The sequence below is a fragment of the Micropterus salmoides genome, unplaced genomic scaffold (assembly GCF_014851395.1).
Source record: "Micropterus salmoides isolate LMB-PRFRI ecotype aquatic unplaced genomic scaffold, ASM1485139v1 Ms_hic_scaffold_15, whole genome shotgun sequence".
Lineage (NCBI taxonomy): Eukaryota > Metazoa > Chordata > Actinopteri > Centrarchiformes > Centrarchidae > Micropterus > Micropterus salmoides.
The window spans coordinates 18,067,192-18,189,087 of NW_024040596.1; the positions used below are offsets into that span (position 1 = coordinate 18,067,192).

General features: G+C 39.7%; 9 protein-coding genes and 1 long non-coding RNA gene across 19 annotated transcripts in view; 5 read left to right on the forward strand and 5 right to left on the reverse strand.

Moving 5' to 3' along the window:
• LOC119904590 overlaps window positions 1-6,745 on the reverse strand; it is a 10,841-nt gene extending 4,096 nt beyond the window's left edge. The window contains exon 1 of the long non-coding RNA XR_005444724.1: window positions 6,483-6,745. This is a non-coding gene — a long non-coding RNA (uncharacterized LOC119904590). The remainder of the gene's footprint in view (window positions 1-6,482) is intronic.
• A 10,710-nt stretch (window positions 6,746-17,455) lies between these two features.
• Window positions 17,456-36,170, reverse strand: cbsb (cystathionine beta-synthase b). Its single transcript, XM_038719709.1, has 14 exons — window positions 35,890-36,170; window positions 34,184-34,290; window positions 27,673-27,807; window positions 26,196-26,275; window positions 25,900-26,104; window positions 25,601-25,692; window positions 24,635-24,757; window positions 23,869-23,953; window positions 23,623-23,728; window positions 22,883-22,960; window positions 22,669-22,803; window positions 21,678-21,786; window positions 21,467-21,551; window positions 17,456-19,100 (listed from the first exon to the last, which is right to left on the reverse strand). The coding sequence occupies exons 1-14, from the start codon at window positions 36,168-36,170 to the stop codon at window positions 18,943-18,945; spliced, it is 1,779 nt and encodes a 592-aa protein (XP_038575637.1). The 3' UTR covers window positions 17,456-18,942.
• Window positions 36,171-40,793: 4,623 nt separating this feature from the next.
• u2af1 (U2 small nuclear RNA auxiliary factor 1) lies at window positions 40,794-49,896 on the reverse strand. The gene is made up of 8 exons (XM_038720744.1): window positions 49,768-49,896; window positions 48,471-48,558; window positions 46,529-46,595; window positions 44,070-44,119; window positions 43,477-43,575; window positions 43,229-43,362; window positions 41,220-41,312; window positions 40,794-41,115 (listed from the first exon to the last, which is right to left on the reverse strand). The coding sequence occupies exons 1-8, from the start codon at window positions 49,809-49,811 to the stop codon at window positions 40,992-40,994; spliced, it is 699 nt and encodes a 232-aa protein (XP_038576672.1). The 5' UTR covers window positions 49,812-49,896; the 3' UTR covers window positions 40,794-40,991.
• Window positions 49,897-53,130: 3,234 nt separating this feature from the next.
• On the forward strand, window positions 53,131-58,593 carry gabpa (GA binding protein transcription factor subunit alpha). 3 transcript variants are annotated; one of them, XM_038720748.1, is made up of 10 exons: window positions 53,131-53,257; window positions 54,670-54,767; window positions 54,888-55,032; window positions 55,137-55,221; window positions 55,340-55,564; window positions 55,676-55,870; window positions 56,036-56,092; window positions 56,493-56,618; window positions 57,191-57,383; window positions 57,807-58,593. In XM_038720748.1, the coding sequence occupies exons 2-10, from the start codon at window positions 54,691-54,693 to the stop codon at window positions 58,027-58,029; spliced, it is 1,326 nt and encodes a 441-aa protein (XP_038576676.1). In that variant the 5' UTR covers window positions 53,131-53,257; window positions 54,670-54,690; the 3' UTR covers window positions 58,030-58,593. The 3 variants fall into 3 exon arrangements, with proteins under 3 accessions (XP_038576676.1, XP_038576678.1, XP_038576677.1); XM_038720750.1 differs by lacking the exon at window positions 53,131-53,257 and adding an exon at window positions 53,500-53,518; XM_038720749.1 differs by lacking the exon at window positions 53,131-53,257 and adding an exon at window positions 53,539-53,661.
• A 105-nt stretch (window positions 58,594-58,698) lies between these two features.
• Window positions 58,699-74,450, reverse strand: LOC119904244 (amyloid-beta A4 protein-like). Of its 3 annotated transcripts, none has more exons than XM_038720746.1 (18): window positions 74,239-74,450; window positions 70,854-71,021; window positions 70,598-70,727; window positions 70,386-70,498; window positions 69,698-69,888; window positions 69,365-69,606; window positions 69,044-69,211; window positions 67,212-67,345; window positions 67,004-67,078; window positions 65,210-65,368; window positions 64,955-65,083; window positions 64,693-64,792; window positions 63,809-63,876; window positions 63,158-63,296; window positions 62,007-62,060; window positions 61,133-61,224; window positions 60,874-61,005; window positions 58,699-60,747 (listed from the first exon to the last, which is right to left on the reverse strand). In XM_038720746.1, the coding sequence occupies exons 1-18, from the start codon at window positions 74,296-74,298 to the stop codon at window positions 60,646-60,648; spliced, it is 2,256 nt and encodes a 751-aa protein (XP_038576674.1). In that variant the 5' UTR covers window positions 74,299-74,450; the 3' UTR covers window positions 58,699-60,645. The 3 variants fall into 3 exon arrangements, with proteins under 3 accessions (XP_038576674.1, XP_038576673.1, XP_038576675.1); XM_038720745.1 differs by having other exon boundaries at window positions 60,874-61,020; window positions 74,239-74,449; XM_038720747.1 differs by lacking the exon at window positions 69,044-69,211 and having other exon boundaries at window positions 60,874-61,020; window positions 74,239-74,447.
• Window positions 74,451-74,690: 240 nt separating this feature from the next.
• LOC119904246 lies at window positions 74,691-81,078 on the forward strand. 3 transcript variants are annotated; one of them, XM_038720752.1, is made up of 6 exons: window positions 74,691-75,048; window positions 76,168-76,179; window positions 78,505-78,810; window positions 78,914-79,204; window positions 79,436-79,559; window positions 79,667-81,078. In XM_038720752.1, exons 1-6 carry the CDS (start codon window positions 74,979-74,981, stop codon window positions 79,713-79,715), a joined length of 852 nt encoding a protein of 283 aa, XP_038576680.1. In that variant the 5' UTR covers window positions 74,691-74,978; the 3' UTR covers window positions 79,716-81,078. The 3 variants fall into 3 exon arrangements, with proteins under 3 accessions (XP_038576680.1, XP_038576679.1, XP_038576681.1); XM_038720751.1 differs by having other exon boundaries at window positions 74,695-75,048; window positions 78,914-79,213; XM_038720753.1 differs by lacking the exon at window positions 76,168-76,179 and having other exon boundaries at window positions 74,699-75,048; window positions 78,914-79,213.
• Window positions 81,079-84,947: 3,869 nt separating this feature from the next.
• piga (phosphatidylinositol glycan anchor biosynthesis, class A) lies at window positions 84,948-93,288 on the forward strand. Of its 4 annotated transcripts, XM_038720758.1 has the most exons (8): window positions 85,034-85,211; window positions 86,206-86,351; window positions 86,526-86,687; window positions 86,794-87,064; window positions 87,479-87,611; window positions 88,022-88,154; window positions 90,681-90,887; window positions 92,415-93,288. In XM_038720758.1, the coding sequence occupies exons 2-8, from the start codon at window positions 86,241-86,243 to the stop codon at window positions 92,679-92,681; spliced, it is 1,284 nt and encodes a 427-aa protein (XP_038576686.1). In that variant the 5' UTR covers window positions 85,034-85,211; window positions 86,206-86,240; the 3' UTR covers window positions 92,682-93,288. The 4 variants fall into 4 exon arrangements, with proteins under 4 accessions (XP_038576685.1, XP_038576682.1, XP_038576686.1 ...); XM_038720757.1 differs by having other exon boundaries at window positions 84,948-85,099; window positions 86,206-86,687; XM_038720754.1 differs by having other exon boundaries at window positions 85,033-85,211; window positions 86,206-86,687.
• Window positions 93,289-94,171: 883 nt separating this feature from the next.
• Window positions 94,172-98,836, forward strand: asb11 (ankyrin repeat and SOCS box containing 11). Its single transcript, XM_038720759.1, has 7 exons — window positions 94,172-94,396; window positions 94,764-94,843; window positions 94,946-95,053; window positions 95,754-95,904; window positions 95,983-96,117; window positions 97,468-97,656; window positions 97,749-98,836. Exons 1-7 carry the CDS (start codon window positions 94,300-94,302, stop codon window positions 97,871-97,873), a joined length of 885 nt encoding a protein of 294 aa, XP_038576687.1. The 5' UTR covers window positions 94,172-94,299; the 3' UTR covers window positions 97,874-98,836.
• A 146-nt stretch (window positions 98,837-98,982) lies between these two features.
• LOC119904250 (gastrin-releasing peptide receptor-like) lies at window positions 98,983-104,784 on the reverse strand. Its single transcript, XM_038720760.1, has 3 exons — window positions 104,350-104,784; window positions 101,995-102,346; window positions 98,983-101,328 (listed from the first exon to the last, which is right to left on the reverse strand). The coding sequence occupies exons 1-3, from the start codon at window positions 104,763-104,765 to the stop codon at window positions 101,014-101,016; spliced, it is 1,083 nt and encodes a 360-aa protein (XP_038576688.1). The 5' UTR covers window positions 104,766-104,784; the 3' UTR covers window positions 98,983-101,013.
• A 5,055-nt stretch (window positions 104,785-109,839) lies between these two features.
• On the forward strand, window positions 109,840-120,596 carry LOC119904493 (lanC-like protein 3). Its single transcript, XM_038721200.1, has 5 exons — window positions 109,840-110,762; window positions 113,988-114,111; window positions 117,649-117,846; window positions 117,940-118,147; window positions 118,883-120,596. The coding sequence occupies exons 1-5, from the start codon at window positions 110,139-110,141 to the stop codon at window positions 119,040-119,042; spliced, it is 1,314 nt and encodes a 437-aa protein (XP_038577128.1). The 5' UTR covers window positions 109,840-110,138; the 3' UTR covers window positions 119,043-120,596.
• Window positions 120,597-121,896: the final 1,300 nt, after the last annotated feature.

Here is a 121,896-nt window from a genome sequence, read left to right on the forward strand (position 1 = left end):
CAGCAGAATAGTGCAAAAAAAAAAAAAGGCTCTCTTCCTCCTCCTAGGAGGCCAGTGCGCTTTCCTCCCTCCTCCTTTCTCTCCCTCCATTTTAATCATATTAATAAAGTTTTTTAAAAGGAGCTGCCCTGTCCACATGTCGAAGTGTCCTTAGGTAAGACGCTGAACCCCAAATTCCTCCCATTGGTCAGGCCAGCACCTTGTTGCCATCAGTGTTTGAGTGCGTTTTTGATAAAAGAACTACATATAAATGCTGCCATTTACCATTTATTTAGCTCCATGTCTTCAGTAGGAAGAATGGGGGCCACAGACAGTGCCAGGGAAGTCATAAAGTATTGAGAGACAGACTGACACTTTATAGTTTTTGTCTTTTTGTACGATTTATTGACACAAATATAGATAATTGCCAGCATTGCCCTTCAACTTTCCATATCCTCCTGCTGTCTTCTTAAAAATGGAGCTGGATTGGCTGCAGTAAAGCTGCCCCGCTCTGTGTCTTTGTCCAGTCTTCTCCTGAATTGTGTCTCTATATCATGCGATTCACTGCATTTGTTCAGTAAATCCTCTTTGTGTAATCTCTCACTTCAGTGTCTCATCGTGCAGGGACTTTTTAAAATATACGTAGGAGAAATGATGAAGCATAAAAAGGAACAGCAATCAGAGACAGAGTCACAGTGCCTCGCTGCGCCACGTGGTCGTATCATGACACATCAGTGTCAGAAGTTGTATCTCTGTGGAAACTTGGGAGGACTTGAAGTCAGGTGGTGGGTGCGTCACTGACTGCGCCTGAGTCCTGGGCCTCCAGCTACTGTTACATTTGGCTTGTGACACCAGAGATAGTGCTACTAGTTTGTTGCTACGTGACCACATGTGGCAGGTGGGTATCATGGGTATTGCCGGTGAAACCTCTGATATGACTTGTTGCCACTGATAAGGTTTATAACTGAACCTCTTTATAACCACTTAAATTCTCCATTGTCCCCTTTAACCTTCCTTTATATCCATGCCAGTTAAGTGACTCTAGACGGTCTGTCTGTGAGTCGGTCCACCATTTTGGTACCAGACTGAAATATCTGAAACATCAACTATTGTATAGGTTCCCAGATGATGAATACTAATGACTTTTGTAATTCCCTGACTTTTCCTCTAATGTATTTTGAGAGAAATGTATTAATGTCCCCTTCAGGATAAATTATAATAACTTTGGCGAACCCTCAAGTTTCTATGTTTCACCAACATCAATACATTTTTAATTTAACAAATACTTTGGTTTATGATGAAAACTAGAGAAATTCCCATCAGCCTAGTCCTAATTAGCAAATGTTAACATGCTAGCATGCTAAACTAAGGCCCCCATGTCTACCAGAGAGGACATTGAAGGACAGTGTATCATTCACAGGATAAAATTTAGTGCATGTCACAGCTGCCAAGAAACCGCTACAAATGTTCAAACTTTTCTTTACAGTACATTAAAAAATGATTTTAAGCTTTGGGAACATCCTAAATTCATGTGCTTATTTGTTTATTTACACTTTGGTATCTCCAGAAGGATTTAAAATAAAGTTCTGTGGGTTAAAAAAATGCCTAGCCACATAAGGTTTCTGAACAGGTTAACAGGGGCATAGGTAAACTCGGCAATATTAATCAGGTCCCATCTAAGCACACACTCTAAAATGAACACAGTCAACATGAGTGTTCGTGTGTCCGTTTGTGAGGAAAAAAGGACTGCTGCTGAATCCTGATGTAATGTTGCATTTTAGCACATGGCTCTTAACAACAATGAGCATTTGCTTGTTCCAATATAAACACACACACACACATAAACTGCAGCTTGCTTATTTATCTGTCACCTTTCTGTCTGTCACCTCTCTAGGCAGCAGTGGACACATGAAGTCATCAGCCTGCATTGACGTCAGCAACTCTAGCTCCACAATACAGCCAATAGTCTGCAAGATGTTTACAAGTCTGTCTTTCATTCCTCAGAACCTACGGTTATACAAGAGCATAGAGTGTGTGTGTGTGTGTGTGTGTGTGTGTGTGTGTGTGTGTGTGTGTGTGTGTGTGTGTATGCTCCTCTAAGTGGGCCATGTGTGTTTGCACAACCGGACGAAGGGCAGGAAAATAGGTTGAGTATGAGGGCAGGGGTTGGCATTAGATTGTTTAACACTAGAAGCAATATTTTGTTCCAAGCAGCATTCATGAGGCTCTGTTGAATTTGTCAAGGTAATTAACTGTCTCGTCTAAGAGATTTGTGCCTCTTGGTCCTCTTTTTTTCTTTTGCTCTTCCTTTTTTTCCATATCTCAAAACTGGAAGAAAAAAAACATTGAAAGGCTGAAAAAGTTTGAAAGCTTGAAATCTAATAAAAGGTTTTGCAAGATTTTAACTTTTGAAGGCTTGCATAATGTTTTGATAGGCTTGAGAGGCAGAGTGTTTCTGGGCTTAGGCCTCCCTGATTAGAAAAAAAAAAGTTTTTTAACTGTTCGCTGATTTTGGTGAAACTGGATCATATTTTACGGAAAAAATATTTTCTGGTTTTCCTTCTGCTCTGGCTCAACTCTCTGTGACGTACAGAGTTCCCCATATGGACAGCTAATTGTAGCTGCTGTTGGCTAGTTAGCTGTGCAGCCAGAGGCCCTTTTAGCTGATCTCCCTGGACTGAGAGCTTGGAGTACCAGGGAGAGTTCACACCTTAAGCACAGGAGCTTTGGACCGCCGGGACGAGGAGGTTCTCAGGCCTGGGGCGTGGGGGACCCAGCGGGGAATTCTCGCTAGGAGAAGCACTGTCATTTTATGACAGGGAATAAAGTACAGAGGAGATTTACAGCGGCTCCAACCAGGACTCTGACTCCAAGGACGACAAAGACACAGTGGGTTCGTACAGGGACAGGAGAGGTGTGAAGTGGGAGAGGAGCAAGAGGTAGGTTGGGCATCAATCAGCGCCCACCTCTGGAGGCCTGAGAGAGGATAAAAGCAGGGGCAGCGCCGGGGTGCCCGGAGCCAAACCCACAAAACAAAAAGCCACCTCTGTATTGTATTCGTCAAACTGTGTTCAATGGGAGGCTGGAGAGCCAGGTTCCTTTTCCCAGTCCCCCGGTTCTGGTTCTGTTGCCCATTCTGGCACCACTCATTCCAGCAATCCCCGCCCCGGGCCTGAAAGGCTAATAAAATCTGCAGTAAGTTAACTTCCTGCCACATCACAGGACTCACAAGCTTGCGTTGTGTGGGCAAATCTCTGAAAAGGTTTCAAACCTGCAAAACAAACTAGTACACCGGGAGAACAGTGACACATTTGAAACTCTGAAAATGTGCTGCAGGTTTGAAGAAGGGAAACTCAAATACAAACTTACTTGCAGAGATTTGTTTTTATTAAATCAAATGCTTTTATCAGATTTCAAGCTTTCAAAGCTTTTTATTTTTCAGTTTTAAAATATGGCATGATAATCACATAATTTTAAATCCTCTACTAGGCCAAGTCTCTGTTAATTTACGAGACTTGACACACACTTCCACACAGATGGGAAATATCTGATATAACTGAGCAGAGGAATCTGTGTAGCAAAGAGTTTTTGCATTATCTTCCTGTCAAATGACAGGAACAGGCACTCTGTTCAAAGGAAGTGAGCGCACATCCTGTTGACGTCATGATCTTGTGTACTATATCGCTGAACAAACACCTGTTTGGAAAATACTAGGGCCCTAACAAAGCAGCCAAGGAAGATAGGAAATAGTCAGGAAGTTAATTCGGTGTTTCTTATGAAGTTTCCTCCCCAGCTTATAATGAAACCTATCAGTCTGTAAAAGTGCAGTGCCTACAATAATAAAGCATGGCTGGCAGCAGCTCTCAGGGGGAATCGAGTGGGAAAACCCTTTCACTCAGTAACGGTCGGGAGGCATTGACGTAAGAGATGAAAAAAACAGATGGGAGGATGGGGGCTCCCAAAATGGAAAAAGCTCCGGAGTGAGAACAACAATATACCTCTGTCCTATCATCTGGCACAACATACACAAACCGCTTCGCACAGCCAATACATCGTGCACTTGCATATGTACACACTCTTCATAGAACCATCTAATTTTTCATTCTTAAAATAGCTGCAGTAAATCTAACACACACCACACAATCCACCACCTAGATGATATGAACTGATAGGAACATGTGTTTAATTGCAGTTTTGTGAGCAACACTTGCTGCAGAGTGATCTCCCTCACACAAAAAAGAGTCCTGTGTCCAGGTTCATCTGACACATCTGTGAAAACCGAGACCATTACAGTTACATAAGCCTGTGGTATGCAAGGTCACCGATAGCAGACACACTGAAGCATATCAAGGTGGCACAGAATAACGTTACTGACAAACATTTAGAGCCACTGGAGCTATTAAAAATGCTGCTGATACTGTAAATGTCAGTGGCCAGCAAATGTCCACTGCACACTACAGCATAAGCAATAAAGAGCCAAAGTAGCTAGCTACTAGCCTCAAAGATGTTCAGATAGAAAGTATTACTGCACATGATGGTACATTTATCTTGAAAATGTCTCTTCATTTCAACTAAGAAGAAACTATTCACATTTTAATCTCTTGTAACACGTGCCTGTACATCTGCCCTTTTAAAAACATTTTACCTCTGCCATATAGGCTATATATATAATTTTTGTTTGTATGTTTTTATACCCTATAAAGCACTTTGAACTTCCCAGTTGATGAATTGTGCTCTACAAATAAAGTTGCCTTGCCTTGTCATGGATTTTCAGTTTGTCAGTGAGTGTTGAGTAATGGGAAATGTTTTGCCTGAGTCCGCTGCTGTTGATAACTGTAAATGAACAAAAGTACAACTAAAGGTTGAAAAGAAGCTTGAAACACAGATTAAAATGCTTATTGTGAGTACATCATGTAATGAGCCCTTCAAAAACAGCGAGGGCCAGCGATAATCTGTTAATGGATGTCTGAATTAAAAAGCAGTTTATTCTGAAGCTCTGTGACCCTCAGACGAAGTGCTCAGCTGTGTTACTAGGCAGGCGGCCCTTGCATGTCATGAAGTATTGAAAAGCTGCGGCAACTACTGGCCTGATCTCAGGGTTTCGTAACAGAAAAGCCCAACTGTCCCCTGAGAGACACCTACACACAGCCTGGAGAGCAGCGTCTGTCTGGACAAGCTGACACGACAGCACAGTCTGACTCACAGCAGCTCTACACTCCATCTAATGCACCACCTCTGCCTTTCACTGCACATCAGCATCAAACTCTTCTCAGAGGCACCACCATTGGGTTTGTGTGGGTCTGTGTGCCAGTGATCTTGTGCACAGTAATCGTTTTTCTTTAGACTCTCTTTGCTCTCCTCACACTGTTAAGATTAAGCACACAGAAAGTGTCATAAATGGACCCACCTATCATTTTCACATTTCAGGATTCCTATCTGTCTGGCAGCTGGTGGGTGTGTGCTTAATCTCAAAGAACCTGACAGTACAGGTTTATATGTGCTTGGCTGCTTACTCATTTTGGCTTACACTGCTGCTATTAATACTGCTCCTCCTTGGTGTTTCTTATGATGTATTTGGTTTAAACTGGAATTACCAAAAGGAAGCAATTTATACAGACTGATAATGTTGGTACTGTCATTTAAATGTTGCAGAATCTGTGGTAGGACACTAAAAATAGTTGTTAATATCATTTCAATTTCAACAGTGACATAGGCATTAACCAGCTCAGGGGCCAGTCGTTACTTCTGGGATTTGAGCACTATGTACGTTCCTCTGTGAGTCCTTAAGTTATACTGTTAATACTCTGGGACATATTTACTCATAGAAAAAATACGTTACTAATTTACGGTGACCAAAAAGTTTTCAAAAAAAGAGGACAGTGGGCACTTGACTAGGGCTAATGTTACCGTATTCTTTATAATGTCAGATAATTGTATCCTATAGCTTACTGCCGGTATCCTATAATATTAATTCCAGTTAAGGCAGTTTCATTATGGTATGTTGTTTTCATTCATTAGATACTTGTGCAAGAAAAATGGTCTACATGGTGGTTAGTCTCTAATTTGTTAATGCTAAGTGTTAACTTATCAATAAATCATAACCATACATGCAACACATGTTCAACATTTCGAAAGTTTGCTGTAGTACCACGTCAACCTTTTTTGATGTCGAGCCCAATCCAGGCTGCGATCGGTCGGTTCACGAAAAGTGACAATGATGAGCAATGCTCACGCTTGGATAAAAAAAGCCGGTGGAAATGGCAGAAAAGAGTACTGGCAGCTTGCGAGAAGTCCTGGTATGGAAGAAAAAGTCCTGTGTTGCCACTGTTGACAAGCAAGCTGCTGCTCTGTCTCTTGGCTGTTGCTGTGGTGCTGAGGGTAATAACGGAGATGCAGTTTACCAGTGTTTGCGTGAATGACAAGTAGGCCTATATGACCGACCAATGGTGGTGTACGAGAAGGCGGGACCTACAGAGAAAAGTCAAAGCAACACACAAACTCACCCTTTTGATGCCAACTGTAGAAGATGAATCCCGGACATTTTGGGCGATTTAGAAATCCCGGCTGGACGCATTTTTTAGGTCCCAAAAAGAGGACATGTCCGGGAAATTGAGGTCACCCTAACTAATTACACAACTGCAATAGTGACATTACTCATTAAATTACTTTTCTTACTCAGCACAACTCTTTTACAGGTTAAAGAAACACTTTGGTTTAACAAGCACCCAGCCTAGTCCCACTGGCAGCATTCAATTCTGTCCTTACTGTGACACCTCTAATTCTGTACAAAACAAGGTGATTCCTGAATCTAGGTTATGCATGTAGGCTTACCAGCCAATCATGATATCCAGCCAGGACAAACACAGCACTGAGTGTCCAGTAGTTCATTCAACAGGTGTTGAAATGAATGAAAAGCAGCGCATCCGGTAGAAATTAGTGCTGTTAGCGTAGCTTGCTAACTCTTTATAGTTTGCACTTTCTAAGTAGAATATAAATGTAACAACATGATGACAAAGGTTATAAAGGGACAGTCAAATTAAATCGTTCATGGTATGTAGGGAAAATACATCTTGTATCAATGTTCGCAGGGCTGTGACATGCTTCAGTCATGGGGGCACCTTGGAAATTGACAGCATGTCTTCTTGCAACTTCAGCACAGCTGATTTCATTATAGTTCATATTTACACAAAATATCATTCAAATTTCACCAATATTAACAATAAAGTTCTTATTGAAAGCTCTTCCTTAAACTACAACAACCCAAAGTGTCTTTTGCACTTATTTAACACTTGGCTGACATCTGGACCTAGGAGAGAGAACAGAGCAGAAACAGAGACATGAGTATTCAACATTCAGTTTCTCCAAAGACACACTGCAGGAAAACGTGGGGAAACAATACACACATTTTGGCAAGTGCAAACTGTATCCGCCTACCCCTCCCATTAGTGCAAAGGTTAGTTTCAAACTGCTGTGCTCCCCCTGAGGGGTCTGAGTGTGACGCAAGAGAGAAATCAGAGCAAACAGCTGCTTTGACCTCCATTTGTTTGACTTTTTATTCTTTCTAATTCAGTAATTCAATCACATACTCTTTTGCAAGTCTGTCTGTCAATCTATATTCATTCCAGCTATCTATGTCTGCCTCTGACAAAAATTAATTTTCTTTTATCTATTTTCTATTTTCTTGTGTAACTGCGGGAGAACAGTATGATAAAAGACGCAGAGAGGAGATAAGAGCTTTCATAAGATGACATGCTTGTGATTTATATGTTTTGACAGGGGAATGACGCAATATGAGAAAATTAAAACCAGGACGTGTTCTTGCTCTCCACTGCCTCCTTCCCCCACTTCACGAATTCATAAGAACCCTGTGATTCCTCACAATGTTCTCCATTGTGCTGTGTTCCTGTTGGCTAAAGAGGCATTTCCTATCAGGATCCCCTGAGCAAACTGTATGTTTTTAAGGGGAAAGTCATCTAAGCAGGGATCAGAGTTACTGTGGAATAAGTCTGATGTTCACCAGGTGCAGTCACGCAGAAAAATGTCTCACTCCATTTAAAAGGAAAGCGCTCAAGTGAAAACGAATAAACAGCTGCTCTGTAACGTGATATACCTTTGGCAGGAGCTTTGTAACAGTAAACGGGTGTGGGACGTGAACATGGAGACAAGGTCAAGTTTATGGCAGTAGAGCTGTTTCACTTTACTTAAATATGTAACTCTTTAAGGAGCATACTGAGCCATGTATGTGCTAGCTGTGGTGAATCAGGAGCCCAACAAGAAAAGAAGACAAGTTGGAAAATGGGTCATTTAAAACAGGATGCTTTTCATGGATTAGGATTGTAGTTTAATTATGTTGTTTTACTTTAGTTATTTCATTTTGATAGTCTGTCGTCATGTGTCATTTTGTTTTACTTCCGGTCTTTGTGTGTTTTCCCCAAGCAACAACCTCCGGGTCTGAAAAGTGAAGGCAACACGGAAGTGCCTTAAACACGCATTCTTTCTTATGGCCAGCAGGGTGCGTCTCCACTGGTTGCAAAAAGAAGTCCGATTGGGTTGGAGTCAATGACAAAATGACCCTACTTCTCACCTAATTTATTACCTCAGTAAACACTTTCCTAATGAGTTTATGGTCTCAATCATTAGTCTTCTTCAAACCAAAATTAGCATCTCAATTAATATCACAATTACAGATTCACTTTACTAAACACCCTCTCGTGTGTTTGTGATTTTTTGGTTTTATTGAACTCCATGTCATTAGCTGTGGTGTTCTTGCTGTGTTTATGGTACAGATTCAGCAAGGCAAGAGGTTTAGCATGTAATTTATCATTGTCACCATCTTTATTTACAATGTTAGCATGCTAACATTTACTAATTACCTGCAAATATGGAGCAAATAAATTTACAGTACACCTATAGCCAGCGCAGGAAAAATGTCAAATGCTCCCTCTAGAACACATTTATTATTTTCTTTGTTTAGTTTCTGCAGCTTTGAACTCCTTGTTCAATTTTGCTCACAGCTTTTTTTCCAGACAGCAAGAACAAACCTGGGAACTTATTAATATGCAGCCGATGCACAGACGCCTGAGAGGTTCACTAGTCAAAATGTATTCTTCATCATTAAACACTGAACTGTTCTATTTTCAACCCTTAGTGATTTCCCTGAGAGCAATGGCAGTGATAACGCAGAGCTCAAACCATCTGGAGCGCTGACGCAACTGTAACTTTCGAGGCAAGGGGTCATGATTGCAGGAGCCAGGTAACTCTCGAGTGAAATGCTCAAAGTGCTTTTACACTATTGACACATCTGCATTCACCATTCACACACATTCATTGCCAGAACAGCCACCAGAGGCAACTTGGGGTCCAGTATCTTGCCCAAGGACACTTTGACATGTAGCCTGGAGCCGCCGACCTTCCGATTAACAGGCAACCCACTCCACCTCCAGCCGCGGAATTAGGTAATGGTGGCCAGGAAATGTGATGGGCTGCACCAGCAGGGCTGTTACTGACACTGGCACCGAGGGACAAGAGGCCTGAGTCTAAATAGGTGGCATAACTGCAGGCAACAGCCCAGTGACGAGGGTCCTCCGTCACTGCCAGTAGCTGTGCACTGACTTAGAAACTGATGGTCAATATGTGCCATTTAGACAGGGACATGTCATTCACACCAGTGTATATGTGTGCGTGTGTGTCACTGTCTAGCGAGTTGACAGGCACATCTATTACGTCTTTCCTGTGGATCTCAGTAGCCCTCATCTGATTTCATACACACTGAAGAGGAACTTGACACTAAACTGTAGTCTAATAACTAAAATTTCTTTACAAGTTGAGACTTTTTATCATGAAGTGTTGGAACTGACATGATTTGTCATAACTAGGTGAATAAATGCCAAATCCTGTATAAAGAATAGCATGTAACAGTAAGCAGCTGAACATGTACAGTATGCAGCTGTACCCTTTTACACTGGACAAAACACCTGCTAACATCTGACTTTTGTCTTCATTGAGAAAGGGTACAATTGGCATTTATTCCCGGGTCAAATGACTGCAGTCAGATATTTGAAGAGTCATACCAGAATAGGTGCGAAAATCATGTTTACATCACCCCGGCTTCATATCCACACGAAAAGTGGGATTATTAGGTCCTATAAAATAAATAAATAAATAAATAAACAAAAACTAAGGACATTTACTTTTTCATTTTAGTTAGTTTTGCAAACCTACAGTACAGTTTTAGTTATCGTTTTTTTTTATAAAGCCTCGTTTTTATTTTAATTTCAGTTAATGACAATGTTTGAATGTTTGATCAAGTTTCTCTTTAACAGACTTACAGGATCTTTTCTTTTCATCATAGTGGCGGAAATGGGCTTTCATACCCCACCCCCCACCTGTAATGTTAAATAAAATAATTTATTTGGTTTTAAAAGGAAAATTCACCCTCCTTGATTAATATATTTAGTCACTCAGGCCTGAGGCCAATAATTAACCTTTAATTTTGACATTATAATCAGTTGGCAAAGGAAGCATTGAAAGGCTGAGAGGGAACTGGAAGTGCGTCATACTTAATTCCAAAGTGTTTTCAATCACCCAGTCACTCCCTGGCAGCAATTTGTGGCGCCTCAAATGATTGTTGATCACCATCATCTGAAAATTGTGTACGTCAAGAAGCAGCCAGATCTGAGAATTTGTCCATCCAAACCGAAAGGACATGAGCACAGACCAAATGACAAAGATTATATAGTATTGTATTTACTAAATATTAACACATTAAATAGGTAGATTAGGTTGTAGATTATAGGATATTATGCTGGTTATTATCAAGAGGGCAGAACAAGAGTGGGTTACGATCACATTGAGAGGTGAAACTCAGGTCAGTTTAACCCCTGAATATGTTCCATGCACAAGCAGATTTGATTTAAACACATGACTTCTGTGTTTGTGTGTGATAATTTGACTGTAATATTGTGGAAGGATGGATAGATGGATGGACGAGGTACAAATAGAGATTAAAGAAATACATTGTGGAAAGTAATGGAAATACCAACAGAGACAACCTTTTTGTTTAACAAAAAACACTGCATTACTCTGTTCAAAGCCACTAGACTAAAATTACTGTTTGATAATGGAGCCTGGTGATTATACAGTATATGGGTCACAGTTGGCTTTGAGATATGTATGGGATTATTTTCCTATCTGTATTTAAAGTGGTCATATTATGCTAATTTTCAGGTTCATAATTTAATTTAGGGATTGTACTAGAACAGGTTTACATGGTTTATTTTCAAAAAACATTTGAACATTTTTGTCATAGTGCACAATCCTGCCGCTCATCTTTTAACCCTGTGTTGAACATTCTGTTTTAGCCACGGAGTGAAGCATCTCACTTCAATCTGATCTTTGTTGGCAGTTGCAAATGCGCACAATCTAGTTAAGGACTACTAGTCGATGAGAAGCAGATTAGGGCGGTTCGGTAACCTCAGTTTGGTTCAGCTGTACATTAGTGATAGGGCTGAACGATTTGCGGATAAAAATTTAATTGAGATTTTTCTGCCAGATATTGCGATTACAATTCAATTTGTGATTTCTTTTATTGAAGTTTTGCTAAAGTTCAATATTCACTGCCAATCTATTTTTGACGGAAGCCACATCAAGTAGCACAGAGTAGATGAACCAGGCAGGAAGTCAGACCCAGAACGGCATAGAGAATCCGGTCAATTTTCAAAATAAAACACCCTTTGCAGACTCCCGATGGTACATCAAAAATCATTTAAAACAGACAAAAAAATTAACAATTTAACTACGTAGCCTACTTAACCTTCGTAGAAGCACAACAATCAAGGACAACTGAACAAATAATCAAAATCTGAACAAGTCAGCAAAATCAGACAAGCAAAACGCTCTTATTCTGAAACACTCCATGTGGACATGTAACGTTATCCATCAGAGAGACGAACGGGCTCACAGAGAGCTGTTATCAGTAGTTGAAGCACACAAAATGAGAAATTAACAACATGTCAACAATGTAGGGCAGCTAAACCTCCGCTGCTAAAACACTTCAGTGTGAGCTGAGGCCAGACAAAACCGCAGCACTGCCGCAGCCTGTGTTGGTTCGGCTGGCGCCACTATCCCACACGTTTTTCTCCAGTTTGTTGTTATAAAATGTACATGCCCTGTGCCCCCTCTGATTGGTGAGTAGGCTTGAAACAGGAGGGGCAGGCAGCTTGTCATTGGTTTAGCAAGTCTGTCACACAAGGAAGGAAACGGAATGAATCTGTTACTGCATGACTGTTTAAAATGGGCCAGATGCGCTGTATAATTAACCTAAATTTTAATCGCGGTCTCCATTGATTAGCTAATGGCGTTCTTTCAAATCGCAATTTCGATTTGAAGACGATTAATAGTTCAACTCTATTTAGTGATGTGCATACCATTTAATTCCTATGTACTTATGAGGGAAATAAAGCGTAGCCTGTTGGCTTACCAATTCAAACTAATAGCTGCATAATGACGAGACATCAAACTACTGTCATATTCTTTAATTATAATAAAAATATCATCATATTATTTTGACATAATCTCAGATGTTTAGTGAAGTTTTCAGTGTTGCCAAAGTATTTCACTGTCTTTGCACACATGGCGTCATTATCAGACGTGGCTGTTTTTACAGTCAGCCATAGTCAGTATTCACAGGAAAGGGCTGCAGGGGCTCACTTCAAAGAAGCTCTGTCACAGAGCTGTAGGGCAAGCATGACTTAGGGCGGAAGGAGAAGTAGTTCCTATCAAACAGGTAAAATTAGACCATCCTGGTGACAGTAATATACTTATGATAAAATACACACTCACTCCAAATTACTGAGAATCGACCAGAGCAGGAAACGTTAGTATCAGAAACATTGATACTTTTGTATCGATCTGCACATCACTACTGTACATGTTCCCAAACCAGCTTTGCAACCTAGAATGAAGCAAGAGTTTCAAAGTGGTGAATTATTAATATGTAACAAATTCATCTTTCATGCAAATCATTTGTGCACTGTGTGTGCTGCAGCTCAGTGTGTTTCTCCACCAGTGTTTTTGAGGGTGTGCCACACTAGCTGCTGAAGATGATGTGTGTTACATAGTGATGCAGATATGTTACTAAAGTAAAGGCTGGACAACAATTGAGCTGTTTTCTGTGGGAGATGGGAACTCCCTTTGAGGTGGACCTTGGGCTTTTTCACTTTGCAAACCTATTACCTATTAAAAAATATAACACGATAAAGGAAAAGGGAAAAGCCAAAAAGCATAATGTGACCTCTTTAAGAGAGTGGTCTTTCAATTTGAGAGCATGACTTTTAGATTTTACGTTCAGATTCTGTAACGCTTTCCATCAAAACGCTGTCCTCGCAGTTAAACAGCCGCTTGCGTTTAGATTTTCTCTGCTTCTGCTCAAACCGTATGCTTGCACTCAGATATGTTGTTGTTTGAGACCTTTGTGCTATGTCGTATGTAACTATTACAGTAAAAGGTCCGGGCACTGGTGTATGTAATAACTGTCCTTTTATTTAAAAAGTTGTAAACAGAGCAAGGGATAAAGCCGTGGAAAACATAAGTGGATGAACCCAGTTAAAGAGTAACTGCCCATACTGGACATCCTAAAGCTAATGCGCCCACAACAACACAGGGATCATTTCAATGGTCATCAACACAGCTTTCTATTGGTTGGGGGGGGCTGTCACGGTTATTGCATAAAAGATCCGAGAACAGAGCAGAAATCTGAGAGCAAACATTTCACAAGCGCACAGAAACAGCCTGAGCGCGAGGAGAAGGGCAGAAGAAATTGTGCAGGCAAAATATCTTGTTTGAAACAGAGAAAATCTAAGTGCATGCAAGGGCTGTTTGACTGTGAGGGCACCGTTTTGAGGGAAAGCATTACAAAATCTGAACTTGAAATCAATAAATCATGGTCTCAAATTGAAAGACCATGCTCTTGAATAAATGATAGGAAAATAGCCCCATAGATATTCTTGTGTAACACAATTCATGTAAATGTCAGTGAAGATATGTATTGGATATATAATCGAGATTAAATACTAGAATGTTCTTATCTTTGTTATATATATATAAATAAAAGATTGTTTAGGTTTTGGAGGTTGTAATTTTTTGTGCTGTTGAATTTTATAGCATCAGACTCAGGTCAAACTTTTTCTAATATTTTGTCTGTCCTCATTCTTTTACCTCTTCAGGCCTCTAAAACTATTTGAATGAAACAATCTGAGGCAACATCACTAAAATAAACTGGTTGCTCAACTGGTGAAGAGAGGTCTTGAATAAGCATTGTGTCACTTTAAAAGGTTGCAAGACAAAAACGTGGTGACCAGTGATTTAAAGGTCTTGACAATAAGGTTTTTGTTACTTACATTGTGTATTTACATTCATCAAGCCATCAGAAGAAAAGACTGGCATACTTGAGATTTTACTCATTGATTTTTAGTATATTTCACATGCCAGTGGTACTAAAATCAACCCATGAATAATGTATTGTGTCAGGACTTTAAATAGAGAAATCTTTCCGAAACACCACTCATGTGACTCACTGTCTTGAGCGAAGGATTGTTTGACTCAAACATCACAAATCATGCCTTTGTTTCCACAACAAAGGAAGTAACTGCCTACTGAGTTTGATGTGAAATTTGCATCCAAGCTTCAGACTGAGAGATACTATTACTGTGGTTTAATAAATACAAGAGTGTAATGGAGTGAAGCCATCTTGACGCTTCTCTCTGCTGTTATGTGGTCTGTAGTGTCTTATAAGGGTCAACAAATCCAAGGATTCAAAAGAAGTTTCAAAAAGATGAAGCTAATCCGCATTTCAAACTTGCTCTGGAGAGTTTTGGATAATTTTTCTCACCCCTCACTGTTAAAGGTCTGGTGGTAGATGTTCAGTAAGCTCAGCCCTGCCCAGGGACTGCAGGTGAGAATAAGCTTTTAGCTATGTCTGGTACAATACATATATTGTGCATTGTCCCTGTCAAATAAATAAAAAAGAGCAGAGCAGATTGACAGGCAATTAATCACCAAAGGCAAACTAAGCCCAAAGCCCATTTCTAACAGCTGCATGCCTGGAAGCAACACTGATGACAGTGTTGAGAGTGAGACATAAAAGAGTGAAGCTAAGCATAAAACCCAAGGGTGAAATCCGCAGTGACCTTCGTCCCACCCTGCAACTACGCCTTTCGTAAAACCAAAACAACAAGCTGAAAGACATTAAAAAGCTCTGTAGAAGTGAGGGGAACGGTAGACTTCAGTTACGATAATCTGTGGCATTGTTAATATGCCTGCTGAGATAGTGACTGAAAATCTACATTTAAGTTCTTGTGAATTCAGTCTTTATGACTGGGAGAGTCCAACGTCATCCTGGGATATCGTCTCTGCCTGCTGATGTTGACCGATCAGATGACTCACATGCAGGACAGTCAAGGGCAGTATGATGTGTTGTCTGTTTAATAATTAAGTTGATGGTTACAGTTTCTAGTTCAGCAAGCTGAGTGTTGCCTCCATGTGAAGTCAATATTCAGTGTCACAGGCTAGCTCAAACAGTAGGTGACAAACGAGGGGAACCACACAGTCTGAAAATAATACTAGATATTTTAATAGTTAATTAATCCAAATATACAATTGTAGGTGTCTAACAGATCAGTATGCAGTGTATGTGTGAGTGGAGTGTATGGGTGTAAAACACAAAGAAACAAACAGTACAGAATCAATCAGCAGGCCAGGAGAACAGAGACAAATCATCAATCAGGATCCTTTAAGCCCCGCCTGCTCAGGTGTGTTGCACCTCACACCAGGTAACAGCTCCACCCACCAACTACCTGGATTAAAGAGACAGAACACAGCAAGATAACAAGAACAAGTGAGGGCCCAACCCTGGGGCCATCACATCAGTGACACTGGAGCTGTTAAGTCGTGAAACATTTTACATTTTTTCCTCATCAGGAGTGATGGTGCGTCGGAAAATCATACTGTATTCCTTTGAGAGAGCCCCACATTTTTTTGTGAGTGGACATAACGTCCTCATGAAAAAACATTTTGTGACATTTAGCTTCAATAATTTGATGTATTCCTTGTTGAGACGAGATAAAGTAAAGGAGAAAGAGTAAAGGAATGACTCACCAGTTAGCTAACATTAGCCCACATTAGCTACTGGTCATAGGCTACTAAGAGTAAGGCTGTAGCAACAGTGTATTGAATTGAGCAAGGGTGCATCTTTAGCTTTGTAAGAAGAACACTGTTTCCAGTCACATTGTCTCGCTACAAAGTCTCTAACAATAACAGTTTATCAATGTCATAATTGTTGCCAGATTAAGATTCTGAGAGAAAAAGTGAAAACAGCATAATCAAGAAAAAGTAAAGCTCTTTGGAAAAAAGCTTAAATATTGCCACAAGAAGGGACCTATATAGTCTGAAATCACAAAAGTATGCAAAAATGTGTCTTTCATGTGGGAACATTTTAAGTTGCCTCTCATCTGTTTTCATTTTAATCCTTTAAGAATAACTATAATGTTTTATAATGAATATTTTATTTGCTATCTGCAGTGAGGTGGCAAAACCAAGGACTGGTGTTGTACAATAAATGGTATTATTGACAGAAGACAGCACTGAAATCAATGTTTACTTTACTGTTGTAAAGTAACTGAATATACAGTGTGGTAAGCTGAAGAATTAAAAGCTGTACTGTCAATGTAACATAACACACATATACTACCAGTCTTCCTGCAGTGTGTCATTACTGTCTCCCTGTGGTCAATTGAGACATAACACATGTCAGAGTCATTCTTTATTCGAGAAAGGGCATTTGGGGTTTGGTCCACAGACTGTATATGATGGTTTGGTGTCTCTCTGTGTGTGTGTGTGTGTGTGTGTTATGCTAATTTTGCATACTACTGGACCCATCAGTCTTGTATTTTCTGTGCACATTTATGGCTATATGCTCAAAGACCTCTGGTGGTGGCAGTGATTCAATTTTATTGACTGAGCCTATCATAAAGCTTAGACTTTAATCCTTTCGGCAGCATTATTCACCATTTTAGTATATGCGTTACAACATAGCAAAATGCATTTCCAAAACTTGGCTAAGTTAAAAACTAGGCTTACCCGTAGGGCTTATCAAGTCTATTGCAGGCTACATTTTCGCCTTGGTCATGGATTTTTAGAAAAGTTTGGTCTCATCTTAAACTGGATTAATTGCATATTCCATGATCCTGATCTATGTTACAAACCACTAAAGTTAGGCACCATAGGAGATGAATAAATCCCAGTTATGTTATCTTTGATGCCATCTTGACTGTGAGGGAGCCAGGAGGGACAACTGAATGAGATTCAACTCATTGTTTGGGAGGGTAGAGGGATGTAGAGAGGGGTTTCATTTTGTGTTGTGTGTTACAACAAAATGTTCTAAATAAATACCAATAACAGAAGTCTGGACTTATCATCCCGTTTATTGTTTTCTTATTAAGTATACAGTTGGACGAACCAGGATGCTCAATTACAATATATTACACTTTTCTATCCTAACTGAGACTATACTACACAAAAAAACTTTATTAAAAACTTTGCATATATCTATATAAGAAAACTCACGCTAGCCTACACTATCCAAAAAACTTTCTCCCCTTCATTCCACTTAGTCTCATGCACACAGCCTGCCCTGCACTCCCTGTTCCCCAACATGGCCCCAGACACACCTGGCACTGTAGTTGAACATGCATATTGTATACATGTATTGCATTTACTTAAAAATCCCCTCCAACCTTATTTTAAGATGTAAAAAAATACTTAGCTTTGAATAATGGTTTCTATTTGATGTGGTTTTTCCATAAAAAAGTTTCATGGTTAATTAAAATTGCATCTACTCCTTCTCTGCCACAGATAATCCAGAATCTGTTAACATGCAATATTCCAAAGTTTAACTGCTGCAGATTCCTGTCACATAACACACAATTACAAGTGTGCCTGGTTTCAGCCACCAGGTGGAAGGCTTTATCCACCCACCTGTACTGAGCTGCAGAAAAGCAACAAGCTTAACCACAACCTAAAAATAAGGAAGCAATGGGTTTCCAGCATATCCATAAAAAATACGTTATATTAATTAGCCCACAATATCATCAGACATTTTAGAATTTAATTTAAAGTTCATACTGTTTTTTTCAGGCAAAGTACTATAAATATTTAACAGTATCATATTTCCATTCTTAACCTTAAACAGCAGTTTGACTCCCAAGATCCAAAAAAGGATCTTTATTGAAGATCTACTTTTAGCTTTTTCCAGCAGTATTTGATGAAGTGATAACAGGCCAAGTCAAATCTTTCCTTCAGTCTGGCTTCACTATACTCAGTAGAGCTCACAAGGTAAACATGATGTAAAACCATAACACTTAAATTAAAAGCTGATGATTAGAAAATGATTGATATCATATAAAATCATGTAGTTATGATAATCTAGTTACATTCAGTAAGCATAATCAAGTCTAGACAAATTACGTCTTTAAACAGAAAAGGCTGGTGCTTTTCTATATTGTCCTTATGTTCATCGACAAATCCCATAAAAATCAAACCAATAACATGTTGTCTCTCAATACTCTCCAGCTTCCCTACTCTGTGGCCCCTAAAGCATTTGTTACGACTGAAGACAGATCACAAATATACAGTTTAATGTTTTTAAAAGTCTTTAAAATGTTACTTACAAACGACTAGTTTTTTCTTTTCAAGGGATTTGCTGACAATGAGATTAAATATAAAACATTTCCAAATTTATCCTTTAAGTTTGATTTCAGAATGTTATATATCAATAGTACACACAGCCTATTTCCTTATGTGGAGCCAAAGATGTAGACCCTTAGAGACACTGAAAAGAAACATGATTTAGTTTAAAACCGTGGGTGCTCATGCGCTGCCTCTTGGTAAGGAGGTGACATTATCCACATCTTACACAGAAATTGGTGACAGAGACATTTTGTCCGACAGCGAGCACTCAGAGGACAAGCGATCAAGCCTCTCATCTGTGGTGATGTAGTTGAGGAGGTCAGTCGTTGTCACAACGCCAAACACCATCCTCCTCTGGCAAGCTGACCCATCAGCCTTATCTGGAGAGAGACTGTATACTAGTTACACTTACATTACTGGCTAAACTGAAAACACAAAAAGAGCAGGATAAACATTAGGCTAACTACAGTAGCTACACCACAAGACTGTTGATGTTATTAAATTTTTATGCAAATACAAAGCCACAATATTTGGGAAGCTAACAAGGTGGACACAATAAAATTCGTCTGACCCTTTGCTTAAAGCAAATGTTCAACATTTCACTGTTAAGCACAGGGAAATTCACTTATTCCCTTTTAGGTGAAAAGTTTGATATAAACATCGATACCCCCTTAGCAGCTGGTTAGCACAGCTTGAGAATATTAGCTAACAATTTTTCTCCATTGCTTAAACACTATAACCAGGCTTTTAAACTAATATTTCAAAAATATAACTCCTTTTTTCAAAACACATACAGATTTCCCTAAACTCTACACACAAATCCCTTCATTTCTCATTGCCTACACCATGTGTTCATTGAGAAAACACTAACATTCAAAATTGTTCACTCAATCAGCACAGGTTGAGCTCAGATAACAGACAGCTACCCAGGTGGAAACACAAACAGTCATAATTAATAACACACCAATCAGAACCTTCAATAGCTATGTAAAAGGGCCAGAGAGTCAGTTCATTCAGTTTTGGAACAATGGATCCAGAGAAATCTGAAGGAAGAAGTGTAGGACACGAGAGAGGAGGAGGAGGAAGAGCAGTATGGAGAGGAAGAAGAGGTGAAGGAAGAGGAACAATAGGAGATAGAGGAGGAGATGGGAAAGGAGGAAGATGAGGAGGTGGAGGAGGCGGAGCAGGAGGGAGGAGGAGGAGGAGGTGAAGAAGGAGGTGCAGTAGGTAGAGGGAGGAGGAGGAGAACAAGAATCTCTGGCCTGTCCCAGACCAAAGACAGGACGCTAGGGCAGAATAATTTGTTGTTTGGTGTGGTGTACAGGACAGTACTGAGAAATAAAAATTGTGCAAATGTTTACATTTGTTATTTCTTTTGTAATTTCATAATGTGAAAAGATTTCTGAGGGGGAGAACCACAAGCAACATACTAATAACCAGTTTTTGTAGTATTGTTTTGAATTTATCTCACCAGTGTGTAAGACTGTATTGTAGTGTGTGTGTGTGTTTTTGAGGGCTTGTGTGTTATATCTGAGGGCAAAGTTTGGTTTTTCAGCAAGATTGAATGGTTTTGAGTGGAGAGCTTCATTTTGACCTGAAAACAGGATGTTTGGGGAATTGTGTGAAAAGTTGTGGATTTGTGTTCAGAGTTTTGAGAAAAAGACACATTTCAAGAAATGTGTTTAAGCAATAAAGAAAAAGAAATTTAATTTAAAGGTGCTGGTATATGGATGTTTTACTTTTGGACGTAGCCAGGCTAGCTGATTCCCCCTGTTTCCAGTCTTTATGTTAAGTTAAGCAAATTCTCTGCTGGCTATAGCTTTATTAATATCATACAGACATGACGGACAAAAATAGGTATTTTTTGACAGACATTAATGGGGTCTTTGTTTGAAATGGTGGACTAAAAAGTAAAAAGAATTTATTAGTGCACTGTTGAGCAGGAAACTGGTCCTAAATATCCTAAAAATCTCTACTAGGTGTAGCAGTTAAAACCATTTATAATTTTTTAACCAAAAAATAGATTTAAAACATGGAATGTGCATCTTGATTTATTATAATAGTTTCTTAAAAACTTAAAAGCTTCAATTTAGGCTTTATCGCAACATAAAAGTTTAGCTGCAACAGCAACCAGCACTGTTTATTGCATCTCAAATTTCTACTACCATAAACAATAACAAATTATTGAAATATTATGGACAGATACGGATGCATTTCATCATGAGGGAGTTAGAGCAGGAGAATATGAAGGGTAGAGTGAAAATAATTGACTATTTTGATAGTTCAATTCATCGTTTAAGTAATTTTTTAAAGCAAAACTGCAAAACATTTCCTAATTCCATCTTCTTAAATGTGAGGATGTGTTGCTTTGTTTGACTTATGTAAAACAAAGACATCATCTTGGGCTCTGGGAAATTATGATGGGCATTTTGCAGTACTTTATAGACCAAACATTTAATTGATTAATTGAGAAAATAATCTGCATATAAATGCATGATGAAAGTAATTGTTGGTTGCAGTCCTAATGAAGGGATTACTATGGATAAATTAAATGATTGTCTAACACACCTGCCGCATCAAGGACAGGCCACTGTTCTATTTCCTAGAACTGATGCAGATCAACACTTGTTGGGGCTGGGGACCTGTCTTGTAGGTCATCCCTTTCCCTCTCTTCCCTCATTTGACAAATATGTACTGTCTTCAATCAAATAAATGAAAAGAAAATATTATAAATAAAGTATCTTACACTGGGTGTGATCATGCACAACCAGGGCAAAGTGATCTGTTTCAAGGACACGGGAGAGATTCCCCAGGTTGTCTGTAAGGTGCACCTGCGAGTACATCAGTAGGGAGATTAAACAAGTACGTAAATATGTTAACTTTGAATGCATGTAATGGATAGTATGCATATTTACCATCCATGTGACCACGCACTCCATGTGTTTCTACTGACTGACCTGGTTGAAATGCTTGCAGAGCACCTTGATGACAGCATCTGAGGGTTTGACCTTTCCAGCCGACACAGACGACAGAATGGTTCCCAGAGTCACCATCCCCAGGATCACACTGTAGAAACACACACACAGAGACAAACACTCAATCTACTGCTGATCCTCTATCAGCAGTGACACAGGTGATAATGACATACATTAAGATAGATGTAACGCAAAGCTATTATCTGCATCCGTTCAAAAATATCTGTTTTCAGACAGTGGACATGCCTCATGTTCTGTATTTAATTATTTTCTACTGCAGTTTATTTTTCTCATACAAATATATACAGTATATCAAGTAGGGGTGCCCCCGACTAAGGATTTGCATAGTAAAGAATTGTCGGGGTCAACCCTAATATACAGTATATATAAAAGTTCAGCTACCAACAAAATAGACCAAAAAACATCATATTATTAATCAAATAATAAACATCTGCTTCAGAAAAAGAAGTCAAAACTACGTCTAAAGAAAAGCTGTGTAAATGTTAATGATAAAAATGAACTGTAGAAGTTGACACTGAGGTTTCAACATTACATTTGGCCATTTTATCTGTCTTGAAAAATGGGAGGTTGGTTAAATATTGGGAGGAGGTCCGGAAGAAGCTGGTCTGTCTATGAAAAAAATGACACAGCTATTAATAACAGGCTACAATGGCTCATTGGGTCATATTGAATAATTACAAAAAGAGGGATTGTGCATGCAATGAGAGGAGGTCCAGATGAATGTATAGTAGGTCTGAAAAAGAGAACACTAAACAAAAATGAGAAATGTTCTGTTTTGAATGCACTTTTGCACTTCAGCTCCTTAGTTTCCTGTCTTCTGTCAAGTCACACAAGGAGCCAGGCTTCAACATCAGATCATGAGGTAAAAGAAACACCTGTGGAACATCTGTTGATCTTTATATATATATAGTGATATATTATTATATATAAATAATTTCTTGAGGCGATGTACCCTGATTCATCAACGACCGGGGCCTGGTCGAAAGCTTTCTCCTTTAGGATCCTAATGGTTTTCTGGCAGGACACAGATGGTAACACAGTGAGGGGGGCCGGCAGCTTCAGACACTGAACAGTCATGTTCCACCACCTTAAAGAGAGAGAGAGAGAGAGAGAGATTTCGCACTAATCTGTGGTTTGAATTAGGTGCTTATGGTTGACCTTTGTACCAGGGTTTGGGGTCCATCGGAGCCTCCAGGTTGAGGAAGCCCTTCTCACACATCCACTTGTCACTCAGGAACTTTGATCTTTGGAGGCAAAACATAGAACAATGACTGTGAGCAGATTAGAGGTTGCTCTGGTTTTCTGATACATCTTCACCATCCTGAGGGTTTTGGTCAGGCTCCATTTTTTGTTCTTTGTGGATTCAGTTTTGATTTGTAAGCCGTTGCATGCTGTTGATGTGCTCTGATTGTTTTTGTGTGTGCTTTATAAGTTGGGGAGATGTTTAAAGATTTTGTGGGACATCCTGGCGGCCAAGGGGTTTAAGATGCAACATATCTGGTGCGAATCCGGGTGACATTTGTTGCATGTCATCCCCTACTGTATCTCTCTCTCCCCGCATTTTCTGTCACCTGTACACTGTCCTCTCTCTATTAAGGGGGGAAAAATCACCTCAAAACATGTAAATAAAAAAAAATAACAAAGGTTTTGTGTGTGTTTGAGATGGTTGTCTAATTAAGGTTGGTAACAGCAACACAGGCATATAAATATTACAGTCATATGTTAATCATATATTAGCGTTACTTACATCAAAACTCCAGAAAGGATTACATTGAGGCCCTGGTAAATTTGATTGCATGGGACCAATAACCAAGAGTAGTAGAATTAGGACCATGTAACTTGGCTGTTGAAATGTAAAATGTTAATGTGAGTATTTGTCCAAGAGTTTAGTAAATCTGTCTTTTACATGTAGTTTCGGACGGAGTCGGCCAGGATAACAACACAGCGCTGCCCCTCCTCCAGCTGCCGAGCCATCTTCATTGCTGCTGCCATGGCTGAGCCAGAGCTGCCGCCTGCAGTAAAACAGGCACATTTTTGGATGAGAATTAAATGGAACAAATAAAGAGGTTGTTATAAACCTCCACATGGCTGTGCAAAACATATGTATTATACCAAGAAAACCTCAACGGTATAATTTGGTCAGTGAACTCACCGCACAGAAGACCCTCCTCTCTGATCAGCTTACGTGACATGGTGAACGTCTCCATGTCACTTGATTTATACCACATGTCAACAAGCTGTGTAGATTTGTAAAGGAGAGGGCAACAGAGCAGGAGGTTAAAGGGATAGTAAGTCATTGTAATCCAATGTGCTTTTTGTTACATTCAGCAAGAAATTTCCTCATGGTTTGCTAGCTCTCCGTTTTGTGTTAGCTCAGAAAAAAAATCCAGTTTTCATACACAGCTCTGGCTCTGTAAATGTAAAATAAAGAAAGTGGTGTGGACCTTGCCACACAACATTGTTCCAGTCAATCAGCAACAGGTGGTGTTAGTACTTGTGCACAGGAGTTATGGGGGCAGTAGAAGAGAGAGTTCTGTACATTGGCGCATTCGAATGTGCTGGACTTCAGGCACTATGAAGAAGTAGAGATGGCCGAGAAACAGCCAAAGAGAAAGATCTGAAGAGAATAAACAGAGAAGAAAGTTACATGACCAGGCAAGGGCGAAGGCGTTCCAATGCTGGAGAAACCTCAGAGGTTTGAAATTTGGGCAGAGCTTCTGAGGGAGCACTGAAGAGAGGGGTGTAATTGTTTCAGCAGTTGAGTTGAAATATCAACAATCCTTCTGCAGAATCACTTACTTTCCCCTTAAGTCATATCATAAAACACATGTTTTATGATGTTCAGTTACAATCAGCTCAGTGTGCTGAACAAACCAAAACTTGCATGTTCAAATGTGCGCATGCAGAAATACACTCACAGATCTGTCCAACACTGTGGGAATGAAGTCATATCCGATGCCCTCCACTTCAAAAGAAGTTTTCTGTTTGTTCTCCTCTTTTGATTCAACCAGAACGGAGCCCTCAGGGTCCACAGCGACTATCTGAAACAAACAAGACAACAGCGTTAACACTGAAAACACTGCAGCATAAAGATTGGCTTGGTAATGTCTCAAACTTCCTACAGTTGAATAAAAGCAAGTCTGAAGCTGTCCTATTTGGCTCCCAGACTCCATCAAAGTGATTACCAACAGTCTTAGCAATCTGTTCAACCCTGTTATTGTGACAAGAATGTGACTGCAGTAGTAAAATCCTTTGGATCCTTTGTACAATTGCCAAAATCAAGCCTGTTCTCTTTTTCAAAGATCTTGAGAAAGTCATCCACACCTTTACTCTCACTTGGACTACTGGAACTCCCTGTATACTGGGATCAATCAGTCGTTCCTGTCCCGTCTGCAACTGGCCCAGGACATAGCAGCCAGGCCCCTGACATGTAGGTACCCGGAAAATGAACCTTATTATCATATATATCTGCCTTCTACCACCTCAACAACATCTCAAGACTTTGGCCTTCACTCTCGGACTTTGTGGCAGAATCACTCATATATGCCTTTATCACCTACTGCTTGGAGTATTGCAGTGGTGTCCTGTTCGGGGTAACCAGCAAAGTCCTGGACATGCTTCAGTCTGTGCACAACTGAGCTTGCAGGGTTTTCACTTGGCAGCACAGCACATCACCCCAATCCTCACTTCCCTTTCACTGGCTCCCAGTCAAATTCCGCATCAACTACAAAATCCTCCCCCTCCCCTATAAAGCCCTGCCCTGAAACAGAAGTAACCTCATCTGGACATCTTCTCCACACAAATCTCTCTAATCATATCCATAGATTTAACAAAATAAAACAAGTTCAAAGAGGTCCTTGATCACAACATGCTGTGTGTCTTGCCTTGATATTGGGGCACCTCTCCTTCAACTTTCGAGCAACACCAGTAAGTGTACCACCTGTGCCGGCTCCAGCCACAAACATGTCCAATTTACCTGAAAGGAAAAGCACATTTCCTTTCATTATTGGATTACACTTCCTGGAGAGTACCCCAAGGATACACACAATACATTTTGGTGAATAAAACTAAATTTAAGAGCAATAAGCTATGATATATTGTATGGACTGCACTGTATATTAGAAATACACTTAAATTGCCTTTTTTCTGTCTGTCCTTTGAAAAGAAAGAGTTTAGTACAAACCATCACACTGCTCCAGTATCTCCTCAGCTGTGGTATCATAGTGAGCCAGAGGGTTGCTGGCATTACGATACTGGTCGAGGATGTGCGAGTTGGGGATCTCATTCTTTAGACGCCAAGCCGCACCTATGTGAGATTCTGGTGAATCGAAAGCTGCAGAAGTAGGTGTGCGCACTATTTTTGCCCCAAGAGCTCTCAACACGTCCACCTAAAAGCACACACTGAGGTCAGATTTCAATTCAGTCAAATGTCCCATAATGAATCAATCAGAAGTTGTGATCAGTGAAAGAGCAGCGTACCTTCTCCATGCTCATCTTCTCAGGCATGGTGATAATGCAGCGGTAGCCTTTCACTGCAGCTATCAGGGCGAGGCTGATACCTGCAGGCAGCCAGAGGAGGAGGACTTATCACGGTCAGAACAGTTTCTGTGTTCTGCTATATTGCCTAGACAACAACTCGCTTCTACATTTTTCATGGGATAGATTCTTGCGTTTGTTTTTGTTCCCCACCCTGCATGTTCTTAGACCGCCCTCATCAAAATCACTAATGACCTCCTCATCGCTGCTGACTCTGAACATATCAGCATCCTCATTCTTCTAGATCTCTCAGCAACCTTTGACACAGTTCCCCATACCATCCTTCTCAACCGTTTATCTGTATGTGTTGGCCGCACCGGTTCAGCACTCTCCTGGTTCCAGTCATACCTCTCTAATAGGGAACAGTTCGTCACCTTTAGAGACTGTAGCTCCCCCCCAGCCCCAGTCAAACAAGGTGTGCCCCAAGGCTCTGTGTTGGACCCCTCCTCTTTACCATTTACATGCTCCCCCTTGGCCAGATAATACGCCGCCATGGTCTCAGCTCTCACTGTTATGCTGATGACACACAGCTGTATCTCAGCACCAAACCATCCACTCAGCTTCCGCCTCTGTCACTTGTTAACTGTCTGAATGAAATAAAAACCTGGATGTCATCTAACCTACTCAAACTAAACAGCAGCAAAACAGAGCTATTGGTAGTTAGTAGGCTATTTGTAGGCTCCCAAGCCGCTGCTCCTGAGGGTCCATCCCAAGAAGTCTGCAACCTTGGTGTCATATTGGACTTCACCCTTTCCTTCCAGTCACATCCCCAGACTTCGACCTTCACTCCCAGACTCTGTGGCAGAGTCACTCATCCATGCCTTCATCACATTCCGTTTGGACTACTGCAGTGGTGTCCTGTATGGGGTACCCAGCAAGGTCCTGGACAGACTACAATATGTTCAGAACTCGGCTGCCAGGGTTCTCACCTACACTAGGACATGGCAGCACATCACCCCAATCCTCACTCAGCTTCACTGGCTCCCGGTCAAATTCCGCATCACCTACAAAATCCTACTCCTCATCTACAAATCTCTCCATGCCACTGCACCCCAGTACCTACTGGACCTTCTCCACCCCTACAACCCCTCACGGAACCGGCGGTCCACCGACAAGGGCTTGCTCTCTGTCCCCCACACCATAGTACGGACTTTTGGGGACAGAGCCTTCAGCGTCGCAGCCCCCACCCTCTGGAACTCCATCCCCACAGAGATCCAAAACACTCCCTCTCTGGACACCTTCAAAACACTCCTAAAAACCCACCTCTTCACAAAGGCAATCAACCCTGAATGACTTTTATTGTTCTGTCTCTTAAGTTATGTGTAAAGCGTCCTTGGGTCCAGTGAAAGACGCTATAAAAATATAAGTTATTATTATTATTTTTATTATTATTATTATAATTATTATTATTATAAGGTACCTGTGTTGCCAGAGGTGGGCTCGATGATTGTGTCTCCTGGTTTGAGAATCCCGACTCTCTCAGCATCTTCCACCATCCGCAGGCCGATCCTGTCTTTCACACTGCCTCCTGCATTGAAGAACTCGCACTTGGCCACTAAATACACATGCGATAATACTATCACTGAGTGTGTTTTAGTTTGACTTAAGAGTCTGAAACAGCTAAGATAAAAAATCAATGTTGTTTCCTTCATTTTTCTCAACATCACTATTTTTTCTGTGTGTTAATCCGTTCATTTATTAGTCAGGTTATAAAATAACAGGACGCAAGTTTGTTTAATTCATGCAGTGTTATTTTTGTTCCAAAGGTTATGATATGTTAAAAGTGGTGATGTATTATATGTATTACTTTTTTAGTACTCTTCATGGAGATCATCTGCTCTATCAGTGATTGTGAAAAAATGTGTGCATCATTAGTTCACTGCAAGCAGTGAGTGAACAGGTATTTTCAAGCTGTGGATGAAACTGGTCTGCAGTGAATAACATTCAGTTGAAGTTGATGCATTCATGGCTGTGTGTGTCAGCAGCAGTGTTGGGCAAGTTACTCAGAAATTGTAATACAGTATATTAGTAGTTACTTATTACTCCTTAAAGGTCCAGTGTGTAATATTTCTGAGGCTCTATTGACAGAAATGCAATATAAGATCCATAACTATGCTTTCAGTGGTGTATAAAGACCTTACATAATGACCCATTATGTTTTTATTTCGTTAGAATGAGACATTTATATCTACATAACCGCAGGCACCCCCTGCTGCTGTGGAGGTCGCTGTATTTTGTCGTCATGTTTCTACTGAAGCTGACAACGAACAATTAGCACTACAGAGCTTGTGTAATTCCGGTAGTGTAGACGCCCATCACTACATTGAAGAAGAAGAGGGACTAATAATAATAGTAATATACAGTCTCTGTCTCTCTCTAGTCTTCTGGTTTATTAGAAGGAAGAAGAGAAGTGACATTTGGGCAACTGTAGGAGCACACGTGTTATTTAGCACGAGAGCCGACAGCTTGATGGAGTCGGGACAGACAGTTGACGGCAGAAATCACCGATTTTGTGGATTTTCCCAGAGGTAAAGGCATAACGGTAATGTGGGACAGATGTTTTCAAAGTGGAGCTGAAGTTGTCTGTTTTCTGCTGGACAGGTAATTTACTTTGTTTGTCAGACTTTAGCAATGCAAATGAAAACTGTTGTTTGAGAGCTTTATCTTAGCTGGCCATAATCACAGAGAGCCGTGACGTGTTTCCCCTGTCAGTGGTGTGAAATATGGATTAATTTCATGGCGCCTACTTATTCTCCAGTCTGTGATTTGGCTTTCTGACGATCTATGATGCCTTGTCGAAAAATGCTACCATAGCGCAAATCGACAGCAGAGACTATCGAGTCGCCCTGCCCTATGGAAAAATGCTACCTTGTGTTCCCTTTTCCAATCCCATTAAGTTATAACTCTCACAGTATTATGACATATTCTGTTTTTTGATTATATTATAACATCATTTCAGGGGTAGCGTATTCCGATAGACTAATCTCCCCTATCAAATAATGCTCCCACTACAGAATCATTTTATATTGCACCACTACTCACTCCATGTGTACTGTAAGGAGATGGGGAGCACGTTGACATCTTTATTTAAGATATCAGGGGTAGCGTATTCTGATAGAGTAATAATGTTGTTGTTTTTTTATATTACTGACAGATATTGACTGATCAGCCACTTTCTCGACGGCATTCCCAACATTAAGGTTGCACAGATTTATGGGCGCGGAAACAGACCACGCTTTTGAGTCATACGCATGTGCAGAACCGCTAAGTAGCACATCTCGATAGGTAGCATAAATCTACAGAACACCAGTTATGTTAGCAAGAAAATCAGCTGATCAGTAACGTTAATTGGCAATAAAACCGTAACGTTAGCTTAGAGCATTGGAAGCATAAGCCAGCTAACCTTTTACTGACTGGTAGAAAAAAATGTATTATTAGTTGGATTGGTTTATTCTCCTGGGCTGTGCTTTGGCTTGTGGTGTTATGTTAGTTGGATTAATTTCATGTAGTGACTCGCTCTCTCTCTCTCTCTCTCTCTCTCTCTCTCCAGCGCTTTGACTTTGTCTGTTAACTTCATGAGAATCAGCTGATCGCTAATTAGCAATAAAACGGCAGCTTCCAGCATCAAAGCTCAGATCAGCCAGCAAAACTTTTACTGCGCTGGTAGACAAAATATGTAGTTGGATTGTAATTTCATGTAGTTATTCCCCGACGCTCTGTTATGGCTTTGTTACCTGGAGAGAAGCAGTTACCTTCCTGAGACAAACAGCTGATGAATATTATTGGTAAAGAAATGGTAACAGCAGGGAAGTTCAGATCAGCAGCTAAACTTCACATTTTACTGCCCTGGTATGAAGGTATTTTTGTGTCTTTTTAATGCAAGCAAAAAAAATGTTTTGAGAGCATATTTATCGCACTGCAATCAAAAATTCTGTTTGTAATTAAAAATAAACAGGCCTTTTTTTGTGTCACAAAAAGTTTTAATTGCTAATTTGTCCTTATTGATTGCAAGTTAAAAAGTTTTCCTTGCAAGTCAGAAAGTTTTGCAGGTTCAACCATTTTGCAAGTTGAAAAGTTTTGCGAGTCAAAAAAGGTCTAAATAAGAGATTCTATTGGTGGTTTGACTGACCAATCATGGATTTGCATCCAACGCATGGCCACGCCTACAATCCCCTCGCTCCGACAGCTCCGTCCACTTTCTGGAGACGGAGCTGTAGCGTGTACAGGCCTTTTCATATAGAGTCTATGGTACAGGCTAGATGGAGGTAAGTTGACGGTGTGTCGCTCATTTAAATAGAAATGCGTTTTAAATGTAGTATGGCATGAATTAATGATTATTTAGATTTACTGTTGGCAAGGTCACGGAGTCTATCGTTGTCTCCTTTTTTAGAATAACATGTATAACAGTTAGCTAACGTTAGCCGTCTTGTAATGAAGCTTGACTGGCAGGGTTCTCAATCATGGCATCATTTAAGCTACAAACAAATACAGCCATAACACTGTTCACTGATTGGCACCAGCCTTCCACCAACACTTTGCGTCACAGATGAAAACAGGATCTTCATGCCAGGGTGCTAGAGGTAAAGCCTTATGCTGGGTACACACCAAAGGATTTTTTACATCTTATAAGATTTTCAAAATGTGATGGATCACAAACATGAGGAGAAAAAATCCTAGATTTAACCGTTTTGCTCCTATAGTGTGCTGTCTTTGTCACATCATGGGACACCACACACAAACAGATTTGACTGTGAACACAGGAAATCTCGCAAAATCTCGCGAGACTTCAGAATAAGCATGGCGGACGATACACAGGAAGAAATTGCGACATTGAACAAACATTCATGCTGTTGCCACAAATCTACAAGCTGATCCTCCATCTCTGCTGTCCATATTCATTTCACCTTGTGCTGCGCCATGACTGTGTTTCTTATGCTTCTGTCTTCAACCATCTCGCTTTATGATTGGATATTGTTTTGTTTCACGTGATAATCTCCAGAATGTGTGCACGTTTGTCCTCGGGGATCCCCACACATCAGGATTTCTGATAGTAAATATTCAACATGTCGCAAATCGTAAAAAAAGCGACATGTTGAATATTTACGATTCACGATCGGGGCGCCTCTGACATTCTTCCGATCAGGTTCGGACACTCTTAACACACCTCACACCAAGGGAGAATCTGATAAGATAATCTGTAGAACCATCAAGATAATTGGGACATAGCCAGGATTGTCGGAAGCGGGGAAATCTGCCCAAAATCAGCCCGATTATCTTTTGGTGTGTACCCAGCATTAGTAACTACTAATAATATTACGGTTTTTGAAAAGTAATTAGTTACACTACTTAGTTACTGGGAAAAGTAATATTATTACATTAACGCGTTACTAGTAACTGCCCAACACTGGTCAGCAGAATCTAAATGCTAAGTTTGTCATTCTGCATATTTTCTTGAACTTCTTATGAGAAAATGACTCAACACACCTTCCTCAGAATCAGCTAATATTGTATCCAGTATCGGTTGATGCCATTGTTATTCTTATAAATTCTTATAAATACTTTGTTTTTAAACATCAGGAACTCACATTTGAGCAGTGGTGCCAATGATTCAGTGAAGTTGCAGCCAAAAACTGGTATAAACATAATGAGGATTCCTCCATAAGTGTTAATCATCAAGATCAATCATCAAGATCAATTCAAATTAAGTAGGAGAGAGACATCTTATGTCTAGTAGTAAAAATAATTAGCATATTTATAGATTCTGGATTTTTTTATTAAGGAAAAGGAGTAGAAGTAGCCTAATTAAAGAATTTTTAATGAGTTGGAGTTTTCTATACGTCTATGAGTATTATATACTGTCCACCAATTCAACCTCAAGATGGGCGATGCAACGGGACAATGGCCCAAAGTACAGAAGTAAATGAACAACTGAATGGCTTCAGCAGAAGAAAATACGCCATCTGGAGTGGCCCAGTCAGAGTCCTGACCTCAACCCGATTGAGATGCTGTGGCATGACGTAAAGAGAGCGATTCACACCACACAGCCCAAGAATATTGCTGAACTGAAACAGTTTTGTAAAGAGGAATGGTCCAGAATTCCTCCTAACCATTGTTCAGATCTGATCTGCAACTGCAGGAAATGTTTGGTTATTGGGGTTATTGCCGTCAAAGGAGGGTCAACCAGTTATTAAATCTAAGGGTTCACATACTTTTTCCTTTGATTGAATGTGATGGCAGTACATCACACTAAAGTTAAGATGACCTTCAAATGCCAATCAGCATACATCTGTGACACTACTACTGTGTAAACCATTTAGACATGTCACAGTAGGAAAAACAGGTGTAATAATAAATTTAATGGTGGCTGAAGTCAATTTAGCTGCTTCACTTTCAGGGTCCTGGTATTGAAAATGCTAGTTCTCTGTCATGACTTAGTGGGACACTTGAATAGAACAGATCCATTGTTAATATTATTAGTAACACCTGTGCTTTTCCTACTATGCCAGGTCAAAATGTCCAGTGTTAAAGAGGCACACTGGACTACACTTTGCAACTGAAAGTGACACAGACCAGAGTAGAGCAGATTATGGAAGAAGACTGAAACGACATTTTATTTGGGGAGCGTGGGGTCGTTCCAAGGTCTCTCTGTCACCAACACGTCTGCCAACTGCCACAAATTTGGGGCGGCTACAATTTATCTGGTGAACTAGAGAAGTAACGTCACGTGAAAACTGCGTAAGTATCAGGTGTAAGGTCCTTTGTCTCATTAAGCCATGGGAACAAACTAGAATTTCACTTTCATTAGTTTAAGGGAGTGTAAAAGGGATTTTCTTAGGAGGCTTAGACTGATGCCTCTGACTGGTTTCATCCTCACTGAACCCTGCCAGTACGAGACAGTGCAGCTGAGGAAATACTCTACTGAAATCAAATAAATACTTAAAGAAACACCATGTATGTTTTCAGGTTTCATTTCAAGTGTGGCTGTGTGCTTTGCTCTGTTGGCCGAAAGAACAACACCTTTCATTTTTACCTCCACATTCATGGGAGCCCGCTGACTCAGACACAACCCCAACAGTCACATGGAAAAAAGGCCATGAGCCACATAATCCTTAATGTTCCCTTCTGAACAGCAGATTCTTCTTCCTAAGAAGGAAGCCAATAGGGACGCAGCCATATCAATAGCCCTTGATGAAAGCAATAGCAGGTCTTCCGCTCCCACATATTAATTAAATGTGTTTGCCTGCATGCCTTGTTTCCTGAAAGAAGTCTTTCTTAGCCTTGTACCCAAAGACAGTATGCCAGGTAAGACTTCAGTCTCTAATCTAATGCTGCTGAGCTACAATCACATCTAGCCAGCACTTTCTTTCTGTCCCATTGAACACTGAAACTTCTCAACTTTCTGGCTTTTCCAGGAAGGAGAACAATAATGCTGTTGTTAGGAGTAGTCTCCCTCCTTTTTCTGAAATGAGAAAAACAAAATCTGACTCTCCGGTCCTGTTCATCTTAACTGTACCATTTATCTGCATAATAAGTGTGCAGACAAGATTCAAGTTAGCTTTGCTGTGGGGCAGCTATTCAAGCCTCTGCACAACCTGTAAGAGTCAAAGGTAACAAACATTGTACAGTGCAGAACTCTGGACTCCCTGTCCAACCTTTGTCAACTATTCCCATGAAAACAAGGGTGGACAAAGAACAGATTCATTCAAATCCATAGACTGGTGAAGAAATAATACTATCATGATGTTTTGTAAAACAGAGTTCATATAACTATAAGCAAAAACAATTAATTTCCAACCTTTTCAAGGTTGTATACTAAAAAAGGTATAAAGTTAAAATTATTTTGTGTAGAGATGTGGGTGTGCTGTTACTGATAAATAAGCATGTGTGTCATATGTAATCTTTGCAGAGATTATATGAAAGCATTTACTCACAAACATCACACTTGAGTCCAAACTCCTTTGGGATTTTGTTCAGACGAACCAGAGGTGTGTGTCCAATTTTCCCAAGGATGTTGGGGAGGATGCTGGGGGCATTGGGGCTGTGATGGACAGAAGAGAAAATACACCACCAGCTGTAAATAAATTACATGGTTTGGTGGAAATATGCTCACACTACATCTAATGTAGTTATATGTCGACAATGAATCTTTCCCACACCAGTCACAGGTGAAACTAATTTACATTAAAGGTTCCCCGTGGAGTCTGCTCTTGTGAATGACATATGCAAGAGATGCAATACTCATTCCAGCCAATAGTTTTGCACTAATCAAACAGCTGACGTCAAAAGACGCATTCATGCGCCATTTAAAGGCATTGAAGGAGACAGAAAGTTAATAAACATGAGTGCGGGTTTCACACTTTTAGCAACAATTAGCTTTACAAATGCTTTATGAGGGAGGAAATGCATTCACCATGTTTGTTAGACCACATGGATGCACATCAATGAGTAAAACTGAATGTAAACAGAAACTCCACAGGGCACCTGTATTGGAAGTGAGCCATCATTAATGTCATTAGTTACAGGTGTGGCTGTTGCTGCTGTGAAAATTCAAAATTTCTGCTATGAAAAGGGTATTTGCGCATGCTAGCACAGAATGACTATCACAGCTAAACTGAAGGAAGACATTGTTAATGTCTGAGCCACCTTATGATCTGTCACAACCAATGTGAGAAAGGCTCTTGCCCAAACCTTTCATAACTAACAGGCCCTCACTCACTACAGTGGGTCACACTTGCAGCTGTGAAGGGCACTCTGCATTACGGAAAGCGTGTAAACGAAAAGGTCAGCTATGGGACGTACTTGGTACTCTCAGGCATGAGCAGGACACATCGGTTACGACTCGTACTGTCAAAAATACTGATGATGGGTTATGAAATAGATGCTGCGCTCTTTCTGTAAACTCATGCTTGCAAATACTGGAAGTTATGTGGTACATGCAAAGTGACTGCAATGTTTTCCTTTTTTTTAAACTTTTACTTGGATTGCTGAACAGAACTACGATTTTGGGCAAAGGCCCAGGGGCCCCCTGACCCCAGAGCCTCTGTTGGAAAGTCACAAAGCTCACTTCAGAGTCCTGATCCTTATCAGAGTCTTGAGTATCTCCAAGGGTGTTGTTTGTAGTCATTTTGTGTCTCTTTCAGTCTTGTCTTGCTCCCATGTGTGAGGGGTGGGGACCCTTTAACATGTCTGTGTCCAGGGGCCATTGTCTCATTTGACCATGCTAAAACTTAAATTTAAACAAGGTTAATTCAGCATTGACAACCTATTTATTTTCCGAGCTTGTATTATTAATATAACTCTTAATGCCACATTTGTTCATTTTTAACAAATTCACCTGCATCTAGCACTGACAGCGCAATGGATTCCTCAATACACAGCAGAGTTAGGCTAATGATATTTCAGACACATGTTTGAGACCATCATAGATTCTAACTTGCACAAACCTCAGTCAGATAAAGGGTCAGTGAGTCAGGAAGACTAGCTATTCAACATATTCAACTAAACAACGCATTTACCAGTGCAAGCTCTTTTCCACTAGGGGATGGAAAGGGGGTTGGCAGCAACAAGGGGGATGCATTTTGGTTATTTTGGTAACAGGAAGGATGTCATCCCCCCACTCTAACTGTCTACTGCTTACTGTGCTGGGTGACTATGAGGGGACTCTGAAATAGGTGCACCCAGCCTCCAGGTACATCTGCTGGGTAAATCAGGCCGGATCCAGTTCCTCTGACGAGGAGTCCCTTCTCCTTTCTCCAGCTCACTCTCCCGGATTGATTCATCCTGAGCCTTGAGACAGTGCTGTTCTCCAGTTGCAGATAACCCATGACCACCTATGACAGTTACAGCATCCCCATCCACACTGGAAGACTTTTGATCCACAGTGATGTCTGCATTTATCAACTTAGCTGCAGTAGGCATGGTTCACCTGCAGTGAGACGGGGCAGGTGTTACAATCACACATGCACACAAACAAAACATTCAAAATTTGAATAAATAAACAAATACTGTAAAAACAGGCCCAGAGCGATAAAACTAAGTCCAATTTTCACTCGCCTTTTAGATCTGTTTTTGGTCTCCACCAAATCCTGAAGGAAATATCTGGCTCTTTAGTCGCTAATTGTGTCTGTCTGGTGTTTTAGCAGGTAAAGTGCAATGAGTTTATCAGAGCGGTCAAATTGTGTTGTAAGGCTGTAAACCCAAAACAGTTAAATAAAAGACACCACGTAGAGCTGAGGGGAAATACAGAGTCGGCAATGAGTCCTGGTCTGCGCCTGACCTGTTTTATTTTCAATGGGCTAAACCAGGAGACACAATGGGCTTCACTGCTTAAGAAAATGTGTTTCAATGCTTCTTTTCTTCTCTCCTTTAAGGGTACAATAGACCATCCTTTAAGAAAGGAAAATAGATAATGCCGCTCCACAATTCCTCGTGGCAGCAACATTTAAAGCGATGCACAATTGTAGTTTCACCACGTAAATGTAGAAACAACAGAGTACCTATTTTATGCTTGGGACATGAGGCAAAACTTATGGTCTCCAAATCCATAAATATAGATTTCTTCTCTTTCATATCTATTCAGTTAGGAGCAATCTTGAAGAACAAGCATATTGCATTATTAGCAACAATACTATGTACACAAAGGCACTTGTTGTTGACTATGTTGAGCTATCCTTGAGATTTAGCAAACATTAGCACACATGTCATTTTAGTGCAAGTTGTCTAAATGACTTTGGGTAAAGTCCTCACATGCAACAACTTGCCCCAGTACAAACAGACACTTAGAACACACTCAAAAACATTGGGATATTGTGTGATTAGCTCTGACTCTCATTAGCTCTCATTCAATTATACTGTAAATACATTATTATGGCTACAGTGTAGTTTACAGCAGCAGGCACATCCCTGGACTACACAAAACAGAATTCGTGACACTTATGAAGTAGTGCGACTGTGCATGTGGGGATATACTGTCTCATACAGTAGGCATGTGGTGTGTTAGTAGACACACACATACACTATTTCAAATTAATTTAGTGTGGAGTTATGAATTGCATTGTGGAAAGGATAGTAGACAGTTTAATAAGCCTGTAATTTATTTGTAATTGCTGTAAGGAAATATGTTTTTTTTTTAAGGAAAGAAGGAAGGTGGTTTTAAATTATCGGCAAAAGACAGAGCATGGCAGCTCTTCACCTGACATAATGTTAAAGGCAATCAGGCAGGTGAAGTTGCAGAATAAATCAATCAGGAATACAGTGAAGGATTTTGACATAAATTACCATACTCTGACTCAGTAATGTCAAAAGATTACCAGACAAGTAGTCAGACACCCATGCCAACAAAGGATGGTACAGAAGAATTTTTCACCTGATTTGGAGAAGCAGCTTGTTGAATATATTACTAGGTCAGCTGACATTTGTTTTGGTCTGTCGTCAAGTGAGGTCAGATGATTTGCCAAGCACTTTGCTGTGGCACACCAGCTTCAGTTTGCGCCTATGTGTTTAGAAAACAAAAAGGCCAGCAAAGAGTGGTTTACAGTCTTATTAAAGCAGCACACAATGCTGTCACTGAACCTGGAAGCAAAGGAAGGGCAAAACCCTCTGGATAGATGAATAAAATGTCCTTTGTTGACTTCCCGAAATATTTCAATGAACATACAAAGTGCTCAAATGAGAAGCACTGTTTACTCGTTTTGGACAACCAGGAGTCTCATCTGTCCATTCATTCAACATTCACTCTACAACTCCATCGGAGATAAGCTATGAAGATGTCATTGATACAAAATATGTGCCCAAGTCTTCGTTCATACATCTGGTGTGACATTTATTGTGATGTATGGTGCCCAGTAAATGTTAGAGAGTGCTAAAAGTGTTACAACATACCCCGCTCTCTCCTATCCTATGTATAAACATCCTTTTTCAGGAGGTGTGATTCTGTTTTGGACAGGAAACCTAAATTTAATTGTACATCATGAGAGTGTGTGTGTCACTGTCCTTATCTTCCCTGTGTTACAAATAAAGATGATTTTTAAAAAGACAGAAATATTCTCTTAGCAGGGTTATTTCCTAAGTCACATATTTCCTTGAGGACGTGAGATGTTCCACTGGGATCAAGGAAAAGACATTTCTTTTGACTATTCGCCTGCAGCCCAGGACCCTAGAACTGAAGCAGCTAAATTCAGTCATCAGTCAAATAATTGGCAACTATTTTTCTAAAAGACAAATCATCTTTAAGCAAAAAAAGTTTTTTAAAAAAACTCACAGGTTGCAGCTTCTCAAATGTGAATCTGCTTTTCTCTGTCCCCTGTGATGTGAAGCTAAATATCTTTGAAGGATGAACTGTTGGTCGAACAAAAACAGATGCATTTTCATCATTTTTCTGACTTTAATTGACATATTAATTGATAATGAAAATAATAATTAGTTGCAGAACTACATTCATTTCATTCAACACCAGTGGAGATATTTGAGTTGTCATTCAAACCTGGTGGATATTTTATTTGGTAAATAATGTCATTTCATTTAACTACAATAGCTCATCCGGACAAACATCCTGTATAATAATTTAGAGACAAACATCATATATTAGTGTTTTAATGTTATATTAATTTAATGTAAAATAAATTCATATTTTCAATGATTGATTGAAATTACATTACTAAAACGTGTTTTGGGATGTTTTGTCGCGGCGTTACCAGATTATAGTGATGAATAAAACAATGCTATAAGTTGAAACATGTCTATTTACAAGACTTTAAACAGAATAGGGCCTATAAGCTACATTATAAATCAGGAACAACGCAATGTTACGGTCTACGTTAAAGAGTAGTGCACTCACCTGTCCGTCAGACAAGTCACCTGAGTTCAACACTGACCGAGCCTCTCCTAGCCTCAGCACTTCATTTCCAACAGCACAGTCACCCGTTTGTCTGGCCCCCACCGCTGCTCCCACAGACAGGAGAAAACCTACTCGGACGTTTTCAGCTCCTTTACTTAAGTAAAAGTAGCATTTAGGCTGCACAGTGTGAAAATAGGCTACAAGTTTAAGTCATGCAAATCACTATTATAATAATATAAGTATCAACGGTAAAAGTACTAATAATGCAGAGTGTTATAAGGCACAATTAATTAACTAGATTAGGCTATTATTACTGTGTATGCTATTTTTTTAGGGCACCTATCTCGTTTCAAAGCTTATGTAACCACATAAGTCAACTATAACTGACCACACTATCAAATGTTAAGACTGACTTCATGAATACTTTCATCATGGTGAGAAAACAAGGATACGCACAGTCAGTTAAACACAGGTACAATTAGAAGATTTATGGATGTAGTAGGTTGTAATCAGCGCGTCATTAAGCAAGTTATGCGAATGGACACAAGTAGTTATACGCACATGCTGTTTAACCGGCCGACTTTGCGATGACAATTTTATAATATTGCATTTGCTCACTCGGTGCATCGTTCTGGTTCGCTCCTGCAGCACTACATGCTGTAAGTACTTTTTACTCCAATGCATTTATTGACAGGTGTGGTTAATGAATAGTTTTTGATTTTACATAAAATATTTTAAAACACAACGTCTTGTTCAAGATTAAACCAGTGGTTCATCTTACAAAGAAGCAGTGTCTACATGGGACCTGACTCAACCACTGGTGCTCATCAGAAGACTGCAAGACTGTAACTGCAAACCTCCAATAAGGAGTCGCTTCCGCTGCAGGTCGGCTGCCACTGTCAGGACAGGAAATACACGCAAAAAAATACTACTGTATAATACTGAGTACTTCACTTGAGGGTTAAGATCAAAATAAATCTAGACTTCCGAATAAACAAACACTGCCCTGCAAGAAAAGGAAATGTTTCTTTAAATTAAAACAATAACTTCGTCATTGTTTATTTATTGTAGGATAATTTGCTGTTAGTCCACATGCTGTTGAGATTATCAAGACTTCAGATTTATTTAAATATTAATTTAGTGATCAAGTTTATTTTAGCATTGTTTGTTACCTTCATATATATATATATATATATATATATATATATATATATATGGTAATATATGTATATTTGATATTCAAGCTTTTTTTTATTTTAGATTTATTAAACTGTCTGTAGTATATAGCCGGGGGAGAATTACGTCATTGCTCTCCTACATAAACCTTGAATCACAGGAGGCAGCATGAAACCTGTATGTAAAATTAAAACAAGCAAATGTGTGCAGAGACAATCTATGCTTCTTCAGTGTAACTGAAGAAAATACAGCTGTTTGATGCTTTTTGTGATTTTATGTTTCTAAACTGACTAGTGTTGCAAGTCAGTCTCTCTCAGTCAGTCTCTCTCTCAAAGTGTTACAACCAATAGACACTTCTGTTTTAAGTGACTATGAGGATAGAGTCCATGAATGGTAATTGTTATTACAAGTAAACAATCAGTGTGTACATTTACTCTTGCTGTGGGCAATCGGAAGTAAGCAAAAAAAGCACTGCCATCATAACCTAGATATTTAAGCTTAACGCAAGAATGATTCATGAAACACTCATGTTAAGTAAAAATGTTCAATTTAATGGAGGTGAAAGTCATTTTCAGAAATCAAGAAAAAACAAGTTCGTCAATGCTGTCACAGCTTCAAAAATCAGGTACCTTTCTATCAGTCCTACAATACATCTGGAAGGGTACAAACTTAAAAAAAGACTGGGGATGGATACGGAGAGGGAAGGACAAGTAGTCATGGCTTGTGGTTCAGAATCGCCCTGAACGCTCTCTGTCTCTGGAGCGACGTCTCTCGTGGTCACGGCCACCTCCTCGACCTCTGTCTCTTGAGCGAGATCGCCTCTCTCGTGATCGAGACCGAGACCTGTGGCGGCTGTGGAAGCAGAGGAGGACAGATTATGAATTGCTACAAAAACAACTACACATGCAGGTTTACTCAAGTTCCTGAATGTAAAAAGGTAGTGGATAAGTTTGTACCCCTTTCTCCGACGCCCATACAGCTCTCTCCTCAGCTCACGTGAGATGGGCTTCAGGTGCATGAAGTTACAGAAGCCACCACGAGTGCATTCCCTACAGAGAGAGGGCAACACTTAGAGCAGAGACAAATAGGACTGCATGGCAGGTGAACCCCATCGGAGGTGTTACAGTATTTTTAAGATACTATGTGGCATTCTGCCAGCGTTTTTGCTTGGAGTGTCACACTGCGCTCCTCATGTGAATAGGCAGGCAATCGCTCCATGAGTAAACGACATGGAAAAGGTACAACTGTTTTTCTTTATAGACTATGGCAATATTAAAATATATCTTCTAGAATTTAAAAAAAGAGTCTATAAAACTTAACTACAAACTTCCAAATGAGTTCAGTCAGCAAGTTTATTAGTGAGTTGAGTTTAGTTGGGTACGCTCGCTAGTCCTTTGAGTAGGACTAGAGTTCAGTTGAACACAGAGCAGAGTCAAAGAATGCTGCTCCAGCTGTGTCAAGTATAAGATTATTTTGAATTAAGAGAGAGCAGTGAAGGTCATTGTAGGTACATCCTATCCTTACAGGAGCATGGTGAATACTTTGCACTGCTCGTCACACATAAAAAGTTCAGACAATTCCAACTCTGGCATCAGGCAGCCATGTACGTGACACGAGCACCACACCAGTTTCACGCGATTGTGCCCGTTCGCCTCTCATTGCAAATGATTTACTAGGAGTCATTTGCTCCCCATCTGAAAAGATGAATGCTGTTAATGAACAAATAAAATTCACAAATTCAACAGCTGCAACAGACAGGCTTACGTATGCTGATGTGTGAAGATATTAACTAAATATTTATTTATTTATATTAAATCTGTGCTGCATACTTTAGATACTGTTAACAACAGGGACTTTGAAAGACTCTTTCACAACCTACAATTCACTAATATGACAACAGCCTGTATTTGTGCCAAGAGTGGAAGATAAACAATTCTGTATAACCTGTACCTGTCTGAGTGCTACAAAATAATATTAAAACAATACAAGAATTAATTTTTAAGACATTTAGATATAACTTATTTTGTATTTAATTACACAAAAAGAATTTACTTTCATGACAATAACCACATTATTGAGATAACGATAACATTGAAAGTGGGGTATTTAGAGACACTGCTACATGGTTTTCTATGGAACTGATGACAAACCGCTTTAAGTCACCGTTGCCATAGCTGAAGATATCACATCATCCAGATTGATCGCACTGACAGCTTTCAGTCTCCCATTTGGGTGCTGCGCTAATGTTAGTTATGAGTTAATTTCAATTAAAACATAATATAATTTCAATGTAAATACACAGAATAATGTTAGCTAACTTTAGCAGCCTGAAACACTGTCACAGACGGACGACAAGCTGCTGCTCAGTTCTGAGCCTAATTAATGTGATTCAAATATTAATGTGACCTATGTATAACCAAGGGACTATTGTTTAATCTGCCATCGTTAGCTATTGGTCAGCGCTCAACTGCTAGCTTGCTACAGCGTACAGAGGTGGGTTGCCTAGGTGTTCAAGCCCCTGATTCACATCCTTAGTTCGTGTCACTCCGCATCTTTCTCTCCCCTCATTTTCTGTCATTACTCTACTGTTGCTGTCAAATAAAAAGGGCTGGAAGAGTGTAGGCTGCTAACACTATCATTTATTGAGAAGACTCATCACTATGTCGGGCTTTTTGAACAGCTATCCACACTAACTTTTTAAATATCAAAATAATACACGGTGGCATTTCACTTCTGAATTAACATCTCTGGCAGGCAGACACTGACTTGTGATGTATGTTTGCCAGATAAGAGCCAATAGTTTCATTTTGTAGTCTGGCTAACAGCATCAATCCTGCCCTTTACAGCTATAAGTAAAAACTGTGTGGAACTTTCTCCTTGAATCCCTGAGTGTTTTAATAAGCAATGCCCCGCCGGCTCCCACAATCTTTTAATGGTTTATCATCCTAGTGTTCTCATCACTCACCCCATTTCATATTGGCGGCAGCAGGCTTCTCTAAAGTCTGTGACGGGGGAGAGCTCAGCATGGATGGGCTGTCCATTAAACCACCGATTATTCAGGTCTATCACGGCCTTCTCTGCGTCCTCTTCATAACGGAACTATAAAAAGGGACCACCAAGAGACAAGAGTGTAGTTCAGATAAGGACCCAAGCTATAAAAACCATGGCATTACAGTAGTGGTAGGATATGCAGCTTTTAGACTTGACACCCACCTTCACATACACATTTCCTACTAGGTGGTCACCGAGGTTGTCACATACGTTCATTTCCTCCACCTCTCCGTACTTTTCCTCCATCTCTGTGAAGACCTCCTGCAAGGACGGAGACAGTTAGCTTAGCTTAGCATAAAGACTGGAAACGGAGGGAAACGGCTAGCGAAAATCCACATACCAGCACATCTAAATTTCATTAACTATTACATTATATCAATGTTGCTAATTCACGCAACTTGACGTTTTACAGGTGGTTATGTACTGTTTATTTTTTAGATGAAACCAGTAACTTCCTGGAGTCTCTGCTGGCAAGTGCTCAGAAGCAAAAAAAAAAAAAAGCCCCTTGTAAAATGGCAATGGTGGTCAGTTCTGTACACATTCAAGAAACTAGAAATAACATGTATATTAGTGAGCTTTAGGTGCAAGTAGGCAGATTTTATTTCTATCATCAATAGCTATTTACTATAGTAGTTGTAGTTTTAGCTGGTTGTGAAGATTAGAAAGAAGTTAAGGAAAAAGTAATGGTGGAAAAGTGGTGTGATTGGGGTTTTAGGCAGACTACATGAGACAATTTTCAGAATGGCATAAGTTACCTCAAAAAACTCGTCATAGTGCTCCTGCATCTCCATGTCACTGATGGCACCTAGTGGTTATAAGAGAAAATGATAACAGAAACAACACAACTAAACATGTACTTAATTTATGATTTCTGCAATAAATTCTGTCTTACACAAACTGAGACGAACACATATGTTGACATAAGGTGCTGTTTTCAGGAGGGTGAATGACTGGATTAAGTGGCATAAGGGCTCTTAGGCGGAGCTTTGGCCTCTACAGTTGAAACCAGACACACATGGTAAGTGACCTGGTGCTGATGCCTCCAAATAGGTTGTTTGGGACAGAATGATCAATTCAAGTGTAGCTTAATGTCTGCTTTCAGAAGCAACAATTACATTTATTTACTGTACAATAAATACACATGGCACCAAAGCTGTGACTCCTTCCAGGTTACAGTTCACTTATGTTGCCCCCCGAAGCGCTAACCTGCTCTTCACTATCTGCAATCAGTAAGTTCACTGTGGCTGTACCTCAATGCCACTGTTATACAATTGAACTTGGTTGTATTTATAATAGGGGTGGGAATCTCTGGGCACCTCACAATTCGATTACAATCCAGAGGGCTGCGATTCGATTACAGAACGATTATCGATGCATCAGTTTTTTCTATACAGGATCCTGGATAATTACTAAGCATTTAATGTGTGCATTAAAATCCAAAAGAAACATCTTCTAATTAGCTTAAAAGGACTAATTCGCATCCCTATTTTACTTTATTAACCTCAGCTCCATGGTCCATCAACCAGTTGTCAGAAAAATAATAATCAGGATGTACAGTATGTATACAGGACAGAGCTGTAAACCAGTTTAGTCTCAGCTTGTACCAGATGTTCTCAACCCTTGACTAGTAGGTTAGTTAGTAGACCTACTGACATACAGCCGATAATTAATATTACTTCGTTACTAATTCAGCTAACGTTACATAAATAAATATTTTTAGCACCTTTCACAGGACCCAATGATGCTTTACACAGTTACAGAACAAGAAAGTCATTCAGAATTGAACGCCTGGGTTTTTAGTAGATTTGTGAAAGTGTCCAGACAGGGAGCATTTCGGATCTCTGTGGGGATGGAGTTCCAGAGGGTGGGGGCTGTGACGCTGAAGGCTCTGTCCCTAAAGTCTGCAGTCTGGTGTGGGGGACAGAGCAAGCCCTTGTACAGGGGAGATGTTAGCTAGCGCCAACAGCCTTCGCTTTTCCAGGAAACTACAGACGTTCACTGTCACCTATGCTGCACGTTTACTACCAGCCTGAAACTTACTGCTAATATATTTCTCTGCTAAAATCATTATTTGTGCATTATATGATTATTAATTTAATTAATTAATTATTATTAATGATTGTTTGAAATTAAAGTGGGTGGTTATTCATTCCACAGCGGTGGTGTGCCGAATACAGGGCTGGTCTCTCTGTTGTGCGCTCCACACACGGTCCGGGCGCTGCACTTCCGCTTTTTGCATTCCATCAACATTCGGTTATCAATTAACATTTAAAAACAAAACAATTTTTTTTTTGACATTTGTTAATCGATTCATAATCTTCCACGTCCGCATCGCGATGCATCTAAGAATCGATTATTTCTCCCACCCCTAATTTATAACCTGCATTAAATTGTTGCTATAAGTTACGTCAACGGCACTTCATGTAGCTACACAAAGTGCTGATGTCACATAATGGGACTACTACTTGGGTACTACCTGGATAAATTTTATTTTAATATCGCCCTATCCAGGCTGTGATTGGTCAGTTGACAAAAAGTGAAATAGATGAGCACATTGATTTTAACAAAAGGCACCCAATATAGCCAGCTAGCCAAACCCACAAACCTGCTTATCTTTCTTCTGCCCTCTGTATCATTGATTCAGCTGCCGACACCAATCTCGGTCTTTGTTTTTGTAACAAGCTGCTCAAGCAGGTACCAAGAGACCCGCCCACCGAGATCTCTCCCGGTGCACCGGTGTAGATAACTCATTTGACAAGCTTTGTGTTGCACCCTGCCAGCAACTCTGAGTGGGGGTGTATTGAACAATGGGCGGCGGGGTGGGAAGGATTATGTTAGGTTGTGTTTATTCGCACATTGAGCTTGTAAATCATTTTTCTGATTCGCCAGCATTGATTTTTAGGGGCATATGTGAGCAAAACGGTCGCACTGTAGAGCCCTGTGTGGATTAAAAACAGTGTATAATTATTGTTATATTTAAGGTACTTATGTAAAATTTACTTAACAATGGACACTCGCTGACATTGTCTTAATTGTGGCGATGTGAGAAATTGATTTCTTTTTGAATTGCTGGTAAATAAAATTTCTACCAGAATGACTACAAGTTGCCTGTGTAGTATCACACTGTTATGCCTGTTTCAAACTCTACTGTTGACTACATAGGTATAATGGGAGACAGAGAAAACATGGGTGTATGGTCAGAGAAAACACTTACAGGTGAGGCCATCAGCAGACTGGGCACTGTTTTGAGGGTTCCGGTAAATGTTCAGGAGAGCAATCGTCTGAAACACAAAAGTGAACATTTTTGGGATTATTTGTTTTAATTAGGGCTGGGTATAGCAGCACAGTGCTTACTTTTGGTCAAATACCAATAATTTAAAGAACATAACAGATTGTAAGGTACAAAATTCAGATTTCATATTCCAAAAACAATAAAAAAAAAAAAAAAACACACACTATCGTGACATTTCTGAACACTATAGAACAAGATAAAATGTGTCATTGTTTATCATCCATTACTCCTACTGTCTATCTTGAACCCACTAACTGAAAAGAAAAGCAACTAATCAAGACAGTGAATGTGTCTTTTTGTGCAATTTTCACACATATATAAATCTGTTTTCTTGTTTATTTTCCTGAACAGGTATCGGCAGAAACATTTTTGTTTTATCAGGGAGGAGCACAAACAGTCTATGTTCAGTAGCAAGAGTCCCTGTTAGAGTGAGGTGTTCGACTCATGCATATGCTCGCCGCCCAAGTTCAATTGCCTTGAACTTTTTGTAGCTTACACGACACGCTGCACGACTGATCCTCATGTTTGTGAGTTTCCAGAATCTAATACTGTTTACTAAATAGGACATCAACAGGAGGGAATTCGCATGGCAGAGCATCCCTGCAAAATTAGATGAAGGCCTATCAGGTAAAGTTATGTAGCCTGCAATTTTAACTTGGCTGTTGCCTTGGTTACTATCCATAGAGCACCTGCCTTTACTCGCAGAAAGCGGTCACCTGGGCAAAGAGCAACCCCAGGGAGCCAAGCAACTACGTTGTGATTTTAAGAACACCGACATCTTCCCCAATACTAATCAGAAGGAGCTTTACTGCCAAGAATTGTTTTATACATACAAGGAATTTGACAGACATGCAGCTGACATAAATAGATGTAGAAATATATAAATATGTAATAAACAAATGCAAGTTATATAAAAAATAACAGAAGAAAAAAATAATACAACTGACAATATAAAAAAATAAAAATAATAATAAAAATGAAGATAACAATGGAACAACAATTAACAACAAATATGTGCCAGGCTCATGCATGATATGACATGAAGTGATATTTACATGTGCAGAGAGGATTGTCTTGATTGCTTGTCTTGCTTTTGTTTATCTACTTCTCCCACACTCTGCATCTAGCGTAGTCTGCCGAAGCCTCCCCTCCACTGCTTGTTTGGGTGGGTAACTTACAGGCTTATCAACATCCCACCTCTCCTGTGACCCATGGTTTCACTGTACGTGCATTCAGAGCCAGTGAGCAACAGACTTTCAAAATAATAATATAAACTGCGTTAACGTGTGAAAAATATTGTCGCCGTTAATTAATTAATGCATTAACGCAATAATGCGTAATGTGCTCAGCCTAATAACACAATAATGACAATTTTTATATTTCTTAAATTACAATTACACTACATAAACTATATTTGTAAATCCAACACACAAGACTGAGAACTAAATGTCACTTAACATATATAAAATAAGTTATTTAACTGATACTAAAATGTCTGTCTATATCCACATGGCACAATTAAATATTTATCAACCGTAATGTGCATGTCAGTACAAATTGCAGACAATAAGGGTATGCAGAAAAAGCACAACTTTTTAGTGCTTCATTAGTGTAAATATTACTGGTATGCAATTTCTGAGTTTCATCCCTGCCCTGTTGTTGTCGCCGTCGTCTGGTATTAGAGGATTGAAAGATGGGTATGACATATAACAAGGAGTGAGCATCACAGATTAAACTTGCAACTAGTTCAAGTGAAGTCAAGTAAATTTTATTTGTAAAGCCCTTACACTAAACGGTAGACATGCCCTTTCCCTTATCTGTTTATCATTATTAGGACATTTTGTAAGACAAAGGAAGATCATACCTGGCTGAATGTCGGCTTATTGTGTAATCTGGAGCAGCGGTCACCATGTCGACAGGCACCAATTTTAAAATAAAAGGAGCAGTTGACCCTAAGGAAAAAAGACAAATAATGAAGATGTAATACAGTAAACATGAAAACATAATACTCTTGACTTTGTCATCATGTTGGAATCTGTTCTCATGGGACTTGAAGACCTACACAATATTCCAATTCTTTCTTATACTACAATTATTTCTTGACAACACGAACAAAACTGTCCTCAACAAATGTTAGGACTGAAAAAAATGTGCAAAATTAATTCTCCATTGTAATGTGTTATGAGAGTCCACAGCATTGGGTCTGCAAGGTGTGACTTACAAACATCACTCCTGACAATGTTTCATAGCTTGATGTATACATCTAGTTAAACATGCAACCTGACATTAAACAGAAATGTATTTATAAATAAGAAAATGCATGAATTGAGATGGTCGTTAACGTTATTTTCAGTGTGATTAAAAGAAAGAGTGAACCAAAGAAAAAAAGATGTCACCATTACCCTTTCAATACGGGGTTTACCAAAACCAATTTAAATGATTACAATTTTCGTAAAAGTTGTACAAAAGTTTAGTGTCTGGGTTTTCTTAAGGGCTTGGCAGGAACTCCTAAAAACAACTGCCGTTTGCTAGAAGAGAAAGACAAGTGCTAAGTGGATGTTAATAAACATAAATAAAAAGGTTTTAAAAAGAGCAAAAAGACGTTACAGGGCGCATTGAGCAGATGTACACCTGCTCTCATTCATCAGTGTTACTATTAATTCACTTCCCAAAACGATGATGGAAGAGGGCTAGGAAACAATCTACTTGCCTAAAAACACAGTGAGAAGCTAATGTTAGCTTAGCTGGTGTATTTCCCGCTGTAACAAAGACTACGGGTTTCAGAAAGTAACTAGCATTGGCTAATTAGCTAACTCAGTGCTCGGTGGTCGTTAGCTAGTATATCACTTTAAGTCGAGTTTAATTAATAAAGTGATTCTATTTTAATTCATTCATAATAGGTCATTGATTGTGGCGGCTGTTTCCTGGCCATCCCAGCACCGTTCAGCACCTAGACGTTGCAGTAGCTAACAGTGGCGGCGTGGTATTTTACTAACGTTAGCATGCTAGCACTAGCTGTTAGCTGCTAAAGCCAGGGTAACGTTCCCAGCTACAAACTGCAAACTCCACTAGATATAGTATTACGAGTCGAAGCAGGATTGGGAGGAAACCGTACGCGAAAAACTGCTTTTCGGTTAACTGAATAAACGTTAATTACTTACTTATCTTTCTCTGTCCCAAAAATGGAGGCCAGGTACTCTGCCATCTTGGCTCGCCTGTGCTCAACCGGCAGCAACGGCGACAAGACTTCCGTCCCAGCTCCTTCAGTATAATCTTCTCAAACATATAGCTACTGAATCTGAATCTTTGCAGAAGACCCAAACAAATTATATTATCATTTAAAAAGTAATTAGACACACCTGGCCAATCTAATGCAATCAAATATCCTCGCAATAAATGTGACCCTTTTGAAGCCCATTTATAACGTACATACTTAAACATTTAGATAGATAGATAAGAAAAGCATAGCAGCAAGATACATAAAATTACAAGACAACTTAAATACATACATAAATAGAAATAGTTAAACATTCAAATATAGTTGAATATAAAATATTACAGCATTCACTGAGTGAGTCCTAGTTTTAACAGTCCAGCTATATTCAAGTGTTAAGATACAGTGTGTTGAAGTGCTCTGGTAGTCCTGATGTGCAAAGAGGAGGTTGTTAAAAACAAATAAGCTAATAAAATAAATAATACAATAATAAAAACAAGTTTAGCCAATGAACAGTTCATGGTCTGCATGCCTTGGAAATGCCGATGAATTATAGACAATTGTTTTTGTTGACACTGTCTCTGGAAATTGTTGATATAATCCATAGTTTTGTGTTCTACTCATGGTTCTACTGGTTTGCAGTATATACATCAAAATACTCCTGTTAGCCTATCATGTCCTCATATTTTCATTTAAAAAGTCACTGTACAGGTCTTAGTTGGTGAATGCATAAATACGTCAAAACATTCCCTGTTCTGCACCCACACTATAATTTTAAACTTTAATAATTTAAGGACAAAGTTACCATTTAAGTTGGCCTATTGTACAATGGTACTGTTTTGAAGTGTCCATGGTTTACAGTTTACATTGGGATTTTTACATTACCTTCAAACAAAAATGGTCTTTATTTTGAAGGGAAGACCTCCAAACCGGAAATATCAGTCATTAACGTCTCCACCGTGACTTTCGAAACAAGAGTTGCTTTCAAACTGTATATACACTCCATACAGTCAACATAATGAACATAAGCACTATGTCCAAAATGTAAATGAGCCAAATTTAGCTGTACAGACAAATTTTCATCTGGAGTCCCTTGCAGGTTGATGTTATAAGAAAGAAAATTAACATATGGCATACAGAAAGCATTAAACACATACACATGTAATCATAAGCAGACAACACAGGAGCATGGATAAAACATAAAAGCACAAATTACATAAGCACATACAAAATCAGACGCACAAATAATATGACATGTAAAATACATCAGCATTTGAGTACAGGAACATGTAAAAACAATGACAGAAACATTTCTAAAACATTTGGTAAAACCATGCAGTAAAGTATTAAGTTACAATTCTGCATTTTAACATAGAGATTTTATCTTTGATCAAGGTGAAGTACTTCTGTACTACTATTCTTTCACTGTATGACTCTGTTTTCAAGGAGTGGCACCAACACAGACTGTTTGCCTTTTCTTATAATGTTAATGTTTCATTGTTATATCGAAACCACCAAGTGTGACTGGATATAGATGCAAATTAAAAGCTAACTTTATCCTGAATACTTGGGGGAGCTACAGTGCAAGCACATAAAGGATCCAAATGGCCTTTCTGGAACTACTTATATTCAAGCATTTAACATATAATTTTATTATGTTGAATTTAGTGATCCCCAGAAGCAACATTTTGGCTTACATGAAAGTGAGACATATAACTTACCCGTTGTCAAATGATACAAACCACAAATTACACCACTTGGGATACATTTATTTAGTAAACTTGGCCCTTTTGTGGATATATTAAGGAGGAAAGAAGAGCTTGGTCGTAGACACGTCGTTTTTTTTTTGTCATTGTCAACATGTGTCACTGAACATCACCTAGCCTATTCTTCAGGCTGCACAAACAAAGTGGCCAACCCCATCAGAATCAGCTTTTTTAGATAAGACAGACTTTATTGATCCCACATTGGGGAAATTAGCTTGTTGCAGCAGCTCCAGAAAAAACACAACAGATAAGACAATACACATTAAACAAAAATAGAAAAATACAAAATATAATAGAAGAACAAGCTAGCAAAGACTTATTTGAACACTATATACACCTGTTATATACACTTTTTATAAACAGATGTGACTGATATGGAACATTGCACAGGTCGCCTCCTGTAGGGTGTCTAGAGGGCAGTCTAGGACAGAACTAGCCCTCTTAACCAGTGTATTTAGTCTTTTCCTGTCCCTCTCTGTGCTTCTGGCTCGCCAACAGACTACTTACTGCATAAAAGACCCATGCTGCCACAGTGTCGCAGAATGATTTTAACAGTGTCCTGTACAAACAAATGCACCTCAGTGTCCTCAGCAGATGAAGACGAAGTTGGCCCTTCTTGTACAGGACATCTATTGTTGGACTAGTCCAGTTGTTTATTGTTGAGGTGAACACCAATATTGCAAAATAGCTTTATACATACAAGGAAATACAAATAAATAAAGAATATGCATTATAATGTGCATTAATATAACTATTACATAGCCTTTACCAAAACACTGGGTTGGATTAAGAACTGTACAAGGGGTGGTGTTGGTGCAGTGGATAAAACACATGTCTTTGGTATGAGAGACCTGGGTTCAATTCCCCACTATGACCCATCCACCATTGTGTCTCCAGAGGTGTACAATTATATAAAAAAATATATATAGCAATTGTAAGTTGCTTTAGATAAAAGTGTCAGCTAAATGAGTAAACATAATGTACAAAGGAAACCAGACTCATATAGGCCTGTAGGTATGGAGACTTTGGGCAGGATCCAGATTGCCTGTAGCAGTAACTAAAATAGCATGGGACATAATGTGGTCCTGCCTTTTCACCTAGTATTGAGGTTATGTATACCTTTAATATTGTATGCTTACAGTATGGTGAATATTCTTAAACAGAGGAAAACTGGTTGGGTTCTGGGACCCTGGGCAAAATGTGTTTGGTGAGCCTGTGTATAGGGGGAGGCTGAAAAGGGGCACATCTTTTTGCTCCAGGGCCCCCTAGAATCCCCACCCTGTTGCAAATATTTAAAATGGCAGATTTCAAACTGTTGGCGTAATTATACAGATCGTCCTCATATTTGACTTTTACTTATTTGCAAGTCTTTATTTACTTGTGGAAAACAGGAGACACGTCAAAATAAAACTCACTGAAGTCGATGGAAGAAAACGCAGAAAGTTAGTTAATGAAATTAATGTGGCTATTCTCAAGTGTGGGTAATACATTTATGGTATCTAAACCTTTTATATTTTCCATATAAGTTTTGAGGGTAAATGTCTTGCCAGTTAGTCTCCGCCCCTCCTGAGTGTGTGTGTAGGTGACTAAAAACTTGCATGATACGACTCGACTGTGTATGAGTTTTGGCTGCTAATCCACCACAGTTGTTGAAGGCCTGAATTTTAAGAGGTATGGATATTTCGAGGATATATGTGCTTGTTCTGAAGAAAGTACTAAATTGTGGCCATGTAACGTTAAGGGGTGTATTTGTCGTACTTGGACTCTTCCCGCTATTTTGTAGCTTGCTAGCCGTTGTCGATTCCTAGCTAGCTTAGTGGGAAGAGGCCGCCTACCTTCAAGCCAGCCATAAAAACACACTCCGAGCATTATCCAACTTCCCCTAAAGCTAGACTAACGCAGGCTACCGCCGCTTCGACTGCTGTTTTCTAGGTATCTACAAAATTGAAATAACGTTACTTTTGTTTTAGGTCAAACTGAGTTATACCAGTTTGGCGTTAGCTGAGTGCTAACACAGTAAAGCTGAGTAGACGCAGCGAAACGGAGAGGCTGACCACCGTCCAGCCACAAACACAGTACGTATACTTCCAAACGGCTCGTTAGTCCATACTTCTCTGTGTAGATGCAGTTTGTGTTTAACCGAGCGTTGTTTCAGTGTATTAGTGACATCGCAGTTGCTCCGGTGGCGTTAATTTTCCTTTGGACGCGTGTGTCGGATTTATCACAGCTGCTCTCGGAAGTCTTACATCGCTGTAAACCTTAGCCAGGATTTCCGGCTCCTTTCCATTTGCCCTATGCTGTTTTGTTTCCGTTTATTCTATTTCCGTTTTAAAAGTTTTCTACGTGCAGAGTTAAAGTGTGACTTAACGGAGATTTGTGTCGGTTATAAAGCGCAATGCGTCTTTAGGATATTTTAACTGTTGTTTAGCACGCGGGGGCCAACGGTTGTGTAACGGGCTGCCTCGCCCCGCGGTGCATTCACGTAGCTAACTTGGTCCATTGTAGACCCACTTCATGTGTCGACACGTGTAGTCTGCTGTTAAAATCTTAGTTCTGTGTGTGTTTACAACATGTGTTTATGATGTGCAGTTATGTTTAGTCACTTTTTGGTAACTAATGGCCTATCAGTTGGCCTTTAGACGCCTAAGCCTCGCCCTCGAGTTGGCTAACGTTAGCAGTTGGAGCAGTCAGTGAACTGTCCCAGACGGCCAATGAGGAGCCGGGGCTGAGAGGCCTTTTATAAAAGAAATCCCCAAACTGCTGTTTCGTATTTACATCATGGAACCTGAACACACTACCCCACATCTACATATTGAAATATTGTGTATTATTGAGACATCCGTGATTAAAACTTTGTGATGCCTTTTAGTGGCATTTGTGAATATATATTCAAATGTTTTGATCATCATTGGAATTGTTGATGGAGGTTTTGGCTTGTGTTATGTTGTAAAGTGTTCAACAAAAATATCAACAATAACATTACTAGTGTAATTTTACGTTTGTTTTTTAGTACTGTTAATTGATTAAAATGTTATAATCTGTATACATTGCAGAATAATATCCCTTTCATTACTTTCCTACAGCTTAGCACTGCCTAAAACAGAATGTCTAAAAGTGAACCAGAAGACATGATAGAGATTGAGATCGATGAACGGGAGAAGCAGGCATGCCTGGAGGAAGGGTAAGCAGAGGTCATGGTCATTTTGAATTGAATATGCTTGCCCATGCAGCAACTACACATTTTACAGTCCCATCTGACCCCCCCCCCCCCCCCCCACACACACACACCTTTTATCTGTAGTGTCGAGGAGCAGACCATCACTGCATCAGATTTGATTCAACAAGATATTGACATCAATGAGCCCATTGGCAATTTGAAGAAGCTTTTGGAGCCCCGTATCCAGATGTCACTGGATGCATATGAGATCTGCTTGCAGGACATTCAGGTAACACTACATAAATAGAGCATATCAAGATCTCTTATGATTGATTATTTTGTTGCTGTGTCTTTACCTCTGATTCAGCATATCTGTTGTGTTTTTGTTTTTAGCTTCACCCTGATCACAGCCTCTTCGATCAGGGAGTAAAGACAGATGGTACAGTGCAGCTCAGCCTGCAGATTATAACCAAACCGGGTACTGATAAAATTAAAAAAATCAGATAATATACAGTTGATGTTTGTGTCCAAATTCACATGTGCACATACGTACATCAACGTCTCTCATTTGTGTGGGTTTTTTCCCCCTTGTGCAGGTGAGGAGAAGTTGAACATTTTGGAAATTGTGAAGCCAGTAGAAACAGTAGAGGTGGTGATTGATCCAGACGCAGCAGGAGAAGAAGGGACTCTGGTGGAGGAGGGTCAGCTCATTGCTGTGGAGCGATCTGGCCTTTCTGATGAGACGTCGGAGCAGGTTACACGCTGGGCCGCAGCACTTGAAGGCTACCGCAAAGAGCAGGTTCGCCTGGGCATACCATATGGTGAGGAAGACTAATAAAATTACATTACTGTCAGAAAAACAGTCCTTAATGTGATGAAAAACAGACGTGATTGTTAGTGAATGAGGTTTCTCTCTCTCTCTCTCTCCTCAGACCCGGTGCTCTGGTCAGCTGACCAGGTGATCCACTGGGCTGTGTGGGTAATGAAGGAGTTTAACATAGATGAAATGGAAATAGGCAGCATTCACATTCCAGGTCGAGACCTCTGCTCATTCAACCAGGATGAGTTCCTTCAGAAAGTGCCCAACGGAGAAATACTCTGGAGCCATCTGGAACTCCTCCGCAAATGTAAGTCAGATAGAGAAGGGTAACGTATATTTCCAGTCGATGGTTGACGGTGTGTTTTAAAGAATTATTAGAGGTCAAATGAAGCCCAAAGTTGCAACTTGTTTGTACCCAGTCCCGATGAATTTGATACAGAATTTGCACTAATCCCTTTATTATTGATTTCAGATGTGCTGGCAAGCCAGGACCAGTCTGGAGGGGACGCTACCGTCACCATTGATCAGCGTAAGTGTAAATCTGCCAAGAGGGCAATTAAAGGTCTTGAAAATGTTAACACTTAACCACGTGAAACCTAACAATGCCCTCAGACACTTGGCTGCGGACTAGATTTGACATGTCGTGAGTTGCTCAGGTTCTGTGGTCTGATGAAACATGACACAGTGAACCTTTTCACTTAACAAAGTGATTAAAAAAACAAGTTAGAACAAAGCTATTACATTTAAAGGGAGAAATTGTCCTTTTCTTGCAGATGGAATAGCTTTACCTACAACGTGGTGGATAAACTCCATCTATTTTACTAGAAATGAGAGATAATGAAATGAAGTCAGATCCAAAATGCCAAGCACACAGTTGTTCTGGTCATTAATATTCTATTAATCTTTTACTTTTACGTATGTGTCTCCAGCTGTGCAGATAATCCCGGCTCAAGTGAGCACACCCACTGCTATAAAGGTATTGAAGCAGAGCCGCGGCCCCAGGACTCCCCGAATTTCAGGAGGAGAGGAGCGAAGCTCACCGGGCAACCGCACAGGTAGTACACACAACACACATGGACTCTGTATGTCATTTGTATACATTTTTATTTTATTTTACAAAGCCGACAATTTGACAGTTCCGTTATTTTGCTCAGCAATTGGCCAAGTGTGTACAGATGTGAAAATAGGCAGAGCTCAAGGCTGTAACAACTTATCCATTAATCGATTAGTGAATCTGCATTCATCTACAGTAGCAACTATTTTGTTATTTAATTGTTTCCATCAATTTGCTTCCAAAAGCATCTCAGATGCGCTGATTTTCTTTGTTATGTGATAATAAGGTACTCTAGAATAAGCAGTTTGAAGACGTCTTCTTGGGCTTTCGAATTTTCTGACATTTTATAGAGCAAACGATCGAAAATAATTGTCAGATTAATCAATAACAAATGGTAGTAATTGTCTCTTGCAGCCTTACTCCAAGCGCTTCACATTCCTAGTGTTGTGGTGCTGTGTTTTTGAAAGCAAATGCAACTATTATTTTTCTATTATTTTATGTAAATCATTCATTTATGGTCATTTTATGACCATTTATAACATTTTACACTGAATGCTATGTCTCTGGTTCTAGGCAACAACGGTCAGATCCAGCTGTGGCAGTTCCTGCTAGAGCTGCTGACAGATAAGGATGCAAGAGACTGCATCTCCTGGGTGGGTGAAGAGGGCGAGTTCAAACTCAACCAGCCAGAGCTTGTGGCGCAAAAATGGGGCCAGCGCAAGAACAAGCCTACAATGAACTACGAGAAACTCAGCAGAGCCCTTAGGTTTGTTTTTAAGGGGTTCTTTATTCACTTTATATTACACTACCATTAAGTTGGAGAGACAGATTTAAAAAGTCAGTTCAGCAGAGACAGACATGTCCTGACTTTTAGTCCCTGTAGAAACACTGGATCCTACTTTTCCAATGCAACGCAACAGCATTTTCCTTTCAACTCCACTGCTTTCAAACAAACTGTTAAAAAATGTAAAATCTCAAGCACAAATGGAGTTCATAGTGAAGCTCCATCAGGGCCACAAAAGACATTATACAACTGTTTTCACTGACTGTACCTAACATGACAAGTTGGCTGGTTGAATATCACTGTAGTTATTAATATTATCATGGTGGTTTTGGAAACATGACATGCTTTGTGTCACGTGATTTTACGTTGTCTTTGTGTAGTGAGATTCTGACTTGTCCTCTTCAGGTATTACTACGACGGGGACATGATCAGCAAGGTGCAGGGCAAGCGCTTCGTCTACAAGTTTGTGTGCGACCTGAGAACTCTGATTGGTTATAGTGCCGCTGAACTCAACAACCTGGTGACAGAGTGTGAACAGAAGAAACTGGCTCGCATGCAAATGCACGGCATCGGTCAGCCCATCACTACTGTGACCCTGGCCACCACAACACTAGACAAAGACAGCTGAAGGCCGCATCACAGCGCTCTCCAGCTGCTGCAGGCAGACTTTGCTCTCCACCAGTGATTGGAAATCAAATCAACTTTCTTATTCTATATTTTTCTTTTTTTTGACACTGTGTTCTTTAGGCACAGAAATGCAAGGCTGATCGCTGATCATTGTGGATTAACAACTTTGTTATTGTCTTTACAGTTTGATTGAAGTTTTTTTTTTTCTTCTTTTTTTTTCTTCTTTTTTTAAGCTTTTCTTTAACTCAAACCAAGAGAAGCAGCATGTTCAGGATGACGGGGGGAGTGTCTGAGCGAGGAAATACATTTGTGTGCATGTGACTGAATGCTTGAATGTGCGACTGAAAATTTATGAGCTTTGTGTAATGTTCCTTGTCTGTAGTTTAGAAGAATTTCCACTGTATATACCGGTACTTCATGTTTTTGATAGCCACAAGGACAAGTGTATTTTCATATTTTCCATTTATAGAGGCCCTGTTTTGTATTTTATCTAGTGTTTGTTCCCTAAATTGTTGGACCCTTTTCTGTCCACCAGGGGGAATAAAGTGGCAAGCATTTTTCATAATGTTTGTGATTCAGTCATTTTAGCCAGGAGCTTTGAAATGTAAATATTTATATTTTCTACACTGTATAAATCATAGCAAGAGATTCAAAATGACAAACAGCCAGAAAGTTACATTCAAAATTTTATTAATGGTATAGTGGGTGTAGAAAGCTTTTTTTCTTACTCTAAGCAAATGGTCCATTTAACTACACAGAGGAAGGTCACAGAATCAATGAGAAGAAAGCATCTTTGTTTTTTCTAGAACACTAGTCTCCAAAGACACTCACAGTGAGCATCAATACAAACATTCACCTGATTAAGCGCTTCAGTTGGTGTGTACATGTGCGGAGATGTGATATGTGTTGTATCTCTACGGTATAAATGCACAATACGCATGTCACATTCATGTTTACTGGAGGTGGCGTTAATAACTTAATTAAAGGAGAGGGAAATGTGTCTCTATGCTGATGTGAGTTGCGGTCATCCTCCCGGTGCTGATGGTAAAGTCTTCACCTCTTCATGAGGACTATTAACAGATACGCAGACAAAGAAATACCCAGCACAGGAACAGAAGCACTGTACATGTATACACAGGAAATGTAGAAAAATAGAATGTGTTTGTGAGATTTGGTGAAGGAAATGTGTGTGAAGAGGAGATGGGGACCATCTAGAAAACTTTTGATCTCTGTAGGCCCAACAAGTGCTGTCTTTTTTTTATCAAATAGAAGTGTTGCACTGTACAATATTGCTGACACATCCAGAAAGAGGATAAACAGGACAAATGGGGTCAGAAAGACACACTGAATAACACATGAAAGGGGGGTCAAGCTTGACAAAGAAACTTGGCCACTGAAAGCCGGATCTCTATCTTCCAAATATTTACAATCAAGAGAGACGTTGGAATGATAAATCTGGAATGATATATTTTCAGAAAACCTCCCTACTAAAGTTTGACCTATATCTTCATTCTAATAAAAACCCAATGTGCAGTGTGAGTTAACAGCAATAATATTTGGTGATAATAATCAGACTTCCAAGACAGAGTGCATAGAACGCAAACAGTAACAAAAATCGCCTTCCTTTCGGATACTATTACACTTCATATATGACATACAGAGCATTTCGCCCATGCAGCTAACACAACAGTGAAGCATGGAGATGAGCAAAACGAGCCAAGATTCAGTTAAAGCAAGTCTGTGTGACGACAAAGCAGACCAGATTCTGAATACTCTTTTTCTTCTTCATATCACGAGATCACAAAGAAGACACTAGAAATGTACAATCCTGCTAAAATATCTAGTAAGAGGACCGCTCCAGAGGACCTCACCATAAAGTATACTGTATCTGTCATCAATATTGCCATGCACTACATATACTTACAGCTGTCTTTATATATTACACATTAAAAAAAATAAAAATAAAAATCCAAAAACAAAACATTCAGTATTTTTCCAATGTATACATATTTTGAATATGTATAATTTTTTCATGTTTTTCCTCCTTTTTTGGAAAACAAACCTGAAACACTTGGGCTTTACTTGGAGAGCTGTTATGTCATCAAACACAGCCCGGCTGTTATTGGAGAGCGGGGACGAGTGGTCTGCGGGAGATGGAACAGTTGGAGCGATGAGCGAGTGACAGGGAATTCAACTTAAATTAATCTTGGGTTTACATGTTTCTGGACTCAGCTGTGAGTGCAGTACTGCGGTGATTTCATATAAATCATCAACAGGGCGTTCAGTACAAACACTATGGAGTTTTTGTTTTGATTTGCTGAAATGTGCATTTGAAACAGGGAACCCTTGTCTGACCAATTGCAGGTAAATCTAAGCTCAAATGTTGCTCTGTACAATCAAGGGATCAGGCAATAAGAAGGCTTTGTTCCATGTCCTTTGGCCCTAACCCCCCGGACTGAGACATAAACTGGTCTTTTCCTAACTTTTCAAGCTTGATGAAAATCAGCCTCTTAACAGGGTGAGAAACTGAAGGTGCAGGGGCTGAGGGCAAGGGATGAATGGAACAGACCCTTCAAGGGTGAGTTTAGGTTTGGGATACGCCTGAAGAAGCAGTTCTTTAGTTCTGCATCTGCTCAAAGAATTTGTAGGTGGGATTCTCGTAGCCGTTCTGCTGCATCTTGGCCAGATGACGCTCCTCTGGTGTCACTGCTGCATCCACCTTTAACAGATAAAAGGGGTTTAGTGAAAGAAAAACATGTTTTCAAATCTAGACAAACAGATAGAAACATGAATTTCTGTACTGCATTTCACACAAAACCACCGATCCACAAAGGACTTTCTTTACCTCAATTACACCGTGATGAATCGAAGTATATTGTTTCTTCCTCAGCATCACCAAGGTAATGACGATGACAGTTGCTATGACAACCCCTCCAACCATAAGTCCGATAATGGCGCCTTTATTGGACCCCACATCCTTAGCGAAAAACACCTACCATTAAAAGAAAACAACCCAAAGCTATTTGTGTGCACAAAGCACAGACCACTACAGGACCTGAATAAATGACACGATGGTGTGTGCAGTGTTGATTGATTTTTCATACCAGTTTTTCATGGTAAACTTCATAGCCAGCACTTTGCCTCTCTTCAGTCTCCTTTCGCACTTCTGGCATCTCCTCTGGCTGCATGGCAGACACTGATACAAGAGGAGACATGTATAAAATACTTCTAGTAGTGAAATAGCAATTTGTATCACGTGCTAATTAAACAAAATTAAAAAGCAGAAAGGGATGATCAGCTGAGCGATTAAAAGTCTGGCCTTTGGTATTTTTTTGTGCCCTTTCTGCATTAAGGGTGAACTCACACTAGGCAAATATATGCGCAGCACTCTGCAATCAACTACGATTTTAAAAAGGACTACTAAAAAAAAATCATATATCAATAAGTGGCATTGATACTGTGGCGGGCTGCCACAAACAAATCAATGTATGGGAAACACTGACTGAGTTATGACGTAAACGTGCTCCAGCTCGGATTGTTAGGCGCAGTGTGAGCGCAGGCCAGAGAGTGGGGAGGGGGCACAATCGTGCTCGGGCACAGTACAAGGCAAGGCTAAGTGTGAGTACGCCCTAAATCCACCGATCCGCTTTCTTGATCGTTTCACACTATTCTGCTAATCAACAGTTGTTGGCGGACTGGCTGTAATGCGCAGCAAGTGAAGAAGACTGCTAGCATTCAAAACACTGTGTAAACAATGCAGGATTTTAAATGATTTACGATTAAATAAGCTTAATTTAAAAAGGGCACCTTTAAGATCTCGTGCGATGACAGATGGTGGTACATGTTTAACGTCCATGTATGAAGGATTATGTTATTAAATAATTATATGCAGACACGATCAAAGGTAATATTGATTACATCGCCCAGTCCTGTGTGACATACAAATACACACAAAAATACACACAAACACACACTCACCAGGTCGTGTGGGGAGTCCTCTATCAGGAAGTGGACGAGCATCAACAGGCTCAACTGCAGAAACAAATCATATAGAAAATATTATTATATACTAGGGCTGACCACTAGTCGAAGATTCGATGCTTCGATGGGCGGAGCCTGATTCGACTGGATCTCACAGTCGAAGCTTCACAGTGAAACGAGGATCATACCATTTTGGCGATATGGGGGTGCTCAAGGTCTCATTTTACATAGAACTACCAGTTTTTTCTAATAAGTTAATATACAACCTATTACAATACACATTTCAATGTTTAATGCTGTAAATGAGCATGTAAAAGAAAAAAACTTTCAAAAAATATTTTTTAAAGTGCCTGAATTCCTCCAAAATTTTAACCCTTACCCTGGGTCGTCAGTGTGCATGTGTTTGCATAGAGTGTATGTGTAGTGGCAGTGCAGGAAAACTTGCTGAAGAGACGGAGCACCCGGTTCACCGGTGTTGTGCTGAGTTGTCCGCACCTCGCGAGACTTTCGGATAATTTATCACCATTGATGAACCACACAAATATCTTCTATAATATTTTATTGTTTTTAAATAGCCGCCTACTTGAAATAGACCCGCGAGGAACCGTGCTGGCTACAACTGCATGCACGCTAAACTCTGCACAAGACCGGTGAATGGCAGGTGAGAGAGAGAGAGAGAGAGAGAGAGAGAGAGAGAGAGAGAGAGAGAGAGAGAGAGAGAGAGAGAGAGAGAGAGAGAGAGAGAGAGAGAGAGAGAGAGTCAACAATAAGCGTCAGTTTAGCTGGAAATTTACAGTGTAAGTTGAATGAATAGAGACTGCAGCTCTGCAGCTTCTCAAGATTAAAGCGGAGCCACCATGTGTTACCCACGCCCCTTGCAATCGCTGTGCACAAAAACACACATGATGATCAGTCAACTATAGGCAGGACTTGACGATTCTGATTCGACTATGTAAATCCTTAGTCGGGGACAGCCCAATTATATAAAGAATATATATATTTTGTTGTTGTTCCAATTGTCTAAGTGTTAATACTAGTTTAGGAGTAAGTTTTAATTTCTGCAATCATTTTATTGGTGAGGGTCTCATTTTATGATATTGAAACCATCATCTTTGTCTATACTATGCTATACTATCGTGTGTGTTTACCGTGGTTCTCTGTGTTGGGCTGGTTGAAGCTTTCAGGGTGGATGAAGCCCAGTCCCTCCAGGCCAGGGTCCATAGGAGCAGAGCTGTAGGCCTGATCAGGCATCAGAGCGTCATTACCGTAACTCACCCTGCCATCCACCTGCAAACACAGAGGAATATTAATCTGGACATGTCAGCGTGGGACAATCAGAGAGGCTTTTCTTTCAAAACGTAATCCATTCCTGATGATTATCTGGTAAAAAGGGAACGTCACCCACAGGACTTATTATGTGCACAAGACACTACAAATTGCTACAAATCTGTCTCTACAACTGAATATATATATTTTTTTGCCAGATACAGTATCCTCCTGGGAAATAATATTTTTTCAGATGAATCAGTTTGATTTCTCAACATCTGCTCATTCACTTTACCCAATCACCGCTATCTGTGGCCAGCTGAGCGATAAAAAGCCTGCCCTTTTGGTATTTTATGTGCTCTTTCTGCATTAAATCCACTAAGACTGCATCTAAGTCTGTTTCTGTGCATGGCTGTGTTGTGTTCAACTTTGCCTTGCATCACTGTACAACACAGGGTGAATTCTATTTATACATGCGAGAGTTTATACAGGACAGACTCCATGCATATGTGAGTGGGTGAAACTCGACTCACCCGCCCATCGCTCTGCAGGGAAGAGACTTGCTGAGACAGCTCCGCCTGAACTCTCTGCATGATAACAGCTAGGAAGAATGAGGAGAAAGAGACGGTGAGCGAGCCACAGCATGATGATAGATGGTGGGGAGAAATGGAGGGAGTGAGCTGCCAGGTGAAGTCCATATACAGTGTCCTGATTACTGAACACTAACAGTAGAGATGCTGTTTTATCAGCACACGAGCTGTTAAACTCGTCTTCCTCCACACTACTTTATTAAGTCTGTATAGTATAGTGTCACATTATTAACATGAAACTCATCTCTCTTTAACATGAACAGATCACAGACTGATCTGACACTCCTACACTAAATTACAGCATGACTCTGCCAGTACATGTTCTTAGCATACTGACATGAGCTGCTAATACCGATTATTCCTATTATCGCTTAATCTGCTGATTATTTTCCCACTATTCATTTCATTTAAAATGTCACAATTACAATTCCCCATCTTAAAATGTCTGAATTTGTCAGGACCAACGGTCCAAAACCAAAAGATATTCAGTTTACTATCATAACAGACAAAGAACATCAGAAATATTCACATTTGAGAGGCAGAGCATTTGTTTTAGCCCTCACACAATTTCATCTATCTAGAATTTAGGGGAAAACATTCAAACATGTCGAAAAAATTTTTATAGTTTATTGCTGACTGGGATGTAGTTATTTGCATACAAGAAATGCTTACTTATAATGATTAATAATGATTTTTAAAAAGTATTTTTATGATACTGTAATGTTTAATAGCATTAAAGATACAAAATGATAAATTCTCATACCATGACTCACGATGAAGATGAATAACAAGTTGTTCATTCAGTTAGTAAGAAGTATGACACTTACAGACTTGGCTGTGGATCTCATTCGCCACACTTGGCACTTTGTAGAGCAGACCCAATGACTGATTTGTCCTCTCATCAATCACACGTAGGTGGGTCAAAACCTGAAGCGAACAAGATGGGGAAGAAGCTCCAGTCAAATTTTGAAATCCTAATCCTAACACAGAATTTGATTTTAGGCCATGCTAAGAATTTACCATTGCAAGAATTTAAAATATTTTCATCACATTAAAGGGTTCTGACTGTATATGTGTGAGGTACAGTACCTGAGGTCGGATCTGTGCAGCCTTCTTGGGATCAACTGTGCGGACATGCTCATAATGTTTCAGCGTGTGCTGCCTGTCCTTCTGCTCTGCACGGACATACTTCTTCAGTAGGCTCAACACCTGACGAGCCTGAAGGTAACAGTGTTGTGTGGTGTTAGTAAGAGTTTTACACTTGTTTTTATTTTATGTAAATCTCTTTATAGTTCTTGCCAGTGCAGAGGAGTGTGTGGTACGTGTGTGTGTGTGTGTGTGTACTCGTGGAGGGTTGGCCTGTAGAGCACTCAGGTAATTTTCCAGAGCCAGGCGTCGGCGGCTGTTTAGCAGAGCTTCCACCCGGGCCATGTGGGTCTCCACCAGCTGCTGCCTCTCTCCTGCTGCCTCCTGCTCCAGAGCCTCCACCTTCTCCTGGAAGTGCTGCAAATATGGTACATTTTACATGCAGGAGATGGCACAATGACATTTTCACTATATATCTGATTATTAATACAAGCAGTTATTGTATAGTTTTTAAAAGGGTGCTTCACCAAACACCAAACACTGTGCTGCACCCAGCAATCATGCGGCTAAAATCACGTTTGTGTCACGTTTCTTTTTTGTTTTGCTTTAAAATCAGGTTAACATTTCCTATCTGAAGTTGCACATGTTCTGACATAAAAGGAATTACTTTACATCTTTATATTTTAAAATGCAATCAAAAGTGAAAAAACAGGTTTTCTTTCATAGTAGGGCTGGGCGATATGGCCAAAATGTTATCACAATAAACAAATGTCATATCATTCGATATCAATAATTAAATGTCAAATCATTATTTCTTTCAAGTTTAAAGGCTGATTTTTGCTCCTGAGTGAAAAAAAAAAAAAAAAAAACAGATGGTCAGAATAAACACTTAATGCCAAACAGTGGATCACTTCACAAATCTGAGTCAGAACATTCAAAACAATTATGATAAATCTTAATTCAAAAAATGTGATTAGTAAATCTTTTTTCAGTCCCTTTTCCTAAATAAAATTAAAATATCTTAGAAAAATTAGGTGTTTATTTGTTCGTGATTCAAATGAATTTAATCAAACATTTATTGACGATATACTGAACATTTGTTATATTGTTATTAAGGAAATTTATATTGCGATAATTATCATTATTGTTTAATTGCCCAGTATCATATCCGTGTGTGATTATCAATAGGGTTGGGCAATGTTGACAAAATTAATGAAACATACTACAATGAAACATTGGGATGGACGATGTCATTGGGTGCGCGGGGGTCTTATGTGCAGTCGTCTTATGTGCATGTGTTCTCGCACAGACTTCACTCGGTAAAAAAAATGGTAGACTATTAACTTACGTTACAAGTCGCGGTGGATATTTTACGCACGGACCAGGTAAAGCAACAGTGACCACACAGGGTACGGATGCTGTTTTCAGTTGTTTGATAGGCTACGTCATTAAATAAGCCAACGTGCGGCTCAGCTGCTGCCGTGATAAGGGATTTCACAGGGTGGTATAATGTGAAAATTTGAGATTTTACAATCACGGTGCCGGCTCAATGTCGTGATGTCTGTCAGCCATCGCCGATAGACGCCCAACCCTTGTGTTCATAGTTAAATTATTTTAATGCATGTCAAATATACATTTGTTTTTATTTTTAAAATCACTATTTTCTCGGCCTGTAAAATGTTAACATATTTTTGATGACTCATCTACATACATAAATGTATCCAATCAAATCTTGTGGGTTATATCAGCCAGCAGAGCAAGTTGGCAAAGGAATCCGAAGCACAACATGCCACTGTTGACAGGTGAAGGAGGCATGGGTGAAGATTAATAGTCCTCTACCGCTGCATAATTAACTACAGCTCCGTATCGCTCCATATTCACAGTCACAATCCCATTAAATCTGAAGGATTGGTTTGGTCATACACTGACTTTTCAGTAATTTTGGCGAAGTTAATGGAACACAAATATCGTCATAACAAACAACTTTGACATTTACAAATGATGGTAAAAAGATCTACACCAATATATAAGATGTGGTGGTGAGTATCCTACCTGGATGACAGCTTTCTTGTCAGCACGAGGAAGGCTCTTGGCCTGCCGCTCAGCCTCTTCCCACTCCCTCATCACCTGGACATGAAGAGTATCACGTCAGGGACAAAAGCAACCATTACATAATGACAAATGCAGGCTTTGTCATGACAGATGAGACATTTGGACACCTTAAGAGGGAGAAATGTTAACCCCTGACATGCAAACGTACCTGAGACATTCTTTCGCGGTGTTTGGCCTCGAGGCTTTCCTTGGCCTTCTGGAAATCAGAGTGTTCGCTGACGTCCCCAGGTGATTCAAGGTACCGATCCATGGCATCTGGAGGACTGGGGGCCATGGTGGGCACTGGAGGTATTAAATATATAGAGTGCAGGGGAGGATGCATGTAAGGTAAATGAAGGTGTCTGAAACCCATAATGCTTTCCTTAGATTCCTAACATTAAACAGTAGTAGTTTCAGTATTTCGGCTCAACACACACATAAACAGCAGTTTTCAATGAAAAGACAAGAAGAACAAGTGTGTTAAAAACATACAATATGTTAGGAATAATTGTAATATAAACACAAATAATGGTATAAAAGACACACAGGTTATCAGGGGACAAAGGGCGATTAATTTCCCAGTACAAGTGTCGTGCAGGTGTCTTCATTTAATGTGGGGGCCTGGAGATAAGATGGAAAGTGCCGAGCCAGGATAAGGGCAGAGGCCGCACCACTGAGGAGTGTGACGCTTTACTGAGTGGAAACGGCAAATCAACCCACTGACCTTTAACAACGCCCCTCCCCCATTCACATACATACATCACAACACTTCAACACGCAGTCCAACAGCTGCCAGGTCAGACCACTACAGAGCTGCAGCAACAGCATCAGGCACAAGACCTCACGACTGCAAGGCATGCAAACACACGTGTGTACAGACATGCATGCAAACGCACACTGAGAGTCAAGGTTCAGTATTTACGCTGCCTCGTCCACATGCTGTAAGAAGTATCAGTTAGTGTTACTGGTTAGAAATGAGTAACAGAATTGTTTTGAAGTCAGTGACTACTAGAGCGTCATGGCTGCTCTCCAACAGGGACACTCGCCTGATCTATTTGTCTTTACATTTTTTCTTTTAATCTTTCTTTCACTACAACGTTCAAACGTCATCAGTTCAACTACTGACTCTGTTGATGGTAAAACGGCTGGTCTCGAAGCTTCTCAAAGGATACAGGTGGTGATTATCTGTATTCATCTTACTGTCAACAAACCCCAAGAAAAGACCAACACCATCGATGATCATACTGTAAGTGTAGCTTATTCCTCTTTGCCAAAAAACATTTAAAAAACACATCATTGTGCTACACTGTTGTACTGTGTGACATGTTCCTTCTGTCTGATGAACATGGGCGCTGTGGTTTAGTTTTTAAGTATATCCCACATTGATCATACTGGTTGTTGCAAATGCTAACTACAGAACCAAATGTGTGTTAATCGCAAAAGACACTATTTACTCCTGTTTAAGTATCCATCCATCGTCAACCGCTTATCCTGCATACAGGGTTGCGGGGGCTGGAGCCAATCCCAGCTGACATTGGGGGAAAGGTGGGGTACACCCCAGGTGGGGTACACCCCAAGAATAAAATATAATAAGACAAACATGGAAAATCATCAGCATTATTGCTTAAGCCAAGGACTACCAGTGTGCTTTATCTTTTCCACAAATTTGAAGACATTTTCTTTGCTTTCCATGAAACATACACAAACATAATCATGTTGCTCCAGGGAGATGAGTGATTTCATGGCCTTCCATCTTTCTCGTCCTCACTACTTTTCCTTTCCAATCAAAAATGTGTTTTAATGTTGCAGAGAAATAATCACAGAATACTCAAAACAAGATCCACTTGTCAGTGCTCCGAGTGGTTAAGAGCCATCAGACGCTCAGGACAGGGAGAGACAGAGAAAGAGAATAAGACAGAGAGACAATCTGCAGCAGCCTGAGGACAGAAACCAGGCTCATGGACGCTTCAGGGTTTAGACGGCTCCAACCCTGGGACTTACGCGAGCTGCTGCACACAGCTAGGCAGTACTCCTCCGACTCAAAGTTATTCCTGTTGCCCCCACAGCCCCCAAACAAGAAGGGAGCACAGCGGCCCTTCTCAGGTATGAAGAACCAACGCTCCAGCATGGCATGACACGGGCCTGACTCAGCACGAGCCCAACAAACGGCTGAGACATGTACACACAGGCAAACGCAAACGACATTTCGAATTAAAAGGAATGCAAAACGAGCGCTTCTGAATTTCATGGAAAACATAAAAGTTACATTAACATAAACAACAAAACATCAGACGACACTAAATCTGTGTGTCGATTTCTTACCTCGAACGACTTCCTCAACTGATTCAGTGGTGGTGGTGGTGGTGGTTGTCATGGCGACGTTAGCGTTGCGCTCATCGCTATCCCGTTCATCGTTAACGTCTTCATCTTCCTCCCCTTCGTCATCTTCATCGCCATCTCCGTTCTCATCCCGTTCAAAAGCGTCCGCCTCTTCGTCCGCCTCTTCGTCCGCGTCTTCATCGTCCTGCGCAGCGGCGGGCTCTGTGTCTGCCGGGCGCGACATGCTGCGGGGAGAGCGGTTGGTTCAGTCTACATATCAACGTGCGCGTACATCAGACTGGACAAACAGCGATGAATGTGTGCGCGTGACGATACCCGTTATCGGAGTAATCGGTCTCAGCCCCGCCCCACCAGACGTCTGACTCCTCCCCTTCTAGCTCTGTGCTATCCGCATCTTGCTCCGCCTCAGCCGGGCAGCAGACAAACTCCACGCCTCGGAAACGGTCGATTCCACATGGCAACAGCATCCCGTAGTCGTGAAGATTCATGGAGCGGTCTCCGCAGGACTAATTTTAATAACAGACATTAATCATAACTTCCTGCAGTGCCTAAATGGCTTTTAACACCCGTGTATAAACAACCAAAATGAAACCAGACAACATTCAATCGTTTTATAAGGATATGGCCCATAAGAGCATATTGTAGTAACCCTTGGGGACTGTGGACCCACTGCATTGATGCACAGATTATTTATTATTTATTAACATAAGTTTAACAAAATCAATGTTTGACAGTTAATTATCTTCGTGGGTGACAGTACATTAATGAACAATCGGAAAGGAACGAGAATAAAAGGCACACAAATCAGAAGAAAGTGGCAAAGAAAGTTGACAGCAGGGGTGAGGTGAAATTAAGGAGTGCTGAGTCATCCTACAGAGGACCAGACAGAAAAGGAAGAAGTAGAAAAAAAGCCACCACCAGATATAATGATTTTGGAAGCACAATATACGATATATTAAGTTCATGCAGTGACGCTGAATGTTGTGTTATTGTCTGTCCTCACCTCTTTCGCTACCGTGTGCCAGTGCAGGTGGCTCTCACACTGGTCCATGCGCTCCTGGTGCAGGAACCTGCACTTGTCAGGAACGAGCAGGGCGTCGCTCACAAACTCCCCAACTGCAACATAAACATGCCTTCCCTCATTAAAAGTATTCAGCATATCCACACACGCAAACAAACTTAGTAACATGCACCTGGGTGATTAAAACTGTTTACCCAGACAGCGGTACGGCACCACGATGTGTGTTTGACTGCGGCATTGCTTGCGGCCTTTCTTGCACCAGTTCTGGATGCTGACGGGCTGGTTGGCCTCCACAACATTTGTGATCTGTAACTCTGGGTACACCTGAAGAAAGGAGAGAGATTTTTATGTTCTTTCTTTCTATGTTATCTGCCTTCATGTGTACTTGCTGTCCCTCCGTCCCTGTCTGTTTCTCTGTCTCTGCATTGCTGTCTCACTCTGTTTAAATACCTCTTGACAGTACTGCAGGATGCCCTCCTTGGTGCCGATGCAGCTTTTAGTGCCAGAGGGGTCAGACTCCCATTTGCCACTCTGCACATTGATGTGCATGTTGAGCTTCCCACAGAACATGGCCACCGCCGGCTCATTTAGCAAACCCACAGAGTCATCAGCAGGCACCTGGACAGACAAGGTTAAAGACAGAACAGCAAAGATTAATTGGACCAAACTTGCTTAAGTATAGCTTAACCATAAATATCTCCTGCAGCTTATGGGTATTTAGCCCCTCTCAGTTTATTCTGCTTCATTTCAAATACATCTGTCTCTGTATACTGTACCGGGATTAGTGAATCACAAGGATAAATGCCTCTTTAAATTACTCCATACCACTACAAGTTATTATATGACTACTACTTTATGCCTAAGCAGGGAAAGACACTCCGTTTCATCCCTCTGAGCCCATAAGCCAGAGAGCTAAGCATTACAGGCACGGGGCCGCACATGTGCCCTTTGTTCGCTTGTCTTATGACGTTTTATTCATTTCCAACATTAGAGAAAGTGCAATGAGAGTGTCGGGAAGACCACATTATAGCAATGAGTAGAAAAACTTAGTGAACCACAGGATACTAAAATCCAGCTGGGAGTGAATATGAGGTGCAAACAACCTCTTCTTTCAACTGAACTGGTGTTGGCATTCTACTTTCCATTGGACATAGCCATCAGCACTTACAGTTTTTCCTTCCTTTGTATTTGGGGAAACAATTGGAGGATGTCTTGGTGTGTCTCGCCTTCTGGGCCTTCTATTTTTCTGGCAGATATCAAAAAAGACTGATGCTGCAAGCTGACAATACTCTTAGCCACCAAGCCATCTGCTGCCAATCTTTAAATGACTAATTCTGACTAAATGCTATGTTTGCCTGTGAATATCTGCGTAACAGTAGCCTCCTGGGAGTCAGGACGAGATAGATCACCTTATCAACCCGTTGCATAATGTTATCCATAATTTATTTAAATGTCAAATTAATTTATTTTATTTGAGTGCCTTGCATCATATGGCATTTCCATCTTTTTCATTCTGTTCGAACCAAAACAGTACAATAGAAAAATACCAACTGCAGGAGTAAGCAGTCAGTGCGTGAACCAACTCAGGGATTGTTAAAGAAATGTTTATAAGAATTACAGGCTACAGAATATATAAAATGTGTGATGGGTGGAATCAGTCAAGAGCAGTGGTCCTAACACCTACCAACTTGTTCTTCAAATAAAGTCTGAGTCTATCAGTCCGTGTGCAGTTGTTCACTCCACATATCACTGGCTAAAGTCCTTCAAATCTAGTTCCTTGTTCATGTGTTTATTGGTGTAGGGTTACACTGAGATAACCAGTCTGACCAAAGCTCAAAAACACTCCTGTTTGACTATAGGGGAGTGTGGCAGTAGGCCTTGGGAGTGTGGCAGTAGGCCTTGACAGTGCAGACAGGTTTTCACATCTAGGCATTGCTGCTGCAGGGCCTGTGTGACTCCTTTTATCGTGACTCAAGCCTGGAGCCTGAACAACATGCAGCACAGAAAATACACAGCAAACACAATGGCTAAGCTACAAAACAAATCTCACCACACATATAATTTTGAACCAGGGAAGAAACTGTCTTCGTTCTGAGGACTTATCACTACTATCTGTCTCTCAAGTCTGGACTGAATTTGGAAAAGGGGTCATTTAAGTATGCTGCCCCCTTGGCTTGGAATCAACTTCCTGTATACTGTATATTATATGGTTTCACTGGTTGCTTATAAAGTACTATTAAATGACTCGGAGGCTGGCAAGTCTGGCTGTAGATGTTGTGATTGATTACTTGGATGATCCTTGTTGATTATTTGTGGTGAATATTTAAGAAATTTTTATGTTTAATGACCTAGTAACTTACTATTTATTCCCACTGTAAATTGCTATATGTTTTTAATGTTTTTGTTATTATGTTCTGATGTCTGCAACCTTGTATAAATTTTTAATCTCAATTAGTTTCTTCTGGTTAAATAAAAGTATAATAAAAAACTCTATGCAAACATGGAAACATAAGATGCTACAAAAGTCCCACTCAAATAGTAGAGCTATAGCATCTCAGGACAATCACAGCCATGGCATGTGGTGATATTCCTGTGAAAAGTCTTGAATGCTACATCACATTAATGTCCTGCATCATACTTCTGTATAGACATGTTTCACTGCAGCTCGCAGGGGTTTGGTTTGAAAACTATAATGGGTGTTTTGTTAGTTATGTGCGCTCCTAAATACAGCATGTTAATGAACAAACCAGCAGTATAATATATCACTTACGATTTGCATATTACAATCATAGACTGATTACAATGCAGGTTCTATTTCTAGCTGGTCCTAAGCTGAGTATTTCTCTCTGGTCCAGCACAGCAGCAAGCTGTAGGCGCCATCTTGCTTGTGTCAAACTAAAAAAAGGCTGCATCCTTTTTCCATTCTCCTCAGCAATATCACCACCCTGCAGCTGCAACAACAAGGCTGCTGGACTGGACCAAGCGGGCCAGGTCGACGCAGGAGCACCAACTAACACTACACATCACCATTGCTAAAAACATCCGTGGGTATCAAAGGGCCTAGGTTATTCACGCCAACGCTTAACTGCTCGTGTTGTACGTATCAGATACAGCGGGTGACTGTACTTTGAAAGATTTTAAACGGAGCAAACTGACGCATACGACGTTATGTTAGGCTGTAGCAGTTGCCAAGCCAATCCATGTAATTATGGACTAATAAAGCTATAGCTAACGCTAACGTTAGCTCGCTAGATCCCGTTCACTGCACTACTTCGCTATAGTCAGCAATAAAAGGACTAACGTTAACTACTTTAACAGAATATTTATATAGAGCTGCGTAAAAATATCTCCCCAAGACAAACCAAAACATGTCCAACATGGCAGGGTCAAGCTGTCAATCACTGACATCTAACGGCAGGCCTTGGTAGCATTGCTGACATTATTTGGTTTGCTAATTCTACGCATTAAATCTGTGTAAACTGTAAAGGCTACCTGGCATATCTCTCACACAACAAGATGTTCAAAACTGTCCGGGAAAACAAATGTATTGGATCAAACAATGAGAGGGCCCCGTTAATAATGTTATCTTTGGTAGCCGCACGGTTGTAGCTGTTACATAGCCTTCAGTGGGACGTTATAACCCACCCAGTAACGTTACTGTGCGTTAACATTTTAACCGTTATTTTTTTTTCACGTCATTATTCAGATTTGACACGGCGGTTGGCTCTGTGGTGCGTTCGATGCCCGCTGTAGCTAACAGGCCCGCCGGGGAGTGGAGAAAGGGATCGGGCTCGGAGACACTCTCCCACAGCCCAGATTTCTCCGTTGTACTCACCTCGGATGAAAGCGTCAAGGTCGCCACCAGTAACAGCAAACACGCAGTGTGCTCCCCCATGCTGTCCTCCCGGTATCCAGCACCCCCGTTATGTTCACGATTTTTCAGTTAGAAAAATAATAATAACGTTAAAGCAGCTGGTGATATGTGTCGACCATAGACTGTAGCGGCGGCTGAAGTGTTCTGATCCCGATCCCGGTGATCCCTCCCTGTTCCTGTTTAGCTCCCGACGTTGGATGGGGGCGGAGGAGCGTGTGTGTGTGTGTGTGTGTGTGTGTGTGTGTGTGCGCCCAAAAAATGCTTGCCTACAGTGACTCAATATATAAGCCTATATAACACTGAATAAAATAATGTTGAGTAGGTTACAAAGCCTTTGTTGTGTTATGTCTGTCTGTATAGCCTAAGTCAGAAATGTTCTGCATAGCTGAACTTTAAACTTTGGTACAGTTTCTGTTGTCCTCAGTGGGAGTCGGATTTCTCTGTGACTATGCAATCACTAATTTCCCTTTATCATGACGATAATCCGGAAAGTTAGACCAACGGCTGCCCACGCACGGTTTCACTTTTCCTCACAAGACTCAATGAAGACAGACGTCTAGCCTACAGGTTTGCTGACCTGTTCACCGGCTGTGATTTTAACTATCGATCTTGTGTGTAATCAACAGTAACACGCCACGGAGCGATTAGTAGGCTACTTGGCTATAATAATCCGTCCTTCTTCGAGACACCTCATATTGATTATGTTTCTTCCCCCCGCGGAGCGCAACATGCGGACTTTCCTGAGCATGCTTATGGTGTTAATTGTCTCAGGTAAGTAAGAGTCTGCCTCTGATCTTTCTGAAGGTCTATAATTGTAAATGCTTATATAGCATAGGCTACTGCAGAATAATCACAGATAAATGTGTCATACATGGCCTGATAACACAAGTCTACATGAAACTTTTGGTGTTCCCCTGTATTGCAACACTGGCTTTTATTTTTAGCGTCATCGACATGTTGGATTTGCTGTTTATAGCTACATGCCTATGTGATTGATTATTTGTCTCTATATGTTTAGGCCTGTGGGGGAGTTAAATTCAGTTTTATGACAAGATTTACTATGACAGTCCATCTCAGATCCCCATTACTGAAACCACATGACGCAAATTTGTTTCTTCTTTCAGCTCTTGTAAGACATTCAGTGCCAAATTATAGGACCTTCAAAGAAGAAGCACATTTAACAACACTTCAACAATTAAATTCCTCCAAACAATCAATTGACAATTATGCTACAGGGGTTCATAAATATAAGTTTTAACATAGGCTTGTTTATGTGTATACACTGTTTACAGAAGCAGCAGCTGCTCTGGTAATAAACCTGCGTAACATTAGCCTGATTCTATTGTTTAAATTCATGCTACATGTTTTGTGTTTCGTGCATCTTTGGACTATGTTGGGGGAAAAGTGTTCTCACATTAACAACACGGTATCCGCTGAGTTGTTTAAAGTTGTTAGAGCCATGCATCAAACTGAAATGAGACAATATAATCCATAATTCATCAGTGTGACTGTGTGGTGGTATGCCTTAAATCCACATGAGCTGGGGTTTGATTGTATAAATATACCTTCAAGTCTTATTCCATGTGATTACCATTTTACAGAGTAAAAGCTAATTGAAGACATTTTATATATAGTAAATGTATCAATGTCATTTAAATGTATTTATACACCCTATACTTATCAGTTTTCTACAAAACAAGGTTTGGGCTTCAGTGAAAAAGCAGCAAGATTGTCCATAATCTTTCTAAATGACACCAAAAAAGCCTTTTCTCCTTGTTTGAACCCAAACTATTTTATTTGTTTGACGTCAGCAGGTATGGAGCAATATTTAGGTCTATGTTTTCACATTGTTTCCTTCATTTGGTTTCTTTCCTCATGCACTACTTGAAGAGGACAAACAAAGTAAGTGTCTGCAACTTCTAACTAGGAGTGGTTGTGTGGTCATGTTTGAACAACAAATCACACTGGAAAGGATCAGAGTTATCAGATTGGGTCATGTCAGAATAACACAGCAATTGGTAGAATGAAGGGAATGATTTAGTTTATAACATTGTGTGATTGTAATGTAAATATCCATCCATCCACCCATCGTCAACCGCTTATCCTGCGCACAGGGTCGCGGGAAGTAAATATAAGGGGCTTCTGCAGTTAACACACATACAGAAAAGGGGAGAGGGTTGAAATAACAGCCGTTAGCAAAAGCACCAAAAAGTAAAAGATAGAATCAGAGAATTAAAGTAGACCGTGGGGTGTTTGTATTTGTCCGTTTGCCCAATCAGTGCTACATGACTTACATTGTAAGGAGGTAAAAGGTGAGGGTTGTTATTGTTATACAGAGAGTTAAGTACACCACAAAACTATCAGGAATCTTTAATAATAAATGTAGTGCAAATAGGTCTTATTCATTTAGTTAATCTAGTTTTCATCTACTTCAGAACTTATAAGCACAACTTCTTCTGACTTGAAATAATGAGTTGAATAGGCTAAATATACTGCTAAGAGTTTGCTCAACTCTTCTTGTACTTTTACACTATGCCCTGCTGCTGCTGTAACACTGAATTTCCTCGTTGTAGGATTACAACAGGATTTTTTTTTATTCAATTAGAATTTTGAACTAATCACATTGAGTTTCTACAGAAATAGGGCCAACCAGTAGTGGAGGAAGAACTCACACTCAGTGTAAAAATACAAATGTAAAAAAAGTCCTAAATTTAAAATCTTCAGTAAAGGTTTCATCAGCTAAATATACTTAAAGTATCAGGAATAAAAGTACACTTTCTTGAAACCTGTCCTACTGTGACATATAATGACATATAATCATATTAGATTGTTAATAGTGATGCATCTATGTGTAAGCAGCATTTGGTTGTTGCAGCTCTTCCGGGTGGAACTAGTTCTTCTTTATATGCAGTTAGCTAGTTTGGTCCAGTGGTCCCCAAACTAGGTGTTGGGCCCTCACAAGATAAATCTGAGGAGTTGTGAGGAGTGAAATGGGAGAAATCCAATAATAGCAAAAGCTGATCTAGAAAGATGTTTTCATTGTTTGGAGTTTTGGAGAAACATTGGAAAATTTTACGTCTTTGGGCCATAAACAATTATTTAAACTAAACCATCTGAGAAGTTTAGAGGGGAAAACGCTCTCTCTCAAAACTCATAGACATTTGAAATGTGTTAAGGAAACCACTGGTTTAATCTTTAACAATGTGTTGTATTTTATTAGTTTATTGGATGTAGTTTTAATGTGTAAACTTAATCTAAAAGTCAGTAATCACCATTTCTGTTAAATAAATGTAGTAATGGAAAAAGTACAATATCACCCTCTAAATTGTAGTGACGAAGTATAAAGTAGTAAAATGGAAATACGCAAAAGGAAAATAGCCTACTTGAGTAAATTTACTTTTTTTTTTGCAGTTAAAAGAAAATATACTTGTTGTGTGTCTTTAAGTCACAGTCATGTCTTCTGGTAATAATGAAAGCAATTCTAACCATGACGACAGTCATTATCCAGTTCAGTCCCCTTCTACACCTCTAATTTAAGAGAGTCAGTGGGAGCAGCTTCATGTAAAATCTTTGTACAGACTTAACTTAGTTGGTTTAATAAGTTTCACAAATCATGAAGTCACTTAGTTCAGTTTACTCAGGTTTTTAAGGAAGCAGTGAAACCTACATTTTTTAAGTTGAATGTGTTGCAGTGTATATGCTGAGAAATGTCTATTAAAAACTAATATTTGGAAGAGAGTCTGAGAACTGGTGTGGTGTCCGAACAATAATACTGCGATGACGTGTTGAGAAGAAATCCGCTTGACACTGTTCTTGATCATAAAAGTTTATTACATCAAGGAGTTCAGCATCAATTTCAAGCTCTGCAGCAGCTTGGAGAGTGACCCAGCCCGATGGCCACTCTGTCTCTCTGTACATCGAACATAGCTTATATAGGATATGTGTAGGTATCTGTTAGGAACCATAGAGGGGTTTGAGTCTGCAAAATAAAGCTCCAACCCATATAAGGGTACAGTACTATTCTGAGGTAACAAAACAAGGGGTTAGAGGTCAAATTCTATAGAAGGGTTCAGTCCCTACATAACCACCAATCACTGCTCTCCCCTTAGGAGGTCACTGACCCTCTGCCCTGCTGCTACAGTGCTATTTTAAACTGTTATGAGTCAAATGCACATATATTGGACACCACACTGAACTAATCCCAATTTACCTTTTTTTTTACTACAGGTGATGACGAGATTATCACAGGAGTCTTAAAAGACAGTGTCCTTCTGCCATGCAACTGCTCAGGGATAAATTTCAACAAAGACTTTAAGTGGCAGAAGGAACAACCGAACAAGATTCCGGTGTTCAACAACGTTTCAAAGTTCAATGGCACATATGAGCACAGGGGCAAAACATTTCTGAATGAGACCAACAATAACTGCTCCATTCTCCTAACCAACATCACAGCAGATGACCAGGGGGAATACAGTTGCCGTTTTTACTACAAAGAACAATACACAAAAAGAAATGTTTATCTAAACATCGCTGGTAAGTCATTCTTTCATTTTGTATGCCAACAGTATTTGGTGAATGAATTTACAGTAGCCTAGTATCATATTGCACAATTTTAACTTGAGTCATCTCTCACCAGCGAGCTACAGTCTTTGTAATAACTCCAACAACTTGAATGGCGATTTCCAGTGTGATGTAATAGGACGCTATGGAGACCCTGAGATTCAGTGGAATTTGGATGGAAAGATTCTAACAAATTCATCCACAACCAACATAATCAACTCAAACTTCATGAATGTCTCTACTGGCCGCTACGAGTTCCACAGCAAACTCACCACTATACTCAATACAGCGTCAGAACCTAGGCCTACATGTCATGTCAAGGCCAAAGGCATTTCAACTATCATTAGCCCTGACTGCGGGACAGCAGGTAACTACGGTAGGCTATATGTTTTTATTTATTTACCACACCACGTTAAAAGCATCATAAAACTAGCTGTAAACTAAGCAGCCATCATGATACAGCAATTCAAAAAACTAAAATTCTAAAAACATCTTAAAAAATAAAATATTGTTTAGGATGTGACAGTCATTAGTTAAAACTAATAATTTAGTTAGTTATTTGCAATGTCATCTTTTTGCAATTTTCATTATTTTCCAGCAAAGTCTCAAGGTCTTAAAGAAAACGGAAAACCAAACTATAAGATGCCATACTTTAAAGTAATTTCCATTATGTTGGTGCTTGGATTGTGCCTGGTCTTGTGGCGCCGTCGGAAATCCTCAACGTAAGTTTTATTATTGCAGTTGTTAAATCAAGCAGCTACCAGATTTACTTATCCGTGTGTCTCAGGTGAATTCTGAGATCTTACGATATCTTTTGTCTTTGATGAAGGAGTTCACCGAGGACAAGAGAAGCAGGGGCCGACAACTCCTACTGCTAAACACACAAGACAAACTCCAGTGTGGCAATGTGAGATCACTTTCCATCAAATGGTGGTTAGTCATGGATGTGGCATCATGCCCACAGAGACCGTTTACGGGCGGGTTGCATCCTGTGTTAACGCCACTCATGGAATGTTGTGTCTGAAAAGGACGTCCGTCCATTTTGTGAGCTTTAATGGATGTACTCATCTTCTTTGCTTGCAATTCAGTTAAAAAGATTGCCCTTTATGATATGAACATGATGAAGTGACAGGTAACTCTATTCCTATTAAAATTCAGTCAGAATAACTGCATTCTTTGATTAATTGTCTGTTTTCTGAACGCACAATGAAGTTAAACTGATTCAGACTCCCATATACTTAATGTAGGTTGTGTTGTTACCACAGTGCATTATTCTTTTCAATCTACAAGTTCTAAACATCCTTCATTACAGAAATACAGCATAAAACTGAGCCCTTTATTCATGAAATGTACATTGGTGGTTAGTACTGTGAGTGCCATAATTTAGATGTGAGAAAAGAATGGACAACAGATAAAAGTTAGAATTCTGGGTTGAACTATTTTAAAAGCTGTTGTCATGTAGCCTTTATTACCGTAAATGTTATTTTCATCTAGCCCAGTACCACCTCAATGCATTGTCCATTTGCATTTAGATGTTTAAGGAATGTGTATAAAATGTATGTGACTAGGGTGACTAGCTACTGTGATCTCCTTTTAGGGTACGTTTTTCTGCAACTGTATTTGTGGTGTATTGCTTATGCTGGATTTTCTTGATATGCCTGATTTGTTTCAATTTTGTAAATAAATGTATATATGTACGTATATAGTTCATCAAGGTTTAGAGGGAGCCCCCGTGGCACTTTTGTGACATTCAAGAGGCATAACACCAAAAAGGATCTCTACCTGGAAAACCTAAAAGCCAGAGACTCTTTTTAAAGACATTTTTTTTATTTTTTCTGGTCTAAAAAGATGTTGCTGAACTGTGGGAACTGTGAAACATATTGCTGGTCCCATGTTCTGGGTTTGATCACCAGCCTTGCTTCTGTAACTGCAAACAGGAGAGCACACTAAATCTTAAGCAAGCTGGAAGTGAGGAAATGTGTGTCAACAAAGGGTGAAAATGAAAGCAACCTTGAAAATGCTTTGCTGACGAAAGAAAAACTGAAGAACCCTTTAACCCACATAACCTTAAGTCTTTTTGTACCATTTTCTTTTGGGGGTTCTTGTTGAGAATTCATTGTCATTTTGTATCCTGTCATTATTGTCACTTGTGCTTACTTTCTTTTTAAATTGATTTGATGTGTGCTTAACTGCAAAACCATATAGCTATTAAAACAGGCTGGCACGCTATAATCTTGGCAACAGGGTACCAGTATTATATCCAGCATTTTTTTCAGTATCCAGCATGTTGAGACTGAATGGAGAGTATGCAGGTAACAAATTCCCTTCTTTTTGTGGAGCTGGAGTAAATTTGGCTACATTCATCAGCAACATGTTTAGAATAACAATAACACAGTAACAATATGACAAAGAGATTTGTTCATTGTGATCCACATTATCTACCTGAAATCGGCACAGATATGTCGCAATACCAGAATCAGAAGGAGCTTTATTGCCAAGTGTTTTACACATACAAGGAATATGCTTTGGTTCTAAGGTGCTACACATATACAAAAATATAGTTGACATAAATAGATGTAAAAATATATAAATATGGAATAAACAAATGTAAGTTATATAAGAGTAATAAAAGAATAGAGAAAAATAATACAACTATTTGCAGAGAAAGAACAATGCGGCAGATATTTACATGTGCATTATTCCGGGTTTGTATTGTGCAGACATATTGTAACGGAAGATATTTTGTACATAAATATATAAATTGACAATATAAAAAAGAAAAATAACAATAAAACAACAACGATTAACAATTAACAACAAATATGTGCAATGTGGCAAGTTTGTGCCAGATATGAAATTAATTGATATTTACATGTGCAGAGAAATTTGGATTATTTGAAAGGGGGGAGTGTCAGTGGGGGGCCCGGGCCTTGTTAATGAGGCTAGCTGCAGATGGGAAAAAGCTGTTTTTGTGGCGAGAGGTTTCGGTCCTGATGGACTGCAGCCTCTGCAATCTTTCCTGCTCGCCTCAGAGTCCTGAAGTGATGGAAGATTGCAGCCAATCACCTTCTCTGCAGAGCGAATGATACGCTGCAGCCTGCCGTTGTCCCTGGCAGTGGCAGCAGTGTACCAGATGGTGATGGAGGAGTTGAGGATGGACTCGATGATGGCAGTGTAGAAGTGCACCATTATTGTCTTTGGCAGGCTGACTTCTTCAGCTGCCACAGGAAGTACATCCTCTGCTGGGCCTTCTTGGTGAGGGAGCTGATGTTCAGCTCCCACCTGAGGTCCTGGAAGATGAAGGTGCCCAGGAAGCGGAATAAGTCCACAGTGGCAACTGGGGAGTCATCCAGGATAATGGGGGAGGGTGGGACTGGGCTCTTTCTAAAACCCACGACCATCTCCACTGTCTTCAGAGCGTTGAGGTCTAGACTGTTCTGGCTGCACCAGGTCACCAGATGGTCAATCTCCCACCTGTAGGCGGACTCATCTCCACCAGAGATGAGCCCAATGAGGGTGGTGTCGTCCGCAAACTTCAGGAGCTTGACAGACTAGAGGTGCAGCTGTTTGTGTACAGGGAGAAGAGCAGAGGGTAAAGAACACAGCCTTGAGGGGAACCGGTGCTGATGGTCCTGGAGTCAGAGACATGTTTTCCTATCTTCACGTGCTTCCTGTCTCTCAGGAAGTCTGTGATCCACCTGCAGGTGGAGTCAGGCAAGTAATATTCCGTTTTTGTAAATATTTTCAAAATAAGTTCATGTTATTCAGCCAGGTAATTAATGGAAAAAGTGATGTGCAAAACTGAGATCCTGATTTCCTTGTTTCATTTCCCTTTTTTTTCTTTATTGAACTGTATGAACTGTAACAGACACATCTTTAAGCAGCCAGATACATGCTGCGCTACTGTGCGGGCATAAATACATGTCCCCTTCATTCACATTTATATAAAATAAGTAAGTAATAATAAAGATATATTTAACACTAAAGATATAAATCCAATAAACAATACCTAAAATTATAATAACAAAACAATGTATGGTTGTTCAGGGGACTATCTCTAAACAACTCTTTATGTTTGCCTTAGTTTTGTTTGTCTGTTCTATCCCAAAGCCATTTATATTAGTGGAAGACAAAATAATGCTTTGTGTATGTGAAACAAACACTGTAATAGTAATAATATGACAATAAAACTGCTCATATAAATCATACAGTCAAATTTTTATATAATGTATTTTCCATAAAACAAATAGACTGTATAAAACAAACACACAGCAGGGGTGGAAATGAGGACACAAGAGGATTTGAAGAGAAAAAGAAAAGGAAGAAGAGTAGGTTAGTTATTCAAGCGATTTCAGTCAGAAAATGAGAAAAAGAGGAGTTTGACTGTTAGCTATGACACAAGCAGACCGGATTTTCAAGGATCGAAGTTTGTAGGACGTTTAGCACTTGTATGAAGTTGTGCTAACAATCAGGATAACAAGAAGTGGGACGGTTATCACTGATTGTGCATCAAAGCGTCAGAGAGACAGAGCAGAAAAGGGATTGTCATACCCGAAGCTGCTAAGAAATTGGAGAGAAAATATGAAGTTATCTGCATGGACAGGAGCAGATTTCTGCCACTGGTTGGGCTATAAATTATGCTGTTGAAATACAGGGTAAGGATTAGGATGGTGCTGGAGATTCTTGAATGTTGTGGAAGATCTAGATGTTACACTGAGGTAAGGATTTGCACCAACTAAGACAACTGAGTCTGAGTTATAGAATGGACATTGTCGTGAATGGGATCACTCTCGGTGGACACTGTAAATAGTTGACACTGTGAAGCTGTTGGCAGTAATACAACACTCTCCAAACTGCTCCTGTGTAAGTTTAAACTTAGCCTATAATATGGAAATTATTACCAAGTTGTGATTTACTGTATGTATTACTAAAATAACAGCAATTGCACCACAGATATAAGTTATGTGGTGGGTTTTCCCCATAGTTACAACATAACTCTAAGTAGGGTTAAAACCCCTTGGTAGGTGTAAATCATAAAATGTTGGAGAATTATAGCCTAGGCCTACTCACTAATACAAGGTAGGTTTATATGTCACATTACCACAGGTAATACTGCTATGTAGCAGACAATATACATTAGGCTTAATATTGTGCTGCTGCACCACTGGACTGCAGAACAGCAGATAGGCCTACTTCTATATGTCTTCCCATGAGGCAGCAGGGTGAACAGTCTGTAGCTGGGGTGGATACTGTCCTTTAATATCCTTTGGGCTCTGCAGGCATCTCACCTCACTGGCTCGGGAGATGGGTACTAATGATCTTCTAAGCAGTTTTAATCACCCACTGCGGAGCCATCTGGTCCTGGGCCGTGCACATCACTCATCTTTCCAGTCAGGATGATTTCTATTGCTCCTCTGTAAAAGCTGACACGAACTAGGCAAAGGAATTTAGCCTTAAGCTTCCTTAAGAAATACAGTCGTTTTTCAGCTTTCTTCATAAGCGTGGAGATGTGAGAGGACCATATCAGATTCTGTGTAATGCTGATTCCCAGGAACCTGAAACTGGACTGACAGGAGTGTGTCTTTCACTCCTTTTTTTCTAAAATCAATGAACAGTAATACTTTGAACAGTAGGTTGCTGTCTGTGCACCACTCTGTAAAATGGCAAAACAGCCGTTTTTCTGTCCCATAGTATAAATTATTCATTAATTTGCTGTCATTTTGCAACTGAGTAATCCAACAGAGCCCTAATTTATTGGTATATTACACTGTTGATCTAACTTACACACGTGGACGGTTCTTTATCTCAATGGGACTCCCCTGGTTAAAGGTTAAATAAAAATAAAAATTACTACGATGTGCTATGATGCAAGTGGCTCATGCCAGCCAGAAAACTCATGCACACGGTAACCATGATGATGGAGCTCTATCTTTGATCGCCACTTGCCTTAGTTATGACTTTATGCCCAAACGAGATAAGTTATGCCTCAAGTAATCGGGGTGCAACATATTTTAATAGCTGATTATGTTACTATGTAACTAATTACTCGTTGCTGCGCCTCTAGTGTCGACTCCACACCCGAACTTTGACAGAAGCCTACTCACACAGCGCTGAAATGCAAAACTAAGCAGAAGAGGAACACCACAGACTTCAGGAACGTAAGAACGCACGTCAACGGCTCCGTTGTGCGTCTTACGTGTGACGTAGGAAAACAACAGGACCAGGAAGTGACACAGGCGGCTAACTGGCTAGCTCAGGGCTAGTGAGTAAAAATGAATCTACATTTAAAAAATAGTTATGTGTATTTTCCGTATCAAGACTGACATTTTGTCCACGGTAAGGTAGTTCGGACTAGGAGCACTACCTGCTTTAATGTGAGTGAAATACGAACAAAGTTTGTTAGCTTAATGCTAATGTGTAATGAAATAGATGAGAAACGTAGGTTAGAAGAGTTGGACAGTAACCCCCTACCAGCTAGTTTCCGATGGTTTTGTAAATACTTGAATATCCCACCATAGGTAAACGCATAGCAAATACGAGTTAACGGGGCAATTAATTCTAATACATGTAAAATGACAAGAGAGAAGCAGCTGCACTCTGTTGTGAAACAGCAGAAAAGAGACGTAACATAATTAACGTTAGAGTTGAAATGATTAACGTTAACGTTAGTCAGTTAAGTAGTTAGTTGATGGACATTAGAGCTGCAACGATCGATTCAATTCGCCAACTATTTTGATAATCAAATCAGTTTGAGTACATATTTAAGGAAAAAAGTCAAACTTATCTCATTCCAGCTTCTGATATGTGAATATGTTATGGTTTCTTTATTCCTCTATGAAAGAAAACTGAATATCTTTGTGTTGTGGACAAAACAAGACCTTTGAGTATGTCACCTTGGCTTTGGGAAACACTGAAACATTTTTCACCATTAAACCACAAAATAATCAACGGATTAATCCGACAGTGAAAATAATAATTAGTTAGTAGCCAAGTATTTTGGTAATTGATTAACTATTTTGGTCATTTATCAGGCAAAAAGGCCCAAAAAAATTATTAAACTAATTTTCCCACAGTTTTTTTTTTTTTTTTTCACATCTGAATATCTTTGATTTTTTGTACTGCTGGTTGAACAAAAGGAGTAAACCGAAGATGTCATGGGAACAGTGAACAGTAATAAATAATTTGAAAACAGGGAATGATCAGCATCTTTTGTCAATCAGTCAATCAATTGTCAAATTTGTTGCTGATTAATATTAGTGTTTCAGCCCTATATGAATGGCATTTTACTTGAAGTATTATTTTACTTATTAATTGATTATTTAATATTTCTATTGATCAACTAACTGATGAATAAATTAATTATTTCAGCACTAGTGAGGTGCCAACCACACAAGGAATTTACAATGGGCCAACGAAGGAGAGCGGCAGCTGTGAATAACCCCTCGTCTCAGAGAGTCTCTGGAGCTCGTGCAGATGTTGCCAGGGTCCCCAGCAGGAAGCACAGCATCTGCATGGTGTCTGACTTCTTCTATCCAAATATGGGCGGAGTAGAAAGTCACATTTACCAGCTTTCCCAGTGTTTGATTGAAAAGGGACACAAGGTGGTGATAGTCACCCATGCCTATGGCAGGAGGAAGGGTGTCAGGTACCTGACTAATGGACTGAAGGTCTACTACCTCCCCCTGCAGGTGATGTACAACCAGTCCACAGCCACCACCTGCTTCCACAGTCTCCCACTTCTGCGCTGTGTGTTTGTAAGGGAACGTATCACTGTGGTTCATGCACACAGCTCGTTCTCTGCCATGGGCCATGACGCACTGTTCCATGCTAAGACCATGGGCCTTAACACGGTATGTGACTTATTAGGAGCCAGGCCTCAAACTCACACAATGTGTTTGTATCACTATGTGACACATAATCTTCTGACGTGAACCTAAAGAGTACAATCATTTGCAGGTGTTCACTGACCACTCACTCTTTGGCTTTGCTGATGTGAGCTCTGTGCTGACCAACAAGCTTCTGACTGTGACGCTGTGTGACACCAACCACATTGTGTGTGTGTCATACACCAGTAAGGAGAACACAGTGCTCCGTGCGGCACTCAACCCAGAGATAGTGTCTGTTATTCCCAACGCTGTTGACCCGACGGACTTCACCCCTGACCCCTCCCAGCGCCAAGACGACAGGATCACTATTGTTGTGGTCAGCCGTCTTGTCTACCGCAAAGGTACGGAGAAGCTGTTAGCTTATTAGTTCATATTTCAACTGGCCAGTGTTGGCTATTGGCTGCATGGTGCCCTGTTTTTTGGAGGACTAAAGTTCAAGCCCTCGTGTTGTCTCAGTTCATTCACACCTTAATATCTCTTATAGTTCCAGGGAAGGTGTTATAACTGGTGGACAATGTTATGATAAACTTTGATATATTGCTTTATATTAGCAGATATATTAGTATTGGCATTATTGTCAGGGGATAAGGTTTTATATAAGGAAAAAAGGGTTATCAAGAGAGATAAACATCAGATTTTTAAAAACTCATATCAATATCTGTATCAGCAACTATTCAGAATTGGTCAGGCTATTAATGATATTAGTATTGCATCATTGTCAAAGCAAGTGTTCTCACAATCTCTTCCTCGTTAAGGAATTGACCTTCTTGGTGGAATAATCCCAGAGCTCTGCCTCAAACATCCAGATCTACATTTCATTATTGGTGGAGAGGGGCCGAAGAGAATTGTGCTGGAGGAAGTGCGAGAGAAATACCAACTACATGACAGGTACTGCTAAGAATATTTATTATAGGGAGGTACCACTTAAACCTCTTTCAGGGCATGGTCTCTGTAATAAGATTTCATAATGAGAGAAAGTATTGAAAGAAATCCTATAAAATGACACCTGCATCATTATGTTCAATCTCATGTATTAATATTGCAGCAGCAGCATTTCAAGAACTGAAAGATGACAACACTCACTGCATTTACTCTATATATTATATGTAATTGTTTAGAAATGATTGTATTTAAGCTGTAATGCGTATGGAAAGGTAGTGAGGTGCTGCATTACTTGTGTTGTGAATGTCCAGGATTTAACCTGTGACAGCAGTCGGGCATGGACAGTCAGACATGGGGTTTGTGTGTGAAGGTGGTATTATTATTTGTCTTACTTTCTTTGAATTGGGTCACTCCAGGGTGCGTCTGCTGGGAGCTTTGGAGCATAAAGATGTTCGTAGAGTTCTGGTGCAGGGTCACATCTTCCTCAACACATCTCTGACCGAAGCGTTCTGCATGGCTATCGTAGAAGGAGCCAGCTGTGGACTGCAGGTTTGTTGCTATTCATACAGTAGTTCAAGGATAGGAGATTGTGTGCCATGTTTACTGATAACACACATTCCACTGGAGAGGGATCATTGAACTCACCTCATGTGTTGAAGTGAATACCTGAACACTCTTGGTCATACATGGTGCAATATTTCCTACTTCTAAGAAATAAATGTGAAAGCCGCGTTTCCTGTATTAACATTTAGTTTCTTCAACAAATCTTGTCACAAGATTACACACACTGCTTTGCGTCATCTGTCCTTCTCTGTTCCATTCTCACTTCCACAAAATTTGCATTGATTTGATGTTGGAACATTTATTGTTCTGTCCTAAACATTCAGCTTAATTCATGTCGTAACACAACGCAAAGTAAATTATTGATTTCTCCAGTTTATTTAATGTATATAAAAAAGTGTAAATAATACAAATGAACTTTATTGCTGATGGTTATAAAACAGAAACAAAACATTTCCTAACCTCAAACCAAAAAGCTTTACAAAAACAGCTCTATTGAAGCCCATTCAGCTGACTAGATTTGGCTTGACACAGCTGAAGATGTTGAAGATTTCCTGTGGGTGTGTGCTCGTAGGTGGCTGCTCAACTACATCTCATAGCACTGCTTAAAAACAAACAATAAAGGGGAAAAAATGGGAGCATCAATTTAAAACATTTTTGGTACAAAAAAGGTCATCATAAAAAGGTCATCACAAAAACAGAACCTTGCAAATGGCAGCAGCCAGAGACTTACATGTGTGAGGGGAAGTTTGGTCTGGTGTTTCTCGAGAGGAAGAGAAAACAGAATTATCAGGAACTATATATAGAACGACAATAACAGACGATCTTAACTGGTCACTGCAGTGCCCCATCCACTAAAGTAAGCATCAATCTTACAGAGAAAATAAATGATGAGAAATGTTTCGTTGTATAGATGTCGGGTGTGTAAGTTTATTCCAAACACTGGGGGATAAGCGGGTGAGAAAAGGCTCTTTTTTTGTGATCAGTTTGGCTTCTTGGGGTTACACAGTGGCCTGTCTACTGAGAATTAGCCAGCAAGTTGTCCCTCTAGTGGATCCCTGTGTGGTTAGCTACACACAAAAACTAATCCAGGAGGCTAATTTCTGTGTTTACTTTTGGAGACAGGCATTTGAAACAGTTTATGTAAATCAAAGAGTTTATTTGGAAAGATTTAGGACGCTCGGGCTGTTTGCCCCCATGTATTTGTTTAGCTGGACTCCGCCTTTCCCAGCTCTTTTCAACAAAGGTGGTGAGTGCAAAATGCACCCTGAGTCACCCTAAGTCAAATAAAATAACATTTCCATGTCACTTTTGACATGGCACAAGTCTGAATGGAATGCCTTCAGATTAACTTAAAGCTGGCAGCAGCAGCACAAGAAAGAAAAACATACAGAGAAAGAAAGTAAAGTTCCTGCCCTCCAAGATCACTGTAATAAAATGTATTTTTTCATCTCTTATGCACAAAATCAGTTGAATAAACTGGGAGACACATTATAAGAGCCCATTTTAAGTTGTTAAGCAGATTCACATATCAGATCAGACTAATCTTTCACCTTGCTGTGCAACCAGAGCAATGGTCATCAGTGATGTTTAGTCTGTGAAAGAACAAAAATCAGTCTTCTTCCTTGCTGTTCTAACATTTTTAACTGCATCTCTCTCTTTAACTGCTTCCCTCTCTCTCTTGCCAAATATATAATAGCAAATGTCCTGTCGTGTCTGCTAAGGAACATTAGCGTAAACAGAATGATGAAAAGCCATCACAGACCCCAGCGATGTTACATATTCCATGTCTGAAATGTGCTTTTTGAGCATTCAACCCAGGTCTTTAAAGCATTTGAAGCAACACAGAGGCTGTGTCTGAAATCCCCTCTAATTCACTACTCCCTACCCCCTATGTAGGGAGTTGTATGTAGAGCACTATATAGTGAGCTCACTCGCATTATTAAAACAACACTTTAAGACACTACTCTGATCGTTATTTCGGCGCCGTTAATTACGTCATTGCCGTCGGACAATCATTTTTTTCTATCAGCGCAGTGCATGATGGTATATATGGCTTGGTTAGTTACCATCGTTGTACACTACTTTTCAAAATGCATTCTGGGATACATTGAGTGGACTATATAGGGTATAATAATTATCACTATACATTCGGACAGCACTACAAAATGGCAAGCTCACTATATAGTGAGTAGTGGGTGATTCTGACACAGCCAGAGACTGATGGCTCGTTAGTACACACACACACAGCACGGTGTCCTGCTGGGTTTGTTTTCAGATGCAACAGAGCACACTAATGTCTGACCATCAGTGATGCAGGGCATGGTCAATGCCATTAGAGGTAAATGTAGTTCTGCTTTTCAGTTGTTAATGTACTCTTTAGTCATGGTGAAGCAGGACCATTTGCTTTTTTATATGGTTGAAAAAGCACTTTTAAAATCTTGAAAGAACAGATGTTGTACTTTTTTGTATTTGTATGCAATGATTGCATCCAGGTTTTGTTTTATTTCTCAGGTGGTTAGTACTCGTGTGGGGGGCATTCCTGAGGTGTTACCTGAGGACTTGATAACCCTGTGTGAGCCTACCGTGCGGTCGTTGTGTGCTGGTCTGGAGACGGTCATTGCTCGGCAGCGTTCAGGGTCCGTCCCATCACCTGCCTCTATCCATGCTTCTGTGCAAAATCTCTACACCTGGAGAAACGTTGCCGAGAGGACGGAAAAAGTAGGTTCACCAACACCAAAACCTGCTAAAGTATTCAATCGTTTTCTGTTGTTTGTTGTTTCAGCATTTATTCTTTCACAGACCAAAGCTGGCTATTGCTGAAGCTTTAGTTTGGATTTTTGGATATAAATGTAATTGTGCTGTAACAGTGAGGACTTACATACACTGAACAAAATTATAAACGCAACACTTTTGGTTTTTGCCCCCATTCATCATGAGCTGAACTCAAAGATCTAAGACTTTCTCTATGTACACAAAAGGCCTATTTCTCTCAAATATTGTTCACAAATCTGTCAAAATCTGTGTTAGTGAGCACTTCTCCTTTGCTGAGATAATCCATCCACCTTACAGGTGTGGCATATCAAGATGCTGATCAGACAGCATGGGTATTAGGCTAGCCACAATAAAAGGCCACTCAAAATGTGACCACCATTTTACATGAATGGGGGCAAAAACTAAAGTGTTGCGTTTATACTTTTGTTCAGCGTAGTTATTGAGAGGTTATGCTGTGTGTTGCCATGCAGTTAAGTAGTCTGAATAGGGAATTAGAGAAACCTGACTTCCCTAGCTAGAGTTTTCATGTAGAAAGAAAATATCATGTTCACTGTAGCCAAACTGTATTTGTGAGGTCAATATTGAGTTAGTATTTAAGACTTTAAAAAATATTTTTAATAAAATCACTGTTACAATAAACACATAACAAACATACAATCATTATAGATTTTTTTTATTATTTTTATTGTGAACATGATACACACTGGGCAGGACATTAGTGTAAAATCAACTTACTCTTCTGGTGGACAAAGTATGTAATTTTCACTCTGTTTCTTGTTACTTTTCAACCGACATTTACTGTACACCCATACCAATATATCCGCAATAAGCTGATATGGGCCAATATGTTGACCTAGTTAATCAGTCTAGCTTATGTTTACATGTAACCAGGTTTCTAATTGTAAGGATGTGTTCATGTACAGTAATATGACAATACACCTCAAACAGGGAAAGTCTCGCTGTGACAGCAGAGTGGCAGGATGAAATGAAATATCATGACACTTAAAGATGCATGGTTGTTTTTCCTTAATCATTTAATACATTTGACTTAATTCTCAGTAAAACTCAAGATGACAGTCAGTAGAAGTTTAAATATGTTAGTTTCCACAGATGAACCTGTTGACTATTTGTAAAATTCAGACACCTTTGCACCATGAGAAAAAAACTGTGTTCTCACTGCAGAACATCCACCACCCTCCAACACAAACACACACAAAGGCAGCTTGTATCACTAATAGTTACAATAAGACAGACATACTTTCAAAATAAGATATGTGGTAGGAGAGCAATCTCATTACTGACCTGATGAATGTATACATAGATACAATAACGAGGTTACTACAGAGCATGTAAACATGTTTTCTTATTTCCCTGTAACCTCATTTCTCTCAGTAATCTATTTTCTTCTGTGCAAATCCACTGATTGAACTTCACACTGGATGATAGATGCTGAACTCTTCTTTTCCTTTTCAGGTGTATGACCGAGTGGCTGGAGAGGAGGTGCTTCCCCTGGACAGACGCTTACGGAGACTGAGGGCTCACTGTGGCCCTGTGGCTGGCTCTATCTTTGCATTTGTAGCTGTTTTGGACTTCCTCTTTGTGCTGCTTCTGCAGTGGTTGGTGCCAGATCGGGTCATGGACGTCGCTGTGGACGGCAGTGGCCCTCACGGACTGTGGAGGCAGGAACCGAGCAGTAAAGCCGGACCTCCTTCTAAAAGTGACACGAAGCGAGCAGCGTAACCAGAAAGTTCATCGCAGTAATCAGTCTGTACCTCTGCCTCACTAATAGCTGCTGACGTGGTGCTACTTGTCCTCTTTAAGGTGCGACTGACATTTGAAACATGGCTACTGAATGTGCTCATGGTGACCCCAAACATTGTTTACATTTACTTATCAAAAGGGCCCTTGTGTGAAAGCACTTAATGTAAGACTTGTAAGGAGTTTTTATTATATTCAGTGATGAAACTGGGAATTTGTGGCAATCCTTGGAGTTTTAAAAAGCACTTTTTTGGTTATACACAGTGTCTATTGCACTGAACAGAAGGAGTAAAGGGGCTGGTTAATTGTGCACTTACTTACTGGGGAAACAAAATGGCAGTAACGTATTTTTAGTTGGATGCAAACCTCGTTTAGAACAATGGCTTTGTCGGTAAAATTCACTGTTTGTACAGAACTGTACATCTGTGCAAATTGCTTTTGTCTGATTTTGATACCATAAATACCACCCTTTGTTTGATCATTTTCGATTAGATTGCATATTTATATGAAACCTGGGATTTTTTTCAGACGATGGCGTGACTCCCGGATAATCCACTGTGGAAAATAAAGCTTACTTTCTAATTTTTCATCCGTTTTCACATCATTTACTTTGTATACAGCATTGTAGACATGACTGTTGCATGAGACGGTTCGATTAGAAAGACACTAGACCGCTACTTTCTTAAAATTTGTTTTGCAAGAGAGATGGCTCTGGATTAAAGAGTGCCAGACAAAACACAGAGAAGCTGTGAAACGGGAGGTAATGGATGAGATGGAACAGCATTTTCAAGGCTAGCTAGTGTCGTGATTGGCGGCTGAACATTTATATCATCTTGTTATTTGAGATCATGTAGAGAAAACATGGAAAATTATGTGTAATGTCTAAAGAGATCAGTAGATGTTTCTACATGTAGAGATTATTTTTCAAGATATATAAGGAGCTGTGTTTTTGCTTTGCTGTCTACAACTCATCAGTTGCATTTAGATCCTGTAGTGACAGAAAATTTAAGTCATAGACATTTATTCATTTAGCTGACGCTTTTATCCAAAGCGACTTACAATTGCTATACATGTCAGAGGTCGCACGCCTCTGGAGCAACTAGGGATTAAGTGTCTTGCTCAGGGACATAACGGTGGTCGGGTCACAGTGGGGGATTGAACCCGGGTCTCACACCAAAGGCAGGCGTCTTATCCATTGTGCCATCGCCACCCCATCAATCAACTTTTGATAGTAACATATTCTGTGCCTTTAGCTGAAAATATGTTGTCGTAACAGAAGAACAGTGAAGATGAAATACAGTAAACTTGTTTCAACTGAATATCTGCAGTGTGAAACTTGTGAAACATCTGTTTGCATGCACAAGTGCTTTTTCAAGGTATGTCGTCAATACAGGCCCATCCTAACAGCCATTGTTATGCACATACTGTAGACTATATTCACGGACTGGGACAAGGGTGGGTGGGAAGTGGCAATGTGGGGGAGGTGGCCAAGGACCCAGATAAGAGGGGGAGGAAGGCTGACTTCAGGTTTGTGTATCCCACTGGGCGAGCTTGAGTCCTGGATGGTCGTGGAGGAGTCTGCTGTTGCTTCATTTTCATCATGGCTGCTGTTCAAACAGAGGTTTCCCTGTACTCACAACCTTGGCAGAGGCCCTTGTACATCTACAGGGGGTTGGCATGCAACTCACTGATGGCCGGTAAGTTTTTGCCTTGTCTTTTTGGCCCATTCAGCTAATTCTGTTGTTTTTATGAGAGATATGAAAGAGTCCTACAACTGGATTGCATGTTGAAAGTTACATTTCTGCAGTCAGGATTACAGATTGGTTGAAAATGTTGGATTGGAATGATTGTTTACTGGGCTCTGTAGGAACAAAAACCCTGGGTTGTATTGTTCAGTGTTCAGTTTGGTGTTGAGGCTTGGGATGACCCTGAAGAACAAGATAAACATGTTTTTTTAGATGAGGTCATCTTAACATTACAATGGACAGAGTGCAAGGTCAGTTGAATGTATCTGTGTGTTTTCTGAATGTGGAGACCTTCCTGATCTTCTTCCCTGTGTTTCAGACTCCTTGTCGGACAGATCTCCCCTCCATGAAGCCGCCTACCATGGCAGACTGCTACACCTTAGAAGACTTATTGCCCAGGTATACTTAATATGTGTCTTCTTTTCATATTTATACACCAAATACACAGAATTCACAGCATGTACATGGCTGTATCTGATATTTTTATCCTCTCCCCTGCAGGGTTTCCATGTAGACACACTCAGCATGGACAGAGTCTCTCCTCTACATGAAGCTTGCCTTGGCGGCCATTCTGCTTGTGCCAAGTTCCTGCTGGACAATGGTGCAAATGTAAGAACATAGTCTGTTTTCAGTGTTCATTAAAAAATGCACAGATGTGGTAATCAAACCTGAGGGGTTTGTCCAGGGAGAGAAAATTCAGGTTGTTAATATTTTTGGGAATCATAGTTATAAAAATGTACAGCTTTAAAAAAAACAGTAAAGAAAGTAAAGTAAAATATAACTTCGCCAACTTTAGATTTATCAGAAACAATTTGACTACGGAAGCAGAATAATTATTCATGAATTCAACAATTCTCCCACCTTTTACATGTTGCTTGACTAGTTGGTCTAAGACATGTAAAACCATCCTTAAGCCTGTTGAGATAGTATACAAACAAGCTGTGAAGGTCTTTGTGACATTTTATTAAAATATGAAGTTGGGAAAATTTGGTAAAATATGTAGATAATGCATTAGTTTTTAAAATACTCACTGGTCTTATTCCATCCACAAGCAGGTACACACAAGCTGTTGTAGTAAGGAAAAAGTTAATCCTTTTCATTCTGAGCATCACTCCAACTGATTTGAGAGATTTCAAGGGGATCTTCGCTGCATATGTGAAAGAATATAAAGCCTTTTGTGGCTTTTCTTGATGTATAATGTTGATCTGTCTGTGTGTTGTCCCTGATGAATAAATTAAAAAGTTAGTGAAGGAATGTGCAGCTCTTTTGGCCATAGCATCATTACCTTTCCTTTCATATTCTCCCACAGGTAGAGGCAGTATCAACAGATGGCGCCACACCTCTCTTCAACTCCTGCACCAGTGGCAGTGTTGCTTGTGTCAGGCTCATCTTGCAGCACGGTGCCTCCACCCACACCCCCAACCAACTGGCATCCCCTATCCACGAGGCCTCTAAGAAATGTGTGTGCAAGCATGAATGAGTTAAAAGGCGCTTTCTATCAGTGCAAAGATTGTTACAATGTATTGTTTCTCCATCAGGTCACAGAGAGTGTCTGGAGCTGCTGCTATCGTATGGAGCTCATGTCGACATGGAGCTGCCAGTGGTGGGGACGCCACTGTATTCTGCCTGCTTGGCTGGGGCTGCAGCCTGTGTATGGGTGCTGCTACACTCAGGTAGTGTAATCTTCAAACTCTACAGTGTCACAAACAGTCAGGAAAAAACATGTCACAGAAATGTATAGAATGGAATACTTAAACATCTAAGCCTTATCTTAGAGTCTTAGTGTTTTACACATGTCAAATAAAACATCCATGAGAACAAAAAATTAGGCACAAGATAACACAGGACATTAAGAAGTTTCTAAACAAGTGATTTTTTTGTTACCTTGCCTACAACATGTGGACACCCAAATTTCAACAAGAACCCCTTCTCACTAAAGAAAATACAAATCCAAATACAGATGGGCTACTTATAATTCTTGTTGCACATTGAGGTTTTGAGAGATGGGTCATTTCCATACTGTAACATCCCCAGTATGTAATAAGAACAACAAACAACAAAATTATTCATGTGCCCCAAAATACCATATGTTAAGGGATAGAATACAAGAGGAATAATCCAAAGTAGGAAGACTGACAATTTTATATTTTTAAAATTATGTAGCCCACAAATTCATGAATTGTGTTGATAAAATCATTAGAGCTGCAACAATTAGTCAGTTAATGAATAGAAAATGAAGATGTGACATAACATGTTTCTTTTTTCTTTTTTTTTAAACATTTGCTGGTTCCAGCTTCTCAAATGTGAGAATTTGATGCTTTTGTTGTACAGTATCTCACAAAAGTGAGTACACCCCTCACATTTTTGTAAATATTTGATTATATCTTTTCATGTGACAACACTGAAGAAATTACACTTTGCTATAATGTAAAGTAGTGAGTGTAAAGCTTGTATGACAGTGTATACGATGTTTGCTGACCCCTCAAAATAACACATCACACAGCCATTAATGTCTAACCCGCTGGCAACAAAAGTGAGTACACCCCTAAATGACAATGTCCAAATTGCTGAATAATCAGTTGTGCAAATATTCATTCACTGAAGTCCTACAATAATTTTAAAAATCCTGCAGGGGGCATTTTTAGCTGAACACACCTGGCCATTTGTCTTAATCCCTTTAGTTCTCCATGGAAACAAGAAAACAGTCTCATAGCAGCACATTATTTTTATAGCAATCCTGGCCATGTCGGTCTAATTTGCAGAAATGTCAGACTCTGGTGCAATTTATTTAATGTTATTCATAGCTGTGCTCTAAGTTCCCATCTTTACAGTTTTTGATTAATCACCAATTTTCACTCCGTATAGTTTCCTAGTAATTCCAACCACAGAGTGCTGGAACAAACCATCTGTGAGGACATGTGGATGATTTTAGTGTTTATGGTCTAAAACACATCATGGGGCTGCTCTGAAAGTGTTTACTTGTGACAGGTGTTTAACCATTTCATGTTTGTGTGCACATGTAGGAGCAGATGTTCGAATAGGGTGTGGGCATGACAGTCCTTTACATGCTGCAGTTCGAGGTGGAGGAGCCAACGTAGTGGATCTTCTGCTGGACTTTGGGGCTGATGAGTGTTGTAGGAATGCAGAGGGAAAGACTCCTCTGGATCTGTCGTCGCCAAACAGCGCAGTTCGAATTACACTGCAGAAAAGAGGTTTGTTGTGGACACTAAGATCCACACGTGTTACACAAACACCCAAAACTCAATTTATTTATCTCTACCCTCTATGTCTCCTGCCTACCCAGGTCCCTGCTCTTTGTCTAATCTCTGTCGGTTACGTGTTCGCCGAAGTCTGGGAAGGAGTCGTCTTCACAGAGCCCCCAGCCTCTTCCTTCCTCACAGTATCAAGGACTTCCTTCTCTACCAGTGAGACATCTCTGCCTTGTTTGTGTGGCTCTCTGTTTGCCACGTACTGATTTGTCCTTCAAACTTGTGCCTCATCACTGACAAAGAAAGCAAGTGAAAGAAAGGCATCCACATTCAAAGAACGGGACCAAGCTTTGTCAGCCATCTGTTTTTATAACAGTTATACAGTTTTTATTTTTTTAACTATACCAGACACTATTTACCTATTGCTCAAAGGAAATATGTTGGATACAAATATGGGTTCCAAGTTCCTATAAAAGTTCTGTTCATATTGCAGCGGCTACACTGCATCAGATTTTGTATTTTTACTGTTTTAATCCAGTGATTTCCATTTCGCGTCTATGGATTTTACATTAATTTCAAGATGTTTTTAACTCCACCAATTTGACACATCAAAGTCTGTTTACAAGGGGTTCTACTGTAAATATGAACAGATATGCCTTTTGTGACTCCAGAGGGTGCTGCTCAAAATCTGATGCCTTGCCTCAAGTGATGTCACTTGAGTTAGTGACTTCTGTAGTACGCTCATCATCTCTGCTTGGGACTAGCAGCTTGAGGCAACATTAGCCGCTACTAGCATAACATAACGCCTGAATCTCTGACACAACTGTTGGCAATCGAGTTGCATTGTGGGTAATGTAGGCACCAGAATTTGACAGAAAAATAAGTGGAGTAAAAAACAAAGGTACCTCTGGTTAAGCTGCATCCATTTTGTTTAACGAGTACATAATAAAAATTTGAGGTTTCAAGGAGAAAACATCAGTAAGGACCCAGGGAAACAAAACTAAACATTTGACCTTTGCTGAGAACATTAAACCCTTCATAAGGTCTCCTTAATGTGTCATATAAAGAGGGTTTTGTGCTGGGGAACATATAACCCTCTCTTTTTTGTAGACCACAAACATACTCATCTTTATACAGTATGTGTGTCCAGTATAATTCCTACAATAAAATCAAGTTACCAGAGGATCCGCTCTCCTGCCCTGATTTTTTGCCAGGAATAATTTCCATATCTGTTGACTCAAACCAGTTTGATGGACTTATATTAGGTATAAAACAAACAAAATAGGTTTGGAATATGCCCATCTAGCATTGTCAAATCTGACGCACAAGGATAAGGCAAAGTAAAAAAACAAAACAAATGTTGAAAACAGCAGAAAGAGAAAAGCACCTGAAGAACTGAAGGATGGAGTTTTCTAGCCAGTGTTGCTGAAGGGGAATTAATTCAAAAGGTCACCTCCACAGAGACCTGAACAACTGTGTTTGAGCTGATTTAAGTTGACACGTCTTTACTCAAAAACAGCAAAGAAGAGCCTCAGCCTTCAGCAAAGGTTCTGAAAGAGCGATATATATTGTATTTGTATGTGATTATGTTGATGAATTTCCTGCTGTTGGTGCCCAGATTCAGTGGTTACATGCTTTGAAAAAATACCACTTAGAGTAGAATGTCCATCTTGTATAAAACACCCTAATGTACACAGAGTGCACATTAGATTAAGATTCTTGGATGAGATTAATCAATTCACAATTTTGTGAGTTGACCACTACAAAACCTCATAAAAATGGTGACCAGAGGGGGTTATACATATCAAATAAAGTTTATTTGTATAGAAACATCCAGATGTTGTCAGACCATATTAATGGTGAAGAAGACACTAACTAACACAAATTAATATTAAATAATAAATATTAACCAATAATGTTAATAATTAACCAATGTTCACAATCTTAATTTAGCATGATAACATCTGTAGAAGAGTTGTTGTAGCTGATGGGAATGTCATTAGTTTAGACATTTATGAAAAGTAAGATCATGAATATCTGTAAATTGCGTGGCTGTCCATCCAGTAGCTGTTGAGATATGTCAGTCTGGACCAAAGTGGTGGACCAACCGAGATTACCGTCCACAGAGCCACACTGCTAGAATCAATATTACAGTTCTTGCTTTTAAAAATGTCAGAATATTCTTTGTTTTATCTGTCATTATCACTATGAATGAAATATCTTTGGGTTTTGGACTGTTGGTGAAACAAAACAAGGCATTTGAAGATGCTCTGGGAAATCATGATTGTGTTTCCTGACAGTTTTTAGACTAATCAATCGATTATTCATAAAAAATAATGAATAAATATTGCAAAACAAATGTTATTTGCAGCCCTATGTTGCACATCAACATTAAACAAAATTAAATACATCATTAAAAATTAACAAATAGCTAAATTGACACATATTGTATGCAGAGCCAACCAACACACCATTAACTGACACATACAATTTAACAGAAACATCTCTATGTGCACAATTATCGGACATTTGACAATTCAACCAACTTTTGACAAAAAACTTTATGTGGCCACTGAAAATGTTGTAGTATAAAGAATAGCAGAAGTTAGTTGGTTCTGTTTGAATATTTTACAGTCATTAAACCCTCAAATGTCAGAGGGACCTTCTGCTCTATCTTCAGCCGATAAGCGAAGATAGAAACATGCACAATAAATCAGATGTCTAACCTTTCATGCATGGTTTCCACTGCAAAGGACAGTTGATCAATTACATCTTTTTTCAGTTATTTAAAACATAAGTGATGCATGTTTCTGTTCCATTTAACATCTACACGGCTTTGGGTTGAACACCAAAACAGACAATACAGAGAAAACTTAACAATTATCAGGATGTTTTTCCTCTATAACATTTATTTGCCAGAGAATATGTACATCCATATATCCATCTCAAGCAGTGAGAAAATATATTTTGTAACAGTGTTTTCGACGAGATAATTTACATCTGCAGGGATTGCATTTGTCTTTCAACCAACATTGTTTTAAATCAGAGATGAAATGTTTCTGACAGAACCCTCAGACTTCCTGTATCACTTTGTATTTCCATGACCCAAACTGATAGATCGTTGATAGCTATAGCACAGATTTAAAATTTTTTTGAAAATTGAAAATTAGTTTTTGGTATTAGAAAAAGGTTAATGACAGGTGATAATTAAATTGCAGGAGTGAAATTGTTTGACAACAAGGATGAATGATTGTAACCGTGTCCATTCATCAAATTGAAGTCTGCTAAAATCAGTGTGATCAAAGACGATCGACATGACTCCAGTCCGGGGGTTTGAAGTTCATGGAAACACACGTGCTTTCAGACCGTGGTTATGTTTGTACTCCCACTGTTCTGACTGTACAACCGTCTGGGAGAAGTGCAGCACAGGAGCTGCTTGTTGAAGTGTTTGCTGAAGCTTTTGCTCATCAGGTAGAGGGCAAATGGGTTCACACAGGAGTTGGTGAAGGCCAAAATGCGAGCACACACACTTGCGAGGAAGTGGCCCAGCGATGTGTCAACCTGGTCGTAGTGATAGGAGCGGTACAGGTAGATCACATGACTGGGCAGCCAACAGACAGCAAACAAGCCGACAAACACCAGCACAGTTTTGGCCAGTCGTTTTCTGGACTTGATCTGACACGAGAGAGAGAAGAATCAGTTTCACACAACAAACAAAGCTGGGAAATTATGTTAAGTATATGATATGTATGGTATAATATATATGAATGTTGTAACTGACATCTTTGTCCTTGTTGTCATTTATTTGTAGGTATTTGTTGTTTTTATCTTTAACCACAGTAGCAGCAAGGCTCCAGGAATTGGACCCCATGCAATTGGTCTGTCACTATTGGACCTATTATCATGAAAGCAGACATTCATATAGCCCAGCCCAAAACTGGCAAAAAGATAGTGACTTGTAGCTCTACGCTTTGGTTTTGTAGGCTACTGATCAAACAAACAAGATAAATCTTAATAAGTGAGCTTCAGATATTCTAGTGAGTGGATTTAGATACTTTTGGATCAATCAAGGTGAGTTCTTGGCCTGTTTCCAGTATTTGTGCTAAACTAAGCTAACAGGTTGCTGCCTGGAGCTTCATATTTACAGTACCAACATCAATCTTCTCATCTAACTCTCGACAAGAAAGCGAATAAGGGTGTTTGCCAAAAGGTCAAACAAATCTATTAATGTGTTTGTAGAACATAATGATTTTGTTCATTTGTTCCTTTAATTGAATAAATGCAAAATATGAAGACCACTTTGGAAATAAGACACATAAGCAGAGGACCTCGCTCTCAGACCTGTCTCTGGAGGTGCAGGTGTCCTTCAGCAGGGATGTCCACAGAGCTCCTGACCAGACTGCGAGCGATGAAGCAGTAGTAGATACATATGATGAAGAGTGGTATGATGTAGAAGATGAGGAAGGAGGCAGTGGAGTGGATTTTTGGGTGCAGTTCCCCAGCGTGGGGGTAGGGCGCACAGGTCACAAATGTTTCATTGGTATGGCTGGTGGTGAAGGTGTGCAGGTCGGAGAAGACGGCTTCAGGAATCGCCAGAGTCACAGAGAGCAGCCAGATCACCCCCACTCGTAAACAGATGCTGAGTCTAGCGCTGGACCTGTCAATGTTCAGCGGTTTTACTATAGCTTTGTACCTGAATGGAGAAGAGAAATTTATGCTGATTGACACTATTGTTCATAAAATCTTTATTATCCTGACTTCTACCGGACATTTTTTGGTCAACAACTCCTTCTGCATACTTTCAGCTACAGAAACCATTCAAAAAAGTATAATGAAAGTGAATGAGAATATACATTAAATTATCTTCAAACCCACTCCAATATGAAGTTCTGCTACTTATGCATATTTTCAGCTACAGACTTAATTTCAACTTTAAACAGGTCACAAGACTTTGAACCATGGTATTCAGGATTTTGATATTTTGTGCAATTTTTTAATGATCACAGTCCAATTTCTATGCTTTTTCATTCTTTTTCTGGGTTTATAATGGATGTGTATTGCGCTGCTTTAAGGGTCACATGACCTGTAATGTTAAAAAATGTCTGACTTCAGTCCTTGTAATGTCCACAACTTTCACTTCTCATGCACAATTTATACACCAAAATGTAGACACATTTGTCCTCTTTAACACAATGTCAGTGTTGAAGCTAACTATTAAGGACAGTTGGAATTTTCTGCCTCAAAGCAACAACATATAGGTACCCAATAAATATTTTACTGATCTCCTGTTTGCACTAAACAATTCACAGTAATTTGCAGACTATAATGTCTGTAGGTACTATGGACAAACTTGAAATGATAACTGTTTTTGTCTTTGCTTGGAGAGACTGTTCATATCAAAATGAACTCGTCAAGCTTTTTCATTATGCATCTAATCAAAAACAACGGTAGAAATATGTTATTTTGTCTCATCACTTATTTCAATATGGCACTCCACCATTTCCTACAGAAGGAGACTCAATTTCTTCTTCTAATCAAAGAAAGCTTTGATAGCTATCTCACTGTAGATTAGCAGAGAGAATTCAATTACACTGCACGTAATTAAAGGCAACAGGAATGAGACTAAACAGCCACAGTAGATAATATTAGCTCCTGGATTTGATGAGTTACAGATCAAAGAGACAGTTTGTAAATCTTAACAACTGGCATTAAATGTTCTTTTGCTCCCAGAAGCTCAGAAATGTCCAAAGATCAAAGCTGCTGAAAACAAAAGAGCATTTGTCATCTCCCAACACATTTTCAGACAGCTTTTCTCTACAAAAAGCTGAATCTGAACCCTTCTCTGTCTATCATAACCCTAATATGTATTCTGTTTCAGGTTGTTTCATCACAGATCAGCATCAGAACCTGTAGGATCTGTGGAGTTATTTGTTCAATCAAATCATCTCTTTATATATTATGTCAGGGGACTCAGATCATTTTGGCTTGTGACTGCTGAACATATTTGCGACCCCTTATCATTGGTTGCAGACATATTGTAAAAACTCACACATGTTGAATATTCTTTAGGATAATTCCACTATTTTTAGACTCAATAATTTCAAATATTGAGTGTGTCTAATTACATTATTAGGTCTTTTATTTGTGGTAGCATTGTGGGGGCTTTAAAACCATATTTAGACTTAATGCTGAAGAATAAAACAGTACCTAAAGCTTTATTTTACTGTAATAATTTAATGATTTTCAGAAGTTTCCTTAAAGAACTAAGATAATCTATAATTAGGGGAAAATAGTTACTTTGGTTAGAGTTTGGTCATTTGAATTTATAAGCAAGTCATTGATTTCCACCATAATCTCAATTTAATTCAAATGTGCTTTAAATATAACGAATACAGCCAACTTTATAATTAAAACAAAAAAATCCAAATGCTTAAAAACTTTAAGGGACTTTCTTTTTAGTGCATGGTGGTGAGAGTGGGAATTCTGGGCAATGTGTATAAAAAGATGCCAGACTTTGATGCGGCAGACATGCATAAACAAAACATGGTATTCACACACTGCAATAAGCATCGTATCGCATCAGAGTCTCTGTAGCTCTACGTGTGCAGGTGTATTTAATCTGAAGAAACCTAATCTGTAAGGAATCAAGAAAGTGAGAAGTTATTAACCCTTTAATAAGCATGCCCAGAGTAGTACCGGTCAGCGGAGAGAGCAGTGAGGGTGAACACGGAGACTCCCACCGAGGTGAGCTGGATGAACGGGATCAGTTTGCATCCAACGCGGCCGAAGAGCCACTCGTCCACCAGGTAGCGGCTGGCGTCCACTGGGGCGCAGGTCACCAGCAGCAGCAGGTCCCCCAGAGCCAGACTGGATAGGAACAAGTTTGGCACTGTCCGCATGGACTTCACCGACAGACATGTCTTCATTAAAGTGACATTTCCCACGAGACCAACGATAATGATAACTCCGTAGATGGCGGCGATTCCGATTCCAGGGAGCCAGACGTTGTACTGGTGCGGCTCTCCTGTGGAGTCCCAAATCGCTCTGGAAACATTCAGGACCAAAACCCTACTGTCCTCTGGGGTTATAACGAAAGACTCCTCCAGAGACATAGCAACCCACAGGGAGAGGACAATGGTTTTCAGCGCGGGAGTCTGATGTGTCGTGGTGTCCGACCTTATAAACTTAATTCCTTCCTGCTGTTGCGTGCGTCATTTTACGCGTTACAGGCTAAATGCTGTCGGCGTGAGGGTGAAAAACTGTGTATAGTGAATGTGATTTCCACATGAAGTAGCAATAAGATTGTTAAAGGAGTGACAAATGTATTTAATTCAGAATTTATTGGTACATATGCACACTAAATGTCCAAGAATACACAAAGTGGTCATATTTTGTGGCTGCAAATCCATCCATCGTCAACCGCTTATCCTGCGTACAGGGCCAATCCCAGCTGACATCGGGCGCAAGGCGGCAAGGCTCACACTCACACCTAAGGACAATTTAGGGTCACCAATCAACCTAATCCGCATGTCTTTGGATGGTGGGAGGAAGCCGGAGCACCCGAAGAGAACCCACGCAGACACGGGGAAAACATGCCTTCTTGCTGTGAGGCGACAGTGCTAACCACTGCACCACCGTGCCTCCCGGCTGCAAATCCATCAAATGAAAATATAGCCTAATTGTCCTGTAAATAATCTTATTCGCATTTCAGATGTATATATTTTTGGTATATTTGAAAATGTTATATTTCACCACTTAAATGAGTGAAATGAATCACACTATGTGGGTTTTAAAATGGTTGGCTGCACAGCGTCACTTTGACGACTTGCCCACTTCACTTCCAAACTGCAGATAGCCTATTACAGGTTTGGTTAAACATTTATCTTACTCAGTAGATACTTTTATGTTTTCATATTTGAATCACCTTTAGTCGCCACTTTTCACCTAAGCACTATTCAAAGTCCCCACATCCAAACTGGAGATATTATTTGCGGGTGCAACAGATGGTGCCAGTGGGGTCAGAAATCCTTTTCTAATATAAATGCAAATTATGTTTTCTTGTATCAAGGCAGCAGATAAGAGAGATGAAAATATGCTTCTCTGAGCATGACTTGAACCATTTTAATTTTCCAGACTCTTCTGTTGTCCACATTTGAGAACTTTATTGCCTAATTTATAACGAATTGCCTAATGTGTTATCAAGGAACAAAATGGCCGCAAAGCTAATTCTCAAAAGCACCAACTGTGTATAATTTGTTTCTGACTATTTGTATAAGATGGAGAGAAAAACATCCATCAAAGTAAAATGGCTGCTTGAACTTGAAGGACGCTTTTATCTAAACTCACAAACAGAAACACACTACAAAAGCTGATAATGATTCCACTGCCTGCTATTTCAAGTGAAAACCAGATTGATCCAAATGATGTTTTTCAGAGCCTTGATAGCAACTTCATCCACTTCTCTTCTCCTGTGATGTCAAGGCCACCTCCTCACCATCAGTCTTCATTATCCTCAGCCTGTGTTGCTCACCATTTCAAATTAAATGCACAGAAAAGTCTCAATTTGCATTTATTTAGCTTCATTTTAGTTTCTGAAGAAATGCTTAATTACTTCTGTGTTCATATGATGACATTTGCTTCCACATTCATAGGCTATCTCCATGGCATTTGTCTTTTATTTTTTTTCTTTATAAATGCCCCCCCCCCAAAAAAGCTAATTTCAAATTAAAATGTTATTCAAAGCTTCTCTCACACAATCTGGACATAGATAACCACTTGAGTCATCTTGGAAATGGCACGTATTTTGAAAAAGCTGTAATGAACACAGCTGATAGCTACCAGCTGGGCTGAATCTGAATATTTCATGTTTGAAATTGAGCAAAGCATCATGTTTTATTCTATTAATCATTGTATGTTTTATCTCAAGATCAGTAGCCTAAATCTAGGGCACTTAACGCGTTATTATCGCATTAACGCAATAATTAATTAACGCCGACAATAATTTTATCACACGTTAACGCAGTTTTTATTATTATTTTGAACGTCCATTGCTCACTGGCTCTTAATACACGTAGACCTACAGTCAACCTAGCCTACTTCACCTTACTCTAACAGGGACACTTGATGCTGAACATAGACTGTATATGCTGCTCCCTAAGAAAAGAAAAATGTTTCAGAAAAAAAACAAAAAGAAAACAGATTTTGGCTGTATATATGTTAACCTGTTGCTCAGAAGGTGCGTGTTTTGGTGTTATGATCGTGGCTCTGGACTCTAACTTGTTTTAACAAGCTACAAAATGTAATGCCTTGGCAGTGGCAAATAGCTTTGGCTTTATATTTGATTTGATCACATTAATGTTTAAGTTGAGACATTTACAAGAAATATTTTATTGCTGCTGTATAAAGGGAATACTGCTGGTAAAAGCACCTTATTTTTATTTATTTATAGTGTTTGCAAACCACATGTTGTTGCACTTTTGTGTATATGGCAGTACATTTAAATTAAAAGAGCGCAATACACTACTTTAGAATTCATTATTCAATTTTGCGCATAACAATGCAATTTTAATCGTTGTCCAGCACTAGCAAAATCCTCAAAATGTCTAATAGCCTAATTTAATGAAAGACAAACAAGAACAGTTACAGGATAAGAACAAAGCAGGGCAAGAAAGCATCAATAAAATGCCTTCAAGTATAACTATGTTTTAAAACACTAAACACAGTGTGCTCATCTGACCTCCAGAGGGAGACTCATAGCTCATCAGCTAAATGTATAGTTTCAAAGGAAAAAGACCTGTTCTGCAGAAAATGTCCCCTGTGCCTGATATTTTATTATTTATGACATTATTAGATATATTGTGTATATAATACTGATGCATCAATGTATAAGTGGTGTTTTGCTGTTATAGCTTGTCGAGGTGCAGCTAATTTTACTTACTTTAGTTTACTTTATTTGCACAATAAAGAGGATACAAATATATTCACTGGTTAATTGCAGTGCAGGAAAGGAAATAAGACCACTTATTTAAACTGGCATTATTACTCATCATAAACAAAACAAAACAAACAACACAAAGCAAAAACAATATCTATATACACAAAAACACAAAAGAAAGCACAAAAAAGTAAATAAAGAAAGAAAAAACTGAACAGAAACCTAGATCAGGTAGAAATGTAGCTACCAACAACAGAAGCATCCTGCGATAAGGTTCATCAGGAAATAAGAAATAGTTTTAACTGTGTCCTAAAAGCTGTTAAAAAAGATAAGGTCAATATTCAATTAATTCCATAACCATGGACCTCTAAATTTCCATCAGAAGCTAACTTTAACTTCTTTATATACAATCAGGGTCGGGCCCTACCAAAGGGTCACATGATAAATCGCAGGGTGGTCAGATGATTAATGGGTGAGAAATTTTTTATAATTATATATTTTTATCATACCTTGACCTCTGTGCCTAGGTATTTAAATGAAATATTGTGAGAAAAGTACAGTAGACTACTTCAGTAAATGTAGGCTCATTATACCTGTAGTATATGTATAGTTACTTTCCACCACTGGGGAACACTAATTATTTATAGGGCTACATTCAATAAATTCCCCACAGTTAAAATTAGTTTTGTGTGTATTTGTTCAGCAAACAGTTGATACCATGTTAGACTTTTCCTTCAGCACCTTGGACAGCAGCCGGCTGAGCCTGCGGGCTTCTGTCGCCATCTGGTGGTGAAGATTTCGAATTGAAAATTGAAAATAATAAGTTGAAACTTTGATATGGCAGTAGGTTTTTGCAAGGGATAAAGAGACAAACGGCACCACCACCAACAACAACATAATAATAAAAAACAACGACAACAATGAAAAAGAAATCAAAGTTGTTGGACATAAACATCCTTAATGTTCTGTATAGCCAGCAGCTGGTTTCAGTTGAACAAGCCAAACAAATGTTGACAGACACCTTTGTTCCAACTCCTCAAATGCTTTTCCCTTGTTGAATAATTAGCTGTAGCCTACTCCTTTTATTTCAACTGCTTTGTCCGTGTCGATTTGTGATTTAGTACAATTACATTTTTTGTATTTAGAATAGCTTACAGCTAACCAAGCCATCCTATAGCTGTGGGGAAGTACTCAGCCGGCAGTGAGTGGAGCATCCTTCTTCAAACTGGACAAAGTGAAAGTTCACGGTGACATGATGACTCTTTAAGGATTTATATATTATTTAAATTGTAAAGTTTGGACAGTTTTGTGTGAAGGCGGTAGGGACATATGCCACACACTACAATCAATAAGAAGTGTAATGCCATATGAGGAGATTGTAAAGATTGTAATGTTTTCACATGATCTCTGTGATGGACACCAAGACCAAAGCTGCTGTAGATGTCCAGTTGGTTCAGGTGAGTGGGATGAAATTAAACTGTAACAAGTTTTAACATCAAATGTTTTACAGTGTTTGTCATTGTTAACACTCTTTAATAATATGTATACTTTTGTTTGGACAGAGCAGCGAGGTTGGAAGCTACCACATGGAAAAAGGTTTGAAGAGGAGCCTGGCACTGTTGGAGACACGTGGCGTACACAAATTCCTGAGAGAAAGCAACATCACCCATTTCTATGATGGCACATGCAGAAAGGTCCATTTCCTTATATTCATGTATATTCATAAACAAGAGGAAAACAAACAAGAGCATGTGTTGGCTGCATGGATGAGCCATTTTTACCTGCAGTGAAATATTAAAAGATTGTAAGCTTACATATGATTAACATACTGATTTTGATATGCTGCTTTGGGTTAACTTTTGTTGAAAAGAGACACATTTAATCTGGATTTGTAAGAATTTCAAAGCACCTGGGAAAAGATCATCAAGATGAAGGACTGAAGGACATTAAATGCTTTGCAGTGTTTGTAAAATGTCTTGTGAATTCACATTTAACATGCAATAGCAGTTACGTTCTGAATTTGGGGCATTATCCAACTTTTTTAGTGTGTTGTGATGGTTGTGACCTTAGTAGTCTCATGACCTCTGAAGTAATGTAAAGCAAGACTGCATAAAATTTTACCTGTAAATTACATTTAATCATACAGTTTTCTGAAGTTACATTAAAGAAGAAAAATCCAGGATTGTCCAACATGATAATAATATGCTATGTAATATTAGCCTAATTATTATTATATATAGGCTATATAATGTATTTGTTGATTATAGTTTGTATTATTAATCTGAATCTGCAAAGGAAATGGTAACTATGTAGGCTAGTGCAGTAAAATTGAAGTGGATTAGAAGTAGCAGAAAATGGATATACTCCAAGTACCTGAAATTGTACTAGAAAAAGTACTTGGTTACTTTTCACCACTACCAGACATTAAAAGTAAAATTGTGCTGGTCACTGTGAAGAGGCAGACAGGCTACAGGTCCCAACAGCCAACATGAGGCTGATCCATCACTGCTGACGTCCAATCAGATGAGGGCTGGTGGGATTGGCTCAATCAATGTGTTGTTTCCTCTCGCATCCTTGGATACGTAGAGCAGTCTGCGTTATTACCGTGGCCCTGCATGTTGTGCGGTTTCTGTCGTTTGTCATGGAAAACACGCGCTGCTTCACCAACCGCTTCTCTGACTACAAAGGCACGCTGCTCCCGGGTCAGTGCGCTCAGGCCGTCGTGCCCGCCGTCGTCGCCACCGTCGATAAAATCCTGAAAAAGGTTCCCATCGACATCAGCGACTGCGACGGAGGGCTGTACGATGGCCCTGCCGGGGTGGCTTACATGCTGTATCATGTCAGCGAGTGCCCGCTGTTCTCAGAGCAGCGGGACGCATATCTGAAGACGGCAAAGCAGATCATCGACGTGTCGGTCAGATACGTGGATGCGGAGCCTGACAAGAACATGCGCGCCGCCTTTCTGCTCGGCGGGGCCGGTATCTACGCGGTTGCCGCTATGATATACAAATCTCTGGGCTTGGCTGATTTCGTTAAGCCGCTGACCAAATTTCGTAACCTGTGGGAGGTGTGCGCGCCCATCAATTTTCTGGAGTGCGGCTCGGATGAGCTGTTTGTGGGGCGAGCTGGGTATCTGTGTGCTGCGCTGGTCCTCAGACAGAAGCTGGGCATAGAGGTGAGCTCCTAAACAAGAGGATGGCGCACTGTTTGTGGCCTAAAACAGGGCTGTCACTTGTTAACACTTCAAATTGTCTGCATGTAGGCTAGATTTATGTACAGTAGGCTATCTCACAAAAGTGAGTACACCCCCTCACATTGTTGTAAATATTTGATTATATCTTTTCATATGACAACATAGCTTCAATGTAAAGTAGTGAGTGTACAGCTTGTATAACAGTGTAAATTTGCTGTCCCCTCAAAATAACACATCACACAGCCATTAATGTCTAAACTGCTGGCAACAAAAGTGAGTAGGCCTATACCCCTAAGTGAAAATGTCCAGACTGGGCCCAAAGTATCAATATTTTGTGTGGCAACATTATTTACCAGCAGTGCCTTAACCCTCAGGCATGAAGTTCACCAGAGCTTCGCGGGTTGCCACTGAGTCCTCTTCCACTCCTCCATGACGACATCACAGTGCTGGTGGAGGTTAGTGAGCTTGTGCTCCTCCACCTTCCGTTTGAACATGCCCCACAGACGCTTAATAGGGTTTAGGTCTGTAGACATGTTTGGCCAGTCCATCACCTTTACCCTCAGCTTCTTTAACAAGGCAGTGGTCGTCTTGGAGGTGTGTTTGGGGTCGTTAGCATGTTGGAATACTGCCCTGCGGCCCGGTGTCCAAAGGGAGGGGATCATGCTCTGCTTCAGTAGGTCACAACATGTTGGCATTCATGGTTCCCTCAATGAACTGCAGCTCTCCAGTGCTGACAGCACTCATGCAGCCCCAGACCATGACACTCCCACCACCATGCTTGAATGTAGACACACTTGTCTTTGTGCTCCTCACCTGGTTGCTGCCACACATGCTTGACAACATCTGAACCAAATAGGTTTATCTTGGTCTCATTAGACCACAGGTCATTGTTCCAGTAATCCATGTCCTTAGTCTGCTTGTCTTCAGCAAACTATTTGCCATTGTGCTGCAGATCAGTTTCTGGGTCTTGGCAATCTTCTCATAGCTTCAGGTCCACAGAGAGTTCTTTGCCATGAGGTGCCATGTTGAACATCCAGTGACCAGTTTGAGGGAGTGTGAGAGCGATTACACCACATTTAACACACCTGCTCCCCGTTCAGACCTGAGACCTTATACCACTAACAAGTCACATGACACCGAGGAGGGAAAATGGCTAATTGGGCCCAATTTGGACATTTTCACTTAGGGGTGTACTCACTTTTGTTGCCAGCAGTTTAGACATTAATGGCTGTGTGATGTGTTATTTTGAGTGGACAGCAAATTTATACTGTTATACAAGCTGTACACCCACTACTTTACTTTGAAGCTACGTGTCATTTCTTCAGTGTTGGCTTGCAGGTTTCTTAAATATTTATTTATTTAAAAAATTTAATTTTTTTTTTTTTTAAGTATAATTGTTTTAGAATTTTGAGCTTTTGAGTATCAGAAGGTTCCCTCTGGCCCATTTTAACTAAACATAGATGAAATGGGCCAGTTGTTCAGTTTGAATGTAAAGACAATTACTTTTTTTGGGACAGTAATTTTAGCTGATAATGCTAATAAAGCTAATAATTTAAATTTTAGCTGGGTGCCAAAGCTGAACAATTATTTCATTTAAAAATTATGGGTGTGTGTTTGGTGCCTCCCACCATAGCATCCTCAGACCAATTAAAACTATTGTTCCATGTCAACTAGTGTTGTAGCAACAATGTAAGATCTGTAACTGTGATTGGCTGTAAACCTTTAGGGCGCTTTAAAGCTCCAACCTTATTTGGCCCATTTTAGCCTTCACCCTAATTAAAAAGCAAATTATGCTGTATTATCATGCACATTATTCTAATATGTGACATTCTGCATAATGAGTAGCCGACTTTTGGTGCTTTAAGTGTATTTTGACACTAAGGCTATTGTAAGATATGTTTAGAATGAAGGCCTTTTGCTTTTAACAGAATATTTCTACATATTTGGTTTTACTGTACTACTCTATACACGTTTTTCCACCACTGCTACAACCAACTTTAATTAACATTTTTGATGTTGTTAAATGTTTGTTAACACCAGGCCTAATACTTGTAAACATGTATGTAAATCAGATCTTTGACTAATGATAATCTATATGCAAAGCTTACTGATTATTTTATATTAGTTATTCAAAATGTGAACTGGCATCACAATTTTCCTAGAAGTAGTTGGGCCTATTGCTAAGCCGACAATTAATATTCACAAGATGATTAGTAAACAAAAACATAATTATGTGTAGCCTGTAGGTGCAACTAACAATTATTTTTATTGTCAAGATTTGATGAATTTATATTTTGATGAATACATAGCCTATATAAATTATTTAAAATATTAATAAAAATAAACCTTTATTCCATAAAATAGTCAAAAAGACAAAATTAAAATAAGAAAGGCAATCACTGTTTCTGAGAGCTTCAAGCTGTCCAAAATAGAGCTGGACTGATCATTCGGTTGTGTCAATATATCAGCCAATATTATCATATTGCAGACAGCTGTTGTTTTTGACTTATATCTCAGCTACAAGTTAGAAATGTCAGTACAGGTCAATATAGAGGTTATACACTAGAGAGCACCAATATGTTTTTTAACTGTAAAATGTTCTGCTTAGTCTCTCTAATCAATTATCTAAAAAATAAATAAATAAATAAAATAGTTCTCTGCATTTGAGCCATCTCAAGTAGAGCAGTGGGCAGCACCCAGGGACCAACTCCAGATCTCGGTCAAGAGCACTGGTTATAAATACATCTGATATACATTGTTTTTGATGGTGGGGGAAATCAGAGCACCCGGAGGAAACAAACAGGGAGTACATGCAAACTCCATACAGAAAGGCCTTGCCCCAGCTGGGATTCGAACCCAGAACCTTGATGCTGCAAATTGATGAAAAAAATCCTATCATGTCCTAAACTGTCAAATATTGATATCAGCATCTGCCTCAAAAATCCTATATTGGTCATGCTCAAGTTTAAAAACCCAAAGATATTCCACATATAATGATATAAAACGGGGGAAACATCCACACATTGGAGAGGAGCGAAACAGCAAATATGAGATGTTGTTGCTTGATAAACAATTAAACAGTTTCTTGGCGATTAATTTTCTTTTGAGAATCGCTTCAGCTCTAACATCAGGTCTATATTTTTGATAACTCTTCAACCATATATGTGTATATACCTCTACTTTATGACTCTCTCTTTTATTCTGCAGATTCTGAGCAAAGATCAAATCAAATCTATTTGCCAGGCCATAATTGAATCGGGAAAACAGTACGCCAAGAGGAAGAGAAAGCCTTTCCCCCTCATGTACTCGTACTATGGAACGGAGTATCTTGGTAAGAACACCAGCTTTAAATAAAATTACTTCACAGATAGATAGAAGTTTGTCATTTTCCTTTAAGTCTAATGTCTGTCCTTGTTATCCAGGTCAGTTCGAGTGTTGATTACCATTTAGAAATTAAGATTTTAGTCATCTGATTATAGGAGGATCTTCCGTTATCACACAATGACAATTTGTAGGCAGTTAGAGATGTAGGGTTGTTATGTTAACATGTGTAAAATTTACATTTCCTTTCCTGGATTGCATCAGATGAAGACAACTGTCAGGGTTGGAGATCAAGAACTTTGAGGATGATGAAGGAGGTGAAACAAATTACACATTTTTAAAGTAGAAATATCTGGATGTTCTGTGAACACACCTGGTTAAAGGTGCTGCATGAGTTACAGTTTGCTTGTCCTGAAAGATTTGCTCACAAAGGGGTTTCTGCTTTTATTTGCTCAACATCAATAAGCTGCAGATAAAAATGGAATTCACAGACACTCAGAGAGCTGTGTTTTCCCTGCACGAGTCCAACGTTATTTAAGAAGACTTGGCCTAGTATCCCAGCGAATTATGTCCATTTTTGAGGATTCTGCACCTCCTCATTTATGTCCAATCCCAGCGTTGAGTGCCAGGGTAGGACGTAGTGTGCCATTTGTTTTTGTAAAGCACTTTGTGACTTGTGTCTGTGAAAAGTGCTATACAAATAAAGTTTACTTACTTACTGACTTACTTACCTGCTTATGTAGTGAGGAGGACTGTAAAGGTGTGAAGATCAGGGTGGTGGATGGGTTTGTAGCACGTTTGACTTTCATGCAGGAGACCAGAGTGTGTGTTCCGTCAGAAACCTGCAGTTCATGTTTGTGTTTTTATTAAGAATAACCATGATCTTTCCTGAAACTGAAGTTAGGTGGCTAACCTTAAAGTATATGTTTGACATTTTTGGAAACATGCTTATTCACTTTCTTGCTGAGAGTTAGAAGATACTCCTCTCATGTTTGTACAGTAAATGTAAAGCTTCCGCCAGCAGACAGTTAGCTTAGCACTAATACTTGAAATGGGGAGACAGCTACTCTGCATCTGTCCACCGGTAATGAAAACCGCCTTGCGAACACTTACAAGCTCACTAATTAATATGTTGTATCTTGTTTGACTAATCTGTACACAACTGAAGTGTAGTAACAATGAATTGCAGGTTTCAGGACCCAAATGCAGGACGAGTAGGCGGGACAGATACGGTCTCTTAGAATTTATTAACAAGGGGAAGAAGCCAAACTTACGGCCAACAAAAAACAACAAAGGTAATCCTAACAGAGGTAGTCCACAGAGCAGCAAAAACATAAACAAATAATCTAGGGGAAGACAGAACAAAAGGAAAATCCAAAAATGAGGCAGCAGAAACAGGCAGGCAGGCAGGCAAGACACACGGCAGAGGATGAACATATGACGAACCAGCAAAAGCTAAACAGAAGCAACAAACATTAAGCACTGGCTAACAAGGAGGGCGGGACCACAAACAGGTGATACTAATAATGACAGCAGACAGACACAGGCAGGCAGGGTGATGAACTGACAGAAACACAGACAAAAACAAAATAGGCCCAAACTAACAGAGCTATTAACAAAGCCACAGCCAAATCCCAACAGAAACATGAATACCTATAAACAGATATAAAGGGCACCCAAGACCAAAACCAGATAAGACAAATGAACAGAACAAAGAATACATCCAACAATCATGAAAACAATCAGACAGATCAAAACCAGAAACAACATGGAAACAGACTGAAACCAGAATCACAGAACAAACTGACATAAAACAACCAACAAGGAGTGGTAAATAACTAGCACCAGGCTGACAGGTTCCAAAACACAAGACAAGAATTAAACAAACAAATCAATCCCAAAACACAGAACAGGCAAGAATTAATCTAAACATAACAGACTAAATAATAGATACTGAACAGACCAATAAGCAAAACTCACAGAGACCTAAACTAAACCGGGCCGATCAGACAGGCAGTGTGACAGGGTAGAATAAGCTTATTTTCCAAAATGTTGAATGTTTAACTACAATTTAACCATATTTTATTTGCCATAACCATGATCTTTCCCTAAACTTAACCTTTCCGTAGTTACCCTTTGCATATATTGTAGAAAGCAAGACATTTTTAAAAAGTTGGCAAATAAACGTGATAAAATATTCACCTTGAATGTAATCCGTGGTTTTGCAGAATCGTCCAAAGTCGACTTTCTTGCCTGGGGGATTTCAAGACTACAAACAGCTGTTTTAGTTTCTTAAAGAGGTGGTATTATGCCCCCTTTTAAGGTTCAACATCTTATATAGGGGTTGCCAGAACAGGTTTACATGGTTTAATTTTCAAAAAACACCATATTTTTGTCATACTGCACATTGCTGTAGCTCCTCTTTTCACCCTGTGTTGAAGGCTTTGTTTTAGCGATGGAGTGATACATCTTTTCTCTAAATGATCTTTGTTGGGAGTTGCACATGCACAGTTCCTAGTTAAGGACTACTAGGCAATCAGAAGCAGAGAAGGGCGGGTCAGTGAGAAGCCGGTAAACACGGCTTCGGTTCAGCTGTATAGGCCCTTAGCACCTTAGCAACATGGAGTGGAGCAAGAGTTTCATAGTGGTGAGTTATTAATCTGTAACAAAAATATCTTTCATCCATAAAGTTTTAGCTGAGCATTGTCTCTACATCACAGTAACAACTTTATGTCCATTGACTGCCTGGAGAATAGCTAGTGTTTGGAAGGGAGAGAGGTGTGTGCTGCAGCTCAGTGTTTTTCCACCTGTGTTTTTGAGGGCGTGTTGGACTAGCTGCTTGGCGAGCGTTATATGATGTGCATTTTGCTGAAACGCTGGACTACAAAGGAGCTGTTTCCAGGCAGTTCAGAGGAGTCTTTTCTGTGGGAGATGGGAACTCCCTTTGGGCTGGACTTTGCAAACCTATTGCATGCACAAAAAAGATATAAACTCAATCAAGGAGCGGCAAAAAGCACAATACCACCTCTTCACTCTGCATTTTCAGATGGAAGCATGTATAGTTCTTGATCACTCTGAGGCATTAGATGAATATCTTGTCTTTGAAACCTCAAGGTTACTGCACATAAGCATGTTTTTATTATTACTCTATGTTTTGTATTAGTTCTGCTCTTATTTTAATAATTTAATATACAGTTTCCTAGTTCAGCATGTATCCTCTGGTCAAATTTGTATCCTCTGGTCGTGAAGTGGGACAGTGATTGTGCAGCTGCTTATGTACTTGACAGGAGCTCAACTATTCTGGGAATCATCAAGTTTCGGGTTCTAACCTTTTTCATATAGTTTACAATTACTGTCAAACAGAACTATCAAGTTTGTATAGTAGGCTACAGTTTATAAGGTAAGAAGCAAAAATAACCCCAAAACTCTAGTAGTCCTTTGTGAATGTTTGTATGCTTTGGGTTGTGTCTGTTTGTGTGCCTGGCATGTTGCTTCCCTGCATGCCCGGTTTGGTGGGTGCATGTGTATGATCCCCCCGTCCTCACAGGTGCAGCCCACGGCCTCTCATCAGTGCTCCAGATGCTGCTGAGCTACCAGGACAACCTCAGTTGGGCAGAGAAGGACCTGGTGTGGCAGAGCGTCGATTTCCTAATGAACCAGGAGCAGAACTGTAACTGGCCTGCTGAGCTTGGTGCCATCATCGAGAGAGAGAACGAACTGGTGCACTGGTGCCACGGAGCCCCAGGTACACTCAGTGTTGTACACACATCACCGTGAGCATGCACAGGTGCTCATATACATGGCTTCTCAGATGTTGTTTTTCCAACCTCTTGTGCAGGTGTGGCGTATCTTTTTGCTAAGGCCTACCTGATCAATAAGAAACCCCAGTATTTGGACACGTGTATCCGGAGTGGGGAGCTCGTGTGGCAGAAAGGCCTGCTGAAGAAGGGACCTGGGATTTGTCATGGAGTTGCAGGCAGCGCTTACGTCTTTCTCCTGCTTTATCGGCTCACAGGCAACTCGAAATACATCTACCGTGCGCAGAGGTAAGAAATCCCTCCTACTGTTTCTCAGGACTGTCTAGAAATACTAAGGTCATGAGGTCACAGTTGAAGCCATCCCAAGCTGAAATGTGATGGCAGTTTTGATCTGTCTGTCAGTCCACCGCTTTGGTCCAGACTGAAAAATTTCAACAACTGTCGGATGGATTGCCATGAATTTTATTCAAATATTCATGAATCAATCCTATTGACTTTGGGTATCTCCTTATATGACCACCAGGAGGTTCTCTTTTCTGTTTTTAACTCTCAACAAATATTGGATGCATTCGTGTCTGTGGTGATTCCTAAACTTGTCCTCTAGCACCATCATCAGGTCACAATGTGAATGTGTTTATGAATCCATTGGTTTATGAACAAATACCTGCAAAACTAATGACATCATCAGCCTCAGCTGTACTTGTGTTTGCGCTAATTAGCAAATGTTAGCAAACGTTATTCCATCAGCATCGAATAGTCATTGTGAGCATGTTAGCATGCTGATGTTAGCATTTAGCTTAAGTGGAGCCTCACAGAGCTGCTATGGCGGCTACCAGACACCCCGTCATGTCTAATTTATGTGTTTTTCTAGAATGTAAATCTCTTCTCAGGCAAGAAATACAGAAGACATGACTTCAGTGCCCTCAGTGTTCCTGTACATCCGTCCTGCTTCCCATCAGCTGTAATCTCTTAAAATGTCACTTTAGATTCATGTCTCTCCTCTCTTCTTTTTCCTCCCCAAAGGTTTGCAGAGTTCCTCTTCACTGAGGAGTTTAAGGCAGGCTCCCGCTCAGTGACCAGTGTCTTCAGCCTGTTTGAAGGCCTGTCGGGCACTGTTTGTTTCCTCGTTGACCTCCTGCAGCCGGACCAGTCAGAGTTTCCTCTGTTTAGTGTCTTTGTGTGAATGAACCTGCTGCTCAGACAACACTCCCTCCCTCTGAAATCTTTCAATAACTGGACTGGTAGAAACACTGTCTTGATTGTAACTGTGATCAGAGTGGGAGTGGGGGGATGGATGGTGTTTGGGATTTAGAAAATCACATTTGAGTACAGTTGCAGTAGAAAAAGGCTCTTTTTTGTGTCTGTACTAAAGTGGTTGTTCAGCTTGTCCAGGCTTTAACAGATTTATTCCACTTACTGTAACATTGTCCATTTCAATTTACAATGTATTCAGTTGTACTCATGCAGAGGTGTTCAAACTGTGGGCCTCCCCAGGGCGGCATGAGAGAGTTGAAGAGGAGGCGTGGAGCGAGAGACTTTGAATTTGAGTCACAAATGTTCTCTTTCTCTGAGTTATAACTCAGTCAAATCTAAACACAGAGACATGTTACACATATTTTTAGATTCAACGTGACTTACACTTCCAGATGAGATTGTCATTATCTCCAATGTCACTAATAAACGTCCATAAATCAGGAACATCATAGAAAAAACACTCCTTATACTGGAACTCCAGAATCATCACATTTTTATGCTTTCTTCAATATCAAAGTAATACAGTGATAGTTGTCTGTGCATCATTACAAAAAAGGAACTGTTAATAACTGATTCATATTTTTAATGGTGCCAATTTCCCAAAATGGAAACAAATATAGTCTAAAAAACAGCTTTGCTCAAGTTTGAAAACCCCTGCAATAAAATATTGGCAGTTTTTTCTATGCTAGTAGATTGAAACTGCAGCATATTCTAAACAGATGCTGCCCTCAGGTCAGAAACACACATGCACATATACCATTGACAGCTAAAATAACTGGCAATCACAACCCAATTCGCAGAAAAGAAAAACAGAAAAGAGAAACACAATTGTCACAAAATGCCTTTAAACCTTTTCTACCATTTCACCAGCTCAGCGTCACGTATTGTAGACCTTTGAGTTGATTATTGTGAAATTATTGTTGTCTGAACCTTTAATGACAAATATAATGGAGGGATTTTGATAATGAACCTGTAAAATAGTCAAGTTTGGTAGAGATGTAAAGCCAACAGATGATGAGAGAAATAACTGTAGATTGTCCTATTAACAGTGTGCATATGACAGACTCGCCTGTTTGAATTGAGGTTACACCATGTGTAGCAGTGTGACAGCTGTGTGTATATTTGATGTTTCAAACTGTGCTAGTTACCGTATGGGGATCTTCGAAATGTTCAATTTGTTATGATTTGAGAAAAAGTCAAGTTAAATTACAGTTAAATTACAGTTGACTGAGGGATTGAAATTTGATCACATCTCTCTGACAACATTAGAAACCAAAAATGCTTTGGGCTGTGTGTGTACAGGGTAATAAAGTTAAATATTAGGAAACCAAAGGAGTTTCCCAAAGCTAATTGTGCTTGTTGTGGAACATTTATAAGCTGTGTATGTGTGTGTGTGTGTGTGTGTGTGCTTTTCCATTTGCAACAACAAAGTCTAAAGGATTATTGTTATTAATAATTAATAAACGCGTCTGGATGAAATAAATCTGTTTTTTGTTTTCTGAAACTGCAACATTATCATAACTATCTGATTTATATGAAAACATATATTTAAAACATAAATCAAAGCATCCCTGACAATGACATTTCCAGTGTGTTTCCTTTACAACTTGACAGAGAAAGAAGAAAACATCATCTCATCAAGAGTCACATATCATATGTGAAACAGGTATTTTGGGTAAAGAAATAATAAGTATATACAGCATGTCCGTCAGAGTTCATGGGTCTAAAAAAGGAGAACATTTTCAAAAAGGTTGTATCATATATATCCTGGACCAGGGTAACCAATACATCCATTGATCTATGATTTTAATTAATGAAAAATTAAAGTTCTTAGTTACAAGAGAACAGCGATTTATTGTCCACCAGAGTGGAAAATTGTCTTTAGCTGGTCAAAACATAAAAGCAGCTCCAGAGAGAAAATTAGGTAACAAGACACAGTAATTTAACAATGTAGCCTACTATACACCTTAAATAATATATATTAACTACAACTTAGATAAAAAATGCAAGCCTAATAAAAGTAAAAAGACCAAAGGGCATAATTATTACATTAGCCTACATTACATTTACTCATTTGGGAAACAAATTTACATTTGAGGAAAAACATACAAGCATCAATAAAGCAGCAATAGGCTACAGTATGAGATCTACAAGTGACAACAGATAATATAAGAGTTAATTGCATGTACGGGGACAAGGGAATCACTTTGTGTTGAAAAATGATGGGGACATAAGGGCTCAGATTAGGGGTATGATGATACACTTGTGTCATGAGATAAGACAATGCTCAAAAACAAGATGAGAAGATTTTAAAAACTATTTTGAAGAAATCTGAAATGCGGCAATATATTGCGTGTGGTAGCTCGTTCCACCATCGTGGTGTCACAGATGCGAACAGCCGGGACTGGGATTGCATTGTGTGAAGTGATGGCAGAGCCAGGCGGCATTCGTTGAAGGAGCGTAGTGGCCGAGAAGGAACGTAAACTTGTATTATGGAGTTTAGGTAGATACATGGGTGCAGACCCAGTAGTCACTGTGAATGCAAGAATTTGAAACTTGAATCTGATTCTGGAGGCCATGGGTAGCCAGTGGACATCACTGAGTAATGGACATTTGTTTCTTCTATATTTAAATTGCTTTGCATGTTTTCTAGGCAAATAAACCTTTCTCAAAGGATTTTCATTTGTTAGTTAACATTTCTTGGTGCAAGATATTTTAGGAACATTTTTAACAAATGCTTTCAAAATGTGGTGAGGACATTACCCCAAGCGTCTCTGGTGTAA

Bases quoted from the DNA above. Each gene is read 5' to 3' on its own strand.
- u2af1 (XM_038720744.1), bottom strand. From the start codon at position 49,811: ATGGCAGAGTACCTGGCCTCCATTTTTGGGACAGAGAAAGATAA. The intron at 44,120-46,528 runs GTAAGTGTTTTC...TATAACCACTAG, and splicing joins GTCTGCTGATGGCCTCACCT to GTGCCATCAGTGACATGGAG. The intron at 43,363-43,476 runs GTGGGTGTCAAG...CCCTTTTTATAG, and splicing joins TAGGAAATGTGTATGTGAAG to TTCCGTTATGAAGAGGACGC.
- piga (XM_038720757.1), top strand. From the start codon at position 86,241: ATGGGCCAACGAAGGAGAGCGGCAGCTGTGAATAACCCCTCGTCTCAG. The intron at 86,688-86,793 runs GTATGTGACTTA...AATCATTTGCAG, and splicing joins AGACCATGGGCCTTAACACG to GTGTTCACTGACCACTCACT. The intron at 87,065-87,478 runs GTACGGAGAAGC...TTCCTCGTTAAG, and splicing joins CCGTCTTGTCTACCGCAAAG to GAATTGACCTTCTTGGTGGA.
- cbsb (XM_038719709.1), bottom strand. From the start codon at position 36,170: ATGCCTACTGCAGCTAAGTTGATAAATGCAGACATCACTGTGGATCAA. The intron at 22,961-23,622 runs GTAAAAGACAGA...TTGCCTCCAAAG, and splicing joins GACTCCGTCCGAAACTACAT to ATCAAAGTTCCTGAGTGACA. The intron at 21,552-21,677 runs GTCAGTCAGTAG...ATGTACTCGCAG, and splicing joins TCTGCAAGCATTTCAACCAG to GTGCACCTTACAGACAACCT.
- asb11 (XM_038720759.1), top strand. From the start codon at position 94,300: ATGGCTGCTGTTCAAACAGAGGTTTCCCTGTACTCACAACCTTGGCAG. The intron at 94,844-94,945 runs GTATACTTAATA...TCTCCCCTGCAG, and splicing joins TTAGAAGACTTATTGCCCAG to GGTTTCCATGTAGACACACT. The intron at 95,905-95,982 runs GTGTGTGCAAGC...TTTCTCCATCAG, and splicing joins CCACGAGGCCTCTAAGAAAT to GTCACAGAGAGTGTCTGGAG.
- LOC119904493 (XM_038721200.1), top strand. From the start codon at position 110,139: ATGTGTTGTTTCCTCTCGCATCCTTGGATACGTAGAGCAGTCTGCGTT. The intron at 110,763-113,987 runs GTGAGCTCCTAA...TTTATTCTGCAG, and splicing joins GACAGAAGCTGGGCATAGAG to ATTCTGAGCAAAGATCAAAT. The intron at 117,847-117,939 runs GTACACTCAGTG...CCTCTTGTGCAG, and splicing joins CTGGTGCCACGGAGCCCCAG to GTGTGGCGTATCTTTTTGCT.
- LOC119904244 (XM_038720745.1), bottom strand. From the start codon at position 74,298: ATGGGGGAGCACACTGCGTGTTTGCTGTTACTGGTGGCGACCTTGACG. The intron at 69,607-69,697 runs GTATCGTCACGC...CTCTCCCCGCAG, and splicing joins ACCGATTACTCCGATAACGG to CATGTCGCGCCCGGCAGACA. The intron at 67,346-69,043 runs GTAAGTCCCAGG...TAATACCTCCAG, and splicing joins AGCTGTGTGCAGCAGCTCGC to TGCCCACCATGGCCCCCAGT.
- LOC119904246 (XM_038720751.1), top strand. From the start codon at position 74,979: ATGTTTCTTCCCCCCGCGGAGCGCAACATGCGGACTTTCCTGAGCATG. The intron at 79,214-79,435 runs GTAGGCTATATG...ATTATTTTCCAG, and splicing joins CGGGACAGCAGGTAACTACG to CAAAGTCTCAAGGTCTTAAA. The intron at 79,560-79,666 runs GTAAGTTTTATT...TCTTTGATGAAG, and splicing joins CGCCGTCGGAAATCCTCAAC to GAGTTCACCGAGGACAAGAG.
- gabpa (XM_038720748.1), top strand. From the start codon at position 54,691: ATGTCTAAAAGTGAACCAGAAGACATGATAGAGATTGAGATCGATGAA. The intron at 55,222-55,339 runs GTACTGATAAAA...CCCCTTGTGCAG, and splicing joins GCAGATTATAACCAAACCGG to GTGAGGAGAAGTTGAACATT. The intron at 55,871-56,035 runs GTAAGTCAGATA...TATTGATTTCAG, and splicing joins TCTGGAACTCCTCCGCAAAT to ATGTGCTGGCAAGCCAGGAC.
- LOC119904250 (XM_038720760.1), bottom strand. From the start codon at position 104,765: ATGTCTCTGGAGGAGTCTTTCGTTATAACCCCAGAGGACAGTAGGGTT. The intron at 102,347-104,349 runs GTACTACTCTGG...TTCTCCATTCAG, and splicing joins ACTGCTCTCTCCGCTGACCG to GTACAAAGCTATAGTAAAAC. The intron at 101,329-101,994 runs GTCTGAGAGCGA...CTCTCGTGTCAG, and splicing joins ACCTGCACCTCCAGAGACAG to ATCAAGTCCAGAAAACGACT.